The sequence below is a fragment of the Castor canadensis genome, chromosome 6 (genome assembly GCF_047511655.1).
Source record: "Castor canadensis chromosome 6, mCasCan1.hap1v2, whole genome shotgun sequence".
Classification (NCBI taxonomy): domain Eukaryota; kingdom Metazoa; phylum Chordata; class Mammalia; order Rodentia; family Castoridae; genus Castor; species Castor canadensis.
Window position 1 is genome coordinate 44,323,333 of NC_133391.1, and position 144,179 is coordinate 44,467,511.

Below are 144,179 nucleotides of genomic sequence, written 5' to 3' on the forward strand. Positions count from 1 at the left end.
TAAGCAATGACTGAGGTGTAGTATAGGAAAGAGATAGCCCTAGACTTCACCCAAGACATCTCACCTAGAGAAGCTGGGGAAAGGCTGATCTGAATGCCTACGGGGGATGAGAGGGGAAGGACGTCAAGATACCTCTACAAAATGCATTAGGTAAGGAGAAAGGATGGGATCACCCAGGCTGAATATGCCCAAAAGTGAGGTAGGATCCATCAACATAGTTTGTCGTCGGGCGTGGATGGTGTCATGGTGAAGTTCAAGGGAAGCCTGAGCTCTGTGGCATTGCATCATAAACCTAGAACTTGATCATGTTATACTCCTGAGGAATTTTACTGCATTATCACAGATCATAGTGGGATTATGTACAAGAAGGATTTAGAAAGGGAAGACTAAGGAGGTGATGGGGAAGGAATGAACCTGGCAAATTCATGCAAGCCCTGGGGGGGGGAAAGAAAATTTCTCTACATAGGGTCAGGTCCCATGCTCTCTATTCTGTAGGCTGAGTGGTAAGGTGCTGCCAAAGTGGTCACACTGACTGTGTTATAGGAAATATCTAGCAGAGAGATTGGTTCTCTACCAGACATGCCAAAGGGAGCCTCTTGGAGAGAGGAAAAGCTGAAGTGTTGAGAATCATGGTGAACTGAGAGCAAGTTTTCAAACTGTAATAATTCTCAAGCAGAGAGAGAAAACAATAAAATCACTAGGGGATCTTTGCAATCTGAAAAATTTCTTTCTCCAGCAAACATGTCCTATGGAGAATTCTCTCCTATCTAGGAACAGAGAGGTTCCTCCTGTGTCTTTTCCCTCCTCACACCAGGTTTTCCTTTGTCTCCACAGCATCTCCAGGACCGCTATCAGACATGATCCTAAATCCTGATACCTCCTTGTCTGCATTCACAGGCCTGACCTTTCCCCAAGTTGTCTGGCCCAGCAGCCCTTACCAACACTCATCACTCTAGTGCTCCCCAAGAGGAGCCCTCTGATGCTCTCTGCTATCCCCAGGTCTTCTTTGGTGGTAGGCAATGGTATTTGCAGCCTGACTGGTGCTGTGCCTTTCAACCTCATTGCCCAAGACAGAGCAGAAAAGTCTGCAGATCCCCCACACAACCAGATCCTTTTTTTCATTCAGGCCCTCCTCCACTGGAGTGATCCAGCAGTGCTGTCTGGGGCACACAGCACCCTGCTCCCCTACTCTTGCCAGCACCTGCCAAGAACACTGTTGTGACTGCCCTGGCCAAGGCAGTTGGGTCCATCCATTTCATTCAGTGTTGCATATGTTTTTGGATGGCCTTGATTGTCAAGTTGATGGAATAATACATTTCAGTGCTAGGTCATTAGAACTTTCTGCCTTCTCAAATTATTGTTTTTCGCATTGCCTTCAATGTAGCAAATCTTTCAAAATCTTCTGTGATTTCACCTAACTCTAAAGGCCCACAGAATTAAGGAGAGAGATAACATTGAATCAGAAAAATGGAAATTCTCTCCTACCTTGTAAACAGAGTACCTTTTAAAGCTGTGTCTTTTCTTTGTGATATGTCCATGCATGCATATAATATGCTAAGCCTCTCTACCACACCTCCTCACCCTTTTACCCCTAACTTATGTTGTTCATCAGTTTTCAATGTGCCTTGTTCCTACTTAGATATTATGTTCTCCATCATTGTTCACCATCTCTCATTCTTTTCTTCATGGAATTGTTTCCTCTAACAGTGTAACACTTAGTAACATGTTCTGTATATATACATATGTGTACACATATTTAGCCATATATGATAATGCTTGTATTTATATTTGGATGCATCCTCTACATGTGAGAGGAAGTTTGTGGCCTTTGTCTTTCTGAGCTTGGCTTACTTCACTTAACATGATGGTCCATCCATTTACCTGCAAATGACAAACTTTTATTCTTCTTTATGTAGGAATAGAAGTACATTGTAGATATATGTGCCACACTTTTTAAATCCATTCCTCAGTTGTAGAGCATCTGGACTATTTTCATAGCTTGGCTATTGCAAATAATGCTGGAATGAGTGTGTAACTATCTATTGGTATTCTGACTTCCATTCTTTTGGACATATGCCGAAGAGTGGTATTACTGGATCACATAGCAGTTCTACTTTTAGTTTTTGAGGAGCCTCCACACTGCTTTCAATAGTGGTTGTACTACTTTACATTCACACCAGCAGGGTTTGAAAGCTCTCCCTGCATCCCCACCCGCATTGGGTGTTGTTTGTGTTCTGCCTGATAGTCATTCGTACTGGAGTGAGGTAGAACCTTATCCTGGCTACATTTGCATTTACTTTATGGCCAGGGATTTTGAGTATTTCTTCATGTTTTTCTTTTGTTGACATTTAGAGTTCCTTCTATGATAAAATTCTGTTCAGTATATATCCAATTTCTTCATTGGGTCATTTATTCTTTGGGGGTTTAGTTTTTTGAGCTCCCTATAAATCCTGGTTATTCTCTTCTCAGTTGTATGGGTGGCAAAGATTTTCTCTCATTGTGTGGATTGAGTCTGTTTATTTTCTCCTGAAAGCTTTTTTTCTTCAGCCAGTCTTAGATAAAATGTATTAATCTTAAGAATTAAGGCTTGAACTCATTTAAAAGTGAGAAAAAAACAACAGCCTAAGAGACCTCAGAAAGGAAAATCTATCCTGGCACTTGCTTCACCTGAAAAAAATTTGATCCACCATCTCCATGTTTTGAAAATGAGTAATTGTTTTAAACTTGTTGATGGAAAAAAACTAAAGATTTTGTCAAAATTGCTTGCATTCCTCCTTCCACTGCAGCTGCAACAGTCCCCTGATGGTTCAGTGGTTAGGATTCGGTGCCTTCTCTGCTATGACTGACTTTCACTTCCCAGTCATGGAACTCTGACACCTTTTGATGACCTACATGGGAAAGTGAGGCTTCCCCTTTATACTGTCCATTTTTCGAAAAACCTCACAAAGACAACCCCTTTCAACTCTCATGGAGATGGTCTGAGAACCACAAGAGCTAATTCCTTTGCTCTTTACTAACTAGTATGAGAAACTGAAATGTGATGAACTTAGGTTCCAGTAGGCTGTGGCTAGAGCCACTCTTTCTGTTCTTACTTCCACCACTTTGGATAATCTTCCTCCTTGGAGGACTGACTATATTGAAATAGTGAGCCTTTCTTGTGATTGTGTAACTGACCATAAGGTTCCAAGTGGGGCCTCTTGAAGGATACCACTCCGTTTGTCTCTTACTGGGTCTATTACCAGCACACCTTTTTAGTAGAAATTTCGTAGAAACTCAATGGCCACATTCTCTCAAAGGATGAACTATTTTGAAACCTAGGACCGGAACACCTAGATTTAGACTTCCATGATAATATACAAACTCTAGAATAGCTTCAATGTAAGGGTCTCTTTCTAAAATGACCAAAACTTACAATACACTAAGAAAACGAGTGAATTCTTGAGGAAGCCCTAAGGATTCTTTCTAGGAACTCTATCAGATTCAGTGAGCTTAGAAAATGCTCTTGAAGGCTACACCCTAAAAGCAGTGAGCTGAGTAAGAAAGAAGCTAGATTAGAAGGACTTGGGCACATTAAGGGTAAAGGTTTGCTAAGGGTGATGGAGGAAGTAATCAGCAGATTGATCATCTAAAGGAGAGGAAAACTTTTGGAGGGTAGTAAATGAAGAATCTAAGTGAAAATATATCTTTATGTATGTTTGTATAGATGCATGTTTTGTATTTTATATGTGTATAGTGCCAGCCTTACTTTGAATTCAAGAGTAGCCATTAAATAAATTTGTACATGCATTTTAGGTGTTTTTGGTGGTAGTAGTGCTTGAATTTGGAGCTTCATGTTTGCTGTGCAGGTGCTCTACCACTTGAGCCATATCTAAAGCCCCATTTCATCTTGTTATTTTAGAGATAGCATTGCTTTTTGTCCAGGCCAACCTGGACACCAATTCTATTTTATGCTTCCCAATAAAGCTGAAATACAGGTAACTCCCACCACACCAAGCTTTTTTCTGTTGAATGGGGTTGGGTGAACTTTTTCCTCAGGATGGCCTTGAACCAACATCCTCCTAATTTTATTCTCTACTATAGCTAGGATTACACACATGAGCCACCAGCACCCAGCTCAAATGCTTTTTTCCCCCATTAGTGTGTATTAATTGTACAAAGTGTTTTCTTTGTGATATGTCCATGCATGCATATAATATGCTTTGATCAAATACCTCTCCTCTGTTACTCTCTCTTACCCATTCACACCCACCTCTTTTTTTTTTCTTTTTTTTCATTTTTCTTTTATTATTCATATGTGCATACAAGGCTTGGTTCATTTCTCCCCCCTGCCCCCACCCCCTCCCTTACCACCCACTCCACCCCCTCCCACTCCCCCCCCTCAATACCCAGCAGAAACTATTTTGCCCTTATTTCTAATTTTGTTGTAGAGAGAGTATAAGCAATAATAGGAAGGAACAAGGGGTTTTGCTGGTTGAGATAAGGATAGCTATACAGAGCATTGACTCACATTGATTTCCTGTGCATGGGTGTTACCTTCTAGGTTAATTCTTTTTGATCTAACCTTTTCTCTAGTACCTGTTCCCCTTTTCCTATTGGCCTCAGTTGCTTTAAGGTATCTGCTTTAGTTTCTCTGCATTAAGGGCAACAAATGCTAGCTAGTTTTTTAGGTGTCTTACCTATCCTCACCCCTCCCTTGTGTGCTCTCGCTTTTATCATGTGCTCATAGTCCAATCCCCTTGTTGTGTTTGCCCTTGATCTAATGTCCACATATGAGGGAGAACATACGATTTTTGGTCTTTTGAGCCAGGCTAACCTCACTCAGAATGATGTTCTCCAGTTCCATCCATTTACCAGCAAATGATAACATTTCGTTCTTCTTCATGGCTGCATAAAATTCCATTGTGTATAGATACCACATTTTCTTAATCCATTCGTCTGTGCTGGGGCATCTTGGCTGTTTCCATAACTTGGCTATTGTGAATAGTGCCGCAATAAACATGGATGTGTTTTAAAACCATTTAAATGGGCTTCGTTTCTGTTTTCATGCGCATTAGTGTGTATTAATTGTACAAAGTGTTTTCTTTGTGATATGTCCATGCATGCATATAATATGCTTTGATCAAATACCTCTCCTCTGTTACTCTCTCTTACCCATTCACACCCACCTCCTTTAAAACCATTTAAATGGGCTTCGTTTCTGTTTTCATGCACACATATGAAGTAGTTTGATCATATTCACTCCTTCATCAAACTCTTTTTAATATACGTTTTAATTAGTGTTACATGCTTACAAACAAAATATTTTAAAATAATTATTTAATGATGTTGGCTTAACAAAACAAATCTGTGTCTTCTGGTCAACAAAGTACTCATGTAAAGACTTCACGACATCACAGGAAATAAGTAGAGAGGATGGATAACTGGCTCTGTTAAATGCTTCAAACCTTCCATGAGCTAATCAGCCCACTGCTGATGAAAAACGACATGTGCTTTATGAAGGAATTTATCGAATGTGAGGGTGCATCATTTGCACACAAGAAAACAAAATTAAGGATTGAGACAAGAGTGAAATGTCTGAGAAAGTTATAAAAGTAATTTTGGAAAAGAATGGAGCTTGTGGAGAATTTAGTTCCTAATCAAGGGAGAGAAAATGATTTACAGGATTTTCTCTCTAGAAATTTAGCATTGCTATTGAAGGTATATTGGGTCAATACCAAAACCGTTCCCTGTATTTCAATGACAGTTTTCTCTTCTTTTTTTCTCTTGTCTATTAGCACATAATAATTTTACAGGTGGATATGATGTGATGTTTACATCTGTGCTTACAATGTAACTAGTAGGATTTACCCCCTCATTTTCCCTCTTCCCTCCCATCTGAAATCAATTTCAATGCGTTTCTTTCTATTTTCATAGATGAATAGAAAATACATCTGTCATATTTACACTCATTCTCTTTTTCTTTATGCCCACCCCACTCCCATTGTTACCCAGCCACAGAAAATAACTGTTTTACCCTCTGGTCCATCATTTTTTTTAAATTATATTTTGATAGTCCAAGGTTGCATAATCATTGTACTTCAGACCAGTTTTCTTAGTTGGAAATGGTGAGATGATTAGATTGTCTTTGTTTATCATGTTGGTTTTATTGGTTTAGAACTAGTTTGCATTTCCAGACAGCCTCTAGATGTCCAAGGCATACATGTTAGACTTACGTTTGTAAATTATTTTGAATTTGTTTTACTGTTTCTGGTTTGCTTTCATATATTACATTTGGGGACTTTTGTCCTAATGTCATATTGCTGGACCAGTGTTTTGAAATGCTACCTATCACCTACTGAACAAATAGACTAGAACATAACAATGGAGTCTTGGTAGTCTTGGCCTAAGAACCATTCCTAAACAGTTTTGTTGCTCAAAAGTGGCTAAGAGGATTTGGATACCACCAATGATCAATCACTTCCCCTCCAATGCGTGACCAGTTCAGACAACAACCAAGAAATGTCCATCCTGGAAAGGGGGAGCAAACAAAACCTCACTACAAGATGATTGATCAGTGATATCCAGAAGAGGGAAATGTAAAAGAAATGTGAATAAATGAAGTTGCTTGTTTCACCCTATCAACAAAATAAATAACGCCTGAGGGTTGTGAAGGAAGATTTCTTACCCCTGCTTACCTGATAACGTTTTAAAACATTTCACTTGCCCATGTGCTTCCTGATGACCAGGTTGCTCTTGATTATGTAAACACCTCAGGAGAAACAGAAACCTTGCTAGAAAGAATCACACAGAGAGCTAAATAGCTAAAGGGTGTAGGGAAAAATGACCATCTACATGATCTATTTACTTGAATGCTTTCTAGTTTTGTTTTTCCCTTGCACTTTACTTTATTATCTTTAAGGCAATACTTATATTTTTAAAACACAGTTCATTCAGCTCTCATAATTACTTGTGTAAAAAATTCTTGTTCTTATAATATCATTTGCCTGATAATATTTCCAGATGAGCACTCAATAATTTCAATCCTCCACCCCAGGTCCGGGTCCCAGTTCAGTAGGAAGTGGCCTGAGTGGTTTTCATTTGAAACCCTTCTAAATGAGGAATGAGTAAACACAGGGGAAAGTGAAACTTTGGAAAGACATGAATAAGCACTCTAAATTAACATGTTTCACCAGTTGTTGGTTAACCTCTAACTGCATTGCCCATGCCTCCCCTAAATATTCCCAATCCGCATTTTCAGTGAGGTGGGTTGGGGACTTGATTGTCCTCTCTTCTTATACTTCTGCCTCATGAATAAACTTGCTCTTTTACAAACTCTTATTTTCATTGCTCTGCATACTGCCCTATGGACAAAATGGGCCTGATTCAGTAGCATGATAAGCAAAACTCTCTAAATTCTCCTGTGGCTGATATGATAATCCAAACAAGGCTGAAAATATTCAACATTGACATGTGTCGTGCACCACATTACATGCTGTACTCGCTTGTTTGTTCCTCTCAGGGACACCATGAGTAGTTGTCTTATCCTCAGTTTGTATCTGAAGAAACAGAGACAAGGAAAGTCAACTAATTTGTCAGCAGCACACATCTGGTAAATGATGGAGTTAGTTGTATTAATTGCAAAGCTGATGTGATTTCCTTTCAGAGGATTCTTTAATTGGACCATGGGTAGAGGCACATTGCTTTAGTGTCCACTGTCCTCATCTCCTTCTACCAGTATTTTTCCTCTTCCATCCACACAGTTGTCATAGGAACTCTCGTGTTTCTATATGAGCTTAATACACTGCAGCATTTGTCTTACTAGTTTATTTGATCAAGTTCAGGGATCCAGTTATCTCTCTGAAATTTCTTGTTTGGAAGTCAGAGCTGGAAATTGGCTTATTTGAGGCACACAAGCTATGATGTATGAATCTTTGGAGCAGTGTTGGTCACATCCTTCCATATGGATCGGTGATGGAGATTTGGACTGCAGAGATGGGGAAGGGCAGAACAGATATCTAGGGAGAAGCAGGGAGTGATGCAGAGAGCCTTCAGATGTGACCTCTCTCCAGTTGTGGTGTATTCCTGAAGCCCTCTGCATCCCTCTGTGAATTTTGACAGACTTTCCAGATGTTTCCAATGACTAGCTCTTTTCACGTAAGATGTGTCTGTGTAGATCCTTTTTCTGGAACCATGATCCCCAGCCATAAATAACAGAGGATATATTTTAGAAACACTGCTATTGTCTAGAAATAGGATAGAGAAATATTTAAGTGTAAGAAAAGTGTGGAGCAGGTGTCTTTGCCTGGTCTGATCCACATACTAGCTAGTGCTGGGGCATCACAGTCTCCAGGAAGAGTCTCTGATAAGCCCATGCTTGGCCACCATCCATCCTTGTGTTTTCTGGGGTTGTATGGGTTCTTTCCAGAGGAAAGGGAAAAAAGTATCAGCTTGTAAAATCAGGATTGATTTGTTCTCCTACAACATTTTCCACTTCAATGAGATAATTGCATCATTTCTTGAGGAAGGGAAGGATGTCCTTGTCTGAAGTTTTGATGGATAATCTATCAGGAACTAAAAAGCTCAGAGCTGAAGTTTTCCAGAAAATTCATCTCCTGCTCCTTGATACCTTTCCAACTTTCCTATCTGGACATATGTACATGAGCGATCAGACTGCCCACTAGCAGCATGTCCTTGTTGAGCAAGGCAAGTTATTGTTCTCTAAAATGGAGAGAATAACATCTACCCAATAAACTTGTTGTCAGTATTCAATGAGGACATATTTGTAAAATGTTTCATGTAGAAGCTGACATTTTGCAAGTGCTTAACAGATAGTAGTATTAATATTGTTGACTTGCAGATATTTCAGTCATGGCCTAGGAGTTCTGAATAGACTTGGCATAGGTCTGTTGTGAGAAAACTGATTGGAATCTCGCAGTGATGAATAATCGGTGTATCCAGACTGAACTCCTGAGTCCCCAAAATCCCTGCCTCAAAACTATATTAATAATGTTATATATATCCATAAACAGCACTTTGAAGTTTTATCTACACAAACACTCTCAGGACCAGTGCCTTAGATATTCCTAGCATCTTAGAAGGTTCCTTCATGTCCTCACCCAGTCAGCATATATCCTCTTTCTCAATAGTAGCTCCTCTTTTGATCACTTTCCCATTTGTTTCCAATTCTTCAACTGAATGGAATCATAAAGCCTATAGTTTTGGTGTCTGTCTTCTTTCAGTCAATATAATGTCTTTCCATATTCTTGAGTATAAGATAGTTTATACTTTTAGTGCTGTGTCATAATAGTTAAATATGTGACCATTTACCTTCTGTACCGTTCCTATGCACATTTGGCTTGTGTCCTGTTTTGGCCTGTTAGAAGCATTGTTCCTCAGGAGGAGATGTGCATGTTTTTCTTGATACATATGTTGCGGTAGAATTCCTGTGTTGTGAGAGTGAGGGGGAAATTCATTTGGCTTTTGGATTTAATCAGTTTCTCTGAGTCTCATTTGAACCTTGTACACTAGGCCTTTACCTCAGCAAGCCTTGGATTATTCAGCATTTGTCACAATGGCTGGAGAGAAGATAGGAAGGAAATCTCTAAGAGCTAATGGAGGCTAACTTGAAGGTCTTGGAAACTGGTAGTTATTTAGGAGCAAGCAACTTCTGCACAGAAGACCACCCAACATCACAAAGGATACGGCAGGTGGTTTTTTGACTGTGTAGGAAAGCCCTGATCCAGAGAGTGATGTGTCCCGTCTATGACAGTCCAGGAAAGAGCCGCTGTGACTCTGTTCCAAGCTCAGTGTGGGAAACACTGAATCATTTGAACTTGATCTGACCTTAGATAGACCTGCAGCAAAGTACCTGGTTTCAGCAGTAAATTCTCCAAGAGGGATTCTACCCAGGACTGGGAAGCCACCTTACAGTGAGCCAGCTCATCCTTGCTTGAGAAGCTCAAAAGAAAGTTAGCTATTGTAACCTTGATGGGTTCTTTCAGCATTTCTCAAAAAACAGTGCTTTCTTTCTAATGGTGATACCTCTGCCAAGCTTGAGGATATGCATGTGTTTTGATACTAAGCTTCCACTGTTACCATAATTTCTATTCAGAAGAAATTATTTACGTTTTTTCACTGTACATATTTGTTTTCACAATTGTTGTATTTGCGAAATAGAAGCTTTCACAAAGTTTGTCGATTTTGTAATAGCCAACACTTTAGTGAATGAACTTGCTTTTAAACCATGCTTGCTTTTAAATAATGTCCCCAACTTTTGTGTTGCCTGAGTCATTCATGCCATAAATAATTGAGCTATTCCCATCAATCTTCTTCTGGGATGTTACTGGAGAAGCAGAGCTTTTTTGTCTAGTTCTATTCTGTTAGGAAAAGACACGTGTAACTTTATCCTGACAAATGGCCATCAAGGCAAATTTAAAGTATCCATCTATAACAAGGTTAGAATCAGAAATGCTGCATCATTTTCTTTCCAGCATCATTTTTAAGAAATTGTCTTTCAGTATTATTCCAGTAAGCTCTATTCACATATTATATCCAGAATGCCTTTTTCACATGCATCTGTATTTGCCATCTGCTCCTCCCGATCTCTAAGGGAAATTTCCCCACCTGTGAACCTTAGGACACTAGGAATGGCTACTCAAAGGGCTGTGTTGAGGTAACCATCCCTACAAGGGTCTGTGCTCATAAAATGTGAGTAATGGATATTCTCAAGAGCTGTTCTAGGAAAGGATAGGAAGCTGTCTCTTTTGAAGTAGGAAGGAAATTGAAGAGAATGTTTTAGGTCGCATATGGAACCTCTGGGTTTTGTTTCCTGTGGTACTGGGATCTAACTTGAGCCTTGTATGTGCTAAGCAAGACTCTCCTTCATTCGTGTTTAACTTATAGATTCTCAGAAGGCCCACGCTTAGGGTAAACTCCAGACCTGCCTGGTATTAGAATTGGATTATACAAGGAAGCTCTGGGCCTCTTCTGTGAGAAATACCAGAGCCCATTTAGCTGTCAGGGCAGATATGGCTGGAGGGAGCCAAAGTGGACAATCTGAGACTCTACTGAGGAGCAGGAAGTGGGCGATGTTTATCCTCCCCACTTATTTCCCCGTCCTCCCCAGCTTTGCCTTTCTATTGCAATCCTGACAAAGAATTGGATCTTAGATCTTCATCACTTAGGTCTGCTCCAATCCTTTTTAGTGTATTACATTTGCAATAAATTTTCCTTTTGCTTGCTATTTCTATGTGCTTTTTCCAAGTCCTAGTTCCATTTGCCAAGAACCTGGAAGCCTCACAACCATTAGATATTCAGAATCCCTGACAGCATCACTCCTAGCGAGGAGATGGTACTGGGCTGACAGCCTATAGAAGAATGGGCTATTTGATGATCTCTGCTTTGCGTGTCCCACAGTATCTTCATCCCAGAAGATGAATATGGAAGGTTTCTCTGCTTTCAGGACACTCCGTGACTCCCTGTTCCTTAAGGCTCAGCGTGGGACAAGTGAGGACACAGGCTGTGGGGCCATATGTTGCTTCCAATCCCAGACGCTCTGTCGGGGTCACAGACCCTTGGCAATGTTGCCAACCTCTATGAGCTACAGTTAACTCTCTGTAAAATTGGCGTAACTATTAACTCTACAGGCTGGGAAGATTAGAGTTTATATGTGGAAAGTGTGCGAATGTACTACTCAGCAATAAATAGACCAAATGACTACTGAGCACACTACTTTGGACATTCTCAAATGTGCTATTTGGATGATTGAAAACTAATTAATTAATTTTTCTAATTGGTAAACTCTTTACTTTAACATTGATGTAGTAGTTTTACCATATGTTACCAAAGCTACAAAGTTATGGAGGTGGAAAAAAGATAAGTGGTTGCCGAGGTTTAGGGAAAACCTGGATGTGGGTGTAGTGTTCAGTGTGACTATAAGGAGCAATATAGATATCTTCATGGTGATATAGTAATTCTCTGTTTGTATTATGGTGTTTCCAAGATTCTAGCCATTATAAACTTTCATGAAATTACCCAAACCTGAATGAATATATATAAAATTGGTGAAATCTGAATGAGCTCTGTGAAAGACATCGATATATAAATTTTTCGTAGTTGATGAACAAAGAATGCAAAGCAAACATTTTTCACTTGGATGAAGTCCCATTTATCAACTTTTAATTATTGGCATTGTGCTTCTGTTGTCATGCCATCGGCACTGTCAAGCATGACTATTTTGACCTGTGTTTTCTTTTTGATGATTTATAGTTCAGGTTTGGGGATAGCTCCAGTGAGAGCACTTGTCCTGCATGTGCAAGGATCTGAGTTTAACCAAGTACTAAATTCCTTTTGCTTTTTTTCCCCATCAGTAAAGTGTTGCTGAAAATGGTGTGGCCTCAAGAGGCTGATACAGAAGGATCTCCAGTTGGAGTTAAACCTGGACTACAGAGCAAGAGCCTGTCTTAAACTGAAAAAAAAAAAAAAACATGAAAATATTGTTGGTTTCCATTTGTATGTCTTGTGATTTTTTGTTGTTGTTCTTGTTGAACATCGGTTGTTTGGTTATTATGCAGTGAGTCTGGATATCGTATTCTGGTCATTCGTCAGGGTTTGCTATTTGTTTCCATTGCTGTTTTGTCTTTGAGTATTGCAGGTTGTAAGGAGAGAAATACACATTAATTTCCAAATAAGGTCTGATCTGTTCTCTCAGCTTTCAGGAATAGCAAGTGGGAAACCCACCCTTTTCTCAAGTGAAGACTGGTGTAATGGCAAGTTAAACTGCCACCAAACTTTCCACCTCTTTTGAAGATGGCTTCTTGTGGATTGGATTTAGTTACTGGCAATCTTGTTTCTACATAGATGATGAAAATCTTCTGAGTTGGTCCTTGAGAAAGGCAATCCTGATGTGTAGGAGAAAGCTATCTCAAAGGGCAGAGGAAAAGCTCACCTTGTAAGCCCGACTGTAAATGATCTCAGAATGGTACTTCAGGCATCTATGACAGGCTTTGGTTGGAGCAAAGACTAAGTTCTTTGCACAGGTTTGGTTTTATCCACACAGGAACTCAAAAGTTGGCTGGATCATCTCAGCACAATACCTGAGGCAGCCAGCAGCCATATTAAAGTTGGGTTAAGTCTCTTAGTGAAAGGGCTTGGATTGAGTGTTTGAGCCAAGAATATTTTCAGTCAAATATTCTAAACATCTTTTCTATTTCTTAGACATTTCCTAGCTTTATAGATGAAAAATATGTCATTTATGGGGTAAACAATTTATATGTTTTGGGTTTATTAGAGATCGAGCCCAAGGCTTCATGCATGAGAGCATACAATCTACCACTAAAGTATGCCAGTAGCCCTATTACACAATTTTGTATTGTGGTTTCCGTTCTTCATTCTTAGAATAGGGATTCAATGTTTCATATTTGTATTTGATCTAATAGTGTGAAGCATTGCTAAAATATTTGCTATTATTTTTAAGAATCTTCTTAAAGATTTCTGTAGAATTTTCTGTATTTGTTATATACCAGTATATTAAGTCTCTTCTGAATTCTATCAATAAATAGAAATTTAATTGCTTAATATTTTTTCAACTCCACTCTGTGTGCCTTTAAAAAATAATAGGATGATACTGTGGTTTTGAACTTAGGGACTTATGCTCGTAACATAAATACTGTACCTGCAGTTCTTAACTTTTGCTTTAGGATGTTTTACATTTTATTGTCCTGCTTTTTCAAAGCCTGGTAATGCCTTTGAGCACAATCTTTCTGATCTCCCCACCTGGAGTAGCTGAGAATACATCCATCAGCTATCATGCCGGCTGTATTTATATCTTTTTCATCCTGCACTGTACTGACTAACACTGACAGTATTTAAGTGAAAGTGAGAGTAAGCATTCTTGCCTTGTTTTTGAATGTAGGGAAAATAATTCATTCTTTCAACATTGTATATGATAGCTGTAAGTTCTTTAGAGATGTTACTTATCAGCTTGAGAAGGTTCCTTTCTTTCCTAGTTTACCGAAAGCTTTTATAGTAATACATGCTTAATTTGTCACATTTTCTGCATTCATGAATGGAACGATGTGCATTTTTTTCTTTAGAGTCTTAATATCAAATATAAACTTGGATTAATTTAAGTTTTGAAGCATGCTTGCATTCCCAGAATAGACTCTTCTTGCCTATGGTGTATCATGTATGTTGATTTTTTTGTCATTTATTTTTGCTAGATTCTTGTTGTAGGTTAAGTAAGGCACCGCAAATGATGTCACTCTTTTGCACTTGTCAAGGAAGCAATAGCAAATGTCATAAAATATGACAGCAAAGGGCTAGAGACCTGTTATAAGGAGAAGTTCACAAGGAAAAGGCACTAGGAAGTTTATGAATATCCAAGCACAGAAACTGTGAGACAGAACAGAGGGATGCAAGTTGTTCAGACTGCACAAAACCAAGCGAATCCTTGTGATGGAAAGACTGGCATTGTTTTGGAGTCTCCTGGCTGGTTATTTTGACAACACTGCCTCCCAGCGGCATGACTTGGACTTACACTTTTGACATTCTCCTCCAGCACCTCATGAAGGAGCTCAACCTACATTTGGTCAGTTTCATAGTCATAGACTGCAGAGAGTTGTGTGATCAAGGAAAGGGTTAGATTCTGTGGCCTCTTGATCAAGCCAAAGACTCAGAAAGATCCACAGTGAGAGGAGACGGGAGACTTCTTTTTTGAGTAGAATTGTGTATTGATCTAGGTCGAATGCTCTACCACTTGAGCACATGCTTAGTTCTTTAACATTTAGTATGAATTTCTGGTAGGGTCTAATGATTTTTGCACCCCTGGGCTGACATTAGGCCAGTTGGCTGACCTCCACCTCCTGAGTAGCAGGGATTATAGCCATGCAACACTATGCCATGTGAGAACGATCTTCATCCAGAGGCCACAGAATGGAGAAGTGGGAGCCTCTGCTCCTAAGTCACTGTCCTCACTCCTTGGAGTTGGAAAGTCCTAGATTTGAGACATGAATAAAGAAGAAGGGGCAAACCTAAAAAAAGGAATAGTAAGACCTTGTCTGGTAAAAGGTGAAGATCCTCCAGGAACACAAGGTCTGTGTCTTTTCACTCTTCTCATGGTCTGCTGTTTCTGGTCATTGTGGACGGCAGGTGTCCTTAGACCAAATATTAAGTCCACATAGGAGACAAACGCAATATGAGTATGGAGCTGTCAAGGCTTATCCCCTCTGCCACTTGTACGATTGGACAGCTGCAGGGCTAAATGAGCAGTTAGTGATTTCAGGAAAGCAGACTCATGTCCGTGAAAAGTAATCTAGGCAACTATTTTCATGATAATCTCCTCAGTAGAAGTGCCACATTCAGCAGAGTCAGTGTGAGAATCATGTATTACCCAGGTGTGTGACCTCTGAAGTTAAGATTTTCAAGCTTACTAAGAGCAAGTGAAGCTAGGCCCTTCATTTAGATTTTGCCATGATATCACAGGGAGCAATTTCTCATAAGTCATTCCTCCTATTTATTAGAATCATATGACCTTGCATTCATGAGTGTGATGTCTTATTTTTACTGTTTATTGACACATAACAACCTTTAATCCCAAAAACACATGTACAAATACCCTCAAGACAAGTCCTGAAACATGATCTTTGCAATGAACAAAGAGAGAAGACATCCCAAGGAAGGACTATTTCGTGAAAGGTGTGATTTGCCTTCATGGTGCAGACATGAGCCTGGGAAATGACAAGTGTTTGGTACAGCCTTAACTACCATTTATTTAATTAACTTACCTCAAAGGCCACCGTTTCCAGAGAAAGTCTCTACAAAGATACGAGAACTAAGATGTTGTCAAATTCCCTACAGAGTACTAGGGACTGGTGGTGACCCTTGGAACACTAGCTCAGTTGAGGGTTCTTTGAGATCAGGCATAGACACTCTAAGCCCTTCATTCCTAACACAGAGTATCCACACAGATCATGTAGAAGGTTGAGGAGGCCTGTAGCAGCCCCCAATGTCTATATTGAAACCCAGCCCTGAGTCAAGTCAACCTCTGTCCTGATCCTGTGAGGAGACCTCTGTGTAGAGCTAGCCAAGGACGGCTGATGAGCAGCCTCTGGAAGGCAAGGATGTTTATACTTGCTTGTCCTTAATGGGGCAGCGTGGCTAAAATTCCTTAAAACAGGGATTCTCACCAGCATTGTGAGGTGCACAGAGTCTCAGAGGACTTCATGCAAGGAATAGTAAGAATAAATATGCAGCTACTCATGGGTTTCCTCGAGGAGAAGGTCCCTCCTGGTCAGTGTATGAGAGCATGGCGTTTTCATTAATGGGGGAACAGTCTTGCAGTTTTTGGCAACTGAGGACTCACTAAGGGCCTTGAGGCCTCTTTCCCTAGACACCAGCCCTTATCCTCCTCTAAGCCATATCTTAGGTAAGGCCATTCCTATCCTGCCTCTTTGGAGTAGCAGAAAGAAGATTCCTAACAAATAGGCCATCTATGGGCTTAATTCTGTGCAGTGGGCATATGGGAACTGAGGCAGAGTGCAGTGTTTCTGGGTTAATGGTGAAGAGAGCTGACACTTGGAAGCAATTCTCCTCCCAAAGATTTTTTCGGGGGTGCAGATAATGATGAGCAGACAAAGGCCCCTACACAAACTGAGGTCTTGTAAGTGGGTTAGGACCACGAAGCCCAGCAGCATGCAGTCTGTTCTCTCAGTGGATATATTTGTAGAGAAGACTGAACTGTGCGCCTTTTCACGGTAGTGCCTGGCACCTCCAGACTCTCCCTTTCTTTCTGTCCTAACTGCACAGGACAGTACAGAGGTCTGGAAAGAAGCAGCTGCCTTAAACGCATTTTCCAACAAAACTACCTTTATTTGCTAAGACAGACATACCCTCACATGAAAAGACCCCATCCCACCCAAAAAGCATTACCCCATCCCTTCCTACCCTCCCTCTTCTGTTCCCACCCTAAAACCCAGGTGGATTAGCATGTGTTAGGCGAGAGCACTGTTTCAGGCTGCCAGATGTTGCCACAGTGAAAAGACAACAGATTGAGTTGAAGCACACCAGAGACCACGTACCAACTCTATTGGCATCAGTGCCTCTTTTTACTATTGTTGGTGCCAAATACATCACACCTCCTCCTCTTAGGTTGTGAAGAGGGAATCACCCCAAGAGCCAAGTCCTGACCCTTGGATACCCCTTGTCCATGGGGTGTCTTGTCCACACCCAACGAGAATCCTAGGACATCTCGCTTTCTTGATTTGGCAGCTGGAGGTGAATCCAAGCTGAGTCCTCTGCGGAGCAGGTTCCCGTCAGGAACCGGGCTCAGTGCTAACCCCCTGGGCAGCAGAGGATGTTGTGAGTTAAGCAGGTATGCCAGGCTTGGGAGGTCTTCGTCTTCCTCACTGCTCCCTTGGGGCCCACCATCAGCAGAAGGTTGTCCAGAATGCACTGTACTTCTCTGCCCAAGGCTCTGAGAGTGGTTTCCATGGAACTGGGGAGGAGCGCTGGACACGGTGTCTTCTAGTGAGGGAGATCCATGACTCCCTGATAAGACAATGTCCTCAGGACCTATTGGGTCTGCATCCAAGTCTCCACCTGAAATGTGCTGTGGGATACACACAGACTGAGGCTCTTCATGCCACACAGCTGGGCATCAACCTAGTCTGCACCATTACTACCTCCCTCCATTCCATTCTCACACCTTCCTCTTGTCTAAAACTTATATGCCCTCAGGTGCAGCCACACTCAAAAGCCAGACTCCTGGGCAGGGTAAGGTAAAACAAAAATCACATATGCCTCATATGCAAGGTCCTCCTTCTCCTTGTCCACCTGCTATCCTTTTCTGTCCTTTGTACCTGGAATCTCTCCATCTTTACAAGCTCAGTGTTTCCCAATGCCCTGGTCTACCTGAAGTCACTCCCTGACATGACTCTGTGGTGGCCTCCCATACTGTGGCCACCAAGTGTGCCTCTGCCCTTAGTCCAATTGGTGTTCTCCCTTCCCTCACTTGTTTCCCTATTGTCTCCTCTTAAGCTCACCACCAGATGTCTCCCCTTCCATGGCTAATTGAGATACTTTCCTCTACCTGTTTTCTACCTAGTGTCCTCTATAACTAGTGTACTTTTTCTTCCTCTTACTCCTGACCTACCTGGTGACACTCCATCCCATGCTTACCTGCACAGGATTTAGTCCTTCTTCCTGCTCCAGAAACTCAGTTAGGGCCATGAGATCTAGTTCAGGGTCTGGGGAAAGCAAGGCTTCTAGGAATTTGGGGTGAATGATTTCCTCCACCTGGGAACAGAAGGAAGAGGGTGTCAGTATGAGTGGCAGCATGCAATACCTAAAGCCATTAGGAACTTCATTAGAAGCATAAAGCAATGGCATATGCAATGTGGGTGACATCATGGATTTACGAAAACATCACGACCCTCTGAAACAGACACACACACACATATGCATGCACATGCACACACACACGCACACACACACAAACACACACGCACACACACATAAATATTCATCTCAGCTGCCCCGTAATCAGCCCCAAATGTAATGATCTGGAATGCTTGTCCCAGAATCTGGCTGCCACTAGTGCCCTCCATTCAGCTCACATTCATGACAAAGTCCTCGTTGGAACACAGTTCATCAATGTAGCTCAGGAGATCTGGATCTGCAAATGTCCCCTCGTCTTCCTGCTTCTGCTCCATTCCTTCCTCTTCCGAGTTACCGTCAGACTCTCCAATGGTCAACGGCTGAGTTTCCAGCCAGTCCATGATATCCATATACTCCTTCACAACTTCAGGTGGGATGTCATCGGACGCCTTGTTATGCTGCTGCCCCTGGTATGTGGGTGCTGGTGGAGGAGCAGGCTGAGCCTTTGGGCTGGTCTTTCTGGTGGTACACTCTAATCATGGGAGAGGAGGAGGATACATGCATGCGGACTCTAGGTTGGCCCAGCTATGCTTGAAAGGGCAGTGTTTCATGAGCTACCTGAACCCAAGATCTGACACGAGCTATTTCCATGCCCAATACAAGACCAAGGGCACCAGGTTCCTCAGGCTCTATGGGATTTTTGGCTCACAAGAGCCAATGGGTAGCCCTGAAAGCATACTCCATAGGAAGTACAGTCGCCTTTAGCCACTTTGGACTCTGACTTCAGATCCTGGGAGAATAAGGGTATCACTACCTGGCTGCTTTGAAACCTCAGGTGCTGGAGGTCTCTGAGGATCCAGGCTCAGTGATCCTGGAGGAGGCTGGGAGTGCAAGCCCATCATCAGTTGTAGTTTGGGATTCTCCATTTCCTCGGCAGCCTCAAATTCCATGAACCTGGGGCACAAGGAATCAATGACTGAGTTGAGAGAGAGGAGATGCCTGACCCAGGAGATTGCAGATTACATGGGAGAACCACAGTTCTGGAGACACCCTCTATCTCCCAATGCCTGCAGGGATTCAAGTTAGGCCAATTTTACTTAGCCATATCCTTGAGTGACACCACTTCAGACCTATCCTGTCCCTACTGATCATCATATGATGATGTGACGGCAAGAGCGGGTCAGGGGTTGCAGTGATTGTAGACATCATCTGGGGTCTTGTACCAGATCCCGAGATCCTGAGTTTGAGACTAGAATGAGTGCAATGATGAACTGGAAGTCAAAGGCCCAGGGGAGATCAAGATAAAGCATAAGCTAAACAGAGAGGATTTGGTTGCTTACCTCTGAAGACATATTTGCTTGTTTAACTGACTTTTGTTTAAGAGATTGTTTGTTTGTGTCAACGGACTTACATGGGGAAAAAAACAGTAAGGACTGAGGTATGTGCTTGAGATATGAGAGGATGGCCACCCTTGAGCACTCTCACTCCACTCTTACCCTCTTCTGGGACATCAGGTTACAGCTGAGAAGTTTCAGGCACAAGGGTGTCCCCAACCTATCAAGCTCCACAGATTGTGGGCCGAGTGTGCAACTCAAGACTCATGGACCATCCCTTTGCAAAACTCAAACTGTTGGATGGGAACGCATGGATGGATGCTTACCGCTCCACAACCTGTTCCTCACTCTCACACCCAGGTCATTCCGTAGACCAGTGAGGCTGGGGTTATGGGAGTGCCAGAGAATGCATTGCCAGCAATCCAGGTAGAGTCGGGAGCAACCTCCTGGCTAGCAAGGGTTTGAGAAGTAGGGCCCTAGTCAATAATTCTCTTGGCACTGTTTTGGTGACAAGCTCCTCTAGACCCAGCTGTGCAATCCTCTCTTTCCCACCATCCAGCCCAGGCTTGGATTCCTGACTCACTTTCCTGCCATCTCTTCATAGTCCATCCGGTCGAAATTGCTTATGGATTCCCACTCCTTCAAGCCTCTCCATAGTCCCTCCTCCATTGACATGGTGGGCGTCCGCCGGGCCAGGGACCTAAGCACTGGGCTGTAATTGCTCAGGATCAGTCATGGTACACAAGCCACTGTCCATTCCCAAGTGACATAGTCTAGTATGTGTCTTTGTCCTCCTCACCCCTGCATACTTTCATGATCTCCTCCCAAGTTTGTATCATACTGCCAGGACACAGTCTCATGCCTAAATCATTAAAACCCACAGCTGCTGTGTAACCTATGAGTTCACCATAGTTGTGTATTACAAATTGATGAATTTGTCTCTCAGAAACCACATATTTAAGTCCTTATTCCCAATGTGAGGATATTTGTTGATGGAGCCTTTGGTGGGAGCTAGAGTTCAATGAGGTCATTGAACTGGGTCTCCCAGGATAGATTAGTACCTTTGCACAAAGAGGAAGACAACCCATGCTCTCTCAGTCATATGAAGATTCAATCTAGGCATCTATGGGGTAGAACCCTGAACAGACAGGGAATCTGACAGCATCTTGATCCTGGTACTACCAGTGTCCAGGACTGTGAGTAAGGAATGTCTGTTGTTTCCAGTCACCAGCCTGCAATAGTCTGTATGGTGGATGTGCTTACTGACACCCTGCAAAGGATGACCTGAGGCCTAAATCTAAATGTGTGGCCTCTACTGCACCAGAATTCCTCTGTGACATTTGTCCTCTGTATCAGTATGACAATTATCAACAAATGAAGAACCATTGCACTCACACACATGATGATCCAGCAACATAAAGCACTGTAATCATGTCATGGTTACTGAGTGGTATTTCTGATATGTTACTGTCTTGAAGGATGCCACCAAACTCTGTGCATGTCATATTATTCCCTTCTAGGAGCTCCAGGAGAAGCTCCCAGCCATCTGAGGAGAACACTCACATCAGAAAGCAGGAAAGCGCTTCCACTTCACGAACGTGGGGAAGGTTCCTCCGGACCAGGGTCTTGAATTTCTGCCAGCGCCTGAAGTTGTTGTAAACACTGTCCTGTGATGACATGTCCTCCTCAGGCGTGGCCTTGTCCTTGGATGTTGCCAGGCCTCCCTCCACGCATGACCTGTGTGATTGTGGTCCTGCATTCACAGGCCACATGATGGGGGCCTGGTGGACAAGTGGTGGTGGCGGTAGTGGCGGAAGACCCAGGAACCAGTTCCCCTCAGCAGCCTGGCTCTCAATTGTTGTTGGGGTAACAGCAACCTGGTTCACGCTGGGTGATACCAGCACAAGGGAACCAGGTTGCTGTGTGCCCCCTAAGTGCAGCCCTGGGGGCCTCCAGTTGACAGGGGCCTGAGAGACACTGTTAGTATTGTGTGGGGGCTGTGCCGTCCCAACCGGCACAATGCGGTGGGATGGCACAGCCCCTGAGAGGCCACAACCCCCATTGCCTGCCAGCAAAGGTGGCTGGTGGGAAGCAGGCATCAGCAGCAGAGGACTCCACTGATGGAGTACTGGAGTCACGATGGGGGGCAGGGTTTGCTGCCACATTGGCAGGTGTGCTGGGCCAGTGGCAAATTGGGGAGAGTTCAGGACTGCTCCTGTAGTTATGGGGAAGCTAGGGCTGGGGATCATGACCGGTGCCAGCACTGAAGATGCTGTGGAGAAAAAGAAAGTGGTGCATTAAGGAGGGAGATGGTACCAGAGGAAGGCTCTCAATTCCTGGGTGTCACTGAGAGTCATGGAAGGATTCTCATCAGGCCATGTTTGTGTGACAGGAACCTTCAGGAGTTTGCACAATTTCCTGCTCTCTCTCTCTGCTTGATAATTTTTCCATTAGAGCATTTTCCCACCTTTACAAGATTCCCTGACACCTCTCTGCTGAGAGCAACCAATCATCTTTCCTGGAAGTTTAGAAACCCCTGGGTGAGCATCTCGCTAGAAAACCCTTTTCTCTGCAAGTCATCTCCCAAGGCTGCAGTTACTTTGACCACTTTGGTAGCACCTTCCCCCTTAGCACACTCATTAAGGGGCTGGAAACCCATTCCAGTGACAGTTTCTATCTCCCCAAGTTCCCCCATGTAGGTTCCAAATTCATTCTAACCCAATCACCTCCTCAGTCTTCCTTTTCCCCATGCTCCTTATGAAAACTCCCTCTAAGATTTAGGCTAGTGGCATCCAATCCCTCAGTACCAACTCACAAGCAAGTTTCATGACCCTGAAGAAATGACACAGCACTGAAGCATTTCCCTCAAACTCTCCTAGGACACCACCATCACACCATCCCTCCACTGCTAATAAACCATGTTGATGTGCGCTGTCTCTCTTCTAGAAGGAATTGATCCAGGGGCTCCCACCCTTTTCTTGACCAGTATATTTACAGGACGTGTTTTTAGGTCCCTCTCAACTGCTCCCCTTATTCTGCCACAGGATTCCCTAGCTTCAATAGGTGAGGTGATGGGGGGAAGACTAGGACTATCTACCGCATTTTCTTCAGCTCCATCATTTATCCCCAGGGGTGAGGCAATTTAAATTTGAGATGAATTAAAGGGAGACAGAGAGAGACCATGTTCTTGACCTGCAGGCTTACCTGCACTTGAAGGCATCGCCATAGGTTTGGACACTAGCCAAGACAGTCTGGCAGCCTCCATAGTGCGACAGACCAAACTGTCTCGAGGAGCTGCTAAGGGTCCAAGTCAACTGGGAAAATTTAAAAGTAAACAGGGTGGAATGAGGTCAAGACATTCTGCAGTGTGGGGGAAGGGCAGACCATCAGGGATAGGATAGGTAGCAACATTCCATAAAGGGCCAGTGGACAAAACCCTCAGATTCCCTTCAAATAATAGATTAGCAAGATTATTGGTGTTTCTGTAGGCATTTTTAAAGGTTTTCCTGAGATCATAGCACCACCAAAGTGGTATGAACTGATGTCCCCTTTCTGTAGTTCACTTTCAGCCAACCTGTTTTTTTTTCTCCCCAAATTGCATTCCTCTTCAGAGGCAGGCTCCTTAGCAATTTCACCAATGGTCGCACTTTCTGAACAAAACTCCACACATAATTTCAGGGAAACACTGGAACTGATGGCAAGAGGAGGATGGGTTTGATAATGACATGGTCTTATGAGATCCAGTGTATTTGCTTGCTGTGTGCACATCATTCTTCAGATAGCAGTCCTCATGTCTCTTAAGATGGTGCAGTTCTGTTAAAAAAAAAAGACGGTGCATTTCTGAAATGCATTCTCTACCACCATCACTTAATGATGACCCTTTGTTGGAAAGACCTTGATCATGTAGGAACCACAAATGACCTACAGGACCCAAAAAGCACTCACTTCTTTTTGGTTCTGAGAGTTTTTATTTGCAGTACAGAGACACAAGTGTGTTTGACGTTTCTCTCACAAAACACAGTCATCAGTTCCTGTGTTTCAAAATGATAGGAACTAGAACTCATATTTTGTGTTGCCACAAAACTGCCTGGCCAGAAAATTGTTCAAAGAGATGTGGAGTGACTGTCTAGAGGATGGCAACAAAATCTTCTGTGTGACAAATTTCTCTATGTGAGAGAGGATCAAATTGTTCCCATATTATTTGGGAAGTGGGTAAAAATTGGCCAAGGTGGTCAAGTTGATTAAAAGTATAACAAAAATTTGCAAAGCAAACATTTCTGAATCAACATTTACTGGGAGATCTCTATGTGTCAAACAAAGGGAAAGAGTAGGACAGTATCTAGGAATAGAATCAGACAAACCTGGTGTTAAGAGAGGTTTCCAGCTCTGAAATTCTGTGCCAGGAGTGTTCTTCAATGGAATTTTGCAGACACACAGGGTTTGATCGACATGAAAAACGGTGGGACAAATGCATCCAGAGCACTCTCCTAAGATGAGTCGACACTGCTTTAGGGTGGACTGTGTAAGTCTGTCAGGTAGGATGGTGTCTAATTGCACGGTGGCATGGTACTGATGTTGCAAATCCTGAGTGATCAAGTCCAACATGCTGGGTTTAAGGAGGGAGTGTCGCAAAGATACCACCAGGAGGCATTACATGGGGAATGTCTAAGAGTAGCTGAGACCCCCTATTTCCTTCACTTTGAAAGGGCGCGCGGGACCCAACTAGTCCTAATTGCGCATGCGTGTGTGTTAGGGATGGGCGGGGGCGGCTCTCGCTCGCACGCCATCGCGTGGCCGTGGCAATCTCCACTGCCCTTCAACTGTCGCCAGCATCCGTTGCTGATGCGGTGATGGAGACCCACAGGCACGAGCACAGAGGACCTCGTCCAAACCGTCCTGCATCCCATGGTGGACTCCAAAATCCGTTAGAACTATGGAAGAAAATGTGACGCTTCACGGATATGTAGGACCTGGCAGCCTCCTCACGGGTGAGACGTTTTGCTTTCTGCTTTCCGAAGCATATCGCACTTTGTCTGTTTTGAAGTGTTCTCCTTTCCTTGCTGGGGCTTGGGGTGACTGCAACTCTGGGAAGCTCACATCAGCTCGGTGTTCTCCTGGTGAGGTAGTCTAATGCATTTCATTTTCTCTCTTCCGTTGGGTGGATGATCAAAGATAGAGTTAGAATGTTGAAGATTTCCTCAGCAGCCCTCAATGCCTTCAGCCTCCCTGGGATGCACCCAAGATTTTTCTTGGTCTGGCTCATTATGCTGATCTATTTCTTCCCAGGAACCCTCAGTACCGCACGAGGCAGGCTTGGCTTGTGCAGGATGATGAAGAGACAGCACTCCCACTAGGTAATTAGCTTCTTATGCTTTCGATCTTTGCCTCCCAAAGTTCATGTGTTAAAGACTTAGATCCCAGCCAAAGACCTTATTTGGTACTGGCCACCTTTTCAGAGGGGTGAGCCTAGTGCAATGAAAATAAGATATTTAGATATCTTATTATTGATCAGTGCAATAAATAATAAGTTATTCACATCAGATATGTAACTTTCAGGATGGATTGGCACCCCAGCCGTACTCTCTGTGTCTCTGCTTCATGGCCACCATGAAGTGAGCTGTATTTCTCACCATGTGGACTGCACTATGATGGACTGCCCCTCCACAGGCTTGAATGCATCATCACATCAGGCTGCCATGCATCAGGGCCAAGTGACTACGGAATGAAATCTTTGAAGCTCTGATTTAAAATAAATTCTTTTTATCCATTAATGATGTATATTTCGATTATTGTTTCATCATGACAATAGCTGGATAACTGAAAATTGGTAAACAGAGTGTAATTCTTGCTGTGGCTATATCTGACTGTGTATTTCAGAAGCCTGGGTGACTGACTTGCTTGAGCATTGTGCACGTTTGTTGCAGCAGACTAGATGAAGCCTTCAGTGCTGGAAGCAGAGGTTAATGGGTGAGTAGAGTGGAATCTCTGAGGAGGAGAATGCTGACATGAATGCACTCACAAGGTTTCAATTAGGATCAAGGACTCTACTAGGAATTGGACTAGAGGCTACTCATTTGCATTCTGGCACAAAACTTGTTTACACTTTGTCCATTCACCAAGTGTTTGTGTGACAATACATTTCAATGTGGCAGACTAATTAATCTGTTGAAGCAATTTCATTTAGTGTCTGAAAAGTGTGATGCTGGTTCCTTTTAGCCAAATTTATAGTGATATTTGCACACTAATGGCATAGCACTAATATTTTCAAATGTAGCCAAGTGGTAGTGATGTGAAATTGAGGCCAAGCAGAGTGTGATAGCTGATGAGGTTAGTGTCATAAAATAAACCAGTTCCTTTGTGCTGCTTGAAAATGCTTTCAGGGCATCTTGGGAACTAACACCCCCCACTTGTTAGAGTATCATAGCATGCCTTTTTGAGAAAAGAGCCTTGGGGCATGCTTGCTTGCACAGGGTCAACCAGAAAATTGTTTCCTTCTTTAGTCATCAGTAAACAAGAAACCTTAGAGGCTATGATCAACGTGCTCTGAACTACTTAACATGGTCCATGTCATGCTTTTGTTATTGCTTGGCATTGTCCACATACGTGCTGGTATTGCAGGCATTCCGAATGCAAGAGCTGTGGGGTCATATAGGTTTCCACTGAAATTTCAGAGGAAATCCTACAGGTGAGGCAGTCTGTGGCCCAGTCTCTGTCCCTGTAACTACCCAAGAAGGGCCATGAGTGAAGCTGTGAGAGTGAACAAAAGTTGCCATGGAGACTCAGGAAATTAGAGATGCCAGGAAACTTGAATGCTTGATGGGGAAGCCAAGGTAGCCAGAAGATGAAAGCTATGTTCGTGAAGACCTTGTCTACCCCTCTTCCACAAAGTTTATGCTATGTCTTCTTGGAATGACATCTCAGTCTCAAGCATCCTAAAGACTGTCCTGGCTGTGGAACTAGAATCTCAGGGATGCAGTGATGTCACAGATCACTTGAGGTTTTGGACCAGATTTGGGTTTCCTAAGTCTGGAATAAAAATCCTGGAATGATGAGCTAGCAGACGCAGACCCACAGGTGGTCACAACAGACTGGAAGCTAACCTGAGAGGATTGGGTTGCTTCCCCCTTAGAGCAGGGGTTTTGTTTGTTTGGATGGCATGTGTTGGTTAGTCTGTTTTCTTTGTTGTTTTAGGGAAGGGGTTTATAGCAGCAAAAACCATAAGGAGAGAAGGATGTTCGTGTGGTGACTGAGAAGCTCTCCTGTGCTGACAGTGGGTTGTCCATTCTCGTCCTCTTCCGAGTCATTCAGTACAACTGTGCCAGTTTCATGATCAGGAGTGTCCCCACTCTGTCATGTGCCTAACTTCCAGGCAGGTGGACACCAAAAAACTGGTGTAGAACTCCCACCCTGGTCTTCACCCTCAAAGTAGGGTTGGACCTATGATCAGTGAAGCTGGGCTTTCTGGAAGAGCTAGACAGAGGACTTCCAGCACAGCAGGTAGAATAAATATCCTCCTGCAAATAGTATTGTGAGTTCAGCTTTGAATGACTTTGTTTCCCACAATTCACATGTAGAAATCCTGACCTTCAAAGAGAGGGTATTCGGTGATGGAGATATTTGCATGGAATCTAGGATTAGATGAGTTCATAGAGCTAAGCCTCCCACATGCAATAGTGCCCTCGCAGGAACAGGACTGGCAGTCAACGTTCTCTTAGCTATGTGAACACCAAGGAGAGGTTGCTTATCAGAAGAGGACACAACATATGGAATCTGTTGGCATATTGATCTGGGATTTCCAGGCTCTAGAATCGTGGGAAGGGAATGTTTTTGGTTTCCACCCATAAGTCTAAAACCATAGGCATGCTGGCCGAGCTGACTGACACAATACCCAGGATGGCCTGTGTCCTAAATCCACATTTGGGCTCATAGTAAATGTGGAACCCACTGTGATCCTTCATCTACTGTACGAGTGTGATGATTATTCAAGAATGAAGATTCACTGCACTCACGTGGGCATGATGATCCAGGGGGATGTGACAGTTCTATTTCCGAGTATGTGGCTCTCCTGCCTGATGCCATCAGCGTCAGGGTAGTTCCTTGTGCATGTCTCATTGTTCCCTTATAGGAGCACCAGGAGAAGGTTCCAGCTGCCTGGGGAGGATACTCACATGAGGAAAGAGCTCCCCTGTCCAGAACTGCGGTAAGTCTCCTCCAGATCAGGGTCTTGAAGCACAGCCAGTACCAGAAATTTTCATGCGCACTGTTTTGCAGAATTTGTCTTGATGTGCAGCAATGTCCTGGAAGTTTCCAAGCTGCCATCAATGCAAAGCATGAGTGGCTGTGGTACTGTATTCACTGGCAACCGGATGGGAGCCAACTGGGCATTTGGGGTAGTGGGAGATGGCCCAGGAACTAGTTTCCCTCACCAAGCTGGTTACCACCACTGGCTGGACTGGTCATAGCGGTGTTCATGGCAGGTGATGCCAAGAGTAGGGGAGCAGGGTGCTGCACGTGTCCAAAGATCACCTCTGTTGCACTCCACCTGAGGTGATGTCAGGGATAAGAAGGTTCTGATTATGTGCAAGCTTCTCTCTTTCCTGCTCCTACTTTCACAAGGATGTTGAAAAGCAGAGCCCTGATCTGGCCATGACCACCATGTCCTCACAGCAAAGATGGCCTGTGGAAAGAAGACAGAACCAGACAGTCTCCCTAAACAAGCAATGGAATCACAAGGGTTGGCTGGACCTATGGAGACTTGGAGTCTGCAGTGGTCAGGATCATGTACAGTGCCTCACTGTAGATGCTGTGAAGACAAAAAAGGGGCTACATCAAAGAGGAAAAAGGCACAGGAGTGAGGGAGTGATGGAGCAAGGCTCTCTAGACCTTGGAATCATTGGGGAGTCAGGGGTGGATCATATCTGGCTATGGTGGTGGGGCAGAGAAATTGTGCAGTTTGCAAACATCTCCAATGAATTTTGTGCTCTCTCCCTCAGCTTGATAATTATTCCAGAAGAGAAATTGGTTCCAGTTTCTCCAGATTTCCTGGACTCTCTGTGGTAAGAGCAACACCTCAACTTTCCCTAACTCTGAGAAGAACCCTTAGACATCCCTTTCAGACAACTCATCTCTCTGCTAGGCATCTCCCTAAACATGTTCAGGTTTCCTCTGTTTGGAAACACCTTCACATTTAGCATACTCACGAGTGGACTTGGGACACTGACAAGCAGCAGTTTGTTACTCCTTATGGCCATGGTGACAGTACCAGATGTGTTATTGTCCTATTACTTCCTAGGTCTTTTTTGCTTTGTACCATTTCTAAGTCTCTCTTTTTCACCTTAGCTTATCACAAGAAAACCAAAGCCCCCAAAGAAATCTCTCTAAGCCAGCTCCACACGGATTCTGGCTCTGACACCACAATGCATTCAACTCATCCTGCCTGCCCATGTCCTAGCACACCCATAGAAATCAGTAACCAGGGACCAGTTCTGGACCTCACAGAGGTACAGGAAGTTGTTCCCCAACAACAGGTGTGGTAGAAATATTGGAATCACATAAGAACCTGTCCACCTGTAGAAGACTAGAAATGTCAGGTAATTGAAAGTGGTATGAATCTCAGGGAAGATTTGCAGAGGTTATCCGAGATACTGGTCATGTCATGATTGGATGAGGGAACTGGATCTGATCTTTGCCCTTTCTTTTGAGCTCCCAGTAATAAAAAGAAGTGAGCCCCTAAAATCCATGCGTGAGGCAGTTGTTAAGCAAAAATAATTGGAGGTGAGTCTGGATTCATTTTGCACTGTGAAATGGACACAAATATTTGTGGCTAGTAATGGAATATTATTGTTTGGATCTTCAATGTCTTCCAAATGCTCATGTTTCTTGCTGATTTAGTCTACAGCTAATGACCCTATTAGAAACCATTGGGCCCTTTATAGAGGTGAGGCTTAAGAGATAAAATTAGGTCATTGGTGTCATGACTCTAAAAGGAAATTGGAACTTTGATCCCTTTTTCTATTTCCTGGCTTCCATGAGATGAGGGGTTATCCTGTCTTATACATAGCTGTCCATCACGACGTAGTGCATTCTCTTAGAAACAGATCTATGTGAAGGAATGTACACTATCATTTGCACTTTTTTTTTCTTACATTTTCACTCACCTTCTGCTTCCAGCAGGGTCTAAAAGTCAAATAGCTTTTAATCAAATTGCTGATTGGTTTTGGATGGAGACAAACTCCAGAGGTGCTAACTTGGAAGTGTTTTAATCAGTTACAGACTACTGCAATAACCCATTTGAGAAATGAAAATAGGACATGGAGATGTAAATGGATTCAGAGATGTAAAGGAAGTAGAGCGGATAAAGATTTACTGGACCTCAGGGAAAGTGAAGCCCCAATAATTTTATGTTAATGCACATAATTAGTGTTCATTACTTGTGAGATGAATAAAATGAATTTTCTAATATCTAATATGGGAAACTGTATGGATTCTAGGACCCTTTCCTGCACTAGTTTTACTGGATGGGCAGTCTCTGGAAACTCTGGTCAGAAGATTTTCAGTATGAAAAGCACTCAGACAGGATATACAGACATAGTGAGGTTAGCATTAAGTTTATGAATGCTGAAGGGCAGGCAGGAGGGATGGAGAAGGAAAGATAAAAAAGACACAAGTGTTTTCTATTAAGAGGCTTTTCTAAATCCAGGGGCAAGTGGTTCAAAAAAATAAGGGTGGTCTTCACAGCATGAGTTAGGGTGATGGTCAGGTTTGTTTGACAAGGTCTTGCCATACGACATGGAGCACTCTTGTGCATGCACTTATGCCAGTTCTCAGATGTTTACATTTCAAAGGTGAGGTTAGATCTTTGAATTTTCCATGGTCTCCTATTTTATTTATTTTTTAAGTTACAGTAGATTCACAATGGAAAAGGGCTCTCTGGATGATACGATTTTACAACTGAAAAGACATTTGAAAGTAGCTGAGCCACTAGTGCGCTGTTCTGTGTATGTGGGGGGTGGGGGGTTTAGTGAGGCACAGTACGGTGAGTTTGAGGTTTGCTTAGTATTTTTAGTGCCTTCAGCATCTCTTCACGGTAGAGACCATTTTACTACTTAGAAAAACGTTAAAAGAGATTAAGTAATTTCTTCCAGTTATTTCAAAGCTGAGAAAAAAATAGAAGGAATGCAGCCAACTTTCCATTTCTAAACTGGCTTTAAAGCTGACTGTTTCCAGGAGAGCAGAGGATTCCCTTTACTTTTGATTGAGGGTTTTCTCACCACTTAATTCTGTTGGGCTTTAGAGTCAACAGGTGAAATCACAGATTTTAAGGGATTTGCTAAATTAAGGCAACGTGAATAGTAATAATTTGAGAAGTGAGAAAGTTCTAATACCAAGCACAGAACTGTATTATTCCCATCAACATGACAATTAAGGCTAAAAGAGAATATTTATATCCAATATTGAATGAAATGCATGGACCCAATTGCAATGTTCAACGTACTGCTTGTTCTGGGTAGTGTAACTGATTTAAAAATGATTACTTCTTACATATGTGAAAGTGAGTGGTGAGTCTGTGATACCAGAGGTAAGGCAGCTGTAGAACTTTTGGAAGTTCAGATAAAATAATTGTGGAGAAAAAATATTTTTATTTTCCAGAGCAAAATTTCAGTATAGATGAAACCACCATACCCATGACTCTCGTGTTTCCTGTAATCCTTCATGGGGTAGAGGTGTCGGTACTGACCCTTTTTGTGGGTCATTGCGATCCCTCTCTGCTGCATGCCAGACTCACATGTTCTGAGAACTGTTTTGGCAGGCTAGGCTATGCTAGGCTATAATGTTTTGTGGGCTGGTACTATCAAACACATAGTTGTCTTTTGGAACTCTCAGGTTACGAAGGTTGTAGTGTGTCACTACATCACACATCTTCGATCACCTGCAATTATAATTACATGGAAATTGATGTGGCACCATTGAAATAAATTCTGGTTGATTCTCATTTTCATAGTGTGATTCATTGTCAGTATGTAGTTTCAAAATATTTGGTACATCAGTTTCAAAAAGTTTGGAAAAAGAACTCATTTTGGTGTTGTAACAAGGTTGTCTTCCTGGGAAAATGTCACAGATATAGAGTAAGTCTCCAGAGGTGTGCAGAAGAATCTGCTGAGTGACAAAGTTGTTCCCATACTATTTGCAGGTGGATGAAAAGTCACCAGTGAGAATTAGATCACCAAGCTAGAGAAAGCTTACAGTGTTGGAACCAGAGCAAAATGGGTGATTGTGGTGGAAGGTCTGAAGAGAACAATTTGATAAGAACACGCACAGTAACAGTTGTACTCATGAGGCTTCAAATGGAATTATAAGGACTGTATTGGGAATTGGAATACAAGCCGCTTGTGTTACATCATGGCAAAAACCTTGTCCATACTTTGTCCATACCTTCAGATTTGATAGGAGGCAGAATTGAAAGGAGATTGTCTAATCAGTGTAGGTAATTTGAAGACAGCATAGCTTAAGTGTATGAGTCTTGCTGGCTGCACGTAGCCAGAATGATAGTGAGATTTGGTACTGCAGGTACAGGGCAAAGGTTTGAAAATTTAATCTTTGTCTAGAAAGTCAGGGTGTGAAATTGAGTTCAGAAGATGCCCTACTATTGATGACTGGATTAATAAAATGTGGTATTTATATACAATGGAAGTTTATTCAGCCACAAAAAAGAATGAAATTTTGTTATTCAAAAGTAAATGGAGGGAACTGGACAAGATCATCTTAAGTGAAGTTAGCCAGGCTCAGAAGGTCAAAATCATATGTTCTCCCTCATATGCAGACTTTACCTAAAACAAATGCAATAATATTATTGGATATGGGTCACATTCTAAGGGGAGAACACATGCAGGAGGAATAGGGAATGGTAGGAACCCCAAAATTTGGAAGCGTTTGAGGTGCCCACTGTAGAGGAGCTAATATAGTAATTTTAAACTAACAGAGGTCACTATGGTAAAGTGATCGGGAAGTAGTGAAGAAGTCTGGTAGAGATGACCCAATTTGGGTTGTAATACACAAGTTCATGGAAGCAATGCTAGGAATGTCTATGTATAGCTATCCTTATCTGAAATTAGCAAACACACCCTGTTGTTCTTGTTATTGCTTATGTTGTCTCATCAACAAAATTGGAGCAGAGGGCATAACAGGTTCTGCCTGGAAACAAAGGCAGTGGGGGAGAGAGGGGTGGGGGTCAGGGGGGAGAGATGGCCCAAACAATGTACACACATATGAATAAATGAGTAAATAAACAAAAAAGGGAAGGGTATGGTTGCCAATGAGATTAATGCCACTATGAAGCAATGTCTTATATACTGGTCAGAAAATGCCTGGTGTCCATCTCAGGAATCAGCATCTCTAACCATAAATTGGGAGATCAGAACCTTTTGTTTTTTGAGGAAAGAACCTCAGGGCACCCTGCTTGCACAGATCTACTAGGGAATTGTCTGCCTGATCACCCATCAGGAGACTCAGAGGCCTAGTAGACTTTGGTCCAAGTGGTCCTAAGTACTGTTCATGCTGTCATCAGACCTTGGCCTCCCCTAATACTGCTGGTGCTGCAATTATGCAGAACGCAAGTGGTGTGGGGGCACGGTGGTTCTGATGACATTGGAGAGGAAAGCCTGAGAGGTGAGGCAGTGTGTGGCACAGTCAGAATTCCTGTAAGCTGCTACAGAGAGTTCTATATGTGAAGCTGTGTGCGTGACTATGAAGCTTCCATGGAGACCTAATGACATTAGAGAAACCATGAATGTGCACTGCCTGCTGGGGGGAAGCTAAGGCAGTGAGTAGATTCCATCAAAGAATGTGGACTTGTGTCCACTAGGCAGCAAGGCCATAGATGTGAGGCTATGAAAGATCTTGGGACCATATCCTGCCAGCACACATGTAGACCTAAGGATGTTACGATTGTCGTGCTAGATTTCAGTCTTGCTTTGATCGGATTCCTCCTTATTGTTTTCCTGTTCTTCTCATTTGAAAGGGGAATGATTACCCTTGGCCATTACATCTCAGAAATCTATAAATTTCTATTTGACTCTTACAGGGCCACAGCCTAACTGCCATAGCTCAGGTTTGTTGTCCTGCAAGGGAGCCAGTAACTCAAGAGAGGGAGGGGTGAGCCCAGAAACAATTATATTTAGCAACAGTGTGAGATGTCAGAAAATGAAGGTCTAAGTAAGCTCTCTTGCCTCTAGGCCATTACATAAATCTTATGTAGCATCTTTTGTTTGAATATCACTTCAGTTTCACTAGGGGTGTGAGTTTCAGAGCAGTTCATTTGCCTTGAAAATGACCAATTCTATAATATGGGTTAAGACAGCACCTTTTGTCAGTCCTGAGATCACCAAGGTATCCAGGAACTCTAAGAGATGGTCTGAATGCATTTTTCATTGTGAAATGGATATGAGCATTTAGTTCTTGGGACCCAATATTATGTTTTGCACATCAATTGTCACCTAAAGTCTCATATTTGTTCATTGTTTGGTTCATAGTTAATGATTCTGTTGGGAGCTGGTGGATGTTCATAGAGGTAGGACATATTTAAAATAAAATATACCATTGGGGCATATCCCTTTCTTTTTCCTTTCTGTTTCCTGACCTCCATCATGATGCACTGTCTTGTCACAGGCCCACATGTAACAGAGTCATGTGACCCTGAACTAATCCTGTGAAAATCTGAGTAATAATACAGATGACCTGCTTTTAAGTTGCTCATCACAGTATATTTTATCTCAGTAGCAGAAAGCAAAAACACCCCCTTTTAATGCCACAGGCAGCTCCAGTCCCTGTCTCTGCCCAAGTTAACCTGTGTGGATGAAAGAAGCAGGGAGTACTGAAGGATGTCAGCCTGGGACCTAGTGGTATCCATCCCATCCATTGCCAAAGACTTCTCTTACCCATCTTTGAAGAAAGATAGGTCCACAGTACTCAAGTGTTAGAATTGGATCATATGCAGAAGGCCAGGGTCTCTTGTTTGAATGAACCCCGGTGACAATTCAGCTATTGTCTTGGAATTGGCTTAAGAGAACCCAGGTAGAAGAATATCTGGTTCCTATTCTGAAAATGAAGTGGACAATTAGTGTACTCCCAGCAAGAATATGATGCTGGGCTGAAAGCATACACTGTAATGGGCCTATTGAGATTATCTTCACCTTCTTCCGCTGAATGTCCTATAGTAACATCTTCTCCACAAGAAGTATGTGAAGTGTTTTGTCTGCTTTCAGCAATCTTCAGTGGCTGCCATGTTCCTTAAGATGCAGCCTGGGTCAAATGAGGATACAGGCTGAGGTGCCAGGCTGCTACTTCAAATCCTAGAATCTGTCATGGACTCTTGTCATGTGTTGTTACCTCTCTGAACCTCTGCGTTTTTCTCTGTAAAATTGGGGGAAAAGTGTGAACTCTACAGAGTTGGGAAGATTAGAGTTGAAACAGTAATGTGCTTGGAGTGACATAACATAAATGCCTATGACAAATGTCAGGAATTCTGCTTCCTTGTCCTTATAGACATAACTGTCCATTTCCCTAATAGAATCCTTCCTCAGCCACATTCAGGGAAGCAGCATGTCTTCTGATTTCCAAGAGTGCTTGTGATCCTTGTGCTTACTTGTAAACCCTCAGCCTCAATGTCTGCCTCACAGGATCATGAGGGCTGTAAACTTCTGTCTTCTGCAGTGTTTAGACCTCAGGAATGGGAGCAGACCTGCTCACCTTCAAATTCTGAAGAATAGCCATTACACTGCCTACACCATGGAGGTGACCAAGAATGAAGGGGACGGGTAGACATGTTTTTGCCTTCCCACTACTGAAGGGCAGAAAAAGCAAATTGGAAAAAATCCACTCCCTAGATTCTACACTTAGTTGAGGGTGTGGCAGAAGGGATCCAAATTCCTCCCCTCATCTCATGATATCCCTGCCCTGCACCATGTGACTCACATAAGCCTCCCTCCCACATTGGCTCTGGGCTCAGCTGTGCAACTTCCTGCCTTGGTGTCTTCCTCTTGGTCCTTGACAGGCAGACTTGTGGCTGCCTGCTGGAAGATACATTCCTGGCTGGCTACAGCTCCCCATCAGGTGAGTGAAACCATAGAGGTACCTGGTGAGCTAACTCAATAAGCAAAGCTGTCTTAGTTCTCAAGCAACTGATCTCATGATCAAATTCAGGCCAGAGTGATCCAGGATTTAGATAGGTCAGGCATCTAGGGACATGCTGGAAATATTGTCCTTGTTTATTCCTCTCACTGACACCATGAGCAGTTCTCTTTGTCCCCACTTTGTATCTGAGAAAACAGAGATATGGGAAGTCAGCCAACTTTTCAACAGAATGCAGTTGGTAAAAGGTGGAGATAGTTGTGCTAATTTCAAAGGTGATATGTTTCTCATTGTCAGAGGATTGGTGAAATTGGGCCATGTTGCAGAGGCCCATCAGTTTATTGTACACCATCCTCATCCTCTTTCAGCCAGGAACTTCTTCCCCTTCGTCCAACATAACTGTGGTTGGAGCTGCCATGTTTCTATATGAGCTTGACCCCATGCAGCATTTGATTGACTGGTGCATTTGATCAAGGTCAGGGGTCCATTCCTTACTCTGACATGTCAGGCTTAGAAGTAAGATCTGTAGATAGGCTTCTTGTTGGGTACCTGAATCATTTTTCTTGTTGGGTACTCAGAATCATTTTTCTGAGTCTCATTTGAACCTTGTACACTACTAAGCCTTTACTTAAGCAAGCCTTGGATCCTTCAGGTGTTGTTACAATGGGAGTGCAGGGCTTGGAAAGAAGATAGGAAAGGAATTAACTAACTAAGAACTAATTCAGCTTAGCTGGAAGGTGTTGGGAACTCATAGGAATTTCAGGAGCAAACACAGCCTCCATTGATAGCCACAAAATGCCAGACTGGGGAACACAGGTGGCGTTTGGACATTTTAAGAAAGCTAAGGCCCAGAAACTGGGCATGGGCCAGGAAAGAGCTCAGTGTGGGAAGCAGTGAAATAGCAGAAATTGATCTGGCCCTGGATAGACCAGCAGGAGAGTACCTGGTTTCAGCCGTAAATCCTCCAAGAGGGAATTCCTACCCAAAACCGGGAAAGCACATTACAGAGACCCAGTTTATCCTTGCTTTAGAAGCTCCACAGAAAGTTTCTTACTATCATCTTCATGGTTTCCTTTCAGCATTTTTCCAGAAACAATGCTTTCCTTATGATGGTGACATCTCCAACAAACTTGAAGCTATGTATGTGTTCTGATACATAAGTTTTCAGTTACTATAATTTCTATTTTGAAGAAACTGCTTTAATTTTTTTCACTGTACATATTTAGTTTCCCAATTGTTGTCATTTGCCAAATACAAGCTTTATAAAGTGTCTAAAATTTGATGGAGCAGCTGATGCTGCACTATAAGTCATCTGGTGGATTCCTTCATTCCCTGATGCTCTGAGCTGCAAGCTTTGTCGGGCATGCCTTAATTCCATCCTTGCCCCCAAAAGTTGGGGTACTAAGGAGCCTGTGGTATCACTTCACCATAAGAAGTGAGAAGTATCTTCTCTGTTTGTGTACTAGAGCTGCTGAAACCTAGTACCACAACAGACTGGGGGGCTACATCAAAAGTTATTTGTTCTCACAGTTCTGGAGGCAGAAATCTGAGCTCAGGGTGATGACAGGCCCTGACCTTCTGAAGTGCCAGGGAGAATCTGTTCCAGGCCTTTCTGTATACTGTGGCATTTAGTTGGCCTATGGCAGCATCACTCTACTCTCCACATGGTGTTTTCCCTGTGTGTTTGTCCTCATGCCCCCTGCCTTCATTCATTCACTCATTCATTCATGTATTCAGGAAGACAGGGTTTTACCATGTAGCTCAGACTGACCTGGAACTGGTGATCCTCTCACTTCAGCCTCCTAAGTACTGTGTTTACAGGTGTGTGCTACCACGCCCAGCTAAATTTCCCCGATGTAAACCTGGAAATAATATTAGATTTGGTCCTACTCTACTCTAGAATGACCTCATTTTAATGAATTGCTTTGAAAAGATCCTATTTTCAAGTATTCTTAAGTGCTGGGGGTTAAGACCCCTCTGAGTAAGTTTTCTAGTGGACATACTTCAACTTATAAAAGCTTCTAATTTGTGAGATTCCTAGAATTGAAGAATGGCAGCCAAACACAATCAGAAATACCTGCTATAAATTCAAAACTTGGGGGCTGGAGGGGTGACTGAAGTAGTAATAGCAGATCACCTCAGACAAGCATGAGGTACTGAGTACAAGTCCCAGGAGCACAAAAAATCAGAAAGTAGTATTTTTAGTTTGTGACACTTTAATAATGCATTGTCAGTGATTGTTACAATCTTATACTGGCTGAAGATTGGGTTTATGAATACTAACCTGGACTAATTGAAGAAATTGAAGCCACAACACTCTTAGGGCTGGAAAGAACCTTAGAAAGTGAGCTGAGAATTTCTTTCTTCAGGGTAAACTCAGAGGTCCTTTTTACATATTCATTTACTTACTTAATTTATTTATTCATTCATTCATTTGTTTATTTATTGCTGGGCTGGGGATGAATCCAGGGCCTATGAAAGCCCTTTTCTTCACTGTTGCTTGTTTTTTGAGACAAGGTCTCACTATATAGCCCATACTGGCCCTAAACTCATGATCCTCCTGCTTCAGTCTCCTGAGAAGTGGGAATATAGTACCTTATGACCACACCCAGCTTATTAATACTTTTTTCAATATAGGTATGCAGGAGATGATAGGTTGTGCTTTAACAATATTTCATTTACACTGCCAGTCTCTGATACTCTTTATTCCTGATTTGCAACCCAGTTAATGGTCTTTCACCAGAGGGTAAGTCAGTTACGTCATGGAGCACACTGTTTAGTCTATTTCATGTATACTTTTCTCTTGGTAGCCAGTCAACAGCACTTCAGTGCCTTTGATCATGTTGTAGTGTAAGTTCTCATCTTGCTACCAACTGGTGACAAATGGATCCAGGGACCAGACATTAAATAGCATTCCCTGGAAAGATATTTGAGTCATAGCGGGTACAAATAGAAATCCGTTGTTTGGAAAGATGTCTTTCCTCCTGTCCTGGGTGGCAAAGCTCCAGAAACACAACACTGGAGCCACCAAATGCCCATTCTGTTCACCGTGCCTGGTGTTAATAGAAGCTGCCAAATTTCTTGTAGTTTTGACTGGTTTCCTTTTCTTTGGAGCCTGCCCAACAGTGGACGTGCAAAGAAAGAAAACAACTCAGGTAGGTAGCCCAGAGAAGAGGATCTAATCTTGTTAGTCTGCAACCTCTATATTGACTGTGAAGTCTATTTCTCAAGAGGGGTGCAGGCCAGCAAAATGTTTCCCTCAAGAGGCTTTGAGGCTGACTCTTCCTGGGGAATCTCATGAACACTTTTGGCAAGAATTTCAAAGAACTATATACTGTTATTACTGGTGCAGCTGCAGTTACTTTGTGTGGATCAAATTGATCCATTGTTTAATTGTTCAATCTAATGGGCAGACTTGATAATAAACAATTGCAAAAAGTATTCCTAAGTTCTCTCTCTTTCATTTCTCTCTCTCTCTGACTCTGTCTCTGTCTTCTTTCATTTTTGCTTGGACATTGGTTTTTGATACAGGGCCTTGCTACATGTTCCAGTCAGGCTTCAATGTCTATATTTTCCTGCCTTAGCTTCCCGAGGGCTGGAATTACTAGTCCGCCCTATGAAGCCTGGCCTTGCTAAGGTGTCTTCTAATGAAAAATTCTCAAGATTTCTTCCAAGTACACAATTATTTCATAGATTCACTTCCTGTATTCATTCTATTTTTTCAACAAATATTGCCTACCTCCTATGTGCCTCACAAGTGTTGAATGAAATATGATCTTATGGTGTTTATGACTTAGTGATAGATATACACACTAAGTAAATGAAAATAAGCATATGCATAAATGTATAAACATGAATTGTGAACCTGATGAGAAAAGAAAATACAAATAGTTTTATATTCATGAGTTATAAAAAAGTTGAATTGAGTTTACTAAATGATGGCAGTATTAACTTTGAATGAAGCACTGTGCTCAGAGGAGGAGACACAGAGATGAATGTGAGAGCATTCTTGTCTTCAGATCTACTTGGAAATGCACCTGAATAACAGCCATGCCTCTCGTCAGTTCCCATTTGATTTTGTGGGTTGATTTGTGTAGGTTTACCATTTTGCCTTCTATTCATCTTACCCTTTTTGTGCGTAACATGGAGACAGGCACTTCTGAGGATGCAGAATCACCTGTGTGTGTGCATTTGACTTGAGAAACCTTCAAAAGGTTGTGGGTTTTGAGATGCCAAGTGAGCTGCTGATATTGACTCAGTGGAACTGGGAATTACTGTTGGTCACCTATAGTGAAACTGTCACCTTAGATTCGAAGCAATCCACCTGTATGCTCATCTCTTTATTCATCATACTTTGGTGTCTTCTGCATGCCACTCACTGCCAGGCACAGTGTCATGTCAGTGAACACAACAGACACGTGTCTTTGACCTAGTGTAACTTATGTTCTGACTCAATAGCTGTATGGCCCTGACATTTGATCATTTCTTTCTAAGGTAGCATGTTCCCCTACTAGGTGAGATCCCAAATTCAAATAACCCTAAACACTGGAAAATCCTTACTCTATCAATCCTGTGTCTTTGCTCGTAGCTTTTAAACCCTAGGCTGACTGAGCTTCTGTCTGGAAATACTCTGGATATAGTGACATCATCTTTCAGATGGCATCCCTTCAAATATTTGAAAATACCTGTGTTCTTTTTCAGGTTGCCCATTTTGTTATTTTATTTGTAGAAATATGAGCAAATACACAAGTATGTGGATATAATTCAATCATGTAAAGCAATGGCATTATATTTGTGCTTTTGGTATATTTTTCTTTTCTCAGAATCCCTCATGTAGGGACATATGAAGTTCTCTCTCCCACTCATGAAATGAAATGAAAACATAACCTTTGATGTGTGTAGTCATTGAGTGCTGAAAACAGTCCCTTGGCAGATGTTATTATCCCACTTAAAAGCCAACGACACAGAGGAAGGATTAGGTAACTTGCCTGAGGTATCCCAGTGCTGTGACCCCTCCACCTTCAATTTCCATGCTTTTCATAGAATCCTATTACATATCTCCTGCATAACCTTGCTGGTCTTAAAGTAGAAATGATGTTAGACATGAAGATCTTTTGTTCCCTGATAATCTTTGCTGAAACAATCTTGATCTGAATGTAAATGTTAGGAACACTGGAGCAGGAGGCAGTTATTGGTATCATCTACAATGACTTTGTACTTTCTTTCACGTCCTCTCCTTCCCCTCTTCCCTTCTTTTGCCCACCTTTGCTCTCTCTGTTTCTCATCTGACTTGTCAGTTTTCTGACAACAGTACTAAGATAATTTATGTTTGGTTTTTAAAAACATTTTTTTTACATTTAAATTGGTTTCATTGTGATTTTTCATACATTATGTTATGTACTTTGATCATATCCAACCCTCACTATCATCTCTTTTTCTCCACCTTCCTCCTACTGTTCCCTTTCCTCTCCCCAAAGAGTATCCTTTATAATTTTATGTCTTTTTGTTTAACTATATTTTCTACATGTAAGAGAAAGTATATAATATTTCTTTCTGATTCTTGTTTCTTTTACTTAACCTGCTGATCCCCACTTCCCTCCACTTTCTGCAGATAACACATTCTGTTCTTCCTTGTGGCTGGCTAAACTCCATTGTGTATGTATAACACATAATCTTCATCAGTTCTTTTGTGAATGAGCACATGCTGATCCCTTATCTTGGCTATTTGTAGTATTACCACAACCAACATGGATGTGCAGGTGTCTCTGTTCTTTGCTTACTTTGATCACTTTGATTCCTTTGGGTATGTACTCATGGATGGTGTAGCTGGATCATAAGTTGTTAAATATATATTTTTAGCGAATACTCCATAATGATTTCCATGGTGGCTGTACGAACATAATATCCCATCAACAATGAATTAATGTACCTTTTCCCCTGTGATCCTCACCAGAATATATTGCTATGTGTTTTGTTATGGCAGCCATTCTCACTGGGGTAAAATGGAATCTCTATGCAGTTTTGATTTACAGCTTTCTGATGCCTAAGTTGAATATCTTTTCATGTATTTATTGACCATTTGCCTTCTCCTTTTGAGAACTATCCATTTCAGTTGCCCAGTTATTGATTGATCATTTTTTTCTTTTGGCATTAAAATATTTGAGTTCTCTATAGATTCTGGCCATTAATCCCCTGTGAGATGGATAGCTGGCAAAATATTTCCTCCATTCTTGCTGTTATTTCCTGACCTATTAAAATCCTAATCAGAAAGTCCTTGCCTATCCCTATATGTGCAAGTGTTTGCCCTATGTGTTCCTGTAGTAGTTTCAAAGTTTCAGGGCTTATATTAAGGTCTTAGACCCATTATAAATTTATTTTTGTGCAGCGTGAGAGATTGGGATCTATTCTCTATCTTCTCATGTGGATATCTAGTTTTCCCAGCACCACTGATTTAAAAGACTGTCTTTTCTCCACCATGTTTTTGGCACATTTATAGAGAATTGGGCAGCTTAGTTTTGTAGGTTCATCTTTGGGGTTTCTATTCTATTAATTTGGTCCTCATGTCTGTTTCTTCACAGTTCAAAGCTGTTTTTGTTACTATGGCTTTGTAGTGTAATTTGCAGTGAGGTATTGTGATACCTCCTGCATGAGTCTTTTTGCTCAAGACCTATTTGGCTTATTCAGCTTTTGGGTTTGTGTGTGTGTGTGTGTGTGTGTGTGTGTGTGTATGTGTGTGTTTCCATCTGTATTTTACATTTGATTTTTGTATTTATGTGAAGAATATCATTGACATTTTCATGGGGATTGCACTGAATATTTACGTTTCTTGAAGTGATATAGGCATTTTCACAATTCCCCATGCCTCCCATGGATATCCCAAGCCCTATCCTCAGGAGGTAGTGTTGAGTTTGAGTTTCCTTTCTCCTTACCTTTGACTTCCTCATAAATAAACTCTTTCTTTTGCAGAATCATTTCCATGATTGCCATATTATTTGGTGGGCAAAATGAACCTGGTTCATTGATGATTTGGTGAGCCAAACAGAAGAAAAACAGGCAGAGATTTGCCATATAGCTTCACGGCCTTTGTGGATGAATGGAAGCAAGTGCATTCACCTTTCGTCCATGAGACCATTCTAAGGACTTCCCCAAATTTGGTATCACTTACCTTCCATACATAAGTTCATTTTGCAAACAAGAAATGGTTTCTGGGTTTTGAAGACATCTTATTCAGTGAGCAAGATAATTCAGTGACAATTATCATTTCTTCTTCCATCTTGTTTGGACTTTATTGTGAGGGTCTTAGTTTGGGGTCATCAGATAGTTACTTGTGAGAGGAAGCTTTGGCTTGGCTTTCTTTGTGAAGGTTCATGTTTTGGGATGCCCAATGTTAGCGAAGGAGTAGGGAATCTTTCCTCACGGATTCACTTAGCTTTGTTTGGTTTCTGGGATCTGATTTCAGCTGCAGTGTAAGTACCATGATTATATGCTTTTTGTGGCTTTACCAAAATTATGAAGCAATGCGAAATGTTAATTTGATGGCCAAATGCAACCAATTGGATTGGTAACTTTCAGCTACTTGTTCACCTTATTATTCCTTGATTTACATTCAGGAAAATTGCTTAGAAATGATTCCTAGAAATGGTGTTGGCAGAATTTAATTCAAACCCATCAGTAAACAATCCTGAGAACTTCTAAGAATAGTATTAGTTTCCTGGACTTCTCTGTTCTTATTTGGCAGGGATTTCTTTTTGTTTCTAGTGAGTTCATTTTTGATTAGTATATGTATATGTGTGTATATTTTGATTGCCATGCTTAAATCAAAACTTTTTTTCAAGCACCTTCTAGAAAATTCTTAAATTTCAATTTATAGACTTAAAGTTAAAGGCTGCTCTCTTCCTGTGTTGAATCAGTTGAATTTTGATTAAACTATTTTCATCTAGTCCTAGATAAAATGCAGCAATCTAAGGGCTAACTCCTAATCCTATTTCAGACTAAGAAAAGGACAAAAGTATAAGAGACCTTATAAAGTAAATGCTATTGTGGTCCTGGAGTCACCAGAAAAATGTCCACGATCTGCATAACATTTGGAAATAATTACTTGATATAAATTTGTCGACGTAGTAAAACGAAAGATTTTGGCAAATTGTTTGCATCCTCTTACCACTACAGCTGCAGCAGCCCTCTTGGATCTAGTGGTAAGAATTCAGTGTCCTCTCTATTCTGACCTGGGTTTAATTCCCAGTCAGAGAAGCAGAACAACTTTGGTAACCCAGATGAGAGCCCTCTTATACACTCCACTTAAAAAACACCTCATGGACACAGCCAGTTTAACCTCCCAAAAGGATGCTCTGAGAACAGGAGCTCTTGCCTTTTCATCTTACTAGCTAGTATGAGAATTTTAAATGTAATAGACTGTGGCTGTAATAGACACTGGTTAAAGTCACTCTGCCTGTTTTTAACCCTAGCTCTTTAGATTATTTTCCTCTCTGGAGGAGTGAAACTAATTAAATAGGGTTTTTTTTAAACAGTCCATGACCAACCCATAAGTTCCCAAGTGGGGCCTCTTCTAGGATTTCACTCATTTTTGCTCTTCTTCCATTTATACCAACATACCTTCTTGGTAGGCATTACTGAGAGCCTCAATACACACATTCCTTCTCCAAATAAAAGAAATGTTTTGAAACCTAGGACCAGAGCACTAGGGTTTAGACTTCCATGGTAATCTATAGATTCTAGAATCTCTTTCTAAAATGACCCAATTCTATAATACATTAAGAAAGGAAGTGAAAGCTTGAGAAAGCCCTCAGGAAACTTTTTCTGGAATGAACGTAGAAAACTCTCTTGAAAGCTAAAGTCAACAAAATGATTAAGAAACAAGCTAGGTTAGAACTTGGGCAAATTTAGGGTTAAGAATTGCTAAGGTTGAGGGAGCAGTAATCAGAAGACTGATAGTCCAAAGGGGGAAGAAGATTTGATTTGTTGGAGAGTAGGAAATGAAGAATCTAAGTGAAAATATAGTATTTTACTTCTATTTTTTCCATATGTTTGTATACATGCATGTATTGTATGTTATGTGTACATAGTGACAACTTTACTTTGATTCGAGATTCTCCAAGCCTGTAGTTGCAAAGGTCTGGCCACAAGGATAATGGTTCCCAATGTGAGTCCATCTGGTATCCCTGGACAGCCCAAAATAACTCTCTCTCTCTCTCTCTCTCTCTCTCTCTCTCTCTCATGCACATGTGCACTCACATACAGAAACACATACACCTGCTAACATACCCAGACACACAATAATGGTGATAACTGGACTTGGTATCCAGCTCTGCCTCATGGGAGAGTCATGCAGCTCACTATCCATTTTCCATTCTGCTTAAGAAATTGGCCATCTTCATTTTTCTGTACTTGGATTAATTTGAATAAGGACTACAGTACACTTCTAGCAGAATCTATTCCAGATCAGGTTCAAAGGGCCTGCTTGTCTCACATTTGCTTCAAACTCTGGAATTGTAACCAAGCTTGTCATGAGAGACCACCCAAACCAGAATCTATTTTGATTTGTTCCTGAATATTTCTGTAACTTGGTACTTACTGAAGGCAATGAAACAATGTATCTGGGCTCCATGGAAAAATAGCTACACATATTTAATCATATATATATATATATATATATATATATATATATAACGTGGAAAATATATATGTAATAGAACTTTTTGTCAGACATTAAAATATGGCTTTTATTTTCCTCAGTAAGGAAGTGGTAGGAATCATCTCAATGCATTGGAGAATGAGTCACTGGTTATTTTGGTGTTGCTGAAGGACAGCAAGGGCCACCACCCCAACACAGGAGAGTGAGTTGAAGCTTGTGCTTTGTTTTCATTTATAAAGATCTAAAGGCAAAAGCAACAGGACCTTGTATGGGTGGAGCAACAGGACAGGCAAAGTTGTTTTGGGCTCCCAAACTTTCCCCATACTTGTATTGGTACTGATTTTCTAATGCATAAGCAGTTTGACTGTGTGATCATCTTTTCTTCCTGAAGGTGAGCAGCAGTAGGAACAGAGAACCCTTAGGTCTGAGAGGTGCTACGAGTGGCACTTGTGATGCCCCTGAGAGAGACCACTCCTGTGTGTGGAGTCTCCTGTGCCTCTGGCTTATTAGCTTGGCAGGTGAGCTTGAGTTATCCACTGTGGTAATAGATATGAGCTGGGGTCGGCTGAGTGGAGAAAAGAGTTGTAGCAGCCACTAGAGAGTGGATACAGCTATAAATGTCCTTCTTCCCTTAAAGAAACCAAGGAAAATGGGTTGGGGTTCCTGGATCTATGAGCTCTCCAGATTCTTCCCCACAGGCTTTGTACTTCTTTTCTCACACCAGTGACCCAAGGATGTCATTTGCTGGCATCATGCTAACAATTCTTCTGCATCTGCTTCTTGCCCTGAGCTTTCCTCCATCACCTATTGACCACACTCATGCTGTGAAGGCTTTATCCTCCCTTCTTTACCTCAACACTTTAAAAGGAAGTCTGGCTGATGGTTTTCCCTATTGTCCATTTCATGAATGGATTATCTTGTTTGCTTGATCCTTTGATTCTTTGGTTCCTTTTCAATTTTAAATTTATTTATCATACATTAACAACATGAGGGGATTGCAATAATTCCATGCATGTGTACAGTGTACCTTGAATGGGTTTACTCCCTCCATTATATTCCCATTCTCCCTCTTCCTCTTTCCTTCCTCCCCACTCTCAGTGTTTGAAGTGTTTGGTGGGTTTACACTAAAGATACTGAAGAGTGGTATGGTGGGGATCAAAAGGTAGCCTATTTTTCATGTTTGAGGAGCCTCCATAAGGATTTCCATAGTGGTTGCACCAGTTTACATTCCCACCAGCAGTGTACAATGGTTTCCTTTTTTCCTATATCCTAAAATACATTAGTTTATTTTCTTTGTGCTGGAAAATCTGACTGGGGTTGATGGAATGTTAGTGCAGGCATGACTTGCATTTCTTTTATGACTAAGGATATTGACTATTGCTTCATGAATTTATTAACCACTTGTATTTATTCTTTTGAAAACTACATAGTAGTAGGACAGGCTGAATGAGAAGGGACGTAAGAGTTGACTTCGGAGCAGTTAATCCTTTATAGCAAGAGGAAGGCAGCAGACTGGGAAAAAGCTGTGCTGCAGTAGGGGGATTGTTAACATCACAGAAGCTAACTGGGTGAAATGCCCAAGTGCTCTTTCAATCCTCAGTACCCAGGGACTAGGAATAAAATTTCATGATCTATAGGACAGTTATCACTGAGCTCTCTAAATCCCAGGGACTAGGAATGAAACATGATCTATAGGGCAGTTATCACTGAGCTCTCTAAATCATGAAACCATTCTGTCTCTCTCAGGGGATCTTCTGTGTTTCCTGTGGGACCTAGCAACAGACTCCTCCTCGTCCTAAAGATTTTCCATGTGAAACACCTCTAGTTATAAGTAAACCTAGAGTCAGATCAGTTGTCTTCCAGGTGGTCTCTGTGTGCTCCCAACCCCCACCCAAATGTGTCCTTTCAGGTGAAGCAAAGGAGACACATGGCCATTGACATCCATTCACTGGCCCTGGTTTGCTCCACAGTCATGCTGCAAATCGGAAGGACTGACGCTTCTCTCACACAGGCTTCTTCTCAGCCCCTATTGGGTGAATCATGTCTCTTCATTCATCTTTAGAATGAGGAGTAAGGTCTCCATTACATCAGTTTTCAGAGACACCCAGGGATAGTTCCTTGTGGGAAGTACATTGGCCACATCATGGTTGACATTAATTTTGTACAAATAGATACTCTAGGTTTACAGGGCTGCCAGCTCTTCCTTTTATCCTCCTTCTTCCCAAATTTCTTTTTAAATTACTGTTCAAATCAATACCCTACTGGTTCCTATGGTTCATTCCACTCTGAAGTGAATGAATGAGGCAGGATATGACTTCCACTTTATTTCTTTGCCTCTAACCTTTATAAAAAGCTGAGTGCATATGCATTTTATTGTTATGCTATTACAAGGGAGTGAAGTCTGACAGTGTAACACAGCTCTAAAACCCCAATGACAGTAGCATGCAGAATTCTTCATTCCCTCCTCTTTCATCACAGCTCAGGAGGAAAGCTAAGAGAAAATCTATAATAGGCAAATGCCTAAGGAATCACATTTCCTTGTTTGCCTTATTTGGTTGTTTCCTGGAAGAAACAGAAAGGAAGAAGGGGGAGGAATTCATTCTTTCCTTCTTTGCTTCCTATTGCTGATGTTACCCAAAAACTAGTGTGGATAATTACCTCAGTTCTTGCATTCTGCAGTAGAAAAATTCAAGCAAGCCTCAAAAGATGTAGTAAAAGCAATTGTAACCTTCATTAGGAAAGGAATACACCTTCAACAGAGTGAAAGCGGGTTGCCTCAAGAAAGAGAGTGATGGGGGGGGATCAGGTTTTTAAGTTGAACATTTAGTGAGAAACACTTAGCTTTGGGTCCTTTTGGCCCCTGGGGTCATTTCCTGGGTTTGGTTCATTGTCTTGTTAAGAGAGACATTGTGTAAACTAGTTCTGCTCTAACTGATGGAGAATTTCTGTTTGAAATTCCTACCTTTGCTCTCTATCTAGCTCTTAGGTTTGGCTTTTTGTTTTTTAAATTTGCTTGTGAAAATCTCCCTGGTGGATGCTTAGGATGTAGATTACTCTTGGGTAAAATGTGGGTAAGCTTTAGGGTAGTGACTAACATCAAAGCATCTTCTGATAACCCCTGGGCTCTGGTTACCTAACTTAATTAGAGATTAAGTAGAGTTGGTTACCAACTGCTTATATTAAATTCTCTCTGTTAAGATAACTAGAAGGTTATAATACCCTGATCTGGCCCTGACTGATAAAGTCAAAATTCTCCCTTAGTGACCCATTCCAAATCTTTCCTAAAACATGGACCTCTTTGTGACCTGGGCCGGTGGATGGTGTGGACCTATTTGGAAAAGGAAGACTAGATTTAATGACCTCTCTTTGCCCCTCCACTCATTAATACTATTTTTAGCTAGGATCATTTATATCCTCAGGGCATTTCATGAAAATTTCCCACATTCAATTCACCACAGTCCTCCAGGATGTCTGCATTTTCTTTTCGTGCATCGGGTTTCTGAGAAGTTAAACATTCTGCTGAGAAACTGTACCACCCTAGGAATAAGTTATATTTAAATGGCCAGGCTATTCCTCAGAAATGGAGTGGTTAAAGGCTAAATGACAAATGAATTGCTTATGCTTGTAAAATTTATGCAGTATACATACAGGAAATTTAGGTTCTTTCCAAGGAGATGGGCTTTATAAAGTCCATGAAAATTTTTAATTTGGGTCTTGATCTGTTATAATTAAGATACAGAGTTTTTTTTTTTTTTGCTAAACAGCTGTACTCAAATCACAAATTTTAGCTGTTTACTATGTGTTTTGTTCATAATAAAAAAACTTTGTTTTGTGCATTTCTTTTATTGGTCCTCAGAAACACAAACTTGTTTAATTTTTCACTGTTTATCAGATTTCCACTAAAATCCTGATGAAAATGTATAGCCAGCTTTCCATTATAGTAAGCAAATACCTGAGACAATTACTTTATAAAACAAAAAGGGATATTATGGCTCATGGTTCTGGAAGTTCTAGCTCAAGATCAGACATCTTTATTCCTTTGAAACTCTGGTAAGGGTGGCACATCTTGGCAGGAGTGCATGACAAAGAAACCTGCTCATATGTTGAGCCCAAAAGCTGAGTTTCTGAGAGCCTGGGTTCCCACAGTCTACTTTGAGATCACCCCCATGATCTAAGCTTCTCCCACTAGACCTTATCTCATAAAGGTCCACAGCATCTGCCAGTAATGCTTCTCTGGGGAGCAAGTCTTTACCTATGAACATTTGGGTCCATGTCAACCATAGGGCAGGGATGTCTTTTTAAACAAGAGAGGGACACAGCAGGATTGTATCAGGACAGTAGTTCACAACAGGCAGTGCCTGGAGTAGGGACAAGACTGGAGGTAGGTGGTACTTCATGGTCTTGCTTTCTGAACTCACTTAAATGCTGGATGCATTTTGTATTAATGTATATTGTGTAACTTCTGAAAGTGTTTGGACAACTGAATCTTGTAGACTGACTAATGAGTTATAACTCTTTAGGAAATCTCTCATTTGTCAAATTAACATCAGCAATGATTTGAGAATAAGTATGTCTAATGACTCCCATGCATACTAACTTTATTTTATTTCAAATCATTATATCATGATGAACGAAGTAAGTTTGTTTTTATTGGTCTATCTATCTATCTATCTAGATGTGTCTGTGTACATTAAATACATTTTATTTTCTAAGATTCGTTTTAGGTTAATTGAAAAATTGAGTAGAATGTCCACAGAGTTACAATGTAACTTCTCTCCCCTCTCCCCTAAAGCTTCCTCCTCAGTCACATCATTGTTGACAGCGACATTGTCAGTGTTTTGAACTTTTGCCATTCTGACAGGCATGTAGTGGTTTCTCTTGGTGTTTTAACTTGCAATGCCCTAATGACATGATACTGAACACTTTTCACATATTTATCTGCTTCTTTCATATCTTCTCTGGCAAGATCTCTGGATCATTTCTCAATTTTAACCTGGGTGTTTTGCTTTTCTACTGCTGAGTTTTAAGCATTCATTGTATATTTTGGATAATGGTCCTTTACCAGACAAATATTTTGCAAATACTTTTGCCTCATCTGTGTCTTGTCTTCTCAGTCTCTTGATTCGAGTACATTTTAAAGTATTCTATTAATTTATGTACACATATTTTAAGTATAGGAATCAATTCTGAATACACTGTTATGTGATGCTTATAATTCTTTACCATCAGTGTCACCATCAATTTCCTCCACTCAGTTTCCTAGTAATAATAATAATAAGAGTTTTAAGAACTAGGATAAATATATATGCAAGGAAATTAGAATCATACATGATACATTGTACACACTATGAAAGTAATCGATGTTTGAATTTTTCTTTGAAAGTGAAGAACCTTAGCCTCAGAGAGATCCTTTGACAGGGAGAAGGAAAACCATGAATGTATCCAAAGGTTCTTATTCTAATTGTAGTCCTCTTTCAGTTGCAGCATGGAGGAAGGAACATAGGAACAAGCTTTTGAAGTTGCTCCTCTTATGACTAAAGTGGCCCCTGCCCTTCCCAGTTGGTAAGCTCTGATAATGAAGAAATCATACCTTTGGATTTATAAGGCTTTTGCCTTGGCTCTAAGTAGCAACACTAGCCCACTTTTGGATATTTGCTGAGGGACTGATTTTAAAGATTCAAAGTGATAGAACAGCTGTTAGAAATCAATTATTTCAAGCTTTTCATTGAGCATCTAGAAGCCTCAGATAGGGAAACTCACGCAGCACAAAGGGATTGATTGACTTTTCCTATATACCATTGAGTCATGGACAGAAAGACGGATGCAGCTCCGGTCTCCATGCACTTAGCTCTCTTCTTGGCTTTCTGACAGCTGCCTTCTCCATGTGTCCGTATTTCAGAACCTTGGCAAGAACTACCTCTCTGTGTCTTTCCTTATAGGAGTATGAGTCCCATCATGCGAGCTCTACCTCATGACTCATCTAAGCCTAATAATCTCTCATAAGCTCCATCTCCAAATACTGTCACGTTAGTGGTTAGGGCTCAACATAGGAGTTTTGGAGAGACACAATTCATTCCATAGCAGTCAGATATTATTGTTTGTCTGTGTTAGCCCTAGTGAGATAGCTTACTGTGGCTCTTATAAAACGTGATTTTAGATCAGTGGTCTTCTAATGCTTTTATGAGAAAGAAGTCACTACAGAATGTACTCTTGAAGTGGTGAATGAGTAGACCCATTGGATGAAGTTCTGAATGTAGGAAAATTCCTAGAAAAATAATTTGTACTTTGGAATTACTAGAGTTTAGCATCTTCTCTCACTCACCTTCATTCTATCCTTACTTCTCAAGCTACAGGTGATGCATTGTCAAGACTGAGTGATATTGGGGCCATGTTTGTGCAGTATGTATGATTTGAATGTTGACTCAGAGACCAATTGCATCAGCTGGAATTAACAGAGCTTAATTTTAGACTACAAGCAAAATGAAAATGAAAAACATACAGATTTTAGTGGAATTACCATGAAGACAAGTAGCATTTATAGCAATATAAGTTTGTTTAGATTGAGAAATTAGATTTCCCCTTTAACTCGATTTTAGAATCTCCTTTTTACAGTGGCAAAATCTTTATTAATGTGGCAAGAAATTGTTGGTAATAAAATGTCCTTTCATTCCACACTCCTCTGAATTGTGCCAACAACAGTGCAATTTCCAATGTCCTCTGCATAGTCAGGTTGCTTTTATTACTAATTGGTCTTTACAAGTTCTCTCCTGTGATTTTTGTTTTTGATTTCAGATTGTCTTATTTTGTTTCACTTATAAAATGCTAGCCAGGATTCAATAAATTGAATGTCACAGTTTTAAAACAAATGATCAGAAGCTTAGTATTTTATCTTTCCTGTTTTAAATATTCCATTGTCATATTAGTGTTCTACTGAGGGAAATTGTGACATTTACAAAAGCGCTTATGATATCTTAATTTAATTCACTCCTGCCACCATTCTCCTTTATCCTGCCTCTCCTCATTCTTACAACAGTTTCAACAGGACTCATTTCCCCAGTTTCATGTATGAATACATAATATCTCTACCATATTCTCCCTCCTACACCCTTTCCTTAAATCCTCCCCCTTCCCAATGGTACCAATCCCCAGACAGGACCTGATTTATATTCCTGTCCTCTGTGAGAACAGAAAAGGATACTCTTTGTATATGTGTATTTTATCTCAAATTCTTTCATCCCCTTCACTTTTCTCCTTTCTACCTTACTCCTCTTCTGATGGTGAACTTGGCAGGTGTAAATATTCTATATTCGCCCTTGTATAGAAAATACATCACAAATGTTCAACTTCCTTACTTGTTTCTTTTAACCTGCCCCTCCCCTTACTGCCCTTCCTTAACATGACTTTTTTTCATTCTTGTTCTTCATTATTTAGGTGTCAGTTCATTAATCGGTGAGATTTTTGCCTGGGCGTGCAGTGTGCTTAACTCAATATAACCCCCTCCGTTGCACGTACTTGTCCTTTATCCCTTGTCCTGTGTGAACAGTTTTCAGTGTGTTTCCCTGTGTCCTGTTTCTACACAGATGTGATGGCTTTCATTATTATTCACTTTCTTTCCTTCTTTTCCTCCTCCTTTGGTCTCCTCTAACAGCACCACTGTTGGATACATACTCTGTTGATCTTTCTATGTATATTTAATATTGCTGTATTCGTGCTGGGCCTATATTCCACATATGAGAGAAAACATGTGGCCTTTGGCTTTCTGAACCTGGGTAACTTCAGTTGTGATGTTTTCCAGTTTCATCCATTCACCTGTATTTGTGGCTGAATAAAATTCCATTGTGTATGAGTAGCACATTTTCTTCACTCCAAGCAAAAGCAGTGGGGCATCTTGTTTGTTTCCATAGCTTACCTATTGTGAATAGCACTACAATAAACTTGTGTACCTTCTTGTTACCTTACTTATACTGCTTCTCGCAGATCTCTAGGAGATATTGCTGGATCACATGACAGTTGTGCTTTTAGTTTTTTGAGAAGCATCCATACTGTTCTCCATAGTAGCTGCACTAATTTACATTCCCACCAACAGCCTTGTGAGGGTTCCTTTAACTACATTATCCCCAATATTTATTATTGTTTGTGTTCTTGATGATAACCATTCTCACTGGCGTGAGGTGGAATCTTAATGTGGTTTTCATTTGCATTTCCTTTATGGCCAGGGATGCTGAGCATTTCTTCATGTGTTTTTTGGCCATTTGGACTTATTCCCTTGGAAAAGCTCTGTTTAGTTCATTTGCCCATTTCTTCATTGGATCATTGATTTTTTGGGAGTTTAGATTTTTGAGCTCCCTGTATATCCTGGTTATTAATCCCTTTTCAGGAGGATTGCTTGCAAAGATTTTCTCCCAATCTATGGCATTTCCCTTCAGTCTGTTGATCATTTATTTTGTTGTGCAGAAGACTTTTAATTTCATGTGGTCCCATTTGTTAATCCTTTCTCTTAGTTGCCTTGCCTTTGGAGTTCTATTAAGTTATTGTCAGTGTCTCTAAGTTCCACCCATGTGATTTGTCTTGTGTAGTTCTCAAATTAAGCATTTTCACTCAAATATACAATGTGGAACTAAGGTTGTGAAAAAGTAAATATTAGGAAAAACCTTAAAAATACATAAAATTTTGATATACCACATTGGACTCTAAGTAAATTTTACTGTATAAAAATTTTCATTCATGTGCTTATGAGGAAAATCAAGAGAACTTGATACATTTCCATTTTACATGTAAGGAAGCAATGTTAAGTGAATTTATTACCCAACATCATAAAAATTAAGGTATGAACCCAAATCATTGAACATGTTGATTATGAGCATGATTATAATTACTTCTAATGTGGCTGATATTAGGATTTCAGTGCACATTGTTCTGCATATGCAAATAGTTCTTTTGTCAAAGAAAATAGCAATTAAGTTTATACAATAAACTGAACCATATTCTTTTAGTTTAAAAGGTACATATACAATATTTTAATCATTTCTTATTACAAACACACCTAATTTTAATACAGTGAGTCCAGATTAATGCTTGAATTTCATATTTGCTGAAACTCATCTGGATCCTTTAAAAATAAGGGCCTTGTAAAATTTTGTGAATGAGAGAGGTTCCCCTAAAGAGAAAAAGTTCAAACTAAGATCTTGGAAGGTGATACTTAGCCTAAAGGCATGGCCTGTTTTTGTGCTCTCTCTCTCTCTCTCTCTCTCTCTCTCTCTCTCTCTGTCTCTCCCTCCTCTTGATTTTATTTAGATAAAAATATGCAATTTCCATAGAAGGTTATTGTGTCCTAGTTGTTGAAAAACAGTGGCTTCTTTTTAGCATTCCAGCATTTTGTTTTTGCACCCAGTACCCAGTTACCTGTATTTCCAGGACTTTTGAAAGAAGGCATCACACTATTGCCACAAAATTCCCTTGCTTCCAGGGTCACAAGTGAGAGGTAGCTATGTGGAAGTTATTTTAGTTTTATTCCATCTGAATGCCATCTTATAGAGATTCCACGCAGAAACACAGTACAAAGAATGATCAAGTAAAATCATATTTTTAGAAGTAAATTACCTTACTTTTATTAATTGTTGTTGTTTTAATTGGTCATATTTAGTGGACAATATGAACATTTGGAACTTGTGTATAATACATAATAATCAACCCGGGGTAATTAGCATGAAATGCATTATTGTGTATGGAAAAGTAAGAGTTAATTTGACAATACATTTCCCGGTTTCTACATAGATTTTATGTAGATATCCTTTTTATGGGTGTCTAGTAAGGATTCTCCCTGATCAACAGATGGATCCACGCATTGTGCTACTGAAGGAAGTGCTCCATCTTCAAGTCCAGAGGCTTGACACCAGTCTGGGCATCACAGCTAAACACCATGTAAAAATATTGACATTATCTCTGGCTCTGATGTCTTTTGGCACTTGTGCAACAAATGTATCCCAGTAGGAAATATGAGTTGTCATGTAGACAAAGGTAGTCCTTGTAACGCGCATGATTATCATATTTTGTTTCTTGACTGACATTTCAATGCATGTGAAAAATACACAGGTTTCTTTAAAGCTGGATTATTTGCAGAGTATAAGTTCAATAGTACTGAGTCATTACTTATGTATTACTGTAGACAAAGAGTATGAAGTTTCTTTAATGCATGGACAGCCTCCTTTTTATTTCTGATCAATAAAAAAATGGTGATTCTAGGTTTTGCCAAATCTTAGAAAACAGTCTTATCTAAAGAATAACATGAGGAAATTTTGCCTAAAAAGCTGTATTTAAAAGGAAGCTTTACATGTATGTAAAAGGAAAAATGAGACCTCTTGAAAGTATTCCAGGAGTGGGGCAAGGGAAATAGTGGAGAAAGATGCAAGGTATGAATTCAACTTTGAAATATTGTAAGAAATTTTGCAAATGTCACAATTTACCCCCAGAACAATATTAATTAAAATAAATTTAAAAGGTGGCTTTGTATGAGAATGGGCACAAATTTTATATCTCTGTAGGGTACAATTGTTTATTATTCCTTCAGGAGTAGAAAGCAGACTGTTCTCTATGAAGAGAAATTGTATTTCTATCATAACCACTTGAATGTAGGGAGCAATTGAAGTTTTCCTCTTTGCATTTGCTCCATAATGAGGGAAAATGCATTCAACTGTAAGTGTTAATTATCTAAATTTCTGATATCTGAAATGGATAGTATTCTGTTCTGGATAACAGCATTTACAGAGTCTCTGTCTGCTCTTCTGGTTTATTATAGGTTGTGTTGCAGTTTCACCTACCTAACTAAATTAATTATTCATGGGAAAAGACTACAATTATTCTTACCTTATTTTGAAATATGATTGTTGGGAACTCAGGTATTCTGTTGTGCTAAGTATTACTTGGTTATGTAGAAACATTCAGTGTCTCTGTTGAAGTAAGGAATTTTATTTTCCTCTTGTGTACCAAATTAAATTGTTATCTGGCTCACTTTCTTTTTATAAAATTTTTATTTTATTCATTTGTGCATGCAATGTTTGGGTCATTTCTCCACCATTCCCTCACTCCCTCCCTTACCCCGTTGTCCCATCTCTCTCCCCCTCAACCCCCTCACTACCCGGCAGAAACTATTTTGCCCTTATCTCTAATTTTGTTGAAGAGAGAGTATAAGCAATAATAGGGAGGACCAAGGGTTTTTGCTAGTTGAGATAAGGGTAGTTCTACAGGGAGTTGACTCGCATTGATTTCCTGTGCATGTGTGTTACCTTCTAGGTTAATTCTTCTTGGACTAGCCTTTTCTGTAGTTCCTGGTCCCCTTCTCCAATTGGCCTCAGTTGCTTTTAAGGTATCTGCTTTAGTTTCTCTGCGTTGAGGGCAACAAATGCTATCTAGTTTTTTAGGTGTGTTACGTATCCTCATACCTCCCTTGTGTGCTCTCGCTTTATCATGTGATCAAAGGCCAATCCCCTTGTTGTGTTTGCCCTTGATCTAATGTCCACATATGAGGGAGAACATATGAGTTTTGGTCTTTTGGGCCAGGCTAACCTCAAGAGAATGATGTGCTCCAATTCCATCCATTTACCTGTGAATGATAATATTTCGTTCTTCTTCATGGCTGCATAAAATTCCATGTGTATAGATACCACATTTTCTTAATCCATTCATCAGTAGTGGGGCATCTTGATTGTTTCCATAACTTCACTATTGTGAATAGTGCTGCAATAAACATGGGTGTGCAGGTGCCTCTGGAGTAACCTGTTTCACATTCTTTTGGGTACATCCCCAGGAGTGGTATTGCTGGATCATATGGTAGATCAATGTTTAGATTTTTAAGTAGCCTCCAAATTTTTTTCCAGAGTGGTTGTACTAGTTTACTTTCCCACCAGCAGTGTAAGAGGGTTCCTTTTTCCCCGCATCCTCGCCAACACCTGTTGTTAGTGGTGTTGCTATTGATGGCTATTCTAACAGGGGTGAGGTGGAATCTTAGTGTGGTTTTAATTTGCATTTCCTTTATTGCTAGAGATTGTGAGCATTTTTTCATGTGTTTTTTGGCCATTTGAATTTCTTCTTTTGAGAGAGTTCTGTTTAGTTCACTTGCCCATTTCTTTATTGGCTTATTAATTTTGGGAGAATTTAGTTTTTTAAGTTCCCTATATATTCTGGTTATCAGTCCTTTGTCTGACGTGTAGCTTTATTTTCTCCCACTGTGTAGGTGGTCTCTTCAGGTGTGAGACCATTTCTTTTGTTGAGCAGAAGTTTTTTAGTTTTATGAAGTCCCATTTATCTATGCTATCTCTTAGTTGCTGAGCTGCTGGTGTTCCATTGAGAAAATTCTTGCCTGTACCTATTAATTCCAGAGTATTTCCTACTTTTTCCTGTACCAACTTTAGAGTTTGGGGTCTGCTATTAAGATCCTTGATCCATTTTGAGTTAATATTGGTATAGGGTGATAGACATGGATCTAGTTTCAGTTTTTTGCAGACTGCTAACCAGTTTTCCCAGCAGTTTTTTTTGAAGAGGCTGTCTTTTCTCCATTGTACATTTTTAGCACCTTTGTCAAAGACAAATTGGTAATAGTTGTATGGCTTCATATCCAGGTCCTCTATTCTGTTCCACTTGTCTTCATGTCTGTTTTTGTGCCAGTAGCATGCTGTTTTTATTGTTATTGCTTTGTAATATAGTTTGAAGTCGGGTATCGTGATACCTCCAGCATTGTTCTTTTGACTGAGTATTCTGGCTCACTTTCTTAATGGGCTATAGTATTAGTGACAGAGAGGTAGCACTGGGTTTTCTCAAGGTCAGAAACTATTTCATGTGATGATCATTTGAACCATAACTGGACCGATAGGACTAGAAATGCAGTTCCATTCAGAAGGTAACACTTAAGGCTCTCAAGTCCATGGCATTATATAAATGTGCAAATGAAGTTAAAGATTCACAGATTATTTTTAGGAAGGTGTTAGTTTCAGTGACTTGGAAATTTTTCTCTCAGTTATTTATGGTCTGTACACCTTGAGAATTCCATTATATATCATCAGACACTTGTCCCTTCTCAGTTCTGCAGGGCATGATAAGTTTCCCTTCCAATCAACTGGGAAAAACACTCTTTATGAAGACAAGTACCTACCCACCTCTATCTGCATATAAAACTATTATTTTTAAGTATTAATTTGGGTCAGTGAAAAGATGTGTTAAATCAAATCGCTGGACCCTTCCTCAGTCTGTATGTCAGAACATTTGGGGCAGGGTCTAAGCATTTTCATTTTTAACACTTTCCCATTTGATGTTTCAGTGCTGGCCTGAGGATTATTCTTTGAGAACCAATGTCTCCAAGTCAAGGGTTAGTAAACTGGGTGCATTATTTTCATGTGTAATATTAAATTTTTCAGTTATCTGGTTCTGACAAATTATATATATTATATAACTGACAGGGTTTTCTTGTATCTTAAGAGAAGATAGTAAATTACCAAGAAATAAGCTCTTAAGAAAAATAGATCTGGTCAATGAACAGCCAAGTCTTCTTTCCCCCTTTACTGTGCCACAATGTTTAAGAAGACAGGCCTAGAGCCAACCTGCAAGGGTACAAGTCCTGATATTGCTATAGGTTCCCAGAGTTACTATGGACAAGTCATTTGGCCATATAGTCTTGATCTACTTGTTATTAAAATGGGGTCAATGATGGGGACTACTATCCAGTAGTTTAAAGATTACATGAGATAATGCATATAAAGAAAGCAGAACTGGAAATTATACGATTGTTACTGAGTATGAGCAAGTAACATTTCTAAATTACAAAATGCATACTCAGAATGATGACTGTTCAGCAGGTTCAGTCAATAAAGAGAAATTTCATGTTCCTTGTACTGAAACCAGGCCTCAGTATTAGACCATAGTCAATTTAAGCAAGAAGGAATTTAGCAAGGGATGGTAGGAATCTAAGGAGAGGTGGAGGAAGCTTACATAATTTGTGCCAAAGAAACCTCTCCCAGAGCTGACCTGGTAAGATATTTTCTGGGACCCCATCAGAACAATTCTGCTTCTACTGAGAATGACCAGCTACAGCAACAGCAGGAAGGATGCTCTGGGACTCTCCCTGTTATTGAAGACCCCTTCCAAGTCAGGCCTGCCACATGCCCACTGGCCAGTGGACCTAAAGCCAGTGTGTGAGTTGTAGCTCCAAGAGAGGATGGGAGAAATCTCTCTGCCTTACTCTGAATGTACACATGCACAAACACACATAAACACACACCTACTATCAGAGTGCAGAAAGCTCCCACAAGTAGACTCACAAGATTATAGTCAGCTGATACTGAAAATCTCTCAATTTAAGTAGACCATCAAATGTAAGTGTTTTAGGTAAACATGGAAATAAAATACCTTTCTCAGAAATTAGTCATTAGATTTAAATTAAATAGACTACTGCCCTCTTCACAGTGTGTTCTTGGTACATGAAGTTTTGCTAGGCTGGAGATGGGAGATAAGTTAGGACAAGATTGACATATGCTATTTTTAGAAAACTGGGCATATATTCACAGACCTTGCAATATGTATCTCTCATATGGCACCTAACAGAATTTATTTCTGTTGTCATTAGCTTTTTATCATTGATGAGAAAGCATCATATTAGCGGAGACAAACCATCTTCAGATGGACTGTTGTTTACCAAACTAGAATGCAGAGTGGACAGCTTACTGCGTGTAAATTTTAAACAAATTGGTGTTTAGGTTATAATGTATGAGGGTTCATTAATAACATATTTGCTGATAGTAAATCATCAGGAAGTCAGAAATTATTTAGAAAAGAAAGGAAATGTATGATTTGACAAGTATTTCTGAATTTTTAAATTTGTTTTATGCCTTATAAAGTATATTAAAATGTATATGTATACACACACACACACACACACACACACACACACACAAACACACGTGTTTTCTTTACTTCATCCCCTCAAACACTTCCTTTGTTTTGACTCAACACTCACCTCCATTCTAGCAAGGATGAATCATTGCCACCGAGTCTTTTTCCCCCCTCTGATAACATAATGAAATCATGTTTATTCAAATCACAGTTAATTCCACAAAGGACACTGATTGTGTAATAATGTATTGTTTATACCTCCCATGGGACTCAGAGTTTTTCTTCTGCCACCTGCACCAGTTTGGTTCTTTGTCTATTCGTTTTAATCTGGGCTGTTTCCAGAGTTCAAGTCCCCTAGATCAAATCATGTGTTCCTTCAGTACTTACGGAGTTCAATCACTGTTAACTGACAAAATGACATTATGAAAGAGTTAGGATTTGGTAATGACTAGGCTCTGGGGTCCAGGCTGCGCCCTTACTCCAGGTAGAGAGGAGGAGAAGGGGTTCTGGGAATTTCTGGTGAGGGCTCCAACGATGAACTTTTGCACCAGTACCCTGACGTCATCACATGGTGACATCATCGCAGCAGCAGAGCTGGGCCTGGGGCACTGCCTGGACCTTGGGGTGCAAGGTGTGGATGCTGACAGAGCTCACCGACCGAGCCTATACAGTGAGAATACTATGTATAATTGGTCAAGTGCTGTTGTTTTAACAGTTTTAAAGATGAAATTCTGAAGAAGGGCCTTCTGAAGAGGATAAGAAAACAGAACACTTCAGAATTGGAAAAACAAAACTTCAGTAAATTTTGTTGACTAAGGTTTTTAAAAATTAGACAGAAAAATCTGACATCTGGTTCATTTGCAAAACAATCTGTGTAGTCAGAGAATGATGTTGAAGAAGCAGGTACATAAAGTGACTAACGAATCATTTCCTTGACTTTTGAATATTGGTATCTGGTTGACAAGGTATATGCTTAGCCTGTTGGTTGGAAGAAAAAGCCAGGGGATCCTTGACTTGATTATCAAGTGTCAACATGCTTTTCTCTTCTTTTGCTAGCTCTTTAATCTGCACATGCTTATAAAGTGTTTTAGAAAGAAATGAAGAAAATTGGTTGACTTTTGTTTTTATTTTTAGAATATTGTGTACAGATGCCCTGTACACTGTGTGTGTGTGTGTGTGTGTGTGTGTGTGTGTGTGTGTGTGTGTGTGTATAGTTAAGTACTTGTTTTTTTTTAAGGTGGGGGACTTCCCTGTAGCCCTGGCTGGCTTGGAACTCAACATCTTCCTGCCTTAGCCTCCCAAGTGCTGGCATTACAGATGTGTACCACCATATCTGGCCAAAGGTATAGTTTTATTAAAACTCTTGTTCCAAAGTGTAAAAGATTAGGTTACAGATGATTATGAAGTTTTATTAGAAGCCATTTAAATCATTTTGTAAATACTTACTGCCACAGAACAGCCATTATTTCAAACTTCTGCTTATAGAGAAGTGTTCATTATGGCCCTGGACAGAACTATATTAGTGAATTGTTTTCTAGAAAGCAGTGTCTCTGGGAACTCTTATTTTATATTCAAGGATGATTTTGGATAATGTCAAAAACTAAAAAGTGAGCACCCCTCACATGATAGTTGTATTTTTAATAAAACTTTTGTTTTACTTAACACATCAGGGATGTCTAGTTAGTCTTGCTTTAATGTACAGTGGAAAACTAGGATTTATAAATAGAGTTTTGCATTCGGTTTTTCATGTTTAAGCCAAGACAGAACTTTAAAATATGGTGGAAAGTTAGGAAAATGAATTGTTTAGTTTCAGGAAACATGACAGAGAGAACTAAAATGCTCAGATAGAAAACAGTTTGAATGATGAGTTGGAAAGTAGAGAACTTGGAAGTCTGGTCATCAATTACAAGCTATTGTGATAATCCATCTTAGAAATGACTGCCAGTAGTAAAGTAATGAAAAAGTGAAATAGGGCATAGAAATGGATTCAGGAGACATAAAGGAAGTAGAATAGATAAGGATTCCTGGGCTTGAGGGAAAGTGAAGTCCACATCATTTCACGCTCATGAACATAATTAATGTTTATATACAATTTGCAAGATGAATAAAATTTATTTTCTAATATCTGAATTGGGAGACTGAATGGATTCTATGACCATTCCCTATAATAGTTTAACCAGATGGATGGTCTGTGGAAAGTCTGTCAGAAGATTTTCTGCATGAAATGAATCCATGCACGATATGTAGATGTACTGAAGATGATAACAAAATTTACTAAAGGAGAGGGGAAGGCCATGCAAAAAGCAACAGTGGTCCCTGCCAGGTGGATAGAAGAGAGCAAAGAAAAAGAGAGACAGGATTTTGTTTCAGGAAGCTTTTTATAAATCTAAGTGCAAGTGGTTGGAAACAAATGTAGGGCTTTCACAAGATGGGATACAGTGATGGACAAGTTTATTTGACAAGGTCTTTAACTTGGAGCACTCTGAGCATGCATTTATGCTGTTGCTTAGGTGTTTTAATTTCAAGGGTGAGGTTAGAAAGCTGAATTTTCTATGGCTTCCTATCTCACAGCTACAGCAGGTTTACAATTGAAATGAACTCTATGAATGTAAGATTTTACAAGGGAAAAGAAATTTGAAACTGTGAGAAATATGGGGGGAGAGAGACAGAGAGAGAGAGAGAGTTTGAGATGTAAATTTCGAGATCTAGTTTACTGAAGTTTTCATTTTAAAGTTTATTTCAGTGAGGATTTAGGAGAACCAACATAAATTTCAGGCTGTAGAAGTGAGGTTTGCTCAAGTGCCACATTTTGCTTGGATCATATGACTTCTTAGATAGTAAAAATTCTTCCATATTCAACCTGAACAATATATCTGTAGATATGTACATATATATACCTGTATGTGAGTATATATGTATATGTAGGTGTGTATATATATGTGTGTATGTATATATGAAGGTTTGTGTGTATATATGTGTACGTGGCTGTGTGTATATATATCTCTATGTATATAGACAGACATATGTACACATGGTGCACTTGAACCCAAGGCCTCTTGTACCTTAAAGATGTGCTCTATTATTTTCTTATATCCCCAAGCCCATTAATCATTTTATTCTTTTTTAAAGTGTAAAGCGGGGGAGTTTATTGAGATTTAAAAGTGCAAAGTGGGAGAATAGAGCTCCTGGAATTGGGAGAGGTTCCAAGACAGGGTGGCCCTGAAGAACCATTCTTTTTTATTATTATTCATTTATTCAGATGTGCATACATTGTTTGGGACATTTCTCCCACATGCCCTCACCCCCACGTTCTTCCCTTCCCTGCTCCCTTTCAGGCAGAACCTTTTCTCCAGTTCCCTTGAAGAGTAGAAATAAGCAATAATGAGAAAGACATTGCATTTTTGCAGTTGAGTTAAAGACAGCTATACAGAGAAATTAATAGCATTCTTGTAGCATGGATTATATTAAAATGAGCTTTACATTTGTTAAGTTTTCTGTTTTGTTTGTTTGTCAACTGCAGTATATGAGTATTTCTTCTTCCTGGTATGATTTGTGCTAAGAAGCATGCTTAATTTTATGAGTAGAATGATGTTATTCATTTTAATACTTTTGTGATTTTTCTTTATGCTGACTGATTTCTTTTGGTTATAAAATCCTGTTATTAATTAGATGTGCATTGTTCTCTACCTTCCTATGGAAAGAGACAGTATTTACTATCACATCTTACTGTTCTTTTTACCTTACATGTTTTTTGCACTGATTGCTTTTTCAAAGAAACTTAGTAACTAGCTGAGCTGCCACTGTGGTTGTTATATGTGTCCCTGTGTTGGTTGGGGGTGTGTGTGATAAGGCTCAGTGCTGTGAGTTTTGGGTTTGAATGTATTTTTAATGCCTTCGGCATCTCTTCATGGAAGAGAAGACCATTTTACTCTTTGGAAACAGGCTCAAAGAGGTTCAGTAATTTGCTGAAGCTGGTTCACAGTGAGGAAAAGACAGGGAAATGGAGAAAATGTTGCATTTCAAAATTGGCTTTAAAAGGTACTCTGTTTGCAAGGTAGGAGAGAATTTCCATTTTTCTGATTCAATGTTATCTCTCTCCTTAATTCTGTGGGCCTTTAGAGTTAGGTGAAATCACAGAAGATTTTGAAAGATTTGCTACATTGAAGGCAATGCGAAAAACAATAATTTGAGAAGGCAGAAAGTTCTAATGACCTAGCACTGAAATGTATTATTCCATCAACTTGACAATCAAGGCCATCCAAAAACATATGCAACACTGAATGAAATGGATGGACCCAACTGCCTTGGCCAGGGCAGTCACAACAGTGTTCTTGGCAGGTGCTGGCAAGAGTAGGGGAGCAGGGTGCTGTGTGCCCCAGACAGCACTGCTGGATCACTCCAGTGGAGGAGGGCCTGAATGAAAAAAAGGATCTGGTTGTGTGGGGGATCTGCAGACTTTTCTGCTCTGTCTTGGGCAATGAGGTTGAAAGGCACAGCACCAGTCAGGCTGCAAATACCATTGCCTACCACCAAAGAAGACCTGGGGATAGCAGAGAGCATCAGAGGGCTCCTCTTGGGGAGCACTAGAGTGATGAGTGTTGGTAAGGGCTGCTGGGCCAGACAACTTGGGGAAAGGTCAGGCCTGTGAATGCAGACAAGGAGGTATCAGGATTTAGGATCATGTCTGATAGCGGTCCTGGAGATGCTGTGGAGACAAAGGAAAACCTGGTGTGAGGAGGGAAAAGACACAGCAGGAGCCTCTCTGTTCCTAGATAGTCAGGAGAGAATTCTCCATAGGACATGTTTGCTGGAGAAAGAAATTTTTCAGATTGCAAAGATCCCCTAGTGATTTTATTGTTTTCTCTCTCTGCTTGAGAATTATTACAGTTTGAAAACTTGCTCTCAGTTCACCATGATTCTCAACACTTCAGCTTTTCCTCTCTCCAAGAGGCTCCCTTTGGCATGTCTGGTAGAGAACCAATCTCTCTGCTAGATATTTCCTATAACACAGTCAGTGTGACCACTTTGGCAGCACCTTACCACTCAGCCTACAGAATAGAGAGCATGGGACCTGACCCTATGTAGAGAAATTTTCTTCCCCCCCCCCAGGGCTTGCATGAATTTGCCAGGTTCATTTCTGCCCCATCACCTCCTTAGTCTTCCCTTTCTAAATCCTTCTTGTACATAATCCCACTATGATCTGTGATAATGCAGTAAAATTCCTCAGGAGTATAACATGATCAAGTTCTAAGTTTATGATGCAATGCCACAGAGCTCAGGCTTCCCTTGAATTTCACCATGACACCATCCACGCCCGACGACAAACTATGTTGATGGATCCTACCTCACTTTTGGGCATATTCAGCCTGGGTGATCCCATCCTTTCTCCTTACCTAATGCATTTTGTAGAGGTATCTTGACGTCCTTCCCCTCTCATCCCCCGTAGGCATTCAGATCAGCCTTTCCCCAGCTTCTCTAGGTGAGATGTCTTGGGTGAAGTCTAGGGCTATCTCTTTCCTATACTACACCTCAGTCATTGCTTACGTGGTGTGTTGTTACATCCTCAAAAACTTAAAACGACGGCAAGGAAGACATGTCCCTGACCTCTAGGAGGGAAGAGAAGGATGTTTTTAATAGTGAGATCACCTGGGAAGGTCCTGTATATTTATTCGCTTGCTGTGTGCACATCATCTTTCAGGGATCAGTCCTTGTGTCTTCAACAGTAGTCCATTGCTGATACTGATATATTGTGAACCATCATAGTCTTACTGATGATTCCCTTTGCTGGAATGACCTATTCATCAAGGAACCACAAATGACCTAGGAGACCCAAACAAGAAATCATTTCTCTTTGGTTCTGAGCTTATTGTGTTGTCCCATATTGCAAACCTTGAGTCTCAAGTGTGAGACTTTGTTCTAGCACACAACACAAAGCTCCAGGTAAAACTTACGCAGTTTGCTGGGATACCTCTCCAGTAATAAACTTGTTCTGAGAACTGTTTTGTTAGGTGAGGCTAGACCACAATATTTTGTAGGCTGGCAATGTTAATCTTTGTCTTTGGAAAGTCTCAGGTCATGAAGGTTTTGTTGCTCTGCTACATTACTGTACCTATAACTACAACTACATTGCAGTTGTTGTGGCACCCCTTTAAAGAAATTATGTTTGATTCTCAGTTTCATTGTATGAATCATTGCCAGTACATCAGTTTCAAAATGTTAGATAAAGGAACTCATTTTTTGTGTTGTGACAAGGAAGTATTGCTAGGAAATTATTCAGAGAGATGTGGAGTGAGTGTTGTGAGGATAGCAAAAAGATCTGCTTGGTGACACACTTCATTAAATTGTTCCCATATTTTTTGTGAAGTGGATGAAAATTGCCAATGAAAACTGCAGCACCAGGTTAGACAAAGCTTGGAGTGATAGTCCTCCAAATCACTCATTAGCAGAGCTTAATGGGCGATTCTGGTGGGAACTCATAAGAGGACAATGCTGATATGAATACAGACACCAAAGATTGTACTCTTGAGGCTTCAAATGGATTTATGTACTGTATAGGAATTCATTATAGAAGTCACTCATGTTACATTCTGGCAAAAACAAACAAAAGCAACTTGTCTACATTTTGCTTATTCCTTGAGATTTTATGTAAGGTTGAATTTAAAAATGACAGTCTAATTAATCTGTGTACGTAATCTGAAGACAGCATAGCTTAAGTGTATGAGTGTTATGGGCTGCATTTTGTCAGATTAGTAGTGAGATTTTGGCATCAAAGGTACAGTGCAAAGATTTGAAAATTTAACCTTGGGTCTGAAAGTAGTAATATGAAATTGAGTTCAAGAAGGACATGGTTGCCAATGAGATTAAAACCATCAAGAAGAATTAAGTCCTCTGTACTGGTTAGAAAAGGCCTGGGAGGCATGTCAAGAATCAGCATCTCTAATCACCCATTGGGGGATCGAGAATTTTTTTGAAAATAGAGCCTAGGGCATCTTGCTTGCACCTGGCTCTCAGGGAATTGTCTCCCTGATCAGCCATTAGGGAGCTCACAGGCCTAGTTTACTTTGGTCCAAATGTTCTTGACTACTGATAATGCTGAAATTAGAGGTTGGCCTCCCCAAGTAACGCTGGTGTTGCAATCATGGGGAATGAAAGAGTTGTGTGTTCATGGTGGTACTGAGGACTTTGTAGAGGAAAGTCTGAGAGGTTAGGTAGTGTATGACACAGGGAGAATTCTTGCATGGAGCTCCAGAGAGGTCTGTGTGTGAAGGTGTGAGAGTGAGCATGAGGTTTTCATGGAGACTCAAGGAAGTTAGAGATGCCAAGAATGTGGATTGCCTCCTTGGGAAACCAAGGCAGTGAGTAGAGCCAGTCAAAGAATGTGGTCATGTGTTCAGTAGGCAGCAAAGCCTTAGGGGTGAAGCTGCCCAAGATCGAAAGGGACCATATCTTGCCATCAAGGTATAGAGGTAAGGATGTTATTTTTGCCATGCTAGGTTTTAGCCAGGATTTGTTCTGATTCTTCCTTGCTGTTTTTCTGTTCATCTCCTTTGAAATGGGAACCATTACACTTGGTTTATTATATCTTAGAAATACGTAATATAACTTTCTATTTGATTTTCATAGGGGCCTACAGTTAACCTGCCAAAGTTTAGAGCTCCTGCCAAGCAAGAGGGTCCATAACTCAAGAGAGGGTGTGACAGGAAACAGTTACACAAAGCAAGAGTGTCACGTGGCAGAAGATAAAGGGTTAAACCTGGGGTCACCTTGCTTAGTGTGCTTACATAAAGTTTATGTAGCATCTTTTCTGGAATATCACTTCAGTCTCAAGGAGAGGTGTGTGTCAGAGTCGTTTACAGGTCTTGATTATTAGCTGATTCTTGAACATGGGTTGAGACAGCATCTTATCTCAGTCCTGAGGTCACCAGGATATACTGGACCTGTGAATTTGAGAAACACTGTTGCTTAGAGGTTTTTTATTTGAAGTTCTGGGCATCTGGATACTTCACAGCCAATCTCTACAATTTTATATGGATCAGGGTGCAAGGATTAAATACAGTCATAGTTGTATATCGAAAAGAATGACGTGAGAAGAAAAAGAACTGATTCATTATGAGCCAGTTACTTTAGGCTTCAGTTAGTTTGCCTTGAGTTTTTGAGTAGACATTGGGCTTGGTTGTTTGTCCAGTTCTGGAAGTGTGAAGAATTTGAGGACTCTTTGAAATGGTCTGAATGCATTTTTCATTGTGAAATAGACATAATTATTTTGTTCTGGGGACAGAATATTACGTATTGGATCATAAGCTTCTTCTAAAGACTCGTGTATGTTACACCCCTGGTCTACATCCTATATTGTGAGAGGGTGGAACAGAGTGGAAGGAGATTCTAACATTGGGGTCATGTCCCTTAAAGGGAAATTGGTGTATTTCCACCTTCCCTCCCTTTTTTCTGCCCTCCATGACGTGAGGAGTTATCCTCACCTACATCTCCATCACGATGCACGGCCTCCACACAGGTTCACATGCACCAGGGCCATTTGACCATAAACTGAGTCATGTGTAAATGGGGACAAAAATTTTTGCCCTACATTTCTGTTACTCATCACAAGTATTTTTATCTCAGTAACAGAAATCTATTTTACCCCTTTTCAACACGACAGGTGGTTCCAGCCCCTGAGCCTGCCCAAATTAACCTTGTGAGGATGTAAGCAGCAAAAGATACTATGGGATTTCAGCCTGGGTCTATGGTCTGGATTCTTCACACCTGCAAAGGCATCACTCACCCATCCTTTGAGAAATAATATGTCCACAGTGTTTAGTATTAGAAATGGATAATGAGAAGTCCAGGACCTCTTCCTTGAGAAAACACCAGAACCAACTAAGTTTGAGCATGCTTGTGAATTGAGGGAACCCAGGTAGAAAACTCTCTGGCTCAAATAAGAAAAATGAAGTGGACAATTTGTGTACTCCTAGCAAGAAATTAGTTCTGGGCTGAAAACATACACAGTAACGAAGATTTTTCTTCTTTCCCTCAGAGTGTCCTACAGTAACACCCTCCTTAGAAGAGGAATGTGGAGTGTTTCCTCTGCTTTCAGCATTTCTCAGTGCCTACCAGGTTCATTGAGATGCAGCCTGGGCCAGGTGAGGGTACAGGTTGAGGAGCCAGGCTGCTACTTCAAAACCTCAAATTTCTGTCAGAGTCCTGGAGCCTTGCAAGTGTTGCTGACTTCTCTGAGCCTCAGCTTACTTCTCAGGAAAATTGGAAAAACTGTTAACTCTACTGGTTTGGGAAGATTAGAGTTGATACAAGGAAAAAGCTTATAGCAGTGAATGGCAAAATATAAGTGACTTTCATAAGCGTTTGGTATTCTGTCTGCTTTACTTGTCTTATGTAACTATCCATTTTCCTGATACAACCACCCTCCCCCACCACATTCAGGGAAGCAGCATGTCTTCTGATGTTGCAGGGGTGCTTGTGGCACCTATAAGGACTCCTAAAACCTGAGCCTCAATGTCTGCCTCACTGAGTCATGAGGTCTCTGAACCTCTGTCTTCTGCAGTATTCAAACCTCAGGGACGTGAGCAGACGTGTTCACCTTCAAATGATGCAGAATATCCTTTACATTGCCTACCCCTTGGAGGTGACCAAGACTGAAGGGAGACATGTTTGTGCCTTCCCACTGTTGAAGGGTAGAAACAAGCAATTGGAAAATATGTACTCCCAGCTAGTACATTTAGTTGAGGGTGTGGAAGAAGTTATTTGAATTCCTATCCTTACCTCATGTCATCCTTGCCCTGTCCCTGTGATTCACATAAGCCTCCCTCCCACCCTGGCACTGGGCTCAGCTGTGGAACCTCGCTTTTGGCATCTTCCTCTTGGAGAGGGTTGGACTGGTGTTTTAACTCAGGGATTCACACTTGCAAGGCATCTTCTTCTTGCTACTCGCATCTTGCTCTTCCTATTCTGTCATGAAAAGGCAGACTTGCTTATGCTGCTTGCTGGAAGATGAAGTGCTGGAGAGCTGCAGGTCTCATCACATGAGATAGGTCAGAGTGGGTAGATGGGCCTCTCATCAGAGCGACTTCTAATCACTGACCTTCACTCTCCAACAGGAGTAAAACCGTGTGGTTTTTGCACACTGAATATTCCTGCTGTCTGTTTGTCGACAGTGTTGACAAAGTAGGTATCTGATAGGTGAGCAAATGAGCAGGTACCTCATGTTAAGGCTAGGAGTCCCTTTGAGGAGGAAGCTACAGTAGTAGAAAATGATCTGTATGAGGGAATGTTGCTTCTTTGTACTTATATGTCTGTTCCATTTTCAAGCACTTTCCAGTTCTGTCTTTAGAGCCCAGAAGATCAATAGCCCGTAATCAAATTGGTGACTCATTTGTCCAAACTCGAGAGTGTTTCTCTGTGTGTGTGTGTGTGTGTGTGCACATTGTATCCTCTGCGCATGTGTGCATTTAGTGCCAGGGCATTGTGTTTCAGTGTATTTCATATATAGATTGTGGAATAAGATATGCTGATTAGTACAGTGAATTATATTGAGTGTGCGTGTTTGATTATCAGGAGAGTAGTATTGGTGTATGAGTGAGTATTTTGGTAAACGTTCACCGAGTGCCTGTGTGAATATACATTAGTTATGGCACCCTGTGATTTTTATTTTATAGAGGTAGTTCTGTTTGATGAGTGAGCTGTTATGAATATGGGTGGCTACTTCTTTGTGTGTTTGATTTGTTTATATTCAGGTCATAGTGTTCATTTTTATAACATGGTGTCTATGAAATAATTTTGGAGCTATGTGTTTTTGTGCAAAGAGATGTTGGAAGAACAGGGTTATGAAGTATGCTTGTGTATAAAAGTTGTGTATATATAGCATAGGAATATAGACACACTGTTTTAATTTCACAAGTTGGACCACCTGTTTATGTTTGCCCTTGGGACTGTGAGGTAATATATTTGTTTTTTGTGAATGGACAAGTACATTGTGAGTTTAGAAGGAGGCAGTGATGTCTTACTGTGCCTGTTGAGAGGTGCTGCTTTATTTGTTTTCAGCTTTGAAACACTGCGTGTATGTACATGTACAAGATTCAGGCAGTTGTGTGTGTTGTATTTGGAGATGGAGAATTGTGTCATATTGACAAGCATATGAGTTTGATCTGAATGTATTCTGAATGATCTGAATGTTATTGATGAGAAGTACGTGTAAATGGATTTTGGCTTATGCAGAGTGGTGCATAGTTTTGTGAAGATGAGGATTGTTTATTTTAAGTTTTCACTTGAGGGTGGTTGGCAGTATGTGCCATTGTGTTAAATATCAGATTGTGGTTCTATTAGGGCTTGAGGTTTGTACATGTTTCATATCTGTGCATGAGGGATTCTTTGTGACAGTCAGGCATCTGTCAAGGAGGGATTTTATGTGACAGAGTTTTCTGAGACAATCGGGCTGTGTTCTTAGAACTGTGTGTTTATAACAGAAGGTGTGGGGACTTGGGTATTGGTAATCTTAGCAGATTCTGTACCTATGTTTGCCGTACTGTGGGCATTCATATTCACATATCTGAATGCTTCAACTCATGTTACGTAGGCATATGTATATATTCAGATAATTTGAGAGCCAAGTATCCATCTGAGAGGTGTGGATGCAGGGTGTACACTTCTTCAGAGGAGCTGCAGGAAAACTGCATGTACACAGAAGTAGCCATTAGGATGCTGTGGTAGAGAGAGTATATGTGTAGTTCATGGCGTGCCAGGTTGTATTGGTGTTAACAGGAGTGTTTGAGGGTGGAACTTTTTAATGAAGTGTAGTTTTTGAATACGAATGTATTTATCTTTGGACTTCAGAGGGGTTTAAAGTCAGAAGATGTGGGGAAATGTGTGTAGTGGTGTCATTGTTGGGTTAGATGTTTATTTGGGACACCATTTTGGATTCATTGGGTTTGAGGCTGTTGGTGTGTAGTTTTGTAGACTGTTGGAGGCCTTTTGTGTATTTGGGAGTTGAAGCTGTTATATAAAGCTATTCTGGAGATATAAAGCCAGCATTTGTGAATATGCATTTGTAGCTGTGAGTTTTTATACTCCAGATGTTATAGCTGTTGTCATCTGTTTATTATCAGTGTATATCTGGTTGCATTTCATTTTAAGGAGATTTTACTGGTTGCACATTTATGGCACAGATGCAGCAATATGACTTACATTTATTGAACACAGGTATTCTGTTAATAGGATGAAGTATGATTTTTTCAGGAGATACAGAATTCTTTTGAGTGCATTCTGGATGTAGGTATGCACATACAGGTGATTGTGTGGATTTTCAAAGTTTGATTTGTTACATCAAAATCTGAAATTAGCTCTATACATCTGCCCTAGGCTTGCATTTGACCTGAAGCCATCTGTTCTACTCCTTTGATGCTTGTGTCAGGAGTCATCAATTCCAGATAGGAAACATCTGTCTTCTGTGTTTTCCCCCTCACCTTCACAGACAATAAAGTCCAACCATCGAATTGTGCTCCATTGTGGTCAATGTCCATTCCAGTCTTCTCTCCCTATCACCCTACCGGTTTGGTATAGTCTTCATTGTGAGTTGTAGCACCTTTTTCCACTACATTCTCTATTTCCTCGGTCAAATCATTCCCACAGACTCCTCACAGAGCTCTTTTCCCTTGAATGTATTATTTGCTTCTCTGAAGAATACAATGTATGTCTGAGAGTCTTGGTCAATGCTGTATCCAAACCAACTGGCAACTGTCTGCTTGAGGAAGCCTTGTGGAAAAGGTTAGTTGGAGAAAAGTCAATTTAGAAAGTAACACTTAGGTACAGGAAAGCAATGAGAGGAATCTCACACTATAACTCTCCGTATCTCAAGCAGCAACCCCCCCCCCAATTCTACTTATTACTATTTATAATCTCTAACAAAATTAGAGATAAGGGCAGAACAGTTTCTGCTTGGAGGTGGGGGGTGGGAGGGAGGGAAGAGGAGGGGAGGGGGAGGGGGCAGGGTTGGGGGTGGGACGACCCAGACATTGTATGCTCACATGAATAAAAGAAATTAAAAAAAGAAAAAGAAAGACGTCCCAGTGTAGAGAACTGCACAGTGAGCAGCTAGGCTGCACTTGTGCACCTGGGTCCCACTGTCCCACCTGATTTGGAAGTGTGGGGTTCTCAGGTCTCCATTTCTGTCTTTCCCCAGGGCAGATCTAGGCTCTACTCACTGCCACTCACACCACTAGGAGGCAGCATCAGTGTGGACCTTAGCATTCTGGGACACGTTGAACTTTGCAATCTTCCACACATACATGCTCTTGTGAAGAAATGGCTTACATTTCAAAGTGCAATGAAACAAACATGAAATGTAAATATAAACTCACTGGAAGGGTGCTCGTCTAGAATGTTAAAGGCCTTGGATTGCTAGAATCCACTGTCAGCTCTGACCCTGTGCAAGCACTGTTAACCTATGTGAGCATCAGCTTATTTCTCTGCGGAATTGTTGAAAGCCATGCTATCTGTACAAGATTGTGGGGTCTAAACTGATTGGATGGCATAAGTACTTGTCACAAATGTTAGGCTTATGGCAACTGATTATTTCTCACTACCTGATACAACTGCTCATTTCACTAACACTGCTCCCCTTCCCTTCCATATTTGGGGCATCGATCATCTTCTGTGATTTCTGCACAGCCTATCTCCTTGGTATTGCTCTACACTTGTCCCTGTGACCTGCCTTCCTTACAACCTTCCAGTTGCTGTTCTGCCATCCATTGGTGGGGGACATAGTGAGGCTTCTGCTGAAGTAGGCCACCCCGGTTCTCTGTGGGTCCTTATCATGTTAATAAGTCCAGAGTGGGGTTAGAGAATCATCCATTATAGCTACTCCAAATTGCTGATTCTCATTACTGATGAGAGTACATAGCTATGGTTTTTAACTATTTAATTTCCAGCGGATTAGCTATAGGGTTACTGCTTTATATATCTACAGACCAGAACATGAATGTGTAATTCCCTTTGAGGAAACAGCTATAACAGCAGGAAAATTTTTACGTGAAGGAATGTACTCTGTTGTTTTCTCTCGCCTCAAATTTACATTTGCAGCTCATCTGTTCTTTCTGCAGATGACCTGTGCCTTCATCTAATTGCTGTCTTAACATCATATGTGTTTTTGTGTGTTGATGATACACATATTTTTGTTGTGTTTTTCCTTAGATAGGATGCAGTATCTACAAGAAAGTTGTCCTTTATGATTTCAGAGAAACCAATAGGACAACGTTTGGTATTAATCCTTGATAAGTGATAATTGAATGAAGGAATCAATGAGTGTTGTCTTAGATTGAATATCCTGCAATTCAGTCTCTGAGACAGTTTTGAGAGAATAAGGTTATCCTTGAAAAAGTGAAAAACAATGGATCATAACTGGGGTAGAATGCAGTAACACCCAGTGCATAAAGCAGTGTATTCTGGCCTCGTGTCTGTAGAAAGCTAACATGCATGTCTCAATAGGGCTGTCTCTGGGTGTTTTTATCACTCTGCTTTATTTGTATCTAGACATGAAACTATAAGAACTATGTAAAGCCTACCTTAGGCTGAAAAACTGCTAAACAGTTGACAGCCAAGGATGTCTTCCATCAGGATTCCCAGCAATTAATAAAACAATGACTTTACACTGAGATAAGAACTTGGTGGCTGATGCCAGTATTCACCCCATCTACGCCTTTTCAGCTTGAATCTCTTTCTTCTTTTGTATTCTGCTGGTAGAATAAAATGTGTGTGTGTGTGTATGTGTGTGTGTGTGTGTGTGTGTGTGTTGAAGGTTGTGGGAGCTGTGTACACGTTGAATGTGTGAATTTAGCACATGTGAGTAATTGTGTCTAAGGGAAGTTTAAAAGTCACCATACACGTTTGTAATGGGGTTGGAGCTTATATACCCATGGCAGTATTTTGAAAGCTTATAGGGAATGCTTATGCGTATGTGAAGAGTGTGAGGGTAATGGGAAGTCTGTATATAAATCTGTTTATTATGTTATGTGTGAATTCACAGCTCGTGCATGTTTTATGCGTGTGTTTGAGGAGCGTGGAGTGCTAATATATGTATTTTGAAATTGGGATTTCTATGTCTGTGCATTTGCATCATGGAATGTTGCTGTTGTGTACATTTAGAATTTATCAATGTAATCCTTTGAGGATTCACATTTTCACAGTTTGAGGGGATATGTATGTGTGCCATACAGTGGTTTTTCAGTGTTTTGATGTGTGGAGGAAGCATGAAATAGCACATGCCAGATTATCTGATGCAACAAGTAACCTTCATCTCATTAAGTTGTAACAGTCAAGATTTAATCTCACTTAATTGTATAATTCCATTTGTTTGTTTTAGAGTGTTGTTGGTGTTTTCACCTTGGATGCAAATGGATTGAGCGTCCGATCTGGGACAGGAACAGAGACAGTGTTTCTGCTCAGAAGTAATCTATGGAATCTCTGCTCATGTATCACTGGCCAAGCTCAATCATCATGGAGCATCTCCGTTCCATGAGGTCAGGATGTGCAACTGAAACAGAGACACCTCAGATAGGGACAGAGAAAAACCTTCATAATAATATGTCATCCACTTTGTGCATATTGTTAGAAATTGTTCCATTGCTCTAAATACATTCCCACAAGGACACGAGGAAGTTATGAGGGCGTGTGTTTAGGGATGTGAATGTTGCTGTGTGACAAGGGCTGCACTGTCAAGTATGGAATCTTTATTAATAATGAATTTTAGGGATGCACATCTGCTTGTGTGGTAAAAGTTTTGGTGTGGGTATTCCATGTCGTGTACATTTCATATGTAGACTCAAATGAATATGGATAGGTTGAATGTATATTCAGTGGTCTGGAGAATGTGATGCTAGGAAAGTGTGGGTGGATTTGGGGATCTGAGAATCACCTCAAACTGCAATCCTCCCCATCTCCACCTCTCCAGCAACAGGATTTTCTAGAATGAACCATCATGTCTACCGCTTATAATCACTTCAATGTGATATTGAATTCAGTTTGCTAGTACCTCGTTGAGTAGTTTTGCATCCGTTTTTATAAGCTTTATTATTCAGTCTGTATTTTTATCTGGCTTGGCTATCAAGGAAATGCTGGCCTGCTCGTCTCCTAGAGTAAGTTTAAAATTTGTAGGAAGTGTTTGCGAATGACTGTCGTTCATTCCTCTTGAAACGTTTGGTAGAATTCAGTAGCAACATCATCTAGTACTATGATTTTCTGCTTTGGAACATATTTGATTATGAATTCAATCACCATCAAGTATAATTATTTTCAGATTTTCTATTTCTTCATGATTCAAACACACTAGATTGTGTATTTGTAGTATTTTGTGAATTTCACCTAGACACTCCAATGTGCAGACAAACAATAATCCAGTCATCTCTTCAAATCCGTTTTATTTTTCTAAAATCAGCAGTAATATCCTCTCTTCCATTTCACATTTTAGTTACTTTAGACTTCTCACTACCTCAGGGAACTTATCTCTAAAATTTATTTATTTTGTTCTTTTCCAAGAACCAACTCTTGCTTTTGTAGATTTGCTGTGTGGTTTTTCCTTGCCTTTTTAATCTCCACCTTGATATTTATTATTACCTATTTATGCTAGCATTGTCTACCTTGTTCTCTTTATCTGGTTTATTAAGATGTAAATGAGGTTTAGATTTGAGATCTTCCTTCTGTTTTAATGTACGAGTTTACAACTATAGATTTCACTCATACGATTACTTTTGCTACATCTCTTAAGTTTTGACTGTTTTCTCTTCTATGTGTTGCTAGAAAATTTTTTCTTACTTATCTTTAGATTTCTTCTTGTCCTTGATAGTTGTTTAATAATGTTTTGTTTGATTTCCATACATGTATGGATTTTCCAGTTTTTCTGAATGTGTTCATTTCTAGTGTCATAACATTTTTTATCAGAAAAGATCATTTGAATCATCTAAATCTCTTAAATTGTATTGGGACTTACTTGTTTTGCCTAAAGTTTTATCTATCCTGGACAGTATTCTCTATGTGCCTGAGAAAAATGTGTATTCTGCTTTTCCTGATTTGATTTTTCTGGATAAGTTTTTCTTTGGGGTTCAGATTGTGTATAGTGTTGTTAAACTTTGTCATGTACTCCCATGCAAGTGCTAACCAGCCCCGACACTGCTTAGCTTCCGAGGTCAGACGACACTGGGCACATTCAGGATGGTCTGGCCCTAGTCTGCCATGTACTCATTAATATTCTGTCCTGGTTCTTCTCCCTGTTATTGAATGTGGGATCTTGAAGTTTTCTATTTTTAATATTGAGAAATTTCTCCCTTCAATTCTGTGAGTGCTTGCTTCATGTAGAAAGGAGCTCTGTTGTTTGCTCTCTATATTGTTGCAATTATTTTATCTTCTTGGTGGGCTGGCACTTTTGTCAGTATACAATGTCCTTGTCTCTTATAACAGTTTTTAATTTAAATTCTATTTAAAAACATAAGTATTTTATCTGCCATGCTGTCTTCTGATTACTATTTTTATGGAGTACATTTTCCTATCCTTTCACTTTATCTATTTATGTTTAGATATAAAGTGAATCTGTTATACGCAGGTTATAGTTGGATCCTGCTTTTTGTTTTTTCTGACAGTGTTTCTTTTCATTAGAGAGTTTAATTCACTTACATTTAACTTAATTACTGACAGGGAAAGGATGTTGCATTGTTTGTCATTTTCTTTAAGTCTTACACCTTTTTGTCAGCCATTTCCTACATTACTGCCTTACTTTGTCCTTAGTTAGTTTTTATAGTGTCATTTGATTCTCTTTTCATTTTGCATGTATTCTTATAAGCATTATCTTTGTGGCTACCACTGTGGTTACAAACAGCATCCTTGTTAAAACATTTGAAATTGATTCCAGCTTCTTCCTGGCCACACAAAAATTCTACTCTCAGTGCTTGCAACTTACTGTTATTGATGTTACAAACTACGCATTTATAAATATGAATCTCTTAACAATTACTTTTTATCATTCTGTATGTTGGTCCTAAAGAAGAATAAAAAACCAAAGTAACAAAATACTGATTTTAAATATATTTACATATATTTACCTTTATGGAAGACCTTCATGTTTGCCTGCCTGACTGCCTTCCTTCCTCCCTTCCATCCTTACCTAAATGTACTTTCTTTCCTCTTTTCTTCCTTTCTCTCTATTCTTTCCATATGTTTACTTTTATGGAAGATCTTTACTATTTTTTCTTTCCCTCCTCCCCTTCCCATTCGTTTTTTTTCTCTCGTCTTTTGTTTACATTCCTTCCTTCCCTTAGGTTCTCTCAGCTAGGCCAGGTTGGCCTCAAACTTCTGATTCTCCTGTCCCAGCCTTCTGGCTACAAGTATTGTAAGTGTGTGCTCCAAGTCAGGCTAAAACTATTTAATTTTCACATGTATTCTTGTTGCTGTCTTGAGTCCTTTCATCTACTTTTGAAATGCTCCCTTAAGTGACTGGAATCTGAGGACCATGATGTTAACTGTTTTAATAAAAATGTGAGAGAAGTTGATAGAAAGAAACAGGTTTATTCTATATTGTCCTGAGAAAACCCCAAGTGACCTTTCCATCTGTGAGGACTCAGGGACTACAAAGGGCTATTTTGGGACACAAGGGCTTACAAAGAGAAAATGGGCAGGAAATCCCAAGACTTGATGGGGCATTTTTCCTTTTCCTTATTACTGCCAGTCTTTCATTCTATGTCTTTATTTTTATTTTTTTAATTTTTAAAATTTTTTATTATTCATATGTGCATACAATGCTTTTCTCCCCCCTGCCCCCACCCCTGCCCTTACCACCCACTCCGCCCCCTCTCTCTCCTCCCCACCCCCTCAGTACCCGGCAGAAACTCTTTTGCCCTTATCTCTAATTTTGTTGAAGATAGAGTATAAGCAATAATCGGAAGGAACAAGGTTTTTGCTAGGTGAGATAGGGATAGCTATACAGGGCGTCGACTCACATTAATTTTCTGTGCATGTGTGTTACCTAATAGGTTAATTCTTTTTGATCTAACCTTTTCTCTAGTTCCTGGTCCCCTTCTCCAATTGGCCTCAGTTGCTTTTAAGGTATCTGCTTTAATTTCTCTGCGTTGAGGGCAACAAATGCTAGCTAACTTTTTAGGTGTCTTACCTATCCTCATATCTCCCTTGGGTGCTCTCTCTTTATCATGTGATCAAAGTCCAATCCCCTTGTTGTGTTTGCCCTTGATCGAATGTCCGCATATGAGGGAGAACATATGATTTTTGGTCTTTTGGGCCAGGCTAACCTCACTCAGAATGATGTTCTCCAGTTCCATCCATTTACCAGCGAATGATAACATTTCATTCTTCTTCATGGCTGCATAAAATTCCATTGTGTATAGATACCACATTTTCTTAATCCATTCGTCAGTGGTGGGGCATCTTGGCTGTTTCCATTACTTGGCTATTGTGAATAGTGCTGCAATAATTTCATTCTGTTTCAAAGAGATGTTTAACCAATATCTCTGATCTGGTTGATTCAGGCTCAGCGGGAGAAGTGCCGGGGATTTTTTGGATGGAATGTCTTGACATGGTGATATGGGTGCTGGTTCACGCAGAAATATCACAGTGAAATTTCCCTCATGCATTTAGGTAAGTGAGACCTTAGAAAGAACTTGTGTTCATCAAAAGGGATTGTGGAGGGATGGAAAACAAAAAGAATGCAGGAGAAGCAAGGAGAAGTTTCAGATGAACCCCACTTATAGCTTCAGCATTTTTTTATAAGACAGACCCAGTGGTAATGAGGTCCTTTACCTAACTTTATTTGGAATAGCTTATCACGCCTCACTTTGCAAAGGACCTTTTGTTCGATACAGAAGTTTTGGATAGTTTTATCACACAATATTTTTAATATATCTTCCCACTGCCTTCTAGACAGTTCAACTTCTCTGAGAAACATGCTGATGATCTTCTGACATCTTTATAAATGATCAGTTGTGTTCTTATGATGTTTATAACGTTCTTTGTTTTATGCCTTATAATATTGTATTGTGGATGTCTTTGGATTTTGTCAAGCATGTTCAATTTGTTTATCCACAAATTTCCTCCAATTTGGGAAGGGTGGGGTCATCATTTCTTTAATCTGTCTTTCCCTTTGTCTTCTCCTTCATACATCTTCATACTTCAGTAACCGGTCAACCTGATGATGTCACATAAGTCCGCTAGGCCCCATTCACTTTAATTCTTTTTTGTTCCTCCTCAGATTCAGTAACTTGAATCTTCACCTTCACTGTTTCCTTCTTTTGCCTTGATGAGTTTTCTTTTGGTGCCTCTAGTAAATTTGTCAGATGACTTACTGATTTTTCTCAACTTCAGAATTTCTTAAGCTCTTTTAAATATAAATTGTATTCCATGGTTGTTATCTTCATTTTGTTCATATCTCATATTCTGCTTTTTTTCATCATTGTTTATATTCTACTTTTGTTCCTTGAGCATTCTTACAACAGTTCTTCCACACTCTTTGGCAGTAATCTGCAGGTGTTTGTGCCTTTTAGGTAGAATGTCTACAGTTTGATTTTGTTGTCATGAATTGGCATACTCTCTTATTTCTTTGTATGCCTTCTGAGTTTGTTTTTGTTCAAAATTGGCATTTGACAAAACAGCTGTCTTATGTCTTTACTGACTGGCCTATTACAGGGCAAGACCTTCATCATTGATCCTACTAAGAAGGTTGTCTTAGGTCTTTTGTGGGCAAGTGTCCTTTTTTTCATTTATGATTTTATTAGCCTATGATAGTAATACAGGAGGATACATTGTGATACTTACATGTGTGTTCAAAATATATATTAGGTGGATTTAACCCCTCAATCATTCTCTGTCTTCCTCCCTCTCTCCCCTTCTTAGAATAATTTCACAAGGCCTCATTCTTCTCTTTTCATGTATGCATACAAAACACATCTACTGTATGCATCCTCATTCCCCCTTCCCCTGTGTCCACCCCCATTCCACTGGTATTGAACCCCAGAAAAGATTTATTTTTCTTTCCTGACCTTTATTTTTTAATTACATGCACATTGACAGTCCAGCGGGGTTTTGCCTTGCTACTGCAGGTCTCTATATTTCATGTCTTCTTGAGTCTTTTTTCCAGTTGTGCCACATACACACTATTGCTTTTCACTGTCTTAGTTTACATAATGAGTTTGACCCTTACTTCTCTTGGGGTCTTAGTTATTCTTTATATTCCTATTATTGATTTCTAGTTCCAAATACCTGTAAGCCTGTAGTTCCTTTGAATCTTTGATTAGTTATGCCCAGAGCATTCTGTAGCCTGAGATCTGAGCTGTCCTACATTTGGCCTTGTAGGTTTTGAGTGAGGTAACATCAAGACTAATCAGGCATTGTGCAAATGGGTCAGAGTGCTATAAATATAACCTACTCTTCTCTCTCTGGCTCATAGTAGGGAACTGGGGACTGGCGCTGTTGCCTTTCTCTAACCCCGCTGTATAGAATGAGTGAAGAAGGAAATCCCTCCCAAGCTGGGATTCAGACCTCATTGGAGTATGTATAGTTGCAATCAACTGTAAAGTAGAAACATTGGATGAATTGGCCTACAGTTTCTTTTTGTCTCTACAGTTGCTGGCTAGACTTAAACCTCTATGGGGTGTAAGCAGGAGCAGGCAAGCTAGAGTGGCCAGGCATGAAGGTTTTCAGAGGGACTCAAGGGTTCCGATGACAATTGCATACAGTTTGGCTGCATGGGAACAAGAGGTATTAGTGGAATTAGAGGATTAGTGTGTGCTGTGTCCCTGTTCAAATAGCAGGAGATAGTTGTGGTGATGACATTATGTATGATGCTATACTGAGAACATGGCTGGGCAAGTACTCACCCTACAACACTTCTCAAACATGTAATCCTAGTAACAGGAGAGCCCCTTCCTCATACTAAGTCCTTCCAGTACTCTCTACTAAGAAAGAAATCTTAAAAGAACTCTGTCACTGTTTGCAGAACATCAATAAAGGATGAATTTGAATCTAAGCGTCAATAAATTGGTGGCTGTCATTTGTTTTCCTCCCCATCTTCTGTTGCTCAAGTGTCCCCCTAATTTCGTTAGAACCCTCACCAATGCATTACCTGGTTTCCTCAGGGAAGGGAGTGTTTTTCAGGCCTTTCTCAAGATATTGTTAACAGCTGGTGAATATTTGACTCATAAGAAATTAAGCTTGAAACTTCCACCCAGTTGAATATTGGGATCCTTTCTACCACATTTAGCAAACTGCATAAGGCTCAATTGTGTCCATATCTCAATCAGTCAGTTTGTTAGACTCTTAATTCTCCTAAGTACTTTGGAAAATTCATCAAGTAGGCAGATCTTGAGAGACATCTTGGTATTGAAAAATTTATCAAAATGTACTTGTGTTAGCTATATTTCTACAGATTTCTATCACTGAGCTAAAGTACCTGAGAAAGTCAACTAAAAAAGACATCTATTTTTTCTCATGATTTCAGAGATTCAACCTACATTCAGTTTACTCCACAGTTCTGAGGCTGTGGCGAGGCAGAACATTATTTGATGAAGAAGATGTGAAAGGAAAGATGCTCATCTAATGGCAGCCAAGAAGCAGGGCGGGAGGATGGGTGATGGTGCCAACATACCCTTCAGGGGCACATCTCCTTCCGCTAAGCATTCTCCACCTTTTTCAACTATCTCTCATCAGAGCCATCATCTGGGGACAAACCCTTTAATTCGTAGACATTGGTGACTTTTAAGTCCAAATGATAACTCTTCCAGTGCAGTTTATTCTCATTTTTCTAACACCCTTATGATTATACTGGGTCTTAGATTGAAGTCAATGAAGCTGAAGGGTAAGGGCACCTTATTTATAAGTTCCCTTCCAAGTCCCTGGGAGAGATACAGCATTACTCACCTAATTATGGTTTGCATATCAGTAAAATTTGTTAACTACAAACAATTAAGACAAATGGCCCATTGCAAACTTGCTTTCCCTTACATTGGGTATCAACTAACATGTGTGGAAGTTACTGAAGGCGTATTAGTGATGGAGATACATTTGGTTTGGGTACAGATACGTTATTGCTATCTTTCCCTGTGTTGCAATGTTTTCTGGGAACATTCTTGAAGAACTCTGTTCTCCGTGTCATTTGGTATTGCTTTAAGATTGTAGCATGACTGTTTCCTCTAGTTTCAGGCACTGAAAATGTACTGAAATAAAAGGGAAGAATGGTTTGAAATCTACCCGGCCAAACGTTTATCTGTGGAAATTCTCCAAAACATCAGATCACCAGGTGTGTCAGAAATATTATTTGGTTTTTCTCTCTGCCCTGTCAAAATGGAAGTTTTCCCTATGAAGGATATAGTTATTAATGAAATATACGCATCTGCTCTCATTTCCATATTTGAAGGATGAATACCAGTGACATCACTATAGTGAGCTCATTTCATATGAAAGCCCCCATTGTATAAACCCCATGTAATTTGTGCAAACTGAATAGCTTGCTCTCTTGGCATTTGCCACCATAGCAAAACTATTGTGTTCATAATGAATGTGCATAGAATGCGACATATACATGAACTTCCCTAATACCTTGTAATCATGAATGAAATTCATTTTTCCTAAATTTGGCACAGTCCTAAAACTTTTACAAGTAATGAGCTGTGAAGCCAATGAAATTTGATTTTTTTTCTGTCTCTTCATGTACCTTTCATCCTTTCTCTGTTTTATTTAATTAGTGTTGATTAATTTTACAGGGGCTTTTATTGTGACATTCATGTATGTGCCTACAATATATCTTAATTGAATTCTTTCCCTCCAATATTCACCCTCAACCTCCCTTCCCTCTTAGAAGAATTTCCACAAATGTCATCATTCTATTTTCATATGTATATACAATATTGCAACCATATTCTCTCTGTTTTACCCTCTTTGTTTAACCTTACCACTTGTACCGGTACCCACCCAGAAAGAGGACCTGCCTCACATGGTTTGGACTCCTTTCTCAAAAATAAAATAACTGTACCTGTGTGGGTTTGTATCTGGGCTTATATTCTGTTGCACTGGTCCATAAGCCAGTTGTTGTAGCAGTATCATGCTGTTTTTCTTACTATGGCTCTGAACTAGAGTTTGAAGTGAGATCTTGTGATACTTGCCAGGCTGATCGTTTTGGTCAAGATTACATGGCCCTTTGAGGTCTTTGGTTATTCCATACTAACTTTAGGGTTGATTTTTATCTCTCTCTGTGAAGGCTGCAATCTCATGGTATTGTATGGAATACTCTATACAGCACTGTTTACTTTAGGATAGCTTAATTTTTTTTAGGATGTTCTGTTGTTGATGAGAAGGGAGTGTTGACATCTCCCACTATCATTGTACTTGGACCTATCTCTTTCCTTTTGATTTGAAATGTTTATCTCATGAACTATGTGGCACTGATGTTTGGTGTATATGTATTTAGAATTGTTAGATCTTTCTGCAGAATAGTCCCCTTTATTAGAATGTACTGAAATTCTTTATCTTTTCTGAATGATTTTTGAATTCTTAGGAATAATGTTGGCTGGAGTTTCCCTGGCCTGTCGGCTCTTAATTGAAAAGGATTTCTGTATTTCTGGTGGTTCACTTCTGAATATTATATGCATATATATATATACATATGAGTGTTTGCATTTACATAGGTAGGTAGGTAGATCGGTAGACAGATAGATAGATAGATAGATACATAGATACTTAGATACGTGGATGGTTAGATATACATTGGTAGAATTGGCATGCTTAAACTTGAAACTTTTTTTGAACGCCTGTAAGAAAATTCTTCAATTTCCATTTATAGAGGTAAAACATAAAGGATATATGATAGTTACACACAGTGTTGGGTATACACTGTGAAATTTCCATTCAACTATCTATCTATTTATGTATCCATCTATCAATCTGTTTATCATCTATCTATCTTTCTCTCAATTGCATAATAGTGTGGTTCATCTCTCTATTTTTCTCCTTCTTCCCTCACCTCTCGACTTCTGGTGGATTTAACAAGTTTCGATGTTATATATTCATATTTGTATGGAAAGTTCATCACAAAATTCGGCCATCTTTAAATTTTCATTTACCCTCCCTTCTTACTAGCACCCTTGCCTTAACATGACCTGTGTTATATTCCTGTCCTTCATTTTTAAATGGTCTCCTTGTTGTTCTGTGGGTCTTTTGCTTTCGTATTGTGCCTGTTAATATATTGGACTTAAGTCAGTCTAAGCCTCTCTACCACACCTCCTCACCCTTTTACCCCTAACTTATGTTGTTCATCAGTTTTCAATGTGCCTTGTTCCTACTTAGATATTATGTTCTCCATCATTGTTCACCATCTCTCATTCTTTTCTTCATGGAATTGTTTCCTGTAACAGTGTAACACTTAGTAACATGTTCTGTATATATACATATGTGTACACATATTTAGCCATATATGATAATGCTTGTATTTATATTTGGATGCATCCTCTACATGTGAGAGGAAGTTTGTGGCCTTTGTCTTTCTGAGCTTGGATTACTTCACTTAACATGATGGTCCATCCATTTACCTGCAAATGACAAACTTTTATTCTTCTTTATGTAGGAATAGAAGTACATTGTAGATATATGTGCCACACTTTTTAAATCCATTCCTCAGTTGTAGAGCATCTGGACTATTTTCATAGCTTGGCTATTGCAAATAATGCTGGAATGAGTGTGTAACTATCTATTGGTATTCTGACTTCCATTCTTTTGGACATATGCCGAAGAGTGGTATTACTGGATCACATAGCAGTTCTACTTTTAGTTTTTGAGGAGCCTCCACACTGCTTTCAATAGTGGTTGTACTACTTTACATTCACACCAGCAGGGTTTGAAAGCTCTCCCTGCATCCCCACCCGCATTGGGTGTTGTTTGTGTTCTGCCTGATAGTCATTCGTACTGGAGTGAGGTAGAACCTTATCCTGGCTACATTTGCATTTACTTTATGGCCAGGGATTTTGAGTATTTCTTCATGTTTTTCTTTTGTTGACATTTAGAGTTCCTTCTATGATAAAATTCTGTTCAGTATATATCCAATTTCTTCATTGGGTCATTTATTCTTTGGGGGTTTAGTTTTTTGAGCTCCCTATAAATCCTGGTTATTATTCTCTTGTCAGTTGTATGGGTGGCAAAGATTTTCTCTCATTGTGTGGATTGAGTCTGTTTATTTTCTCCTGAAAGCTTTTTTTCTTCAGCCAGTCTTAGATAAAATGTATCAATCTTAAGAATTAAGGCTTGAACTCATTTAAAAGTGAGAAAAAAACAACAGCCTAAGAGACCTCAGAAAGGAAAATCTATCCTGGCACTTGCTTCACCTGAAAAAAATTTGATCCACCATCTCCATGTTTTGAAAATGAGTAATTGTTTTAAACTTGTTGATGGAAAAAAAACTAAAGATTTTGTCAAAATTGCTTGCATTCCTCCTTCCACTGCAGCTACAACAGTCCCCTGAAGGTTCAGTGGTTAGGATTCGGTGCCTTCTCTGCTATGACTGACTTTCACTTCCCAGTCATGGAACTCTGACACCTTTTGATGACCTACATGGGAAAGTGAGGCTTCCCCTTTATACTGTCCATTTTTCAAAAAACCTCACAAAGACAACCCCTTTCAACTCTCATGGAGATGGTCTGAGAACCACAAGAGCTAATTCCTTTGCTCCTTACTGACTAGTATGAGAAACTGAAATGTGATGAACTTAGGTTCCAGTAGGCTGTGGCTAGAGCCACTCTTTCTGTTCTTACTTCCTCCACTTTGGATAATCTTCCTCCTTGGAGGACTGACTATATTGAAATAGTGAGCCTTTCTTGTGATTGTGTAACTGACCATAAGGTTCCAAGTGGGGCCTCTTGAAGAATGCCACCCCGTTTGTCTCTTACTGGGTCTATTACCAGCACACCTTTTTAGTAGAAATTTCGTAGAAACTCAATGGCCACATTCTCTCAAAGGATGAACTATTTTGAAACCTAGGACCGGAACACCTAGATTTAGACTTCCATGATAATATACAAACTCTAGAATAGCTTCAATGTAAGGGTCTCTTTCTAAAATGACCAAAACTTACAATACACTAAGAAAACGAGTGAATTCTTGAGGAAGCCCTAAGGATTCTTTCTAGGAACTCTATCAGATTCAGTGAGCTTAGAAAATGCTCTTGAAGGCTACACCCTAAAAGCAGTGAGCTGAGTAAGAAAGAAGCTAGATTAGAAGGACTTGGGCACATTAAGGGTAAAGGTTTGCTAAGGGTGATGGAGGAAGTAATCAGCAGATTGATCATCTATCTAAAGGAGAGGAAAACTTTTGGAGGGTAGTAAATGAAGAATCTAAGTGAAAATATATCTTTATGTATGTTTGTATAGATGCATGTTTTGTATTTTATATGTGTATAGTGCCAGCCTTACTTTGAATTCAAGAGTAGCCATTAAATAAATTGGTACATGCATTTTAGGTGTTTTTGGTGGTAGTAGTGCTTGAATTTGGAGCTTCATGTTTGCTGTGTAGGTGCTCTACCACTTGAGCCATATCTAAAGCCCCATTTCATCTTGTTATTTTAGAGATAGCACTGCTTTTTGTCCAGGCCAACCTGGACACCAATTCTATTTTATGCTTCCCAATAAAGCTGAAATACAGGTAACTCCCACCACACCAAGCTTTTTTCTGTTGAATGGGGTTGGGTGAACTCGTTCCTCAGGATGGCCTTGAACCAACATCCTCCTAATTTTAGTCTCTACTATAGCTAGGATTACACACATGAGCCACCAGCACCCAGCTCAAATGCTTTTTTCCCCCATTAGTGTGTATTAATTGTACAAAGTGTTTTCTTTGTGATATGTCCATGCATGCATATAATATGCTTTGATCAAATACCTCTCCTCTGTTACTCTCTCTTACCCATTCACACCCACCTCCTTTAAAACCATTTAAATGGGCTTCGTTTCTGTTTTCATGCACACATATGAAGTAGTTTGATCATATTCACTCCTTCATCAAACTCTTTTTAATATACGTTTTAATTAGTGTTACATGCTTACAAACAAAATATTTTAAAATAATTATTTAATGATGTTGGCTTAACAAAACAAATCTGTGTCTTCTGGTCAACAAAGTACTCATGTAAAGACTTCACAACATCACAGGAAATAAGTAGAGAGGATGGATAACTGGCTCTGTTAAATGCTTCAAACCTTCCATGAGCTAATCAGCCCACTGCTGATGAAAAACGACATGTGCTTTATGAAGGAATTTATCGAATGTGAGGGTGCATCATTTGCACACAAGAAAACAAAATTAAGGATTGAGACAAGAGTGAAATGTCTGAGAAAGTTATAAAAGTAATTTTGGAAAAGAATGGAGCTTGTGGAGAATTTAGTTCCTAATCAAGGGAGAGAAAATGATTTACAGGATTTTCTCTCTAGAAATTTAGCATTGCTATTGAAGGTATATTGGGTCAATACCAAAACCGTTCCCTGTATTTCAATGACAGTTTTCTCTTCTTTTTTTCTCTTGTCTATTAGCACATAATAATTTTACAGGTGGATATGATGTGATGTTTACATCTGTGCTTACAATGTAACTAGTAGGATTTACCCCTTCATTTTCCCTCTTCCCTCCCATCTGAAATCAATTTCAATGCGTTTCCTTCTATTTTCATAGATGAATAGAAAATACATCTGTCATATTTACACTCATTCTCTTTTTCTTTATGCCCACCCCACTCCCATTGTTACCCAGCCACAGAAAATAACTGTTTTACCCTCTGGTCCATCACTTTTTTTAAATTATATTTTGATAGTCCAAGGTTGCATAATCATTGTACTTCAGACCAGTTTTCTTAGTTGGAAATGGTGAGATGATTAGATTGTCTTTGTTTATCATGTTGGTTTTATTGGTTTAGAACTAGTTTGCATTTCCAGACAGCCTCTAGATGTCCAAGGCATACATGTTAGACTTATGTTTGTAAATTATTTTGAATTTGTTTTACTGTTTCTGGTTTGCTTTCATATATTACATTTGGGGACTTTTGTCCTAATGTCATATTGCTGGACCAGTGTTTTGAAATGCTACCTATCACCTACTGAACAAATAGACTAGAACATAACAATGGAGTCTTGGTAGTCTTGGCCTAAGAACCATTCCTAAACAGTTTTGTTGCTCAAAAGTGGCTAAGAGGATTTGGATACCACCAATGATCAATCACTTCCCCTCCAATGCGTGACCAGCTCAGACAACAACCAAGAAATGTCCATCCTGGAAACGTGGAAACGGGGAGCAAGCAAAACCTCACTACAAGATGATTGATCAGTGATGTCCAGAAGAGGGAAATGTAAAAGAAATGTGAATAAATGAAGTTGCTTGTTTCACCCTATCAACAAAATAAATAATGCCTGAGGGTTGTGAAGGAAGATTTCTTACCCCTGCTTACCTGATAACGTTTTAAAACATTTCACTTGCCCATGTGCTTCCTGATGACCAGGTTGCTCGTGATTATATAAACACCTCAGGAGAAACAGAAACCTTGCTAGAAAGAATCACACAGAGAGCTAAATAGCTAAAGGGTGTAGGGAAAAATGACCATCTACATGATCTATTTACTTGAATGCTTTCTAGTTTTGCTTTTCCCTTGCACTTTACTTTATTATCTTTAAGGCAGTACTTAAATTTTTAAAACACAGTTCATTCAGCTCTCATAATTACTTGTGTAAAAAATTCTTGTTCTTATAATATCATTTGCCTGATAATATTTCCAGATGAGCACTTAATAATTTCAATCCTCCACCCCAGGTCCGGGTCCCAGTTCTGTAGGAAGTAGCCTGAGTGGTTTTCATTTGAAACCCTTCTCAAATGAGGAATGAGTAAACACAGGGGAAAGTGAAACTTTGGAAAGACATGAATAAGCACTCTAAATTAACATGTTTCACCAGCTGTTGGTTAACCTCTAACTGCATTGCCCATGCCTCCCCTAAATATTCCCAATCCGCATTTTCAGTGAGGTGGGTTGGAGACTTGATTGTCCTCTCTTCTTATACTTCTGCCTCATGAATAAACTTGCTCTTTTACAAACTCTTATTTTCATTGCTCTGCATACTGCCCTATGGACAAAATGGGCCTGATTCAGTTGCATGATAAGCAAAACTCTCTAAATTCTCTGTGGCTGATAATGATAATCCAAACAAGGCTGAAAATATTCAACATTGACATGTGTCGTGCACCACATTACATGCTGTACTCGCTTGTTTGTTCCTCTCAGGGACACCATGAGTAGTTGTCTTATCCTCAGTTTGTATCTGAAGAAACAGAGACAAGGAAAGTCAACTAATTTGTCAGCAGCACACATCTGGTAAATGATGGAGTTAGTTGTATTAATTGCAAAGCTGATGTGATTTCCTTTCAGAGGATTCTTTAATTGGACCATGGGTAGAGGCACATTGCTTTATTGTCCACTATCCTCATCTCCTTCTACCAGTATTTTTCCTGAAGCCCTCTGCATCCTTCTGTGAATTTTGACAGACTTTCCAGATGTTTCCAATGACTAGCTCTTTTCACGTAAGATGTGTCTGTGTAGATCCTTTTTCTGGAACCATGATCCCCAGCCATAAATAACAGAGGATATATTTTAGAAACACTGCTATTGTCTAGAAATAGGATAGAGAAATATGTAAGTGTAAGAAAAGTGTGGAGCAGGTGTCTTTGCCTGGTCTGATCCACATACTAGCTAGTGCTGGGGCATCACAGTCTCCAGGAAGAGTCTCTGATAAGCCCATGCTTGGCCACCATCCATCCTTGTGTTTTCTGGGGTTGTATGGGTTCTTTCCAGAGGAAAGGGAAAAAAGTATCAGCTTGTAAAATCAGGATTGATTTGTTCTCCTACAACATTTTCCACTTCAATGAGATAATTGCATCATTTCTTGAGGAAGGGAAGGATGTCCTTGTCTGAAGTTTTGATGGATAATCTATCAGGAACTAAAAAGCTCAGAGCTGAAGTTTTCCAGAAAATTCATCTCCTGCTCCTTGATACCTTTCCAACTTTCCTATCTGGACATATGTACAGGAGCGATCAGACTGCCCACTAGCAGCATGTCCTTGTTGAGCAAGGCAAGTTATTGTACTCTAAAATGGAGAGAATAACATCTGCCCAATAAACTTGTTGTCAGTATTCAATGAGGGCATATTTGTAAAATGTTTCATGTAGAAGCTGACATTTTGCAAGTACTTAACAGATAGTAGTATTAATATTGTTGACTTGCAGATATTTCAGTCATGGCCTAGGAGTTCTGAATAGACTTGGCATAGGTCTGTTGTGAGAAAACTGATTGGAATCTCGCAGTGATGAATAATCGATGTATCCAGACTGAACTCCTGAGTCCCCAAAATCCCTGCCTTCAAAACTATATTAATAATGTTATATATATCCACAAACAGCACTTTGAAGTTTTATATACACAAACACTCTCAGGACCAGTACCTTAGATATTCCTAGCATCTTAGAAGGTTCCTTCATGTCCTCACCAGTCAGCATATATCCTCTTTCTCAATAGTAGCTCCTCTTTTGATCACTTTCCCATTTGTTTCCAATTCTTCAACTGAATGGAATCATAAAGCCTATAGTTTTGGTGTCTGTCTTCTTTCAGTCAATATAATGTCTTTCCATATTCTTGAGTATAAGATAGTTTATACTTTTAGTGCTGTGTCATAATAGTTAAATATGTGACCATTTACCTTCTGTACCGTTCCTATGCACATTTGGCTTGTGTCCTGTTTTGGCCTGTTAGAAGCATTGTTCCTCAGGAGGAGATGTGCATGTTTTTCTTGATACATATGTTGCGGTAGAATTCCTGTGTTGTGAGAGTGAGGGGGAAATTCATTTGGCTTTTGGATTTAATCAGTTTCTCTGAGTCTCATTTGAACCTTGTACACTAGGCCTTTACCTCAGCAAGCCTTGGATTATTCAGCATTTGTCACAATGGCTGGAGAGAAGATAGGAAGGAAATCTCTAAGAGCTAATGGAGGCTAACTTGAAGGTCTTGGAAACTGGTAGTTATTTAGGAGCAAGCAACTTCTGCACAGAAGACCACCCAACATCACAAAGGATACGGCAGGTGGTTTTTTGACTGTGTAGGAAAGCCCTGATCCAGAGAGTGATGTGTCCCGTCTATGACAGTCCAGGAAAGAGCCGCTGTGACTCTGTTCCAAGCTCAGTGTGGGAAACACTGAATCATTTGAACTTGATCTGACCTTAGATAGACCTGCAGCAAAGTACCTGGTTTCAGCAGTAAATTCTCCAAGAGGGATTCTACCCAGGACTGGGAAGCCACCTTACAGTGAGCCAGCTCATCCTTGCTTGAGAAGCTCAAAAGAAAGTTAGCTATTGTAACCTTGATGGGTTCTTTCAGCATTTCTCAAAAAACAGTGCTTTCCTTCTAATGGTGATACCTCTGCCAAGCTTGAGGATATGCATGTGTTTTGATACTAAGCTTCCACTGTTACCATAATTTCTATTCAGAAGAAATTATTTACGTTTTTTCACTGTACATATTTGTTTTCACAATTGTTGTATTTGCGAAATAGAAGCTTTCACAAAGTTTGTCGATTTTGTAATAGCCAACACTTTAGTGAATGAACTTGCTTTTAAACCATGCTTGCTTTTAAATAATGTCCCCAACTTTTGTGTTGCCTGAGTCATTCATGCCATAAATAATTGAGCTATTCCCATCAATCTTCTTCTGGGATGTTACTGGAGAAGCAGAGCTTTTTTGTCTAGTTCTATTCTGTTAGGAAAAGACACGTGTAACTTTATCCTGACAAATGGCCATCAAGGCAAATTTAAAGTATCCATCTATAACAAGGTTAGAATCAGAAATGCTGCATCATTTTCTTTCCAGCATCATTTTTAAGAAATTGTCTTTCAGTATTATTCCAGTAATCTCTATTCACATATTATATCCAGAATGCCTTTTTCACATGCATCTGTATTTGCCATCTGCTCCTCCCGATCTCTAAGGGAAATTTCCCCACCTGTGAACCTTAGGACACTAGGAATGGCTACTCAAAGGGCTGTGTTGAGGTAACCATCCCTACAAGGGTCTGTGCTCATAAAATGTGAGTAATGGATATTCTCAAGAGCTGTTCTAGGAAAGGATAGGAAGCTGTCTCTTTTGAAGTAGGAAGGAAATTGAAGAGAATGTTTTAGGTCGCATATGGAACCTCTGGGTTTTGTTTCCTGTGGTACTGGGATCTAACTTGAGCCTTGTATGTGCTAGGCAAGACTCTCCTTCATTCGTGTTTAACTTATAGACTCTCAGAAGGCCCACGCTTAGGGTGAACTCCAGACCTGCCTGGTATTAGAATTGGATTATACAAGGAAGCTCTGGGCCTCTTCTGTGAGAAATACCAGAGCCCATTTAGCTGTCAGGGCAGATATGGCTGGAGGGAGCCAAAGTGGACAAGCTGAGACTCTACTGAGGAGCAGGAAGTGGGCGATGTTTATCCTCCCGATGCAGAAGAATAGAGAAGTGTAGTTTGGTCAAGAGCAGGTGGAGACTGACCAGATAAAATGCTCTGAAACCCTGCCTAAGACCTGCCCCCATCAGAGGAAATGTGGTCAGGAATGACCTAGTAAGCCAGTTTCTGTGGTTTACTCAATAGCTGATACCTCAAGATAAAACAGAATGTCTGTGCACAAAGGAAATTTCTAGAGGTAGCCCATGAGCTGTTGGCTGGGGAGGCTGTCCACAGATGTCCTTGTGGGACACCCACCTATTTGAAGCTTCATGCATACAGAGTGTATCTCATGAACGTAATTACAACAGAATGTATTATGGGTGGGTTTCATTCACGGTGAAAAATCAGCTATATGATATCCTCCAGTCAATCAAAGCTGTCAATCCTAAAGGGGATACTCCTCTTATTTCTCCGTCCTCCCCAGCTTTGCCTTTCTATTGCAATCCTGACAAAGAATTGGATCTTAGATCTTCATCACTTAGGTCTGCTCCAATCCTTTTTAGTGTATTACATTTGCAATAAATTTTCCTTTTGCTTGCTATTTCTATGTGCTTTTTCCAAGTCCTAGTTCCATTTGCCAAGAACCTGGAAGCCTCACAACCATTAGATATTCAGAATCCCTGACAGCATCACTCCTAGCGAGGAGATGGTACTGGGCTGACAGCCTATAGAAGAATGGGCTATTTGATGATCTCTGCTTTGCGTGTCCCACAGTATCTTCATCCCAGAAGATGAATATGGAAGGTTTCTCTGCTTTCAGGACACCTCCGTGACTCCCCTGTTCCTTAAGGCTCAGCGTGGGACAAGTGAGGACACAGGCTGTGGGGCCATATGTTGCTTCCAATCCCAGACGCTCTGTCGGGGTCACAGACCCTTGGCAATGTTGCCAACCTCTATGAGCTACAGTTAACTCTCTGTAAAATTGGCGTAACTATTAACTCTACAGGCTGGGAAGATTAGAGTTTATATGTGGAAAGTGTGCGAATGTACTACTCAGCAATAAATAGACCAAATGACTACTGAGCACACTACTTTGGACATTCTCAAATGTGCTATTTGGATGATTGAAAACTAATTAATTAATTTTTCTAATTGGTAAACTCTTTACTTTAACATTGATGTAGTAGTTTTACCATATGTTACCAAAGCTACAAAGTTATGGAGGTGGAAAAAAGATAAGTGGTTGCCGAGGTTTAGGGAAAACCTGGATGTGGGTGTAGTGTTCAGTGTGACTATAAGGAGCAATATAGATATCTTCATGGTGATATAGTAATTCTCTGTTTGTATTATGGTGTTTCCAAGATTCTACCCATTATAAACTTTCATGAAATTACCCAAACCTGAATGAATATATATAAAATTGGTGAAATCTGAATGAGCTCTGTGAAAGACATCGATATATAAATTTTTCGTAGTTGATGAACAAAGAATGCAAAGCAAACATTTTTCACTTGGATGAAGTCCCATTTATCAACTTTTAATTATTGGCATTGTGCTTCTGTTGTCATGCCATCGGCACTGTCAAGCATGACTATTTTGACCTGTGTTTTCTTTTTGATGATTTATAGTTCAGGTTTGGGGATAGCTCCAGTGAGAGCACTTGTCCTGCATGTGCAAGGATCTGAGTTTAACCAAGTACTAAATTCCTTTTGCTTTTTTTCCCCATCAGTAAAGTGTTGCTGAAAATGGTGTGGCCTCAAGAGGCTGATACAGAAGGATCTCCAGTTGGAGTTAAACCTGGACTACAGAGCAAGAGCCTGTCTTAAACTGAAAAAAAAAAAAACATGAAAATATTGTTGGTTTCCATTTGTATGTCTTGTGATTTTTTGTTGTTGTTCTTGTTGAACATCGGTTGTTTGGTTATTATGCAGTGAGTCTGGATATCGTATTCTGGTCATTCGTCAGGGTTTGCTATTTGTTTCCATTGCTGTTTTGTCTTTGAGTATTGCAGGTTGTAAGGAGAGAAATACACATTAATTTCCAAATAAGGTCTGATCTGTTCTCTCAGCTTTCAGGAATAGCAAGTGGGAAACCCACCCTTTTCTCAAGTGAAGACTGGTGTAATGGCAAGTTAAACTGCCACCAAACTTTCCACCTCTTTTGAAGATGGCTTCTTGTGGATTGGATTTAGTTACTGGCAATCTTGTTTCTACATAGATGATGAAAATCTTCTGAGTTGGTCCTTGAGAAAGGCAATCCTGATGTGTAGGAGAAAGCTATCTCAAAGGGCAGAGGAAAAGCTCACCTTGTAAGCCCGACTGTAAATGATCTCAGAATGGTACTTCAGGCATCTATGACAGGCTTTGGTTGGAGCAAAGACTAAGTTCTTTGCACAGGTTTGGTTTTATCCACACAGGAACTCAAAAGTTGGCTGGATCGTCTCAGCACAATACCTGAGGCAGCCAGCAGCCATATTAAAGTTGGGTTAAGTCTCTTAGTGAAAGGGCTTGGATTGAGTGTTTGAGCCAAGAATATTTTCAGTCAAATATTCTAAACATCTTTTCTATTTCTTAGACATTTCCTAGCTTTATAGATGAAAAATATGTCATTTATGGGGTAAACAATTTATATGTTTTGGGTTTATTAGAGATCGAGCCCAAGGCTTCATGCATGAGAGCATACAATCTACCACTAAAGTATGCCAGTAGCCCTATTACACAATTTTGTATTGTGGTTTCCGTTCTTCATTCTTAGAATAGGGATTCAATGTTTCATATTTGTATTTGATCTAATAGTGTGAAGCATTGCTAAAATATTTGCTATTATTTTTAAGAATCTTCTTAAAGATTTCTGTAGAATTTTCTGTATTTGTTATATACCAGTATATTAAGTCTCTTCTGAATTCTATCAATAAATAGAAATTTAATTGCTTAATATTTTTTCAACTCCACTCTGTGTGCCTTTAAAAAATAATAGGATGATACTGTGGTTTTGAACTTAGGGACTTATGCTCGTAACATAAATACTGTACCTGCAGTTCTTAACTTTTGCTTTAGGATGTTTTACATTTTATTGTCCTGCTTTTTCAAAGCCTGGTAATGCCTTTGAGCACAATCTTTCTGATCTCCCCACCTGGAGTAGCTGAGAATACATCCATCAGCTATCATGCCGGCTGTATTTATATCTTTTTCATCCTGCACTGTACTGACTAACACTGACAGTATTTAAGTGAAAGTGAGAGTAAGCATTCTTGCCTTGTTTTTGAATGTAGGGAAAATAATTCATTCTTTCAACATTGTATATGATAGCTGTAAGTTCTTTAGAGATGTTACTTATCAGCTTGAGAAGGTTCCTTTCTTTCCTAGTTTACCGAAAGCTTTTATAGTAATACATGCTTAATTTGTCACATTTTCTGCATTCATGAATGGAACGATGTGCATTTTTTTCTTTAGAGTCTTAATATCAAATATAAACTTGGATTAATTTAAGTTTTGAAGCATGCTTGCATCCCCAGAATAGACTCTTCTTGCCTATGGTGTATCATGTATGTTGATTTTTTTGTCATTTATTTTTGCTAGATTCTTGTTGTAGGTTAAGTAAGGCACCGCAAATGATGTCACTCTTTTGCACTTGTCAAGGAAGCAATAGCAAATGTCATAAAATGTGACAGCAAAGGGCTAGAGACCTGTTATAAGGAGAAGTTCACAAGGAAAAGGCACTAGGAAGTTTATGAATATCCAAGCACAGAAACTGTGAGACAGAACAGAGGGATCCAAGTTGTTCAGACTGCACAAAACCAAGCGAATCCTTGTGATGGAAAGACTGGCATTGTTTTGGAGTCTCCTGGCTGGTTATTTTGACAACACTGCCTCCCAGCGGCATGACTTGGACTTACACTTTTGACATTCTCCTCCAGCACCTCATGAAGGAGCTCAACCTACATTTGGTCAGTTTCATAGTCATAGACTGCAGAGAGTTGTGTGATCAAGGAAAGGGTTAGATTCTGTGGCCTCTTGATCAAGCCAAAGACTCAGAAAGATCCACAGTGAGAGGAGACGGGAGACTTCTTTTTTGAGTAGAATTGTGTATTGATCTAGGTCGAATGCTCTACCACTTGAGCACATGCTTAGTTCTTTAACATTTAGTATGAATTTCTGGTAGGGTCTAATGATTTTTGCACCCCTGGGCTGACATTAGGCCAGTTGGCTGACCTCCACCTCCTGAGTAGCAGGGATTATAGCCATGCAACACTATGCCATGTGAGAACGATCTTCATCCAGAGGCCACAGAATGGAGAAGTGGGAGCCTCTGCTCCTAAGTCACTGTCCTCACTCCTTGGAGTTGGAAAGTCCTAGATTTGAGACATGAATAAAGAAGAAGGGGCAAACCTAAAAAAAGGAATAGTAAGACCTTGTCTGGTAAAAGGTGAAGATCCTCCAGGAACACAAGGTCTGTGTCTTTTCACTCTTCTCATGGTCTGCTGTTTCTGGTCATTGTGGACGGCAGGTGTCCTTAGACCAAATATTAAGTCCACATAGGAGACAAACGCAATATGAGTATGGAGCTGTCAAGGCTTATCCCCTCTGCCACTTGTACGATTGGACAGCTGCAGGGCTAAATGAGCAGTTAGTGATTTCAGGAAAGCAGACTCATGTCCGTGAAAAGTAATCTAGGCAACTATTTTCATGATAATCTCCTCAGTAGAAGTGCCACATTCAGCAGAGTCAGTGTGAGAATCATGTATTACCCAGGTGTGTGACCTCTGAAGTTAAGATTTTCAAGCTTACTAAGAGCAAGTGAAGCTAGGCCCTTCATTTAGATTTTGCCATGATATCACAGGGAGCAATTTCTCATAAGTCATTCCTCCTATTTATTAGAATCATATGACCTTGCATTCATGAGTGTGATGTCTTATTTTTACTGTTTATTGACACATAACAACCTTTAATCCCAAAAACACATGTACAAATACCCTCAAGACAAGTCCTGAAACATGATCTTTGCAATGAACAAAGAGAGAAGACATCCCAAGGAAGGACTATTTCGTGAAAGGTGTGATTTGCCTTCATGGTGCAGACATGAGCCTGGGAAATGACAAGTGTTTGGTACAGCCTTAACTACCATTTATTTAATTAACTTACCTCAAAGGCCACCGTTTCCAGAGAAAGTCTCTACAAAGATACGAGAACTAAGATGTTGTCAAATTCCCTACAGAGTACTAGGGACTGGTGGTGACCCTTGGAACACTAGCTCAGTTGAGGGTTCTTTGAGATCAGGCATAGACACTCTAAGCCCTTCATTCCTAACACAGAGTATCCACACAGATCATGTAGAAGGTTGAGGAGGCCTGTAGCAGCCCCCAATGTCTATATTGAAACCCAGCCCTGAGTCAAGTCAACCTCTGTCCTGATCCTGTGAGGAGACCTCTGTGTAGAGCTAGCCAAGGACGGCTGATGAGCAGCCTCTGGAAGGCAAGGATGTTTATACTTGCTTGTCCTTAATGGGGCAGCGTGGCTAAAATTCCTTAAAACAGGGATTCTCACCAGCATTGTGAGGTGCACAGAGTCTCAGAGGACTTCATGCAAGGAATAGTAAGAATAAATATGCAGCTACTCATGGGTTTCCTCGAGGAGAAGGTCCCTCCTGGTCAGTGTATGAGAGCATGGCGTTTTCATTAATGGGGGAACAGTCTTGCAGTTTTTGGCAACTGAGGACTCACTAAGGGCCTTGAGGCCTCTTTCCCTAGACACCAGCCCTTATCCTCCTCTAAGCCATATCTTAGGTAAGGCCATTCCTATCCTGCCTCTTTGGAGTAGCAGAAAGAAGATTCCTAACAAATAGGCCATCTATGGGCTTAATTCTGTGCAGTGGGCATATGGGAACTGAGGCAGAGTGCAGTGTTTCTGGGTTAATGGTGAAGAGAGCTGACACTTGGAAGCAATTCTCCTCCCAAAGATTTTTTCGGGGGTGCAGATAATGATGAGCAGACAAAGGCCCCTACACAAAGTGAGGTCTTGTAAGTGGGTTAGGACCACGAAACCCAGCAGCATGCAGTCTGTTCTCTCAGTGGATATATTTGTAGAGAAGACTGAACTGTGCGCCTTTTCACGGTAGTGCCTGGCACCTCCAGACTCTCCCTTTCTTTCTGTCCTAACTGCACAGGACAGTACAGAGGTCTGGAAAGAAGCAGCTGCCTTAAACGCATTTTCCAACAAAACTACCTTTATTTGCTAAGACAGACATACCCTCACATGAAAAGACCCCATCCCACCCAAAAAGCATTACCCCATCCCTTCCTACCCTCCCTCTTCTGTTCCCACCCTAAAACCCAGGTGGATTAGCATGTGTTAGGCGAGAGCACTGTTTCAGGCTGCCAGATGTTGCCACAGTGAAAAGACAACAGATTGAGTTGAAGCACACCAGAGACCATGTACCAACTCTATTGGCATCAGTGCCTCTTTTTACTATTGTTGGTGCCAAATACGTCACACCTCCTCCTCTTAGGTTGTGAAGAGGGAATCACCCCAAGAGCCAAGTCCTGACCCTTGGATACCCCTTGTCCATGGGGTGTCTTGTCCACACCCAACGAGAATCCTAGGACATCTCGCTTTCTTGATTTGGCAGCTGGAGGTGAATCCAAGCTGAGTCCTCTGCGGAGCAGGTTCCCGTCAGGAACCGGGCTCAGTGCTAACCCCCTGGGCAGCAGAGGATGTTGTGAGTTAAGCAGGTATGCCAGGCTTGGGAGGTCTTCGTCTTCCTCACTGCTCCCTTGGGGCCCACCATCAGCAGAAGGTTGTCCAGAATGCACTGTACTTCTCTGCCCAAGGCTCTGAGAGTGGTTTCCATGGAACTGGGGAGGAGCGCTGGACACGGTGTCTTCTAGTGAGGGAGATCCATGACTCCCTGATAAGACAATGTCCTCAGGACCTATTGGGTCTGCATCCAAGTCTCCACCTGAAATGTGCTGTGGGATACACACAGACTGAGGCTCTTCATGCCACACAGCTGGGCATCAACCTAGTCTGCACCATTACTACCTCCCTCCATTCCATTCTCACACCTTCCTCTTGTCTAAAACTTATATGCCCTCAGGTGCAGCCACACTCAAAAGCCAGACTCCTGGGCAGGGTAAGGTAAAACAAAAATCACACATGCCTCATATGCAAGGTCCTCCTTCTCCTTGTCCACCTGCTATCCTTTTCTGTCCTTTGTACCTGGAATCTCTCCATCTTTACAAGCTCAGTGTTTCCCAATGCCCTGGTCTACCTGAAGTCACTCCCTGACATGACTCTGTGGTGGCCTCCCATACTGTGGCCACCAAGTGTGCCTCTGCCCTTAGTCCAATTGGTGTTCTCCCTTCCCTCACTTGTTTCCCTATTGTCTCCTCTTAAGCTCACCACCAGATGTCTCCCCTTCCATGGCTAATTGAGATACTTTCCTCTACCTGTTTTCTACCTAGTGTCCTCTATAACTAGTGTACTTTTTCTTCCTCTTACTCCTGACCTACCTGGTGACACTCCATCCCATGCTTACCTGCACAGGATTTAGTCCTTCTTCCTGCTCCAGAAACTCAGTTAGGGCCATGAGATCTAGTTCAGGGTCTGGGGAAAGCAAGGCTTCTAGGAATTTGGGGTGAATGATTTCCTCTACCTGGGAACAGAAGGAAGAGGGTGTCAGTATGAGTGGCAGCATGCAATACCTAAAGCCATTAGGAACTTCATTAGAAGCATAAAGCAATGGCATATGCAATGTGGGTGACATCATGGATTTACGAAAACATCACGACCCTCTGAAACAGATACACACACACATATGCACGCAAATGCACACACACACGCACACACACACACACACACGCACACACACATAAATATTCATCTCAGCTGCCCCGTAATCAGCCCCAAATGTAATGATCTGGAATGCTTGTCCCAGAATCTGGCTGCCACTAGTGCCCTCCATTCAGCTCACATTCATGACAAAGTCCTTGTTGGAACACAGTTCATCAATGTAGCTCAGGAGATCTGGATCTGCAAATGTCCCCTCGTCTTCCTGCTTCTGCTCCATTCCTTCCTCTTCCGAGTTACCGTCAGACTCTCCAATGGTCAACGGCTGAGTTTCCAGCCAGTCCATGATATCCATATACTCCTTCACAACTTCAGGTGGGATGTCATCGGACGCCTTGTTATGCTGCTGCCCCTGGTATGTGGGTGCTGGTGGAGGAGCAGGCTGAGCCTTTGGGCTGGTCTTTCTGGTGGTACACTCTAATCATGGGAGAGGAGGAGGATACATGCATGCGGACTCTAGGTTGGCCCAGCTATGCTTGAAAGGGCAGTGTTTCATGAGCTACCTGAACCCAAGATCTGACACGAGCTATTTCCATGCCCAATACAAGACCAAGGGCACCAGGTTCCTCAGGCTCTATGGGATTTTTGGCTCACAAGAGCCAATGGGTAGCCCTGAAAGCATACTCCATAGGAAGTACAGTCGCCTTTAGCCACTTGGACTCTGACTTCAGATCCTGGGAGAATAAGGGTATCACTACCTGGCTGCTTTGAAACCTCAGGTGCTGGAGGTCTCTGAGGATCCAGGCTCAGTGATCCTGGAGGAGGCTGGGAGTGCAAGCCCATCATCAGTTGTAGTTTGGGATTCTCCATTTCCTCGGCAGCCTCAAATTCCATGAACCTGGGGCACAAGGAATCAATGACTGAGTTGAGAGAGAGGAGATGCCTGACCCAGGAGATTGCAGATTACATGGGAGAACCACAGTTCTGGAGACACCCTCTATCTCCCAATGCCTGCAGGGATTCAAGTTAGGCCAATTTTACTTAGCCATATCCTTGAGTGACACCACTTCAGACCTATCCTGTCCCTACTGATCATCATATGATGATGCGACGGCAAGAGCGGGTCAGGGGTTGCAGTGATCGTAGACATCACCTGGGGTCTTGTACCAGATCCCGAGATCCTGAGTTTGAGACTAGAATGAGTGCAATGATGAACTGGAAGTCAAAGGCCCAGGGGAGATCAAGATAAAGCATAAGCTAAACAGAGAGGATTTGGTTGCTTCCCTCTGAAGACATATTTGCTTGTTTAACTGACTTTTGTTTAAGAGATTGTTTGTTTGTGTCAACGGACTTACATGGGGAACAAAACAGTAAGGACTGAGGTATGTGCTTGAGATATGAGAGGATGGCCACCCTTGAGCACTCTCACTCCACTCTTACCCTCTTCTGGGACATCAGGTTACAGCTGAGAAGTTTCGGGCACAAGGGTGTCCCCAACCTATCAAGCTCCACAGATTGTGGGCCGGGTGTGCAACTCAAGACTCATGGAACATCCCTTTGCAAAACTCAAACTGTTGGATGGGAACGCATGGATGGATGCTTACCGCTCCACAACCTGTTCCTCACTCTCACACCCAGGTCATTCCGTAGACCAGTGAGGCTGGGGTTATGGGAGTGCCAGAGAATGCATTGCCAGCAATCCAGGTAGAGTCGGGAGCAACCTCCTGGCTAGCAAGGGTTTGAGAAGTAGGGCCCTAGTCAATAATTCTCTTGGCACTGTTTTGGTGACAAGCTCCTCTAGACCCAGCTGTGCAATCCTCTCTCTCCCACCATCCAGCCCAGGCTTGGATTCCTGACTCACTTTCCTGCCATCTCTTCATAGTCCATCCGGTCGAAATTGCTTATGGATTCCCACTCCTTCAAGCCTCTCCATAGTCCCTCCTCCATTGACATGGTGGGCGTCCGCCGGGCCAGGGACCTAAGCACTGGGCTGTAATTGCTCAGGATCAGTCATGGTACACAAGCCACTGTCCATTCCCAAGTGACATAGTCTAGTATGTGTCTTTGTCCTCCTCACCCCTGCATACTTTCATGATCTCCTCCCAAGTTTGTATCATACTGCCAGGACACAGTCTCATGCCTAAATCATTAAAACCCACAGCTGCTGTGTAACCTATGAGTTCACCATAGTTGTGTATTACAAATTGATGAATTTGTCTCTCAGAAACCACATATTTAAGTCCTTATTCCCAATGTGAGGGTATTTGTTGATGGAGCCTTTGGTGGGAGCTAGAGTTCAATGAGGTCATTGAACTGGGTCTCCCAGGATAGATTAGTACCTTTGCACAAAGAGGAAGACAACCCATGCTCTCTCAGTCATATGAAGATTCAATCTAGGCATCTATGGGGTAGAACCCTGAACAGACAGGGAATCTGACAGCATCTTGATCCTGGTACTACCAGTGTCCAGGACTGTGAGTAAGGAATGTCTGTTGTTTCCAGTCACCAGCCTGCAATAGTCTGTATGGTGGATGTGCTTACTGACACCCTGCAAAGGATGACCTGAGGCCTAAATCTAAATGTGTGGCCTCTACTGCACCAGAATTCCTCTGTGACATTTGTCCTCTGTATCAGTATGACAATTATCAACAAATGAAGAACCATTGCACTCACACACATGATGATCCAGCAACATAAAGCACTGTAATCATGTCATGGTTACTGAGTGGTATTTCTGATATGTTACTGTCTTGAAGGATGCCACCAAACTCTGTGCATGTCATATTATTCCCTTCTAGGAGCTCCAGGAGAAGCTCCCAGCCATCTGAGGAGAACACTCACATCAGAAAGCAGGAAAGCGCTTCCACTTCACGAACGTGGGGAAGGTTCCTCCGGACCAGGGTCTTGAATTTCTGCCAGCGCCTGAAGTTGTTGTAAACACTGTCCTGTGATGACATGTCCTCCTCAGGCGTGGCCTTGTCCTTGGATGTTGCCAGGCCTCCCTCCACGCATGACCTGTGTGATTGTGGTCCTGCATTCACAGGCCACATGATGGGGGCCTGGTGGACAAGTGGTGGTGGCGGTAGTGGCGGAAGACCCAGGAACCAGTTCCCCTCAGCAGCCTGGCTCTCAATTGTTGTTGGGGTAACAGCAACCTGGTTCACGCTGGGTGATACCAGCACAAGGGAACCAGGTTGCTGTGTGCCCCCTAAGTGCAGCCCTGGGGGCCTCCAGTTGACAGGGGCCTGAGAGACACTGTTAGTATTGTGTGGGGGCTGTGCCGTCCCAACCGGCACAATGCGGTGGGATGGCACAGCCCCTGAGAGGCCACAACCCCCATTGCCTGCCAGCAAAGGTGGCTGGTGGGAAGCAGGCATCAGCAGCAGAGGACTCCACTGATGGAGTACTGGAGTCACGATGGGGGGCAGGGTTTGCTGCCACATTGGCGGGTGTGCTGGGCCAGTGGCAAATTGGGGAGAGTTCAGGACTGCTCCTGTAGTTATGGGGAAGCTAGGGCTGGGGATCATGACCGGTGCCAGCACTGAAGATGCTGTGGAGAAAAAGAAAGTGGTGCATTAAGGAGGGAGATGGTACCAGAGGAAGGCTCTCAATTCCTGGGTGTCACTGAGAGTCATGGAAGGATTCTCATCAGGCCATGTTTGTGTGACAGGAACCTTCAGGAGTTTGCACAATTTCCTGCTCTCTCTCTCTGCTTGATAATTTTTCCATTAGAGCATTTTCCCACCTTTACAAGATTCCCTGACACCTCTCTGCTGAGAGCAACCAATCATCTTTCCTGGAAGTTTAGAAACCCCTGGGTGAGCATCTCGCTAGAAAACCCTTTTCTCTGCAAGTCATCTCCCAAGGCTGCAGTTACTTTGACCACTTTGGTAGCACCTTCCCCCTTAGCACACTCATTAAGGGGCTGGAAACCCATTCCAGTGACAGTTTCTATCTCCCCAAGTTCCCCCATGTAGGTTCCAAATTCATTCTAACCCAATCACCTCCTCAGTCTTCCTTTTCCCCATGCTCCTTATGAAAACTCCCTCTAAGATTTAGGCTAGTGGCATCCAATCCCTCAGTACCAACTCACAAGCAAGTTTCATGACCCTGAAGAAATGACACAGCACTGAAGCATTTCCCTCAAACTCTCCTAGGACACCACCATCACACCATCCCTCCACTGCTAATAAACCATGTTGATGTGCGCTGTCTCTCTTCTAGAAGGAATTGATCCAGGGGCTCCCACCCTTTTCTTGACCAGTATATTTACAGGACGTGTTTTTAGGTCCCTCTCAACTGCTCCCCTTATTCTGCCACAGGATTCCCTAGCTTCAATAGGTGAGGTGATGGGGGGAAGACTAGGACTATCTACCGCATTTTCTTCAGCTCCATCATTTATCCCCAGGGGTGAGGCAATTTAAATTTGAGATGAATTAAAGGGAGACAGAGAGAGACCATGTTCTTGACCTGCAGGCTTACCTGCACTTGAAGGCATCGCCATAGGTTTGGACACTAGCCAAGACAGTCTGGCAGCCTCCATAGTGCGACAGACCAAACTGTCTCGAGGAGCTGCTAAGGGTCCAAGTCAACTGGGAAAATTTAAAAGTAAACAGGGTGGAATGAGGTCAAGACATTCTGCAGTGTGGGGGAAGGGCAGACCATCAGGGATAGGATAGGTAGCAACATTCCATAAAGGGCCAGTGGACAAAACCCTCAGATTCCCTTCAAATAATAGATTAGCAAGATTATTGGTGTTTCTGTAGGCATTTTTAAAGGTTTTCCTGAGATCATAGCACCACCAAAGTGGTATGAACTGATGTCCCCTTTCTGTAGTTCACTTTCAGCCAACCTGTTTTTTTTTCTCCCCAAATTGCATTCCTCTTCAGAGGCAGGCTCCTTAGCAATTTCACCAATGGTCGCACTTTCTGAACAAAACTCCACACATAATTTCAGGGAAACACTGGAACTGATGGCAAGAGGAGGATGGGTTTGATAATGACATGGTCTTATGAGATCCAGTGTATTTGCTTGCTGTGTGCACATCATTCTTCAGATAGCAGTCCTCATGTCTCTTAAGATGGTGCAGTTCTGTTAAAAAAAAAAGACGGTGCATTTCTGAAATGCATTCTCTACCACCATCACTTAATGATGACCCTTTGTTGGAAAGACCTTGATCATGTAGGAACCACAAATGACCTACAGGACCCAAAAAGCACTCACTTCTTTTTGGTTCTGAGAGTTTTTATTTGCAGTACAGAGACACAAGTGTGTTTGACGTTTCTCTCACAAAACACAGTCATCAGTTCCTGTGTTTCAAAATGATAGGAACTAGAACTCATATTTTGTGTTGCCACAAAACTGCCTGGCCAGAAAATTGTTCAAAGAGATGTGGAGTGACTGTCTAGAGGATGGCAACAAAATCTTCTGTGTGACAAATTTCTCTATGTGAGAGAGGATCAAATTGTTCCCATATTATTTGGGAAGTGGGTAAAAATTGGCCAAGGTGGTCAAGTTGATTAAAAGTATAACAAAAATTTGCAAAGCAAACATTTCTGAATCAACATTTACTGGGAGATCTCTATGTGTCAAACAAAGGGAAAGAGTAGGACAGTATCTAGGAATAGAATCAGACAAACCTGGTGTTAAGAGAGGTTTCCAGCTCTGAAATTCTGTGCCAGGAGTGTTCTTCAATGGAATTTTGCAGACACACAGGGTTTGATCGACATGAAAAACGGTGGGACAAATGCATCCAGAGCACTCTCCTAAGATGAGTCGACACTGCTTTAGGGTGGACTGTGTAAGTCTGTCAGGTAGGATGGTGTCTAATTGCACGGTGGCATGGTACTGATGTTGCAAATCCTGAGTGATCAAGTCCAACATGCTGGGTTTAAGGAGGGAGTGTCGCAAAGATACCACCAGGAGGCATTACATGGGGAATGTCTAAGAGTAGCTGAGACCCCCTATTTCCTTCACTTTGAAAGGGCGCGCGGGACCCAACTAGTCCTAATTGCGCATGCGTGTGTGTTAGGGATGGGCGGGGGCGGCTCTCGCTCGCACGCCATCGCGTGGCCGTGGCAATCTCCACTGCCCTTCAACTGTCGCCAGCATCCGTTGCTGATGCGGTGATGGAGACCCACAGGCACGAGCACAGAGGACCTCGTCCAAACCGTCCTGCATCCCATGGTGGACTCCAAAATCCGTTAGAACTATGGAAGAAAATGTGACGCTTCACGGATATGTAGGACCTGGCAGCCTCCTCACGGGTGAGACGTTTTGCTTTCTGCTTTCCGAAGCATATCGCACTTTGTCTGTTTTGAAGTGTTCTCCTTTCCTTGCTGGGGCTTGGGGTGACTGCAACTCTGGGAAGCTCACATCAGCTCGGTGTTCTCCTGGTGAGGTAGTCTAATGCATTTCATTTTCTCTCTTCCGTTGGGTGGATGATCAAAGATAGAGTTAGAATGTTGAAGATTTCCTCAGCAGCCCTCAATGCCTTCAGCCTCCCTGGGATGCACCCAAGATTTTTCTTGGTCTGGCTCATTATGCTGATCTATTTCTTCCCAGGAACCCTCAGTACCGCACGAGGCAGGCTTGGCTTGTGCAGGATGATGAAGAGACAGCACTCCCACTAGGTAATTAGCTTCTTATGCTTTCGATCTTTGCCTCCCAAAGTTCATGTGTTAAAGACTTAGATCCCAGCCAAAGACCTTATTTGGTACTGGCCACCTTTTCAGAGGGGTGAGCCTAGTGCAATGAAAATAAGATATTTAGATATCTTATTATTGATCAGTGCAATAAATAATAAGTTATTCACATCAGATATGTAACTTTCAGGATGGATTGGCACCCCAGCCGTACTCTCTGTGTCTCTGCTTCATGGCCACCATGAAGTGAGCTGTATTTCTCACCATGTGGACTGCACTATGATGGACTGCCCCTCCACAGGCTTGAATGCATCATCACATCAGGCTGCCATGCATCAGGGCCAAGTGACTACGGAATGAAATCTTTGAAGCTCTGATTTAAAATAAATTCTTTTTATCCATTAATGATGTATATTTCGATTATTGTTTCATCATGACAATAGCTGGATAACTGAAAATTGGTAAACAGAGTGTAATTCTTGCTGTGGCTATATCTGACTGTGTATTTCAGAAGCCTGGGTGACTGACTTGCTTGAGCATTGTGCACGTTTGTTGCAGCAGACTAGATGAAGCCTTCAGTGCTGGAAGCAGAGGTTAATGGGTGAGTAGAGTGGAATCTCTGAGGAGGAGAATGCTGACATGAATGCACTCACAAGGTTTCAATTAGGATCAAGGACTCTACTAGGAATTGGACTAGAGGCTACTCATTTGCATTCTGGCACAAAACTTGTTTACACTTTGTCCATTCACCAAGTGTTTGTGTGACAATACATTTCAATGTGGCAGACTAATTAATCTGTTGAAGCAATTTCATTTAGTGTCTGAAAAGTGTGATGCTGGTTCCTTTTAGCCAAATTTATAGTGATATTTGCACACTAATGGCATAGCACTAATATTTTCAAATGTAGCCAAGTGGTAGTGATGTGAAATTGAGGCCAAGCAGAGTGTGATAGCTGATGAGGTTAGTGTCATAAAATAAACCAGTTCCTTTGTGCTGCTTGAAAATGCTTTCAGGGCATCTTGGGAACTAACACCCCCCACTTGTTAGAGTATCATAGCATGCCTTTTTGAGAAAAGAGCCTTGGGGCATGCTTGCTTGCACAGGGTCAACCAGAAAATTGTTTCCTTCTTTAGTCATCAGTAAACAAGAAACCTTAGAGGCTATGATCAACGTGCTCTGAACTACTTAACATGGTCCATGTCATGCTTTTGTTATTGCTTGGCATTGTCCACATACGTGCTGGTATTGCAGGCATTCCGAATGCAAGAGCTGTGGGGTCATATAGGTTTCCACTGAAATTTCAGAGGAAATCCTACAGGTGAGGCAGTCTGTGGCCCAGTCTCTGTCCCTGTAACTACCCAAGAAGGGCCATGAGTGAAGCTGTGAGAGTGAACAAAAGTTGCCATGGAGACTCAGGAAATTAGAGATGCCAGGAAACTTGAATGCTTGATGGGGAAGCCAAGGTAGCCAGAAGATGAAAGCTATGTTCGTGAAGACCTTGTCTACCCCTCTTCCACAAAGTTTATGCTATGTCTTCTTGGAATGACATCTCAGTCTCAAGCATCCTAAAGACTGTCCTGGCTGTGGAACTAGAATCTCAGGGATGCAGTGATGTCACAGATCACTTGAGGTTTTGGACCAGATTTGGGTTTCCTAAGTCTGGAATAAAAATCCTGGAATGATGAGCTAGCAGACGCAGACCCACAGGTGGTCACAACAGACTGGAAGCTAACCTGAGAGGATTGGGTTGCTTCCCCCTTAGAGCAGGGGTTTTGTTTGTTTGGATGGCATGTGTTGGTTAGTCTGTTTTCTTTGTTGTTTTAGGGAAGGGGTTTATAGCAGCAAAAACCATAAGGAGAGAAGGATGTTCGTGTGGTGACTGAGAAGCTCTCCTGTGCTGACAGTGGGTTGTCCATTCTCGTCCTCTTCCGAGTCATTCAGTACAACTGTGCCAGTTTCATGATCAGGAGTGTCCCCACTCTGTCATGTGCCTAACTTCCAGGCAGGTGGACACCAAAAAACTGGTGTAGAACTCCCACCCTGGTCTTCACCCTCAAAGTAGGGTTGGACCTATGATCAGTGAAGCTGGGCTTTCTGGAAGAGCTAGACAGAGGACTTCCAGCACAGCAGGTAGAATAAATATCCTCCTGCAAATAGTATTGTGAGTTCAGCTTTGAATGACTTTGTTTCCCACAATTCACATGTAGAAATCCTGACCTTCAAAGAGAGGGTATTCGGTGATGGAGATATTTGCATGGAATCTAGGATTAGATGAGTTCATAGAGCTAAGCCTCCCACATGCAATAGTGCCCTCGCAGGAACAGGACTGGCAGTCAACGTTCTCTTAGCTATGTGAACACCAAGGAGAGGTTGCTTATCAGAAGAGGACACAACATATGGAATCTGTTGGCATATTGATCTGGGATTTCCAGGCTCTAGAATCGTGGGAAGGGAATGTTTTTGGTTTCCACCCATAAGTCTAAAACCATAGGCATGCTGGCCGAGCTGACTGACACAATACCCAGGATGGCCTGTGTCCTAAATCCACATTTGGGCTCATAGTAAATGTGGAACCCACTGTGATCCTTCATCTACTGTACGAGTGTGATGATTATTCAAGAATGAAGATTCACTGCACTCACGTGGGCATGATGATCCAGGGGGATGTGACAGTTCTATTTCCGAGTATGTGGCTCTCCTGCCTGATGCCATCAGCGTCAGGGTAGTTCCTTGTGCATGTCTCATTGTTCCCTTATAGGAGCACCAGGAGAAGGTTCCAGCTGCCTGGGGAGGATACTCACATGAGGAAAGAGCTCCCCTGTCCAGAACTGCGGTAAGTCTCCTCCAGATCAGGGTCTTGAAGCACAGCCAGTACCAGAAATTTTCATGCGCACTGTTTTGCAGAATTTGTCTTGATGTGCAGCAATGTCCTGGAAGTTTCCAAGCTGCCATCAATGCAAAGCATGAGTGGCTGTGGTACTGTATTCACTGGCAACCGGATGGGAGCCAACTGGGCATTTGGGGTAGTGGGAGATGGCCCAGGAACTAGTTTCCCTCACCAAGCTGGTTACCACCACTGGCTGGACTGGTCATAGCGGTGTTCATGGCAGGTGATGCCAAGAGTAGGGGAGCAGGGTGCTGCACGTGTCCAAAGATCACCTCTGTTGCACTCCACCTGAGGTGATGTCAGGGATAAGAAGGTTCTGATTATGTGCAAGCTTCTCTCTTTCCTGCTCCTACTTTCACAAGGATGTTGAAAAGCAGAGCCCTGATCTGGCCATGACCACCATGTCCTCACAGCAAAGATGGCCTGTGGAAAGAAGACAGAACCAGACAGTCTCCCTAAACAAGCAATGGAATCACAAGGGTTGGCTGGACCTATGGAGACTTGGAGTCTGCAGTGGTCAGGATCATGTACAGTGCCTCACTGTAGATGCTGTGAAGACAAAAAAGGGGCTACATCAAAGAGGAAAAAGGCACAGGAGTGAGGGAGTGATGGAGCAAGGCTCTCTAGACCTTGGAATCATTGGGGAGTCAGGGGTGGATCATATCTGGCTATGGTGGTGGGGCAGAGAAATTGTGCAGTTTGCAAACATCTCCAATGAATTTTGTGCTCTCTCCCTCAGCTTGATAATTATTCCAGAAGAGAAATTGGTTCCAGTTTCTCCAGATTTCCTGGACTCTCTGTGGTAAGAGCAACACCTCAACTTTCCCTAACTCTGAGAAGAACCCTTAGACATCCCTTTCAGACAACTCATCTCTCTGCTAGGCATCTCCCTAAACATGTTCAGGTTTCCTCTGTTTGGAAACACCTTCACATTTAGCATACTCACGAGTGGACTTGGGACACTGACAAGCAGCAGTTTGTTACTCCTTATGGCCATGGTGACAGTACCAGATGTGTTATTGTCCTATTACTTCCTAGGTCTTTTTTGCTTTGTACCATTTCTAAGTCTCTCTTTTTCACCTTAGCTTATCACAAGAAAACCAAAGCCCCCAAAGAAATCTCTCTAAGCCAGCTCCACACGGATTCTGGCTCTGACACCACAATGCATTCAACTCATCCTGCCTGCCCATGTCCTAGCACACCCATAGAAATCAGTAACCAGGGACCAGTTCTGGACCTCACAGAGGTACAGGAAGTTGTTCCCCAACAACAGGTGTGGTAGAAATATTGGAATCACATAAGAACCTGTCCACCTGTAGAAGACTAGAAATGTCAGGTAATTGAAAGTGGTATGAATCTCAGGGAAGATTTGCAGAGGTTATCCGAGATACTGGTCATGTCATGATTGGATGAGGGAACTGGATCTGATCTTTGCCCTTTCTTTTGAGCTCCCAGTAATAAAAAGAAGTGAGCCCCTAAAATCCATGCGTGAGGCAGTTGTTAAGCAAAAATAATTGGAGGTGAGTCTGGATTCATTTTGCACTGTGAAATGGACACAAATATTTGTGGCTAGTAATGGAATATTATTGTTTGGATCTTCAATGTCTTCCAAATGCTCATGTTTCTTGCTGATTTAGTCTACAGCTAATGACCCTATTAGAAACCATTGGGCCCTTTATAGAGGTGAGGCTTAAGAGATAAAATTAGGTCATTGGTGTCATGACTCTAAAAGGAAATTGGAACTTTGATCCCTTTTTCTATTTCCTGGCTTCCATGAGATGAGGGGTTATCCTGTCTTATACATAGCTGTCCATCACGACGTAGTGCATTCTCTTAGAAACAGATCTATGTGAAGGAATGTACACTATCATTTGCACTTTTTTTTTCTTACATTTTCACTCACCTTCTGCTTCCAGCAGGGTCTAAAAGTCAAATAGCTTTTAATCAAATTGCTGATTGGTTTTGGATGGAGACAAACTCCAGAGGTGCTAACTTGGAAGTGTTTTAATCAGTTACAGACTACTGCAATAACCCATTTGAGAAATGAAAATAGGACATGGAGATGTAAATGGATTCAGAGATGTAAAGGAAGTAGAGCGGATAAAGATTTACTGGACCTCAGGGAAAGTGAAGCCCCAATAATTTTATGTTAATGCACATAATTAGTGTTCATTACTTGTGAGATGAATAAAATGAATTTTCTAATATCTAATATGGGAAACTGTATGGATTCTAGGACCCTTTCCTGCACTAGTTTTACTGGATGGGCAGTCTCTGGAAACTCTGGTCAGAAGATTTTCAGTATGAAAAGCACTCAGACAGGATATACAGACATAGTGAGGTTAGCATTAAGTTTATGAATGCTGAAGGGCAGGCAGGAGGGATGGAGAAGGAAAGATAAAAAAGACACAAGTGTTTTCTATTAAGAGGCTTTTCTAAATCCAGGGGCAAGTGGTTCAAAAAAATAAGGGTGGTCTTCACAGCATGAGTTAGGGTGATGGTCAGGTTTGTTTGACAAGGTCTTGCCATACGACATGGAGCACTCTTGTGCATGCACTTATGCCAGTTCTCAGATGTTTACATTTCAAAGGTGAGGTTAGATCTTTGAATTTTCCATGGTCTCCTATTTTATTTATTTTTTAAGTTACAGTAGATTCACAATGGAAAAGGGCTCTCTGGATGATACGATTTTACAACTGAAAAGACATTTGAAAGTAGCTGAGCCACTAGTGCGCTGTTCTGTGTATGTGGGGGGTGGGGGGTTTAGTGAGGCACAGTACGGTGAGTTTGAGGTTTGCTTAGTATTTTTAGTGCCTTCAGCATCTCTTCACGGTAGAGACCATTTTACTACTTAGAAAAACGTTAAAAGAGATTAAGTAATTTCTTCCAGTTATTTCAAAGCTGAGAAAAAAATAGAAGGAATGCAGCCAACTTTCCATTTCTAAACTGGCTTTAAAGCTGACTGTTTCCAGGAGAGCAGAGGATTCCCTTTACTTTTGATTGAGGGTTTTCTCACCACTTAATTCTGTTGGGCTTTAGAGTCAACAGGTGAAATCACAGATTTTAAGGGATTTGCTAAATTAAGGCAACGTGAATAGTAATAATTTGAGAAGTGAGAAAGTTCTAATACCAAGCACAGAACTGTATTATTCCCATCAACATGACAATTAAGGCTAAAAGAGAATATTTATATCCAATATTGAATGAAATGCATGGACCCAATTGCAATGTTCAACGTACTGCTTGTTCTGGGTAGTGTAACTGATTTAAAAATGATTACTTCTTACATATGTGAAAGTGAGTGGTGAGTCTGTGATACCAGAGGTAAGGCAGCTGTAGAACTTTTGGAAGTTCAGATAAAATAATTGTGGAGAAAAAATATTTTTATTTTCCAGAGCAAAATTTCAGTATAGATGAAACCACCATACCCATGACTCTCGTGTTTCCTGTAATCCTTCATGGGGTAGAGGTGTCGGTACTGACCCTTTTTGTGGGTCATTGCGATCCCTCTCTGCTGCATGCCAGACTCACATGTTCTGAGAACTGTTTTGGCAGGCTAGGCTATGCTAGGCTATAATGTTTTGTGGGCTGGTACTATCAAACACATAGTTGTCTTTTGGAACTCTCAGGTTACGAAGGTTGTAGTGTGTCACTACATCACACATCTTCGATCACCTGCAATTATAATTACATGGAAATTGATGTGGCACCATTGAAATAAATTCTGGTTGATTCTCATTTTCATAGTGTGATTCATTGTCAGTATGTAGTTTCAAAATATTTGGTACATCAGTTTCAAAAAGTTTGGAAAAAGAACTCATTTTGGTGTTGTAACAAGGTTGTCTTCCTGGGAAAATGTCACAGATATAGAGTAAGTCTCCAGAGGTGTGCAGAAGAATCTGCTGAGTGACAAAGTTGTTCCCATACTATTTGCAGGTGGATGAAAAGTCACCAGTGAGAATTAGATCACCAAGCTAGAGAAAGCTTACAGTGTTGGAACCAGAGCAAAATGGGTGATTGTGGTGGAAGGTCTGAAGAGAACAATTTGATAAGAACACGCACAGTAACAGTTGTACTCATGAGGCTTCAAATGGAATTATAAGGACTGTATTGGGAATTGGAATACAAGCCGCTTGTGTTACATCATGGCAAAAACCTTGTCCATACTTTGTCCATACCTTCAGATTTGATAGGAGGCAGAATTGAAAGGAGATTGTCTAATCAGTGTAGGTAATTTGAAGACAGCATAGCTTAAGTGTATGAGTCTTGCTGGCTGCACGTAGCCAGAATGATAGTGAGATTTGGTACTGCAGGTACAGGGCAAAGGTTTGAAAATTTAATCTTTGTCTAGAAAGTCAGGGTGTGAAATTGAGTTCAGAAGATGCCCTACTATTGATGACTGGATTAATAAAATGTGGTATTTATATACAATGGAAGTTTATTCAGCCACAAAAAAGAATGAAATTTTGTTATTCAAAAGTAAATGGAGGGAACTGGACAAGATCATCTTAAGTGAAGTTAGCCAGGCTCAGAAGGTCAAAATCATATGTTCTCCCTCATATGCAGACTTTACCTAAAACAAATGCAATAATATTATTGGATATGGGTCACATTCTAAGGGGAGAACACATGCAGGAGGAATAGGGAATGGTAGGAACCCCAAAATTTGGAAGCGTTTGAGGTGCCCACTGTAGAGGAGCTAATATAGTAATTTTAAACTAACAGAGGTCACTATGGTAAAGTGATCGGGAAGTAGTGAAGAAGTCTGGTAGAGATGACCCAATTTGGGTTGTAATACACAAGTTCATGGAAGCAATGCTAGGAATGTCTATGTATAGCTATCCTTATCTGAAATTAGCAAACACACCCTGTTGTTCTTGTTATTGCTTATGTTGTCTCATCAACAAAATTGGAGCAGAGGGCATAACAGGTTCTGCCTGGAAACAAAGGCAGTGGGGGAGAGAGGGGTGGGGGTCAGGGGGGAGAGATGGCCCAAACAATGTACACACATATGAATAAATGAGTAAATAAACAAAAAAGGGAAGGGTATGGTTGCCAATGAGATTAATGCCACTATGAAGCAATGTCTTATATACTGGTCAGAAAATGCCTGGTGTCCATCTCAGGAATCAGCATCTCTAACCATAAATTGGGAGATCAGAACCTTTTGTTTTTTGAGGAAAGAACCTCAGGGCACCCTGCTTGCACAGATCTACTAGGGAATTGTCTGCCTGATCACCCATCAGGAGACTCAGAGGCCTAGTAGACTTTGGTCCAAGTGGTCCTAAGTACTGTTCATGCTGTCATCAGACCTTGGCCTCCCCTAATACTGCTGGTGCTGCAATTATGCAGAACGCAAGTGGTGTGGGGGCACGGTGGTTCTGATGACATTGGAGAGGAAAGCCTGAGAGGTGAGGCAGTGTGTGGCACAGTCAGAATTCCTGTAAGCTGCTACAGAGAGTTCTATATGTGAAGCTGTGTGCGTGACTATGAAGCTTCCATGGAGACCTAATGACATTAGAGAAACCATGAATGTGCACTGCCTGCTGGGGGGAAGCTAAGGCAGTGAGTAGATTCCATCAAAGAATGTGGACTTGTGTCCACTAGGCAGCAAGGCCATAGATGTGAGGCTATGAAAGATCTTGGGACCATATCCTGCCAGCACACATGTAGACCTAAGGATGTTACGATTGTCGTGCTAGATTTCAGTCTTGCTTTGATCGGATTCCTCCTTATTGTTTTCCTGTTCTTCTCATTTGAAAGGGGAATGATTACCCTTGGCCATTACATCTCAGAAATCTATAAATTTCTATTTGACTCTTACAGGGCCACAGCCTAACTGCCATAGCTCAGGTTTGTTGTCCTGCAAGGGAGCCAGTAACTCAAGAGAGGGAGGGGTGAGCCCAGAAACAATTATATTTAGCAACAGTGTGAGATGTCAGAAAATGAAGGTCTAAGTAAGCTCTCTTGCCTCTAGGCCATTACATAAATCTTATGTAGCATCTTTTGTTTGAATATCACTTCAGTTTCACTAGGGGTGTGAGTTTCAGAGCAGTTCATTTGCCTTGAAAATGACCAATTCTATAATATGGGTTAAGACAGCACCTTTTGTCAGTCCTGAGATCACCAAGGTATCCAGGAACTCTAAGAGATGGTCTGAATGCATTTTTCATTGTGAAATGGATATGAGCATTTAGTTCTTGGGACCCAATATTATGTTTTGCACATCAATTGTCACCTAAAGTCTCATATTTGTTCATTGTTTGGTTCATAGTTAATGATTCTGTTGGGAGCTGGTGGATGTTCATAGAGGTAGGACATATTTAAAATAAAATATACCATTGGGGCATATCCCTTTCTTTTTCCTTTCTGTTTCCTGACCTCCATCATGATGCACTGTCTTGTCACAGGCCCACATGTAACAGAGTCATGTGACCCTGAACTAATCCTGTGAAAATCTGAGTAATAATACAGATGACCTGCTTTTAAGTTGCTCATCACAGTATATTTTATCTCAGTAGCAGAAAGCAAAAACACCCCCTTTTAATGCCACAGGCAGCTCCAGTCCCTGTCTCTGCCCAAGTTAACCTGTGTGGATGAAAGAAGCAGGGAGTACTGAAGGATGTCAGCCTGGGACCTAGTGGTATCCATCCCATCCATTGCCAAAGACTTCTCTTACCCATCTTTGAAGAAAGATAGGTCCACAGTACTCAAGTGTTAGAATTGGATCATATGCAGAAGGCCAGGGTCTCTTGTTTGAATGAACCCCGGTGACAATTCAGCTATTGTCTTGGAATTGGCTTAAGAGAACCCAGGTAGAAGAATATCTGGTTCCTATTCTGAAAATGAAGTGGACAATTAGTGTACTCCCAGCAAGAATATGATGCTGGGCTGAAAGCATACACTGTAATGGGCCTATTGAGATTATCTTCACCTTCTTCCGCTGAATGTCCTATAGTAACATCTTCTCCACAAGAAGTATGTGAAGTGTTTTGTCTGCTTTCAGCAATCTTCAGTGGCTGCCATGTTCCTTAAGATGCAGCCTGGGTCAAATGAGGATACAGGCTGAGGTGCCAGGCTGCTACTTCAAATCCTAGAATCTGTCATGGACTCTTGTCATGTGTTGTTACCTCTCTGAACCTCTGCGTTTTTCTCTGTAAAATTGGGGGAAAAGTGTGAACTCTACAGAGTTGGGAAGATTAGAGTTGAAACAGTAATGTGCTTGGAGTGACATAACATAAATGCCTATGACAAATGTCAGGAATTCTGCTTCCTTGTCCTTATAGACATAACTGTCCATTTCCCTAATAGAATCCTTCCTCAGCCACATTCAGGGAAGCAGCATGTCTTCTGATTTCCAAGAGTGCTTGTGATCCTTGTGCTTACTTGTAAACCCTCAGCCTCAATGTCTGCCTCACAGGATCATGAGGGCTGTAAACTTCTGTCTTCTGCAGTGTTTAGACCTCAGGAATGGGAGCAGACCTGCTCACCTTCAAATTCTGAAGAATAGCCATTACACTGCCTACACCATGGAGGTGACCAAGAATGAAGGGGACGGGTAGACATGTTTTTGCCTTCCCACTACTGAAGGGCAGAAAAAGCAAATTGGAAAAAATCCACTCCCTAGATTCTACACTTAGTTGAGGGTGTGGCAGAAGGGATCCAAATTCCTCCCCTCATCTCATGATATCCCTGCCCTGCACCATGTGACTCACATAAGCCTCCCTCCCACATTGGCTCTGGGCTCAGCTGTGCAACTTCCTGCCTTGGTGTCTTCCTCTTGGTCCTTGACAGGCAGACTTGTGGCTGCCTGCTGGAAGATACATTCCTGGCTGGCTACAGCTCCCCATCAGGTGAGTGAAACCATAGAGGTACCTGGTGAGCTAACTCAATAAGCAAAGCTGTCTTAGTTCTCAAGCAACTGATCTCATGATCAAATTCAGGCCAGAGTGATCCAGGATTTAGATAGGTCAGGCATCTAGGGACATGCTGGAAATATTGTCCTTGTTTATTCCTCTCACTGACACCATGAGCAGTTCTCTTTGTCCCCACTTTGTATCTGAGAAAACAGAGATATGGGAAGTCAGCCAACTTTTCAACAGAATGCAGTTGGTAAAAGGTGGAGATAGTTGTGCTAATTTCAAAGGTGATATGTTTCTCATTGTCAGAGGATTGGTGAAATTGGGCCATGTTGCAGAGGCCCATCAGTTTATTGTACACCATCCTCATCCTCTTTCAGCCAGGAACTTCTTCCCCTTCGTCCAACATAACTGTGGTTGGAGCTGCCATGTTTCTATATGAGCTTGACCCCATGCAGCATTTGATTGACTGGTGCATTTGATCAAGGTCAGGGGTCCATTCCTTACTCTGACATGTCAGGCTTAGAAGTAAGATCTGTAGATAGGCTTCTTGTTGGGTACCTGAATCATTTTTCTTGTTGGGTACTCAGAATCATTTTTCTGAGTCTCATTTGAACCTTGTACACTACTAAGCCTTTACTTAAGCAAGCCTTGGATCCTTCAGGTGTTGTTACAATGGGAGTGCAGGGCTTGGAAAGAAGATAGGAAAGGAATTAACTAACTAAGAACTAATTCAGCTTAGCTGGAAGGTGTTGGGAACTCATAGGAATTTCAGGAGCAAACACAGCCTCCATTGATAGCCACAAAATGCCAGACTGGGGAACACAGGTGGCGTTTGGACATTTTAAGAAAGCTAAGGCCCAGAAACTGGGCATGGGCCAGGAAAGAGCTCAGTGTGGGAAGCAGTGAAATAGCAGAAATTGATCTGGCCCTGGATAGACCAGCAGGAGAGTACCTGGTTTCAGCCGTAAATCCTCCAAGAGGGAATTCCTACCCAAAACCGGGAAAGCACATTACAGAGACCCAGTTTATCCTTGCTTTAGAAGCTCCACAGAAAGTTTCTTACTATCATCTTCATGGTTTCCTTTCAGCATTTTTCCAGAAACAATGCTTTCCTTATGATGGTGACATCTCCAACAAACTTGAAGCTATGTATGTGTTCTGATACATAAGTTTTCAGTTACTATAATTTCTATTTTGAAGAAACTGCTTTAATTTTTTTCACTGTACATATTTAGTTTCCCAATTGTTGTCATTTGCCAAATACAAGCTTTATAAAGTGTCTAAAATTTGATGGAGCAGCTGATGCTGCACTATAAGTCATCTGGTGGATTCCTTCATTCCCTGATGCTCTGAGCTGCAAGCTTTGTCGGGCATGCCTTAATTCCATCCTTGCCCCCAAAAGTTGGGGTACTAAGGAGCCTGTGGTATCACTTCACCATAAGAAGTGAGAAGTATCTTCTCTGTTTGTGTACTAGAGCTGCTGAAACCTAGTACCACAACAGACTGGGGGGCTACATCAAAAGTTATTTGTTCTCACAGTTCTGGAGGCAGAAATCTGAGCTCAGGGTGATGACAGGCCCTGACCTTCTGAAGTGCCAGGGAGAATCTGTTCCAGGCCTTTCTGTATACTGTGGCATTTAGTTGGCCTATGGCAGCATCACTCTACTCTCCACATGGTGTTTTCCCTGTGTGTTTGTCCTCATGCCCCCTGCCTTCATTCATTCACTCATTCATTCATGTATTCAGGAAGACAGGGTTTTACCATGTAGCTCAGACTGACCTGGAACTGGTGATCCTCTCACTTCAGCCTCCTAAGTACTGTGTTTACAGGTGTGTGCTACCACGCCCAGCTAAATTTCCCCGATGTAAACCTGGAAATAATATTAGATTTGGTCCTACTCTACTCTAGAATGACCTCATTTTAATGAATTGCTTTGAAAAGATCCTATTTTCAAGTATTCTTAAGTGCTGGGGGTTAAGACCCCTCTGAGTAAGTTTTCTAGTGGACATACTTCAACTTATAAAAGCTTCTAATTTGTGAGATTCCTAGAATTGAAGAATGGCAGCCAAACACAATCAGAAATACCTGCTATAAATTCAAAACTTGGGGGCTGGAGGGGTGACTGAAGTAGTAATAGCAGATCACCTCAGACAAGCATGAGGTACTGAGTACAAGTCCCAGGAGCACAAAAAATCAGAAAGTAGTATTTTTAGTTTGTGACACTTTAATAATGCATTGTCAGTGATTGTTACAATCTTATACTGGCTGAAGATTGGGTTTATGAATACTAACCTGGACTAATTGAAGAAATTGAAGCCACAACACTCTTAGGGCTGGAAAGAACCTTAGAAAGTGAGCTGAGAATTTCTTTCTTCAGGGTAAACTCAGAGGTCCTTTTTACATATTCATTTACTTACTTAATTTATTTATTCATTCATTCATTTGTTTATTTATTGCTGGGCTGGGGATGAATCCAGGGCCTATGAAAGCCCTTTTCTTCACTGTTGCTTGTTTTTTGAGACAAGGTCTCACTATATAGCCCATACTGGCCCTAAACTCATGATCCTCCTGCTTCAGTCTCCTGAGAAGTGGGAATATAGTACCTTATGACCACACCCAGCTTATTAATACTTTTTTCAATATAGGTATGCAGGAGATGATAGGTTGTGCTTTAACAATATTTCATTTACACTGCCAGTCTCTGATACTCTTTATTCCTGATTTGCAACCCAGTTAATGGTCTTTCACCAGAGGGTAAGTCAGTTACGTCATGGAGCACACTGTTTAGTCTATTTCATGTATACTTTTCTCTTGGTAGCCAGTCAACAGCACTTCAGTGCCTTTGATCATGTTGTAGTGTAAGTTCTCATCTTGCTACCAACTGGTGACAAATGGATCCAGGGACCAGACATTAAATAGCATTCCCTGGAAAGATATTTGAGTCATAGCGGGTACAAATAGAAATCCGTTGTTTGGAAAGATGTCTTTCCTCCTGTCCTGGGTGGCAAAGCTCCAGAAACACAACACTGGAGCCACCAAATGCCCATTCTGTTCACCGTGCCTGGTGTTAATAGAAGCTGCCAAATTTCTTGTAGTTTTGACTGGTTTCCTTTTCTTTGGAGCCTGCCCAACAGTGGACGTGCAAAGAAAGAAAACAACTCAGGTAGGTAGCCCAGAGAAGAGGATCTAATCTTGTTAGTCTGCAACCTCTATATTGACTGTGAAGTCTATTTCTCAAGAGGGGTGCAGGCCAGCAAAATGTTTCCCTCAAGAGGCTTTGAGGCTGACTCTTCCTGGGGAATCTCATGAACACTTTTGGCAAGAATTTCAAAGAACTATATACTGTTATTACTGGTGCAGCTGCAGTTACTTTGTGTGGATCAAATTGATCCATTGTTTAATTGTTCAATCTAATGGGCAGACTTGATAATAAACAATTGCAAAAAGTATTCCTAAGTTCTCTCTCTTTCATTTCTCTCTCTCTCTGACTCTGTCTCTGTCTTCTTTCATTTTTGCTTGGACATTGGTTTTTGATACAGGGCCTTGCTACATGTTCCAGTCAGGCTTCAATGTCTATATTTTCCTGCCTTAGCTTCCCGAGGGCTGGAATTACTAGTCCGCCCTATGAAGCCTGGCCTTGCTAAGGTGTCTTCTAATGAAAAATTCTCAAGATTTCTTCCAAGTACACAATTATTTCATAGATTCACTTCCTGTATTCATTCTATTTTTTCAACAAATATTGCCTACCTCCTATGTGCCTCACAAGTGTTGAATGAAATATGATCTTATGGTGTTTATGACTTAGTGATAGATATACACACTAAGTAAATGAAAATAAGCATATGCATAAATGTATAAACATGAATTGTGAACCTGATGAGAAAAGAAAATACAAATAGTTTTATATTCATGAGTTATAAAAAAGTTGAATTGAGTTTACTAAATGATGGCAGTATTAACTTTGAATGAAGCACTGTGCTCAGAGGAGGAGACACAGAGATGAATGTGAGAGCATTCTTGTCTTCAGATCTACTTGGAAATGCACCTGAATAACAGCCATGCCTCTCGTCAGTTCCCATTTGATTTTGTGGGTTGATTTGTGTAGGTTTACCATTTTGCCTTCTATTCATCTTACCCTTTTTGTGCGTAACATGGAGACAGGCACTTCTGAGGATGCAGAATCACCTGTGTGTGTGCATTTGACTTGAGAAACCTTCAAAAGGTTGTGGGTTTTGAGATGCCAAGTGAGCTGCTGATATTGACTCAGTGGAACTGGGAATTACTGTTGGTCACCTATAGTGAAACTGTCACCTTAGATTCGAAGCAATCCACCTGTATGCTCATCTCTTTATTCATCATACTTTGGTGTCTTCTGCATGCCACACACTGCCAGGCACAGTGTCATGTCAGTGAACACAACAGACACGTGTCTTTGACCTAGTGTAACTTATGTTCTGACTCAATAGCTGTATGGCCCTGACATTTGATCATTTCTTTCTAAGGTAGCATGTTCCCCTACTAGGTGAGATCCCAAATTCAAATAACCCTAAACACTGGAAAATCCTTACTCTATCAATCCTGTGTCTTTGCTCGTAGCTTTTAAACCCTAGGCTGACTGAGCTTCTGTCTGGAAATACTCTGGATATAGTGACATCATCTTTCAGATGGCATCCCTTCAAATATTTGAAAATACCTGTGTTCTTTTTCAGGTTGCCCATTTTGTTATTTTATTTGTAGAAATATGAGCAAATACACAAGTATGTGGATATAATTCAATCATGTAAAGCAATGGCATTATATTTGTGCTTTTGGTATATTTTTCTTTTCTCAGAATCCCTCATGTAGGGACATATGAAGTTCTCTCTCCCACTCATGAAATGAAATGAAAACATAACCTTTGATGTGTGTAGTCATTGAGTGCTGAAAACAGTCCCTTGGCAGATGTTATTATCCCACTTAAAAGCCAACGACACAGAGGAAGGATTAGGTAACTTGCCTGAGGTATCCCAGTGCTGTGACCCCTCCACCTTCAATTTCCATGCTTTTCATAGAATCCTATTACATATCTCCTGCATAACCTTGCTGGTCTTAAAGTAGAAATGATGTTAGACATGAAGATCTTTTGTTCCCTGATAATCTTTGCTGAAACAATCTTGATCTGAATGTAAATGTTAGGAACACTGGAGCAGGAGGCAGTTATTGGTATCATCTACAATGACTTTGTACTTTCTTTCACGTCCTCTCCTTCCCCTCTTCCCTTCTTTTGCCCACCTTTGCTCTCTCTGTTTCTCATCTGACTTGTCAGTTTTCTGACAACAGTACTAAGATAATTTATGTTTGGTTTTTAAAAACATTTTTTTTACATTTAAATTGGTTTCATTGTGATTTTTCATACATTATGTTATGTACTTTGATCATATCCAACCCTCACTATCATCTCTTTTTCTCCACCTTCCTCCTACTGTTCCCTTTCCTCTCCCCAAAGAGTATCCTTTATAATTTTATGTCTTTTTGTTTAACTATATTTTCTACATGTAAGAGAAAGTATATAATATTTCTTTCTGATTCTTGTTTCTTTTACTTAACCTGCTGATCCCCACTTCCCTCCACTTTCTGCAGATAACACATTCTGTTCTTCCTTGTGGCTGGCTAAACTCCATTGTGTATGTATAACACATAATCTTCATCAGTTCTTTTGTGAATGAGCACATGCTGATCCCTTATCTTGGCTATTTGTAGTATTACCACAACCAACATGGATGTGCAGGTGTCTCTGTTCTTTGCTTACTTTGATCACTTTGATTCCTTTGGGTATGTACTCATGGATGGTGTAGCTGGATCATAAGTTGTTAAATATATATTTTTAGCGAATACTCCATAATGATTTCCATGGTGGCTGTACGAACATAATATCCCATCAACAATGAATTAATGTACCTTTTCCCCTGTGATCCTCACCAGAATATATTGCTATGTGTTTTGTTATGGCAGCCATTCTCACTGGGGTAAAATGGAATCTCTATGCAGTTTTGATTTACAGCTTTCTGATGCCTAAGTTGAATATCTTTTCATGTATTTATTGACCATTTGCCTTCTCCTTTTGAGAACTATCCATTTCAGTTGCCCAGTTATTGATTGATCATTTTTTTCTTTTGGCATTAAAATATTTGAGTTCTCTATAGATTCTGGCCATTAATCCCCTGTGAGATGGATAGCTGGCAAAATATTTCCTCCATTCTTGCTGTTATTTCCTGACCTATTAAAATCCTAATCAGAAAGTCCTTGCCTATCCCTATATGTGCAAGTGTTTGCCCTATGTGTTCCTGTAGTAGTTTCAAAGTTTCAGGGCTTATATTAAGGTCTTAGACCCATTATAAATTTATTTTTGTGCAGCGTGAGAGATTGGGATCTATTCTCTATCTTCTCATGTGGATATCTAGTTTTCCCAGCACCACTGATTTAAAAGACTGTCTTTTCTCCACCATGTTTTTGGCACATTTATAGAGAATTGGGCAGCTTAGTTTTGTAGGTTCATCTTTGGGGTTTCTATTCTATTAATTTGGTCCTCATGTCTGTTTCTTCACAGTTCAAAGCTGTTTTTGTTACTATGGCTTTGTAGTGTAATTTGCAGTGAGGTATTGTGATACCTCCTGCATGAGTCTTTTTGCTCAAGACCTATTTGGCTTATTCAGCTTTTGGGTTTGTGTGTGTGTGTGTGTGTGTGTGTGTGTGTGTGTATGTGTGTGTTTCCATCTGTATTTTACATTTGATTTTTGTATTTATGTGAAGAATATCATTGACATTTTCATGGGGATTGCACTGAATATTTACGTTTCTTGAAGTGATATAGGCATTTTCACAATTCCCCATGCCTCCCATGGATATCCCAAGCCCTATCCTCAGGAGGTAGTGTTGAGTTTGAGTTTCCTTTCTCCTTACCTTTGACTTCCTCATAAATAAACTCTTTCTTTTGCAGAATCATTTCCATGATTGCCATATTATTTGGTGGGCAAAATGAACCTGGTTCATTGATGATTTGGTGAGCCAAACAGAAGAAAAACAGGCAGAGATTTGCCATATAGCTTCACGGCCTTTGTGGATGAATGGAAGCAAGTGCATTCACCTTTCGTCCATGAGACCATTCTAAGGACTTCCCCAAATTTGGTATCACTTACCTTCCATACATAAGTTCATTTTGCAAACAAGAAATGGTTTCTGGGTTTTGAAGACATCTTATTCAGTGAGCAAGATAATTCAGTGACAATTATCATTTCTTCTTCCATCTTGTTTGGACTTTATTGTGAGGGTCTTAGTTTGGGGTCATCAGATAGTTACTTGTGAGAGGAAGCTTTGGCTTGGCTTTCTTTGTGAAGGTTCATGTTTTGGGATGCCCAATGTTAGCGAAGGAGTAGGGAATCTTTCCTCACGGATTCACTTAGCTTTGTTTGGTTTCTGGGATCTGATTTCAGCTGCAGTGTAAGTACCATGATTATATGCTTTTTGTGGCTTTACCAAAATTATGAAGCAATGCGAAATGTTAATTTGATGGCCAAATGCAACCAATTGGATTGGTAACTTTCAGCTACTTGTTCACCTTATTATTCCTTGATTTACATTCAGGAAAATTGCTTAGAAATGATTCCTAGAAATGGTGTTGGCAGAATTTAATTCAAACCCATCAGTAAACAATCCTGAGAACTTCTAAGAATAGTATTAGTTTCCTGGACTTCTCTGTTCTTATTTGGCAGGGATTTCTTTTTGTTTCTAGTGAGTTCATTTTTGATTAGTATATGTATATGTGTGTATATTTTGATTGCCATGCTTAAATCAAAACTTTTTTTCAAGCACCTTCTAGAAAATTCTTAAATTTCAATTTATAGACTTAAAGTTAAAGGCTGCTCTCTTCCTGTGTTGAATCAGTTGAATTTTGATTAAACTATTTTCATCTAGTCCTAGATAAAATGCAGCAATCTAAGGGCTAACTCCTAATCCTATTTCAGACTAAGAAAAGGACAAAAGTATAAGAGACCTTATAAAGTAAATGCTATTGTGGTCCTGGAGTCACCAGAAAAATGTCCACGATCTGCATAACATTTGGAAATAATTACTTGATATAAATTTGTCGACGTAGTAAAACGAAAGATTTTGGCAAATTGTTTGCATCCTCTTACCACTACAGCTGCAGCAGCCCTCTTGGATCTAGTGGTAAGAATTCAGTGTCCTCTCTATTCTGACCTGGGTTTAATTCCCAGTCAGAGAAGCAGAACAACTTTGGTAACCCAGATGAGAGCCCTCTTATACACTCCACTTAAAAAACACCTCATGGACACAGCCAGTTTAACCTCCCAAAAGGATGCTCTGAGAACAGGAGCTCTTGCCTTTTCATCTTACTAGCTAGTATGAGAATTTTAAATGTAATAGACTGTGGCTGTAATAGACACTGGTTAAAGTCACTCTGCCTGTTTTTAACCCTAGCTCTTTAGATTATTTTCCTCTCTGGAGGAGTGAAACTAATTAAATAGGGTTTTTTTTAAACAGTCCATGACCAACCCATAAGTTCCCAAGTGGGGCCTCTTCTAGGATTTCACTCATTTTTGCTCTTCTTCCATTTATACCAACATACCTTCTTGGTAGGCATTACTGAGAGCCTCAATACACACATTCCTTCTCCAAATAAAAGAAATGTTTTGAAACCTAGGACCAGAGCACTAGGGTTTAGACTTCCATGGTAATCTATAGATTCTAGAATCTCTTTCTAAAATGACCCAATTCTATAATACATTAAGAAAGGAAGTGAAAGCTTGAGAAAGCCCTCAGGAAACTTTTTCTGGAATGAACGTAGAAAACTCTCTTGAAAGCTAAAGTCAACAAAATGATTAAGAAACAAGCTAGGTTAGAACTTGGGCAAATTTAGGGTTAAGAATTGCTAAGGTTGAGGGAGCAGTAATCAGAAGACTGATAGTCCAAAGGGGGAAGAAGATTTGATTTGTTGGAGAGTAGGAAATGAAGAATCTAAGTGAAAATATAGTATTTTACTTCTATTTTTTCCATATGTTTGTATACATGCATGTATTGTATGTTATGTGTACATAGTGACAACTTTACTTTGATTCGAGATTCTCCAAGCCTGTAGTTGCAAAGGTCTGGCCACAAGGATAATGGTTCCCAATGTGAGTCCATCTGGTATCCCTGGACAGCCCAAAATAACTCTCTCTCTCTCTCTCTGTCTCTCTCTCTCTCTCTCATGCACATGTGCACTCACATACAGAAACACATACACCTGCTAACATACCCAGACACACAATAATGGTGATAACTGGACTTGGTATCCAGCTCTGCCTCATGGGAGAGTCATGCAGCTCACTATCCATTTTCCATTCTGCTTAAGAAATTGGCCATCTTCATTTTTCTGTACTTGGATTAATTTGAATAAGGACTACAGTACACTTCTAGCAGAATCTATTCCAGATCAGGTTCAAAGGGCCTGCTTGTCTCACATTTGCTTCAAACTCTGGAATTGTAACCAAGCTTGTCATGAGAGACCACCCAAACCAGAATCTATTTTGATTTGTTCCTGAATATTTCTGTAACTTGGTACTTACTGAAGGCAATGAAACAATGTATCTGGGCTCCATGGAAAAATAGCTACACATATTTAATCACATATATATATATATATATATATATATATATAACGTGGAAAATATATATGTAATAGAACTTTTTGTCAGAGATTAAAATATGGCTTTTATTTTCCTCAGTAAGGAAGTGGTAGGAATCATCTCAATGCATTGGAGAATGAGTCACTGGTTATTTTGGTGTTGCTGAAGGACAGCAAGGGCCACCACCCCAACACAGGAGAGTGAGTTGAAGCTTGTGCTTTGTTTTCATTTATAAAGATCTAAGGGCAAAAGCAACAGGACCTTGTATGGGTGGAGCAACAGGACAGGCAAAGTTGTTTTGGGCTCCCAAACTTTCCCCATACTTGTATTGGTACTGATTTTCTAATGCATAAGCAGTTTGACTGTGTGATCATCTTTTCTTCCTGAAGGTGAGCAGCAGTAGGAACAGAGAACCCTTAGGTCTGAGAGGTGCTACGAGTGGCACTTGTGATGCCCCTGAGAGAGACCACTCCTGTGTGTGGAGTCTCCTGTGCCTCTGGCTTATTAGCTTGGCAGGTGAGCTTGAGTTATCCACTGTGGTAATAGATATGAGCTGGGGTTGGCTGAGTGGAGAAAAGAGTTGTAGCAGCCACTAGAGAGTGGATACAGCTATAAATGTCCTTCTTCCCTTAAAGAAACCAAGGAAAATGGGTTGGGGTTCCTGGATCTATGAGCTCTCCAGATTCTTCCCCACAGGCTTTGTACTTCTTTTCTCACACCAGTGACCCAAGGATGTCATTTGCTGGCATCATGCTAACAATTCTTCTGCATCTGCTTCTTGCCCTGAGCTTTCCTCCATCACCTATTGACCACACTCATGCTGTGAAGGCTTTATCCTCCCTTCTTTACCTCAACACTTTAAAAGGAAGTCTGGCTGATGGTTTTCCCTATTGTCCATTTCATGAATGGATTATCTTGTTTGCTTGATCCTTTGATTCTTTGGTTCCTTTTCAATTTTAAATTTATTTATCATACATTAACAACATGAGGGGATTGCAATAATTCCATGCATGTGTACAGTGTACCTTGAATGGGTTTACTCCCTCCATTATATTCCCATTCTCCCTCTTCCTCTTTCCTTCCTCCCCACTCTCAGTGTTTGAAGTGTTTGGTGGGTTTACACTAAAGATACTGAAGAGTGGTATGGTGGGGATCAAAAGGTAGCCTATTTTTCATGTTTGAGGAGCCTCCATAAGGATTTCCATAGTGGTTGCACCAGTTTACATTCCCACCAGCAGTGTACAATGGTTTCCTTTTTTCCTATATCCTAAAATACATTAGTTTATTTTCTTTGTGCTGGAAAATCTGACTGGGGTTGATGGAATGTTAGTGCAGGCATGACTTGCATTTCTTTTATGACTAAGGATATTGACTATTGCTTCATGAATTTATTAACCACTTGTATTTATTCTTTTGAAAACTACATAGTAGTAGGACAGGCTGAATGAGAAGGGACGTAAGAGTTGACTTCGGAGCAGTTAATCCTTTATAGCAAGAGGAAGGCAGCAGACTGGGAAAAAGCTGTGCTGCAGTAGGGGGATTGTTAACATCACAGAAGCTAACTGGGTGAAATGCCCAAGTGCTCTTTCAATCCTCAGTGCCCAGGGACTAGGAATAAAATTTCATGATCTATAGGACAGTTATCACTGAGCTCTCTAAATCCCAGGGACTAGGAATGAAACATGATCTATAGGGCAGTTATCACTGAGCTCTCTAAATCATGAAACCATTCTGTCTCTCTCAGGGGATCTTCTGTGTTTCCTGTGGGACCTAGCAACAGACTCCTCCTCGTCCTAAAGATTTTCCATGTGAAACACCTCTAGTTATAAGTAAACCTAGAGTCAGATCAGTTGTCTTCCAGGTGGTCTCTGTGTGCTCCCAACCCCCACCCAAATGTGTCCTTTCAGGTGAAGCAAAGGAGACACATGGCCATTGACATCCATTCACTGGCCCTGGTTTGCTCCACAGTCATGCTGCAAATCGGAAGGACTGACGCTTCTCTCACACAGGCTTCTTCTCAGCCCCTATTGGGTGAATCATGTCTCTTCATTCATCTTTAGAATGAGGAGTAAGGTCTCCATTACATCAGTTTTCAGAGACACCCAGGGATAGTTCCTTGTGGGAAGTACATTGGCCACACCATGGTTGACATTAATTTTGTACAAATAGATACTCTAGGTTTACAGGGCTGCCAGCTCTTCCTTTTATCCTCCTTCTTCCCAAATTTCTTTTTAAATTACTGTTCAAATCAATACCCTACTGGTTCCTATGGTTCATTCCACTCTGAAGTGAATGAATGAGGCAGGATATGACTTCCACTTTATTTCTTTGCCTCTAACCTTTATAAAAAGCTGAGTGCATATGCATTTTATTGTTATGCTATTACAAGGGAGTGAAGTCTGACAGTGTAACATAGCTCTAAAACCCCAATGACAGTAGCATGCAGAATTCTTCATTCCCTCCTCTTTCATCACAGCTCAGGAGGAAAGCTAAGGGAAAATCTATAATAGGCAAATGCCTAAGGAATCACATTTCCTTGTTTGCCTTATTTGGTTGTTTCCTGGAAGAAACAGAAAGGAAGAAGGGGGAGGAATTCATTCTTTCCTTCTTTGCTTCCTATTGCTGATGTTACCCAAAAACTAGTGTGGATAATTACCTCAGTTCTTGCATTCTGCAGTAGAAAAGTTTAAGCAAGCCTCAAAAGATGTAGTAAAAGCAATTGTAACCTTCATTAGGAAAGGAATACACCTTCAACAGAGTGAAAGCGGGTTGCCTCAAGAAAGAGAGTGATGGGGGGGGGATCAGGTTTTTAAGTTGAACATTTAGTGAGAAACACTTAGCTTTGGGTCCTTTTGGCCCCTGGGGTCATTTCCTGGGTTTGGTTCATTGTCTTGTTAAGAGAGACATTGTGTAAACTAGTTCTGCTCTAACTGATGGAGAATTTCTGTTTGAAATTCCTACCTTTGCTCTCTATCTAGCTCTTAGGTTTGGCTTTTTGTTTTTTAAATTTGCTTGTGAAAATCTCCCTGGTGGATGCTTAGGATGTAGATTACTCTTGGGTAAAATGTGGGTAAGCTTTAGGGTAGTGACTAACATCAAAGCATCTTCTGATAACCCCTGGGCTCTGGTTACCTAACTTAATTAGAGATTAAGTAGAGTTGGTTACCAACTGCTTATATTAAATTCTCTCTGTTAAGATAACTAGAAGGTTATAATACCCTGATCTGGCCCTGACTGATAAAGTCAAAATTCTCCCTTAGTGACCCATTCCAAATCTTTCCTAAAACATGGACCTCTTTGTGACCTGGGCCGGTGGATGGTGTGGACCTATTTGGAAAAGGAAGACTAGATTTAATGACCTCTCTTTGCCCCTCCACTCATTAATACTATTTTTAGCTAGGATCATTTATATCCTCAGGGCATTTCATGAAAATTTCCCACATTCAATTCACCACAGTCCTCCAGGATGTCTGCATTTTCTTTTCGTGCATCGGGTTTCTGAGAAGTTAAACATTCTGCTGAGAAACTGTACCACCCTAGGAGTAAGTTATATTTAAATGGCCAGGCTATTCCTCAGAAATGGAGTGGTTAAAGGCTAAATGACAAATGAATTGCTTATGCTTGTAAAATTTATGCAGTATACATACAGGAAATTTAGGTTCTTTCCAAGGAGATGGGCTTTATAAAGTCCATGAAAATTTTTAATTTGGGTCTTGATCTGTTATAATTAAGATACAGAGTTTTTTTTTTTTTTGCTAAACAGCTGTACTCAAATCACAAATTTTAGCTGTTTACTATGTGTTTTGTTCATAATAAAAAAACTTTGTTTTGTGCATTTCTTTTATTGGTCCTCAGAAACACAAACTTGTTTAATTTTTCACTGTTTATCAGATTTCCACTAAAATCCTGATGAAAATGTATAGCCAGCTTTCCATTATAGTAAGCAAATACCTGAGACAATTACTTTATAAAACAAAAAGGGATATTATGGCTCATGGTTCTGGAAGTTCTAGCTCAAGATCAGACATCTTTATTCCTTTGAAACTCTGGTAAGGGTGGCACATCTTGGCAGGAGTGCATGACAAAGAAACCTGCTCATATGTTGAGCCCAAAAGCTGAGTTTCTGAGAGCCTGGGTTCCCACAGTCTACTTTGAGATCACCCCCATGATCTAAGCTTCTCCCACTAGACCTTATCTCATAAAGGTCCACAGCATCTGCCAGTAATGCTTCTCTGGGGAGCAAGTCTTTACCTATGAACATTTGGGTCCATGTCAACCTAGGGCAGGGATGTCTTTTTAAACAAGAGAGGGACACAGCAGGATTGTATCAGGACAATAGTTCACAACAGGCAGTGCCTGGAGTAGGGACAAGACTGGAGGTAGGTGGTACTTCATGGTCTTGCTTTCTGAACTCACTTAAATGCTGGATGCATTTTGTATTAATGTATATTGTGTAACTTCTGAAAGTGTTTGGACAACTGAATCTTGTAGACTGACTAATGAGTTATAACTCTTTAGGAAATCTCTCATTTGTCAAATTAACATCAGCAATGATTTGAGAATAAGTATGTCTAATGACTCCCATGCATACTAACTTTATTTTATTTCAAATCATTATATCATGATGAACGAAGTAAGTTTGTTTTTATTGGTCTATCTATCTATCTATCTAGATGTGTCTGTGTACATTAAATACATTTTATTTTCTAAGATCCGTTTTAGGTTAATTGAAAAATTGAGTAGAATGTCCACAGAGTTACAATGTAACTTCTCTCCCCTCTCCCCTAAAGCTTCCTCCTCAGTCACATCATTGTTGACAGCGACATTGTCAGTGTTTTGAACTTTTGCCATTCTGACAGGCATGTAGTGGTTTCTCTTGGTGTTTTAACTTGCAATGCCCTAATGACATGATACTGAACACTTTTCACATATTTATCTGCTTCTTTCATATCTTCTCTGGCAAGATCTCTGGATCATTTCTCAATTTTAACCTGGGTGTTTTGCTTTTCTACTGCTGAGTTTTAAGCATTCATTGTATATTTTGGATAATGGTCCTTTACCAGACAAATATTTTGCAAATACTTTTGCCTCATCTGTGTCTTGTCTTCTCAGTCTCTTGATTCGAGTACATTTTAAAGTATTCTATTAATTTATGTACACATATTTTAAGTATAGGAATCAATTCTGAATACACTGTTATGTGATGCTTATAATTCTTTGCCATTAGTGTCACCATCAATTTCCTCCACTCAGTTTCCTGAAATAATAATAATAATAATAATAGTAATAATAATAATAAGAGTTTTAAGAACTAGGATAAATATATATGCAAGGAAATTAGAATCATACATGATACATTGTACACACTATGAAAGTAATCGATGTTCGAGTTTTTCTTTGAAAGTGAAGAACCTTAGCCTCAGAGAGATCCTTTGACAGGGAGAAGGAAAACCATGAATGTATCCAAAGGTTCTTATTCTAATTGTAGTCCTCTTTCAGTTGCAGCATGGAGGAAGGAACATAGGAACAAACTTTTGAAGTTGCTCCTCTTATGACTAAAGTGGCCCCTGCCCTTCCCAGTTGGTAAGCTCTGATAATGAAGAAATCATACCTTTGGATTTATAAGGCTTTTGCCTTGGCTCTAAGTAGCAACACTAGCCCACTTTTGGATATTTGCTGAGGGACTGATTTTAAAGATTCAAAGTGATAGAAATCAAAGTGTTAGAAATCAATTATTTCAAGCTTTTCATTGAGCATCTAAAAGCCTCAGATAGGGAAACTCACGCAGCACAAAGGGATTGATTGACTTTTCCTATATACCATTGAGTCATGGACAGAAAGACGGATGCAGCTCAGGTCTCCATGCACTTAGCTCTCTTCTTGGCTTTCTGACAGCTAGCTGCCTTCTCCATGTGTCCGTATTTCAGAACCTTGGCAAGAACTACCTCTCTGTGTCTTTCCTTATAGGAGTATGAGTCCCATCATGCGAGCTCTACCTCATGACTCATCTAAGCCTAATAATCTCTCATAAGCTCCATCTCCAAATACTGTCACGTTAGTGGTTAGGGCTCAACATAGGAGTTTTGGAGAGACACAATTCATTCCATAGCAGTCAGATATTATTGTTTGTCTGTGTTAGCCCTAGTGAGATAGCTTACTGTGGCTCTTATAAAACGTGATTTTAGATCAGTGGTCTTCTAATGCTTTTATGAGAAAGAAGTCACTACAGAATGTACTCTTGAAGTGGTGAATGAGTAGACCCATTGGATGAAGTTCTGAATGTAGGAAAATTCCTAGAAAAATAATTTGTACTTTGGAATTACTAGAGTTTAGCATCTTCTCTCACTCACCTTCATTCTATCCTTACTTCTCAAGCTACAGGTGATGCATTGTCAAGACTGAGTGATATTGGGGCCATGTTTGTGCAGTATGTATGATTTGAATGTTGACTCAGAGACCAATTGCATCAGCTGGAATTAACAGAGCTTAATTTTAGACTACAAGCAAAATGAAAATGAAAAACATACAGATTTTAGTGGAATTACCATGAAGACAAGTAGCATTTATAGCAATATAAGTTTGTTTAGATTGAGAAATTAGATTTCCCCTTTAACTCGATTTTAGAATCTCCTTTTTACAGTGGCAAAATCTTTATTAATGTGGCAAGAAATTGTTGGTAATAAAATGTCCTTTCATTCCACACTCCTCTGAATTGTGCCAACAACAGTGCAATTTCCAATGTCCTCTGCATAGTCAGGTTGCTTTTATTACTAATTGGTCTTTACAAGTTCTCTCCTGTGATTTTTGTTTTTGATTTCAGATTGTCTTATTTTGTTTCACTTATAAAATGCTAGCCAGGATTCAATAAATTGAATGTCACAGTTTTAAAACAAATGATCAGAAGCTTAGTATTTTATCTTTCCTGTTTTAAATATTCCATTGTCATATTAGTGTTCTACTGAGGGAAATTGTGACATTTACAAAAGCGCTTATGATATCTTAATTTAATTCACTCCTGCCACCATTCTCCTTTATCCTGCCTCTCCTCATTCTTACAACAGTTTCAACAGGACTCATTTTCCCAGTTTCATGTATGAATACATAATATCTCCACCATATTCTCCCTCCTACACCCTTTCCTTAAATCCTCCCCCTTCCCAATGGTACCAATCCCCAGACAGGACCTGATTTATATTCCTGTCCTCTGTGAGAACAGAAAAGGATACTCTTTGTATATGTGTATTTTATCTCAAATTCTTTCATCCCCTTCACTTTTCTCCTTTCTACCTTACTCCTCTTCTGATGGTGAACTTGGCAGGTGTAAATATTCTATATTCGCCCTTGTATAGAAAATACATCACAAATGTTCAACTTCCTTACTTGTTTCTTTTAACCTGCCCCTCCCCTTACTGCCCTTCCTTAACATGACTTTTTTTCATTCTTGTTCTTCATTATTTAGGTGTCAGTTCATTAATCGGTGAGATTTTTGCCTGGGCGTGCAGTGTGCTTAACTCAATATAACCCCCTCCGTTGCACGTACTTGTCCTTTATCCCTTGTCCTGTGTGAACAGTTTTCAGTGTGTTTCCCTGTGTCCTGTTTCTACACAGATGTGATGGCTTTCATTATTATTCACTTTCTTTCCTTCTTTTCCTCCTCCTTTGGTCTCCTCTAACAGCACCACTGTTGGATACATACTCTGTTGATCTTTCTATGTATATTTAATATTGCTGTATTCGTGCTGGGCCTATATTCCACATATGAGAGAAAACATGTGGCCTTTGGCTTTCTGAACCTGGGTAACTTCAGTTGTGATGTTTTCCAGTTTCATCCATTCACCTGTATTTGTGGCTGAATAAAATTCCATTGTGTATGAGTAGCACATTTTCTTCACTCCAAGCAGAAGCAGTGGGGCATCTTGTTTGTTTCCATAGCTTACCTATTGTGAATAGCACTACAATAAACTTGTGTACCTTCTTGTTATCTTACTTATACTGCTTCTCGCAGATTTCTAGGAGATATTGCTGGATCACATGACAGTTGTGCTTTTAGTTTTTTGAGAAGCTTCCATACTGTTCTCCATAGTAGCTGCACTAATTTACATTCCCACCAACAGCCTTGTGAGGGTTCCTTTAACCACATTATCCCCAATATTTATTACTGTTTGTGTTCTTGATGATAACCATTCTCACTGGCGTGAGGTGGAATCTTAATGTGGTTTTCATTTGCATTTCCTTTATGGCCAGGGATGCTGAGCATTTCTTCATGTGTTTTTTGGCCATTTGGACTTATTCCCTTGGAAAAGCTCTGTTTAGTTCATTTGCCCATTTCTTCATTGGATCATTGATTTTTTGGGAGTTTAGATTTTTGAGCTCCCTGTATATCCTGGTTATTAATCCCTTTTCAGGAGGATTGCTTGCAAAGATTTTCTCCCAATCTATGGCATTTCCCTTCAGTCTGTTGATCATTTATTTTGTTGTGCAGAAGACTTTTAATTTCATGTGGTCCCATTTGTTAATCCTTTCTCTTAGTTGCCTTGCCTTTGGAGTTCTATTAAGTTATTGTCAGTGTCTCTAAGTTCCACCCATGTGATTTGTCTTGTGTAGTTCTCAAATTAAGCATTTTCACTCAAATATACAATGTGGAACTAAGGTTGTGAAAAAGTAAATATTAGGAAAAACCTTAAAAATACATAAAATTTTGATATACCACATTGGACTCTAAGTAAATTTTACTGTATAAAAATTTTCATTCATGTGCTTATGAGGAAAATCAAGAGAACTTGATACATTTCCATTTTACATGTAAGGAAGCAATGTTAAGTGAATTTATTACCCAACATCATAAAAATTAAGGTATGAACCCAAATCATTGAACATGTTGATTATGAGCATGATTATAATTACTTCTAATGTGGCTGATATTAGGATTTCAGTGCACATTGTTCTGCATATGCAAATAGTTCTTTTGTCAAAGAAAATAGCAATTAAGTTTATACAATAAACTGAACCATATTCTTTTAGTTTAAAAGGTACATATACAATATTTTAATCATTTCTTATTACAAACACACCTAATTTTAATACAGTGAGTCCAGATTAATGCTTGAATTTTATATTTGCTGAAACTCATCTGGATCCTTTAAAAATAAGGGCCTTGTAAAATTTTGTGAATGAGAGCGGTTCCCCTAAAGAGAAAAAGTTCAAACTAAGATCTTGGAAGGTGATACTTAGCCTAAAGGCATGGCCTGTTTTTGTGCTCTCTCTCTCTCTCTCTCTCTCTCTCTCTCTCTCTCTCTCTCTCTGTCTCTCCCTCCTCTTGATTTTATTTAGATAAAAATATGCAATTTCCATAGAAGGTTATTGTGTCCTAGTTGTTGAAAAACAGTGGCTTCTTTTTAGCATTCCAGCGTTTTGTTTTTGCACCCAGTACCCAGTTACCTGTATTTCCAGGACTTTTGAAAGAAGGCATCACACTATTGCCACAAAATTCCCTTGCTTCCAGGGTCACAAGTGAGAGGTAGCTATGTGGAAGTTATTTTAGTTTTATTCCATCTGAATGCCATCTTATAGAGATTCCATGCAGAAACACAGTACAAAGAATGATCAAGTAAAATCATATTTTTAGAAGTAAATTACCTTACTTTTATTAATTGTTGTTGTTTTAATTGGTCATATTTAGTGGACAATATGAACATTTGGAACTTGTGTATAATACATAATAATCAACCCGGGGTAATTAGCATGAAATGCATTATTGTGTATGGAAAAGTAAGAGTTAATTTGACAATACATTTCCTGGTTTCTACATAGATTTTATGTAGATATCCTTTTTATGGGTGTCTAGTAAGGATTCTCCCTGATCAACAGATGGATCCACGCATTGTGCTACTGAAGGAAGTGCTCCATCTTCAAGTCCAGAGGCTTGACACCAGTCTGGACATCACAGCTAAACACCATGTAAAAATATTGACATTATCTCTGGCTCTGATGTCTTTTGGCACTTGTGCAACAAATGTATCCCAGTAGGAAATATGAGTTGTCATGTAGACAAAGGGTAGTCCTTGTAACGCGCATGATTATCATATTTTGTTTCTTGACTGACATTTCAATGCATGTGAAAAATACACAGGTTTCTTTAAAGCTGGATTATTTGCAGAGTATAAGTTCAATAGTAATGAGTCATTACTTATGTATTACTGTAGACAAAGAGTATGAAGTTTCTTTAATGCATGGACAGTCTCCTTTTTATTTCTGATCAATAAAAAAATGGTGATTCTAGGTTTTGCCAAATCTTAGAAAACAGTCTTATCTAAAGAATAACATGAGGAAATTTTGCCTAAAAAGCTGTATTTAAAAGGAAGCTTTACATGTATGTAAAAGGAAAAATGAGACCTCTTGAAAGTATTCCAGGAGTGGGGCAAGGGAAATAGTGGAGAAAGATGCAAGGTATGAATTCAACTTTGAAATATTGTAAGAAATTTTGCAAATGTCACAATTTACCCCCAGAACAATATTAATTAAAATAAATTTAAAAGGTGGCTTTGTATGAGAATGGGCACAAATTTTATATCTCTGTAGGGTACAATTGTTTATTATTCCTTCAGGAGTAGAAAGCAGACTGTTCTCTATGAAGAGAAATTGTATTTCTATCATAACCACTTGAATGTAGGGAGCAATTGAAGTTTTCCTCTTTGCATTTGCTCCATAATGAGGGAAAATGCATTCAACTGTAAGTGTTAATTATCTAAATTTCTGATATCTGAAATGGATAGTATTCTGTTCTGGATAACAGCATTTACAGAGTCTCTGTCTGCTCTTCTGGTTTATTATAGGTTGTGTTGCAGTTTCACCTACCTAACTAAATTAATTATTCATGGGAAAAGACCACAATTATTCTTACCTTATTTTGAAATATGATTGTTGGGAACTCAGGTATTCTGTTGTGCTAAGTATTACTTGGTTATGTAGAAACATTCAGTGTCTCTGTTGAAGTAAGGAATTTTATTTTCCTCTTGTGTACCAAATTAAATTGTTATCTGGCTCACTTTCTTTTTATAAAATTTTTATTTTATTCATTTGTGCATGCAATGTTTGGGTCATTTCTCCACCATTCCCTCACTCCCTCCCTTACCCCGTTGTCCCATCTCTCTCCCCCTCAACCCCCTCACTACCCGGCAGAAACTATTTTGCCCTTATCTCTAATTTTGTTGAAGAGAGAGTATAAGCAATAATAGGGAGGACCAAGGGTTTTTGCTAGTTGAGATAAGGGTAGTTCTACAGGGAGTTGACTCGCATTGATTTCCTGTGCATGTGTGTTACCTTCTAGGTTAATTCTTCTTGAACTAGCCTTTTCTGTAGTTCCTGGTCCCCTTCTCCAATTGGCCTCAGTTGCTTTTAAGGTATCTGCTTTAGTTTCTCTGCGTTGAGGGCAACAAATGCTATCTAGTTTTTTAGGTGTGTTACGTATCCTCATACCTCCCTTGTGTGCTCTCGCTTTATCATGTGATCAAAGGCCAATCCCCTTGTTGTGTTTGCCCTTGATCTAATGTCCACATATGAGGGAGAACATACGAGTTTTGGTCTTTTGGGCCAGGCTAACCTCAAGAGAATGATGTGCTCCAATTCCATCCATTTACCTGTGAATGATAATATTTCGTTCTTCTTCATGGCTGCATAAAATTCCATGTGTATAGATACCACATTTTCTTAATCCATTCATCAGTAGTGGGGCATCTTGATTGTTTCCATAACTTCACTATTGTGAATAGTGCTGCAATAAACATGGGTGTGCAGGTGCCTCTGGAGTAACCTGTTTCACATTCTTTTGGGTACATCCCCAGGAGTGGTATTGCTGGATCATATGGTAGATCAATGTTTAGATTTTTAAGTAGCCTCCAAATTTTTTTCCAGAGTGGTTGTACTAGTTTACTTTCCCACCAGCAGTGTAAGAGGGTTCCTTTTTCCCCGCATCCTCGCCAACACCTGTTGTTAGTGGTGTTGCTATTGATGGCTATTCTAACAGGGGTGAGGTGGAATCTTAGTGTGGTTTTAATTTGCATTTCCTTTATTGCTAGAGATTGTGAGCATTTTTTCATGTGTTTTTTGGCCATTTGAATTTCTTCTTTTGAGAGAGTTCTGTTTAGTTCACTTGCCCATTTCTTTATTGGCTTATTAATTTTGGGAGAATTTAGTTTTTTAAGTTCCCTATATATTCTGGTTATCAGTCCTTTGTCTGACGTGTAGCTTTATTTTCTCCCACTGTGTAGGTGGTCTCTTCAGGTGTGAGACCATTTCTTTTGTTGAGCAGAAGTTTTTTAGTTTTATGAAGTCCCATTTATCTATGCTATCTCTTAGTTGCTGAGCTGCTGGTGTTCCATTGAGAAAATTCTTGCCTGTACCTATTAATTCCAGAGTATTTCCTACTTTTTCCTGTACCAACTTTAGAGTTTGGGGTCTGCTATTAAGATCCTTGATCCATTTTGAGTTAATATTGGTATAGGGTGATAGACATGGATCTAGTTTCAGTTTTTTGCAGACTGCTAACCAGTTTTCCCAGCAGTTTTTTTTTGAAGAGGCTGTCTTTTCTCCATTGTACATTTTTAGCACCTTTGTCAAAGACAAATTGGTAATAGTTGTATGGCTTCATATCCAGGTCCTCTATTCTGTTCCACTTGTCTTCATGTCTGTTTTTGTGCCAGTAGCATGCTGTTTTTATTGTTATTGCTTTGTAATATAGTTTGAAGTCGGGTATCGTGATACCTCCAGCATTGTTCTTTTGACTGAGTATTCTGGCTCACTTTCTTAATGGGCTATAGTATTAGTGACAGAGAGGTAGAACTGGGTTTTCTCAAGGTCAGAAACTATTTCATGTGATGATCATTTGAACCATAACTGGACCGATAGGACTAGAAATGCAGTTCCATTCAGAAGGTAACACGGAAGGCTCTCAAGTCCATGGCATTATATAAATGTGCAAATGAAGTTAAAGATTCACAGATTATTTTTAGGAAGGTGTTAGTTTCAGTGACTTGGAAATTTTTCTCTCAGTTATTTATGGTCTGTACACCTTGAGAATTCCATTATATATCATCAGACACTTGTCCCTTCTCAGTTCTGCAGGGCATGATAAGTTTCCCTTCCAATCAACTGGGAAAAACACTCTTTATGAAGACAAGTACCTACCCACCTCTATCTGCATATAAAACTATTATTTTTAAGTATTAATTTGGGTCAGTGAAAAGATGTGTTAAATCAAATCGCTGGACCCTTCCTCAGTCTGTATGTCAGAACATTTGGGGCAGGGTCTAAGCATTTTCATTTTTAACACTTTCCCATTTGATGTTTCAGTGCTGGCCTGAGGATTATTCTTTGAGAACCAATGTCTCCAAGTCAAGGGTTAGTAAACTGGGTGCATTATTTTCATGTGTAATATTAAATTTTTCAGTTATCTGGTTCTGACAAATTATATATATTATATAACTGACAGGGTTTTCTTGTATCTTAAGAGAAGATAGTAAATTACCAAGAAATAAGCTCTTAAGAAAAATAGATCTGGTCAATGAACAGCCAAGTCTTCTTTCCCCCTTTACTGTGCCACAATGTTTAAGAAGACAGGCCTAGAGCCAACCTGCAAGGGTACAAGTCCTGATATTGCTATAGGTTCCCAGAGTTACTATGGACAAGTCATTTGGCCATATAGTCTTGATCTACTTGTTATTAAAATGGGGTCAATGATGGGGACTACTATCCAGTAGTTTAAAGATTACATGAGATAATGCATATAAAGAAAGCAGAACTGGAAATTATACGATTGTTACTGAGTATGAGCAAGTAACATTTCTAAATTACAAAATGCATACTCAGAATGATGACTGTTCAGCAGGTTCAGTCAATAAAGAGAAATTTCATGTTCCTTGTACTGAAACCAGTCCTCAGTATTAGACCATAGTCAATTTAAGCAAGAAGGAATTTAGCAAGGGATGGTAGGAATCTAAGGAGAGGTGGAGGAAGCTTACATAATTTGTGCCAAAGAAACCTCTCCCAGAGCTGACCTGGTAAGATATTTTCTGGGACCCCATCAGAACAATTCTGCTTCTACTGAGAATGACCAGCTACAGCAACAGCAGGAAGGATGCTCTGGGACTCTCCCTGTTATTGAAGACCCCTTCCAAGTCAGGCCTGCCACATGCCCACTGGCCAGTGGACCTAAAGCCAGTGTGTGAGTTGTAGCTCCAAGAGAGGATGGGAGAAATCTCTCTGCCTTACTCTGAATGTACACATGCACAAACACACATAAACACACACCTACTATCAGAGTGCAGAAAGCTCCCACAAGTAGACTCACAAGATTATAGTCAGCTGATACTGAAAATCTCTCAATTTAAGTAGACCATCAAATGTAAGTGTTTTAGGTAAACATGGAAATAAAATACCTTTCTCAGAAATTAGTCATTAGATTTAAATTAAATAGACTACTGCCCTCTTCACAGTGTGTTCTTGGTACATGAAGTTTTGCTAGGCTGGAGATGGGAGATAAGTTAGGACAAGATTGGCATATGCTATTTTTAGAAAACTGGGCATATATTCACAGACCTTGCAATATGTATCTCTCATATGGCACCTAACAGAATTTATTTCTGTTGTCATTAGCTTTTTATCATTGATGAGAAAGCATCATATTAGCGGAGACAAACCATCTTCAGATGGACTGTTGTTTACCAAACTAGAATGCAGAGTGGACAGCTTACTGCGTGTAAATTTTAAACAAATTGGTGTTTAGGTTATAATGTATGAGGGTTCATTAATAACATATTTGCTGATAGTAAATCATCAGGAAGTCAGAAATTATTTAGAAAAGAAAGGAAATGTATGATTTGACAAGTATTTCTGAATTTTTAAATTTGTTTTATGCCTTATAAAGTATATTAAAATGTATATGTATACACACACACACACACACACACACACACACACGTGTTTTCTTTACTTCATCCCCTCAAACACTTCCTTTGTTTTGACTCAACACTCACCTCCATTCTAGCAAGGATGAATCATTGCCACCGAGTCTTTTTCCCCCCTCTGATAACATAATGAAATCATGTTTATTCAAATCACAGTTAATTCCACAAAGGACACTGATTGTGTAATAATGTATTGTTTATACCTCCCATGGGACTCAGAGTTTTTCTTCTGCCACCTGCACCAGTTTGGTTCTTTGTCTATTCGTTTTAATCTGGGCTGTTTCCAGAGTTCAAGTCCCCTAGATCAAATCATGTGTTCCTTCAGTACTTACGGAGTTCAATCACTGTTAACTGACAAAATGACATTATGAAAGAGTTAGGATTTGGTAATGACTAGGCTCTGGGGTCCAGGCTGCGCCCTTACTCCAGGTAGAGAGGAGGAGAAGGGGTTCTGGGAATTCCTGGTGAGGGCTCCAACGATGAACTTTTGCACCAGTACCCTGACGTCATCACATGGTGACATCATCGCAGCAGCAGAGCTGGGCCTGGGGCACTG

General features: G+C 40.6%; 1 protein-coding gene and 3 long non-coding RNA genes across 4 annotated transcripts; 3 read left to right on the forward strand and 1 right to left on the reverse strand.

Annotated features, from left to right (window-relative positions):
• Nucleotides 1-21,903: 21,903 nt before the first annotated feature.
• LOC141424096 (uncharacterized) lies at nt 21,904-25,447 on the forward strand. Its single transcript, XR_012448937.1, has 3 exons — nt 21,904-24,673; nt 24,972-25,039; nt 25,242-25,447. It is a non-coding gene; the product is annotated as an uncharacterized lncRNA (long non-coding RNA).
• Nucleotides 25,448-35,690: 10,243 nt separating this feature from the next.
• On the forward strand, nt 35,691-97,188 carry LOC141424098 (uncharacterized). Its single transcript, XR_012448939.1, has 4 exons — nt 35,691-35,792; nt 79,869-79,977; nt 83,527-83,629; nt 95,552-97,188. It is a non-coding gene; the product is annotated as an uncharacterized lncRNA (long non-coding RNA).
• Nucleotides 97,189-100,270: 3,082 nt separating this feature from the next.
• On the reverse strand, nt 100,271-102,291 carry LOC141424284 (NUT family member 2G-like). The gene is made up of 3 exons (XM_074077853.1): nt 101,791-102,291; nt 101,356-101,472; nt 100,271-100,786 (listed from the first exon to the last, which is right to left on the reverse strand). The coding sequence occupies exons 1-3, from the start codon at nt 101,959-101,961 to the stop codon at nt 100,271-100,273; spliced, it is 804 nt and encodes a 267-aa protein (XP_073933954.1). The 5' UTR covers nt 101,962-102,291.
• Nucleotides 102,292-104,956: 2,665 nt separating this feature from the next.
• On the forward strand, nt 104,957-108,660 carry LOC141424097 (uncharacterized). The gene is made up of 3 exons (XR_012448938.1): nt 104,957-107,872; nt 108,171-108,238; nt 108,441-108,660. It is a non-coding gene; the product is annotated as an uncharacterized lncRNA (long non-coding RNA).
• Nucleotides 108,661-144,179: the final 35,519 nt, after the last annotated feature.

Coding starts and splice junctions, on each gene's coding strand:
- LOC141424284 (XM_074077853.1), bottom strand. CDS start 101,961: ATGGATATCATGGACTGGCTGGAAACTCAGCCGTTGACCATTGGAGAG. Junction 101,473..101,790: donor ACAAGGACTTTGTCATGAAT/GTGAGCTGAATG, acceptor TTCTGTTCCCAG/GTAGAGGAAATCATTCACCC. Junction 100,787..101,355: donor AAGGACTAAATCCTGTGCAG/GTAAGCATGGGA, acceptor TGTATCCCACAG/CACATTTCAGGTGGAGACTT.